A 136,516-nucleotide genomic window follows, 5' to 3' on the forward strand; every position below is an offset into this window, starting at 1 on the left:
AATCTGGAGCGGGTGGAATCCAGGAGGGGTTGGTTTGATTGTGGGCAATTATGGAAATGACTGTGTGTGCTATGAAGCCGTGGCGGACCCTGCCAGATCTGACCCCCCACCCTCTACATTCTTTACGTTACCCAACTGGAGACATTTCAGGACCAAGTATAGCCAAAGTGCTGCTGCAGTATTCTGGATGTAAAGGAGGGAAGGAACAGGACCATATGCAGAGAAAGAATCTGCCACCACCAACACTAGAGCTGCAAGCAAAGAAAAGGAATATAACTGCATTGTCGAACAGCGTGAAAACATGTGGGATGCAGCTGTGGAGCAGAGAAGAGTACATCTGCTCAGAGAGATAGACCATTAGAGAGAATCACAGTTCGACAGACCGCAGTTCTGAGCTGACACAGTCCTACTGAGGCACAGGCTCAGAGCAGACAAACACACACACACATGCATACACATAAGTGAACAGCCATTTAAAGTGTCTTCTCTTGCAGAACTTGCTCTTCATATTATTAAAGACACATTTAGTCTCTTAATTCTATAGTGTTATCACAATTATTGCATTATATTTTATGTGTGGAGGTGAATTATGAAGCTGCTTTTACTCTCATTTTGCTAGTTAAGATACTGCTTTGCGTCTAAATATTGTTATAAGTGAAATATTAATATGGAATAACACACATGGTAATTCCCTGCAGAGATTTCACCTGCTTTGCCCTTTTATTTCTGCAGGGTCAGTGGGGAAATTCTCATGCACTCTGCATCTGACCCTCTGAGGATATCCCAGAGGATGATGGTTAGGTTTGTGTGTGACCACATAAGGATCAACAACATGAGTGTGGAGCTCTGTGAGCTCTCATTGCCGCCTCCGCTGTTTCCCAGAATGAGGAGATGTTGAAAGTTTACTCTGTTCTTTCTGTCCATTCTGTTTCTGCATTGTTTGCCTCATAACTCAGTATCGTAATCATGAGCATACACAACAGGACTGATGACAGAACTCCATTTGTGCTTTTTCAGTTTTTCCATTGCAAGCAGGCGAAACCACTACCTCACACCTCACAGTTCATAAGTCCACCTAAAGTTGTCTCCGACTGTTGTTAGAGGTGGCCAACACCTAGCTGTGGGTCCAGCAGGGTTCATCTGTGGAGCTGCAAGAAAAGTAACTTTTATATAACTCAGTGTTAATCAAAAGAACAGAATGTCTTTTTCCAAATAGCTGTAAACATTAGAATCAGTCTGTTTTCTACTGTTGAGATGTTGCTGTGATTTTTAAATATATTTGAATCAGAAATTCAATCTTTGTTTTTGTTGAAGTGATTGATTGTTTAGCCATGATAGCGGTATGATTCTTACATAGCAATGTTGGTCTGTCAATCCACCACTATGGTCCAGGATGAAATATCTCAACAATGACTGGATGGATTGCAATGAAATTATATATGGTCACAGAAAATGTATCCTAATGACTATGATGATCCCCTGACTTTTCCTCGGGTGCCACCATGAGTTTCACATTTGTGGCTTTGAGTGAAATTCTTCAGCTATTAGATGGATTGCAGGAAAGTTTGGTACAAACAACCATGCCTTCAGAATTAACTTGAATTACTTTGGTGTACCCCTGACTTTTTAGGTTGTTCAATAATTAGATGATGTCCAATACGTTGGTTACCTTGAGAGGCAGCTGTAGATCACAACATCACAAGATTACGTGAGAATTCATCTTATTAGATGCTTGTGTCTGAACCGCTGGTGGTTTGGACCAATTAGAGTCCTATGAGGATCCTCACGTTATCTCATGATCTCATGAATCCAGCTGTCTCACAAGGTAAGGTGGTGATAGACAGATGGTTCATCCAATCATCTGCCAAACAGTTTCCAAGGACAACTTCTCAGATGGGTCTGGTCAGGTTAATACTTTTGGCTAATGAGCAAAAACCTGAAAAAACTAATTACATTTCCATCAGCCTCAGGTGTACTGATGGTTTAGTGCTAATTAGGAAGTGTTGGCATGAAAACAATCTAGACAAATATGTTGAATATGGTAAACATTATACTTTCTTAATACCAGCATTGTAATTGTGCATATTGTTAGCATGTTGCCTCACACAGCTTCACAGACATACTAGTATTGCTGTAGGCTTTTAGTCCTGTTAAGAATTCGACACTAACATTTTGTAAACTTACATAGGAAAGGATCAGGAAGGTATTATCTGACAGTATAGTATGGCTGCAGTATATTCCACTCTTCAATACAAATTGTAGCAATTACAGTGAATACATTATGTATGCATGCAATGTGGCATTGCTGGGTCATAGCCAGATCAAGTCCACACTCCAGCTCTGCATCGCTGAACTCACATTATTCCATTTTTCTCAACTCCACCACTAACATGAAATCATTAATGTCAGCCCACTGCTAACAGCCATTCAACCATGAGTGTACTTTTCTTTCATGGCATCCATCCCTCACCTTGAAGCACACAGCAGCATTGTGTTACTCTCACACCTTCTTTAATGGCCCAGCTTTGGCAATCGTACGCCCCAAGGCATACAGAGCTCGGAAAGTGTTCACAATGTCATTAATAGTCCTGACAACAGCTTAATGAGCCTCTGCCATCTGTTTATGAAATCTTTGGGGAAATGTGAGAGAGAAACAAGAAAATCAGATCCAGTAGCGATTTCCAGCTGTGTGAGCGCGCCTGATTTCCACTTGAACAGATCTAAACACATGAGGACATTTTAAGTGTAGTGACTTACGCAGCGTCATCTACAGTGAGTCAGTGACGGAGCCTCGGCTGTCTGCCCAGTATCAACAGCCTCTAAATCACTGGCTTCAACCATCGGACCACACTACATCACCTTTCGCTTCCTTGCCCCTCCTTCCTCTGTACCACCCTGGAGTGTCCTTAGGCCTTGTTTGGATACACATGGCATGAGTAACTGAAGCCACCCAGGGCTCCCTGGCGCAGTGGCACGAGACACATACCAGGTTGCACAAGTTGAGAAGGCGAACTTTTCTGTAACTGTTTACGTGATACTCAATGCCTGATGTATACAAATACACACAAATACAATTACATAGCTCCAGGGAGATATTTACAGCAGCACTGACTTGCACTGCTCCTTACAGGAAATGAAGGAAACTGATCAGTTATTTGCTTCACAGAGATGCCTGCCCAGATGTTTTGGACTCATGGAGCATAACGGTGGTCATTCTACCTTTCAAGGGTCTCAAATCTCTCATTTCACTTTGATGGGTTTTTTTTTTCTAATCTTGAACCAGGGAGACGGCAAGGATTGAAGTGACCGTAGTAAGGTCCTGTTAGTACTTGGCTAATTGCCTCTGTAGTCTGCTTTGAAAGAGGCTATTTCCATGTTCTCCCTGTTTCAGTTTCTTTGGTCCTCTCTGAACCCTATAATAGAGAATAGCACAATCCCCAAAGGCAAGTAAGAGGTTAATGTGCAGATTGATGACTCTTTGTGGTCAGTTGTTTGTAAATGTTTCCATCGGGGTTAAACAGATCCCAAAGTAGTACCATGTTAGGCACTGTACATATGTGTGCAAATTGCAGATTCATTACAGTCAAGAATCACTGAGCTGCAAATGAATTTGGTTGGATGGGATGGGGGCAGCGGGCGGGTGGTGGTAAGTGTAGTCTGGTGTGGGCAGCAATGATGGTGGTCCCTGACTCTCGATGCTCTCCCTTCTTTCCCTCCCTTTACTCCCTCATTCCCAGTACCCCGCCGTCCTCATCCCATCTGTTCCTGCTTGGCCTCTCAGGCTCTCCATCAGGAAGGCCTGAGCTATTGAGTACTCCTCTCGTCTCATGGCATCTGATTAAGCCAGGCAGAGGAGTGTGTGTGTGTGTGCGTGCGCACATGTGCACCTGCAAGACTTTGTTTTTTTTTTAAATGCACTGTCTAAAACTTATGATAAATGAGGGCCACACAGTGTCATTAGCTGGGTATCAGTTTTACTTTTTAGTGTTTACATTGTCTTGATCCACGTGCCTTTGGGCAGATCAGATGAAGTCAAGTTGAAAAATATTGAGTGTAAAGAGTGCGTGCTGTACTGTTATTCTTTCAAATACAGAAAGGTAAGAAGATCAGGTGATTTCAAAAAATGCCATTTTAATGCTGTTTTTCCTGTTTCAGATCTCCTCATTAATACTTTATTTTGGAACTGTTTATAATCTAAGCAGTGTCACTCCCTTTATAAACAATTTGTGCCTTTATTAAGAGCCACACTAGTACGTTTATGCTCCAGATTCTTGTCGGCCTGGTGAATGTGGAAGGCATCAATTCTCACTCTTAATTTGAACATACCATCAGAGGAGACTTGCCCGCAGTGTTGCTTTACTGCCATGTACTGTACGTTGAACTTTTATCATTCAAACAAAAAGGCAAGCAGACACACCGGACCGATTAATCAGTTCCACCCTTATTTAGATTAAGCAAACGGAAAGTATTTTACTTCCATTATTTGAAAAAGCAGCTCCGAAGGTGGTCCTAAGCATGAGTTTGGATTGGTGATTGGTTTGATAGTGTAGCACTGTACAACTTCTCTCAAAAGTGGACATTATATAGTTTTCCCGGGGCTTGTGGTCAATTGTAAAATCCCAGTTTACACAGTCTCTTTGCGTTGAGATCGTTTTACAACAAAAAAGGAAAGAAGCAAATGGAACAGACGCCCCCGTGAAGGCACTTAGGTGTGGTGTGGAATCAGTTTGAGATTTTTCCCTTTCATCCCCCCCATACAAAGGTCACTGTTTGGGAACCCACTGTGTTTTATTGTCCCAAGGAATTGTTTGAGGTCTCATTTCAGAGTAATATTTCCTCATCTGGCCCTTGTTCTTTTATATCAAAAAAGTGAAAACTTCCCCTTTGTCTGGGATCTGATTACCAACCATGAGTCATTTTTATAATGTGCCAGCCTCTCCTGTCAAGATGTTTTTGTTCTATTCCCTTTCAGTTAGTCCAAGGTACGTCTGCTAGAAAACACTGGCCAGTTATTACAGTATACGTTTTCATATTGCCTCCCGAAATGTAATTCAAACTGTGCTGCCCTTTGTACTTTTGGTTCATACTAGCCATGGAAGGTATTTGGTGGTAGCTTTGATGCAAGAGCCTGAAAATTATAATAAACCAGATTTGCTACTGCTTTGGTTAGCCTCACTTGCTCTAAACCCAGTGTGACATCAACATGTTTCACTTTTTATGTCCAGGTGTATTTCTACCCTGCCTCTGTTATTATTCTTTATGTATCACCTAACATTTTAATAGCTACAAAGGCTCACTCAGAATTGGTCATGCACAACTGGGTGTTAGTCAGATATGTTTTGCCTCCTCATGGCCTTAAGGTTTTCATTAGTAGCAGAGTGAGTGTAATGTCAGAAGGTGGTCTCCATGTTGGCTCTACTGACTGCAGGTTTGAGTCAGTAAAACCATTTACATGCAAACAGGTTACTGAGAGAATTCTGGCTGATGAGAGAAGTAAAGAAATGGGTTTTAATACATTGAAATAATATATTATCTATGTTTACACATAAATAGCCAGTCATTCGATTTAACTCCTAACTACTTAATTTGGGGTTCACTGTCTTGATCAATCTACACCTGATCTACAGCCCTGCTTTTTGTGCAAGTGTGAATCTGAATTTCACAAGTGGTTTAAGGGTCAGCTGTGGAAATTCCATCTGATAAAGTTGATCTGTTTCAGTTTCAGATGGATTTTGTATTTAATTATTTTGGATGCAAGGATGCGCCACAACAAACAGCACAATAGCGATACTTTCCTTGAAATCTTCATCATACACACAAATACACATTAGTAACCCAATTAAGTAGCTAAAAAATATCTGGTTTCTCAAGTGAAACTTCAAGTGTTTGTTTTTCTTAACTGTTTCTGTTTTATTTCTTTTAACCTAATAAAAAAAATTCTTAATAACTTTATAAAATTTAAGGTAATGCAAAAATGTCACCATAACCCAGTTGTCAAAGTGCATGTAAACGGGCTGAGTGTGACTGAGCAGTTGTGTCCCAGGCCTCAGAACTCTCTCAGCAGGGTTCATCTCAGACGATAGGGTCACTGCCCTGTCTGCCACTGTATGTCCCCCTCCCTCTCCTCAAACACTCCATCACATTGACACTTGGATGGACAGGCTGTCTGCACATAAACCTGCAGATGTCCTCCATACATGTGCACGGACCCAGTCGCGCAACAACACACAACATGCAAAGTTGCAGGCCTATTACCACTGAACACTTGAAAACATAAACACTTCTTCATTATCTTCATACTCCCCTTGCTGCCATTTAAAGCAGACAACAACTTAAGGAGAGTCAGTGACCATAAACACAGGCTACATGTTTGTACTTTCTTGTGGGAAAGATCATTTTGTAAATAATTTAAGAAACAAAGGATAAATCAGAACAGCGCAATCCCAAGTTTATCTTCGGTTAATTGCAAAGACACAGAACAGAACTTTTTTTGGGTGCAATCCCCACTCTGCTACATTCCAGATGCTGATAGCAGTATTGGACCACCAAGGACTTAAAGTATACTTACATGACTTGAGATGTACAAAGGCTCTGATAAAATGTTTCCCTCTGCTGCTTATCCATCCTCTCCATGTCAGAGAAGCAGTGTTTTGTCTGCAAAGTGGCGTCTTTTATTCAACAAATCTATAAGCAGGAGTTTGAATCCTGTGCGTGTCCCTGGCCTGGAATTGAAAAAACAAAAACAAAACTTTAGTATTAGTGTATTAGTGTCCCTTTTACTCTGAATAATCAACAGAACACATTGCCAGTAGTTTTAGAGGGATTTCTTCAGTAGAAAGTTGCTGCAATGAATTTTCAGAAAGGTATACTGCAGTTGAATGAATGAAAGCAGAATTAGAAAACATGAGAAAATTCATATTCAACAAGTATAAATACACATTTACACACAACAAAAGGGTAAACAACATATAAATTGTGTCACACTTTCAGTTTAGACTCCCTACACTCCCTACACTCCCTACACATACAGCCAAGTTCAGTTACTTGCTGCGACCAGATGGGCAAAGAATAAGCGTCAATGCCTTGAGAATTCGAGGTGCTAGAGTTTGCATTCATAAACTTCTGTGTGATCAAAACCACTTCAGGGATCCATCTTTGTAAACATGGGAGTGTGGAGCATTTTCCAGTCCATTTAAATTAGTCTCTTGGCTCAATTGGAGTATCAAAGAGATTCTTGTATGGATGCAGTGTAGGAGACTTGGGCTTAATGTCTTTGCCATAAGCCTCACTGGTGTATCAGGAATAAATGTGCAGACTGTATATGACAAATTACTTTCTGCAATTTTTTATTTTTTTTTAATAAAGAAATTCATGAGCATTACCAAAAAAAAAAAAATCGTTCAACTTCACTGCACTAAGGTGGATGTAAAAATCTCAGCCACTTATATCTCAAAACCTCAACAAATAGAACCAAACTACCTGCAAGGCTTGACACCACTAGTGGTAAAGGAGAAAATATGTCTTTTGTAATTGGGGTAAATGTACCCTTTCATATAGGTTTGAAAAAAGAAAATCTATCAAGAACAAATGCTCTACATGAATGTGAACAGCAGTGTTGTTAGTTTAATAGTGGGCTGCATGAGCAGGTGTTTGACGTTGACTCTCATAGATGTACAGTCTGGTAATACATTGTAAAATGCGAAGGTTTTATGCAGCCTTTGGCAGAGGAATATAAGGGAGGAAATGGGGTGGTTTGCCAACACTAGGCCGCAAGTGGAATCAGTATTCCTTTGACACAATGTCTTTGATTAGTAAGGTTGTTATGATTTTACAGGCCAAGACAAAGAAGCCATATGGCATGTTTTTTATTAAGATGCTAAATGAACTGATACTTTATGTTCTTGTGGTGTATTCGGCCCACCAAAAGAGCTCAGTGAAGTCTGATATCCAGGGGAGGATTGACCGAACTTGACAATGGTGGTGAGATAAACCAGCACTCAAATAAAGGAGAGATTTAAAACCAAATACAGGCGAGATTGATCATAAATCATTTGTACACCACAGTGCAACATTCAGATGCATTTCAACACTTGTCTTTCCATGGGAAAGTGAATTTTTTCCTACCAGTCTTTCACAACCTGTGGCTTGCATACAGTTTCAAGGAGAAGGAAACTGCCAAGTATCACTGCGTACTCCAAATATTTGTGTGGTCAACTGGACAGTGCTGTTGCGGTGGGATCCCATCAGTGATGTTAAAACACTCTTGAACTCGCTTCAGGTTTTACACTGTGCTGTTCAAGTGTTTGCCATTTGTTTTCTTATACAATGAATACAATTTGGCAGTTATTCAAAGGACGAGACGTCATTTTGTAGTCCTGTCCTAACTGAGCACTGAGATGCAGGAGCATTTGCCACACATTACATGCTTAACACTCAAATGGGCAAGTTTTATTTCTTCACAGAATGACAGAAATGTCAACAATGCTGTACATCTGTAAGGTCTGATTAGGCTGTAGATCCATCCAAATCACTCAGTAATTACTTTGACTGATACTGAAATTTTAAATTCAGCCTGTATTGGAAAAAGTTTCAGCCGTTTCACATTTCAGGACACTACTTATCCCTCAACCTCACTGACTAATGAGTTTGCATCATTTAGTTATCAACATAATCTTGAGTCTTTATTCTATTGTCTTATTATTCATCCATGTTGTGAAGTGTCAAATAAAGGTCTCCATGAGTCAATTTATGTAGGAGGGGATTCATTATGTGAATGAATAGAGGTGAATAAAAGTCAGTGCCCACAGTTAAAAGGGTTGAAAGTTGTTTGTGTTTTTTGTTTCACTCTGTTTCAGATCATATCCCAGTGCAGAAAGAAGCAGGCTAGAGTAGTAGTGATCAGGATTACATAAATGGACTTTTTTTTTTTTTAACTATTTTTTCTGGCATCAACACTTTTATCAAGGGGGGTGTGAAATGTAGCCAAGGTCCTCCGGCCAGGATTCGAACCGGGGTCTGCTGCATATGTGCGCGCCATAAATGCACTTTTTTGTTATGATTATGATAAAGTTTTACTACTTCTCTTGGCAGTTGGAAAGTCAAATGCACTACTTGTATATTGTGATTTTGAAAGGTTTTTTATTTCAAACATGTTATCAAAGAGTTGCCCATTTACACATTCTGCAGACATGGAGCAACATTGGTTTGGCTACCTTCATCAACTCTTGAAGCATCTTTAGCTTCTTAATATACCAAATATAATTTGGTGCTGTGCAGGTAGTGTAAACTGTATGTAAACTGTATTTTTTGCCTGAAATAAATCTGCCATGAAAACATTGTGGGAAGTGACAGGAAACATTGAGATTGAAATTGAAGGCTAAAATGCTGATATGATAGATGATTAAAAAACACTGAACAGTCAGGTGATAATTCTCTGAGGGTCAAGTGAGCATGTTGTTGTTGTAATTAGAGTTATTAGTGCAACTTTAAAAACACTTTTTGGAGGTTTTGTTTTGTGTCCTTAAAGCCTAATAAACTATATACAATATGAGTCCTGCATTTTTTACCTGTGTACTTGTGTCAGGCATTTGCATCCTCATAAAGATTGTGTTAAAACTCCAGACACAAATAATTTGGGGACCTGCTCGTCACAACATTGCTTTACACTGCTAGTGGTGGTTTAAAAGGCAAGAAGGTACCATTTGTAAGGGATCATTAATCAGTTAACACCTTACTTCATTTAAATCCATACCCTAGTTTGCAAATGTGCCATATCAAACAACAGCTTTTGCCTTTCTTTTGGATCAGATGTAGCGGATGTTTGTTTTTTTTTCCTTACCAGATCACAGTCTGTCACAAAGCCCCAAAACCCCCAAAATATTTTATTTGGTCTAACTTCAAATCTTGTGTTCACAAGGTTTTCTCCATGCAGCTAACTTGGCTACACAAACAGTACAGCATTATCTTCGGTGACCAAAATACTATTTGACAGTTTAGGCATCCACAGTCACAGTATACAAATCTCATTGTTCTAATACAGCTCAGTTACTGTAAGCTCTGTGTTGATTCAACACTGCTGTAGACCTCCAGTGTAGACAGAAATGTAACTTGAGAGTGAAACACAAACTTGAAATTATAAAAAATGGAGGGAAATCACTGCATTTATTGGCGTAGTCTCTAAGATCAACAGGGAAGTGCTGGACATCCTTAAATCACCGTGCCTGCAGCCTCATTAGCAACCAGGAGAGGAAGCCATATTTTAGCAAATGTTTGCATACCCAAGTGTGACAACTTCACCGCTGGCCAGCCAGAGAGGTGTCATGTGTTTGTACCTGTCTTTGTTGACTACTGCAACCAGCAATTTAGTGTTTTATGACTGTAGTCAAATGACTAAATTATTTCAAATCACAAAATCCAGTCTAAAGGATCTCCTTTAAGCCTTAAACTGGTTATGGATTTTAGATTTTCAGTTCAGTTAATTGTAAGTTTGTGCACAACTTTACTGTCAGCAAAATATCAAATCTCTGTCTGCTTTTCATGCCGCAATTTTTTCAAAGTTATGTGTAAACAAAGATAGATGTGCCGCAGCTGTGGAACTGTAAATGATTTCATAGGTGTGATTCCTTTCAGCTTACCATTTTGTTCAGTTTAGCTGTAAATTGAAATGCTGTATTGATGTTGTAGATTTGCTTTGTTTTCATTCACTTTCTCTGCATTTGTGAGTTGGATATCCTGACATTACTTTGTACATAAAACATATTTAATGTCAAATTGTATAAAAAGAATATTTGGCATTTGTATTACCTTTTGCTAGTGACAACAGAAACAGACAGAACACAGCCTTTAGATATTATTCATAGCATTGACTTTATAGCTTTAAATGTATTGTAATATTTTCTTGTACTGTTGTGTCAGGATGATAGTCTTAACACAGTCGGTACAATTGACATTCCATGTTAACAAAATATCACGCAGCACTTTAAAGCCAAATACTATATTGACACATGGATACGTAAAGGTGGCAGTGCAGTACACAGATTATGCCAATGATAATTGTTTAGCAGGTTGTTTGGACTGGCTGTGTGTCACAGTGTGGAGTCCTGGCTAAATATTTACTGGGTAGTGATGGTGGGGGGGTTAGAAGGGTATACTTGGCCGAGCTTGTGTCTCTGGTTCAGGAGCAAGGAGACAGAAGGGGGTAGGATGGTGAAGTCATGGCCACCGACTGATGTCGTTAGCGAGCCAGTGACGTTCACTCCTGACCCTTTTACCATTTAGGGGGCCCTGGACTGATATGAGTGTTATTGACCCAGAGGCCATGCGTGGCATGTTTGGGGTCTGCAGAATATATCCCAAGCTTTAACCTATACAACAGAGCCAATTATAGCTGCGAAAGGCCAAACAATACAATCCATCAGTCAGGTTTCTTGGGTAAACAGGAATGGGCGGCCCATGTCGGGGTGTAAACTCCAAATCCCAGAGAAGCTAAGGGTCAGTGGAGCTGTTTGATTGTCTAATTGGGGGTAGGACTCTGTGTGAGTGTGTGTCTGAGAAAAAGAGAAAATGAGAGATAAAAAGAGAGAGTACGGCAGACTCTGCATGTGTGTGTGTGTGTGTGTGTGTGTCTGTGTGTGTGTGTGTGTGTGTGTGTGTGTGTGTCTGTGTGTGTCTGTGTGTGTCTGTGTGTGTCTGTGTGTGTGTGCATCATTGCTCAAACACTATGGGTCTACAGGCACCGAGACACCTAATGAATGTGTGTTTGTTCTTCAGACCCCACACACCTCTGTTTATTTGAACATGGGATAGTGTTCCTGAGCTGTTTTATCCTCCCTGTGTTTGCCACTTAACACGTGCACCGCAGGATTGGCCTGTGCAGCAGTGTGCACCAGAAAAGAGGAAAATATCAGTCATCCTGACAATAATGATAGACAAACAAACTTTATCTTGTAGTTTGTGGACACAGTGTTCCTCTTCATTATTGTTCAGTCTTCATTATGAGACAGGGTGATAATCCAAACAGCTTCAGTGTAGACAGTGCCAAAGGCAATGGGCCAACGGAAGATTGGCGGTCGGTTTAGTGTCAATGATGTGGTGATGTGGGTCAGGGATAGCAGCAGCAGCGGTCATTGCACAGTGGCTAAGAGCCCAGCCAGACCACCGGGGAGGAGGCCTTCACCTCCTTCCTCAGCCATCAATCACTCACATACACATAAGCAAAGATAGATACAAGCAAACACAACCAGACGCTCATCCCTGCACCTCACTATTACTGTACTATATGTATAATTTACACTTGCTCTCTCAGACAGAATTACCTACAACGAGCAGATTACTGTATGCTGTATATTATTCATGCCAGGTTTTTGGTTCCTAAGCATTGATTGATGCAGCATGTGTTATTATTAAGTGACCATTGTGTATTTTAGTAAAAATGTTCTCTTCATTTTGTTAAAGGTAGAATATGTAGAATGAGCAGAACAACGCCATCTAATGTCTCGAGATCGTAGTCGCAACAACCAAAAAGTAATTCCAGCAGTCGGGTTGCCAGGTCTGGTGCCGGATTTTATTTTAGCTCTAACTCTGTAAATATACCACTTTATCCACATGTCTAACCTTTTTAGGCGAGAAAGTAGCCCTTTAGATCCACAATGTGACGCTAATTTGTCCAAATAACATCTGCTTAAAGTTTTGTTCCTGCGAATTCGGAGCCACTCAAGTTAGCCGTAGCGAGTAACGCACTTCCGGTCATTTTCACAAAATAAAACACCCGTTGCCTTTTATTATTAAGAAAACCATAACGATAGAGTTGGTGCTTTTATTTTGAAAACAGGAAGCGAACATACCCTCGCTGTAACTGACTTGAAACCACCGAGGTACATTACATTGTAACGCCAGTGGGAGTAGCAGCAATGTCTCTGCATGTACTGCCTAATCCTAAACACCGATTGGCTTGTGTGTGGTGTCGTCAGAAGCAGAAGAGGCTCACGGCCGTAAACATCTAGTCACGTGTAGTCTGAGATGGACGCGCAGGTCAGGAAATGACGTAAACGGACCGTATATGGTTTGTTATTTGTGTTATTACATTACGTGTTGGACTAAATACATGGACATATTGAGGAAAATATTCCGGTTTTATGAAAACGGATTTCATATTTCACAAGAATGGATACTTGGCGAGCTGTACAGAAAGTCCTGAGTCATAAGATGATCGTTGTGGATAAAGGGAAGACTTTGAAGGTATGTAGGCATTATAGCTTTTCTCACTTAGCTGAGTGGCTAGCCGAGCTAATCGGTAATACTATTACGGCTGTGAGCAACCATATAAGTCGTGAGTGGTCTTGAATGAATCAGAACAATCTAAGCTTTCCAACAATGTACGGCATGAGTATATATGTTTAAGGGTTGGTGTTTAAAACATTCAGAAGACCGTGTGGCTACCTCCTAACATCCGTCCCGTCCCGTGAACGGAACAGCGTGCGTTAAGAGGTTAATGATCAAATATCAAAATCCGAATAGCGTCAGAAAGTCAACCCACTCTCCACATTTCCATTGCTACCGTTTTGATACTTCATGGTACACAAACAAATAGCATCTCATATGAAAGCTAAGACCCTGGCGAGTTCAACAGTACCACTATTATTGCGCTAAAAACTCAGTGAACCAGCAGCATACAAAGGTAAACAACCACTTATTTACAGTGACTAACAGATATTCTGTCTTACCTTCGAAGTTTTGTGATGAAAAGTTGTACTTGAGAGCAAAAAACGCTGGTTTTAGTGAGTCCAACACGGCCGTGTTTGTTTACAACTCCATTTCACCCAGTGCCTGCCTACAGTAGCTGCACCGGAACAACAGACAACCCTGGCAACCCGCAATTCCGGCCGTTAATTGGCTGGTACAATGTACACAGAACGTGTCAGAACGTCATTGTCGAACCCGTCAAAAAATTTTAAAAATATTAATTCAGACTAAATTTTTTTTTTTATGGAAAAGCAATACTTTCATTCTGTACCCCTCAAAACGCCCCGTGGCTGTATTATTTTAAAAAAAATATAGCTTTTAATAAATATTCTACATATTCAACCTTTAAGGTGAACAGTCCCTCAAAATTTTTCCCAGAATGAACCCTAACCTATGCTTAACAAATCTTTTTTACAACGTGTCATCAGACCACATCTGAAGGCAAAAGTGTTGTTCTGAACGGTTAGGTTGAAAAATGTTCCACAGCAGAGAGGGGTGAAATGCAGTAATCATTAAAATGAGGATAACAACTCACAGTTTCTGCTCAAAAGCAAACACGGAGTTGTACTCATTTGTTCACATGACAATAGACAAGTAATTATATGAAGAATCAGAAACTTTTGGACTCATGCACTCACTGTGTGAAGAGAGCATGATTGTCAGATCTGTTTCAAAAAAGTTACAAAAATGGTCAGAGGCCAGTTACAGAAGAATCATCTGACAAGCACTTCAAATAAAGCATACTGACACTTTAAACACCCAAAGTCAAACAAAGCCTTAACAATGACTGACCTGCAACTTTACACTCACAGATAAGAAGCCATATCTAACCCTCAGGTAGCATTATGAAAACAGTTGGCTCTGTGAACGAACAATGTTTTCTAGCAGACAAAAGAGTTTCAAATGCACCTTCAGTCTGAAAAGCAAGTGACCAAAAGCATCAATTAATTTCTCAATATGCTGGACCATGGTCTATCATAAATTGATCAGAGCAATTATCATATAATTTAGGTCATAATAGCTCCATAATCTTGAGTTGTTGTTTCTGGTTTATTAAGAATGATCTAATACATTTACAGACCGCAGGGCGAGTACAAGAAAGTTCGGGACTTATTTCATCATTGTCCTTGATGTTTCATCTTTCCATAAGGATTCCCTCTGTACAAAACCTGCTCAGCATTATGTCAGTAATGGTGAAGTGTCTCTTTGACCTTTCAAACCTCAATGTGTCTTCGGTGGAGGCCTGCTACTCATCTGGTGTTAGCTGTTTCATGCTGCTATCATAACTGACAGTTATGAATGTTTATGGTTATCTGCATGAAATTTACCTTGAAAGTGGTGATGAGAGACGTGTCTGGAGGTGATAAAGAATTTCTGAAAGTTAGATATTTACAGCATGGTGTCTTGCATGGTGATTAATGATTAATTTGAGTTTTATGACAAAATTAAAATTTGATTTTTTAATTCATGATATAAGAGAGAGACATTACATGCAAACATATGGATCTGTTTTTTATTCTTAATCAACTTCACACACAATACAGATATGTGTGTAATACTACATGCTCACTCACTCACACATACACACCCAAACCCACACACACACACACACACACATACAGGCTGCCCTGATGTAGCACCTCTTTAATTCACACCAGCAATTGCTATTCTTCGCTGGTGGTGTGATAGTATTCGCTGAGAATCGTTCCTCCTGACTCTTTCAGTTGTCTGAAACACTCTACTTCAGCGCAAGGCCTTATTGCCCACCCAAAGAGGTTATAGGGATTCTCGACTGCCCTCTCTCTCCCTAAGTGGGTGGTCCTCTGGGGTATGGCTGAGGCACAGGTGGAGCATTGTAGGGGTGCTCACAAAAATAACCCCCCTCACTTCTCACCAACAACCCCTCTCCCCACCCGTTTTTGCCACGCCTGCTCCACGGAAAGGTGGACTAAATTTTGCAGAACCCTCCATTAGACCGTTACGGCACTAAACACTGAAGGTGAAATGTTGACATACACAAACCTGTGCGTTGGCCATGCTGGAAAAAACTGAACAAATTAAACACTATACAATACAGCATTCTCTGCCCCCCTCAGCAAATGAGAAACCATTTAATTGCAACTTATTCAATGGCTTTGAATGTGCCATGATAATACAATGCTTGTAAAATGTAATTCCTAATAAAAGTTTTTTTTTTACCACAAAGGCTGTGTGTAACAAAATAGTGTTATTCAAAAAAAAAAGAAAAAATATCCCCCTCCCCTACTAAAAATATTCCCATGCTCTGGTTTTGTAAATAATTATAGTTCTGCTGAACGTGTTTTATAAAGTTTACATGGTAGGTTCAGTGCACCCTATCTGTTGTTTGGAACCCTGCAAACCACCAGTAAGATGTTGACATATGGCAGCTATGGTGTAGTGCACCAGGCATGGATTACTTGGGAGCATAATAAACAGGAGCATAAAGAGGGATCTGTGTAAAGGGGGTGCCCTGCAAGGGGTGACTCTCTTCGGACCTCCTTGTCTTAATATCAGTGAGTCCGTCTCTAGCCTCTGGGTAGGGATGCTGGATGTAATCACACATACTCTCATCCTACACAATTTGACTGTGTGACTTGGCTGGTAGGGGCTGCCAGCCACCTGCTCATATGTGTTAACAGAGTGATTTATTGTTTAATGTTTGGACTGGAGTGATGAAGATTGACAAAGAACACGTGTCCTGATAACCTTACAAGCCCTGAAATGACAGGATATTAGGAATATAAAGGCAAAATAATGAAAAACATAATTTCTAACCATGTCATGCAGTTGACACATAAACTCATAATAGAGACATATTTGTGCAGGAATACAGCAGGTGTTCTCTGGAGTGAAATTGCAATGCTAGTCTGCACAAAGACTTGGCTGTGTGTTCTATCCACCTGCACTACGGTAAAGAGATGCCAGAATATCTGATTCAATGAACCATTTATACAAGGTCAAGTAACATATAGGTCTACAAGCTTTCCAGCTGTACACCAATACAAAGTGCACTGGACAGAAAACATGAACAGCTTGTTAACTTTTTGTTAAGCTTCTTATAGCAGAAAAGCAGTTTGGATTGACGACTTTGGCAACATTGCCAAACACGCAGTGACAGGTACTTCAGACAATGACAGGAATGTCCAAGAACTTGCCAACTTCATGTGAGGCTAAATATCCATTATCAGAGTTCCTATCCTCTGACGTCTCACATAACTTCCTGCTCAGATCTTTGCGAGGGCCAGATGGTTACATTGGCCACTGGGGATAGCAAGAAGCCCAGAGAGACAGTTTTACAATGTGCAATTACGGGACAGATAAACTAAACGCTCAACAAAGCAAGGCATTTCCAGATCCCTGGCTTCTAGACTTTGATAAGGAACAAGCTGCATTCCTTGGCCAATTTACTGTCTTCAAAATTAAAATACCAGTGCTAATGAACACTGTTATTGCAGCTTGAATGGGAGATTTTTGTCGCAGTCTAATGAGGGCACAGCACTGTAGATATACAGTAAAGCATGCGTCACTGATCCAACTGTGGAACCATCAATGTGTGCTTAAAAAGCTTTGCAAAGCACTCAAAGCTGCCTGATTTGTTTTGTGCTTGGTCACATGCCAATTGATGCTAGAGGGGATAGAGTTTCTTAACCAATGAGCAGGGCACCACATATTGCTACACTCCGAGTTCAACCAGTTTTGTTCCACATTAACATTTCACAGAGAGATCAGGCGCCTGCCCTCTGTGCTTTACCCCAGGGAGCAAGAATCCCCCACAAACTGACACTGATACAATCTCCAGGTAGTGGCTGCCTGCCTGCAAGCCAGAGGGTGTCTGAGGATATACTGTTTGTGTGTATGTGTGTCTGTGTGTGTGTGTGTGTGTGTGTTTGACTCAAGGAGGTACCCAGCACCACTGGTGTGGCCACAGGGCCAAAGTTCACTCAGAAATGTGTGGCCTGGGGTTGAGAGGTGCTATGGCCTCCGTTAACGGTGAGGGTTAAATTTCAACCTCCACCCTCACCCTATCCTCTTTCTCCAGGCTGCTCTGCCACTTACATTTCTCACCATGACACGTGTGACGACCCCCACCTTTTAGTCAGGTGACAGAGGTTTGATGGAGGTGAAGAAAGAACAGACCACAGAGTAGGACAACAGGGTGTTAAAAAACAGCATTAGATAGCAGTGGTTTTAGGGGTTTACAGTTCTCAATGTATTGAGTTTAAGTTGGACAAAGTCAGTACAAAATATCACAAAAAGATTGTTGGAAAGGTTTGCGACTGACTTTTATGTGGGAGGGGACTGTTGATGGTGCAATGGTGTAAATGCATGGTTCACATATATAATAACTAGTTTCTACATTTACAGCAAACAGTGGTAAAACGCTACATTGTAAGAACAATGACCCAAATACTGTAATTTTATTTGTACAATTATGTGGTTAAACTTTCCGTTTTATGCAACATTAAACTTCTACTTAAACTTCTACACATAATTTCACAAGGATAGTACTATTTAGTACTTTTTACCTCGCTACATTTACATTTTCTGACAGCCACTTTATTATTATTTTCCTACAATCCAAATAAATCTTCACTTGTGAACAGCTACATCTTTCCAATGCTGCATACATGTTAATGCACCATAAATTATGTTTTGTGTAATATTGTCGGGGCATTTTGCTGCATTTTATATATTTTAACTACATTTTTCTGACAATAATTTTAATAAAATGAATTTGGGACTTTTACTTGTAAAGGAGTAGTTACACATTTTAAACCTACAATGATTTATTTTTTAGTGACTTAGAGTAAGTGTAGCGAGCTGAAAACACAACACAAACATATATCACCTAATTTAGGTAGTATGGTGAACATTTTAGCATACAGTTGCCTACAGTATTTACACATCAAGCAGACAGAGAGCAACATTATCATTCATTTGGAGTCATATTTCCTGGTGAATTTTATTCCAATATTCAGTCTCTTTTTAGCTCTGTTTTGGCCTTCACCAACTCCTGAGGGAAAGATCTTGGATCTTGGAGGGAAAGTTAATGCACCATAAATTATGTTTTGTGTAATATTGTCGGGGCATTTTGCTGCATTTTATATATTTTAACTACATTTTGCTGACAATACTTTTAATAAAATATTTTGAATTTGGGACTTTTATTTGCAAAGGAGTAGTTACACATTTTAGTATTACTACCTTTAGTTAAACCTACAATGATTTATGTTTTAGTGACTTAGAGTAAGTCGTATGGAAATGATGCTATGAGAGCGGTGAGAGTGAACCAAAACAGAGAGGTTATTGTCCATGAAACCCAAACAATGAGCTGAAAATTCCTGTAAAAATCTGCAGACCTGCAGAACCGAGTTGGGGATATTTCTCTGTGGGTTTGTCAATAGAAACAGCTTTTTTCACATTACTGGCATTCATTTGATCCATTTTAAGGTAAAAACATTGACTGAAGCAGTTATAATGAAATTATTTCAATATTTCTTCATCCACCACTGAAGCAAAGACATCCGGCGCTGTTCTTCTGGTGTACAAATTAACATTGAAAAGTGAAACTCTATTTGAAAATCCCAATGGAAGTTTAAATAATGATCTGTTCAAGTCATTTATTGTATTAATTGGTGCATCCTGCAAATACAGGCACCCACACACACACGCACACGCACACACACACACACATACACACACACACACACACACACACACATCCATACACACATTCTCAGCCGGTCCCGTTTAACTGTTCCCCAGACAGTATGTGATCCTCAGACAGGACAGTGCTTCCTCCTCTAGTAGTGAGGTCTTGTCTGAAGGATCAGTCTGGCGAGGTCATCCAGACAGAGAGAGGATCTCTTTCCTTTATGATGCTCCTGAGCCCGGCCAGAAAAATGTTGTGTTTTTTCAGTTCCGTCCAAACTGATGTTACTAGCAAATGTTGTTGACATCTTTTTCAGATTCTGCCTGTGCTATTTGTGCCTCAGCTTTAGTTTTCCCCTTCACTGTGTCCTGTTTCAATCTTTCCCTCTCTTTTCTGTTTATTTCCACCTTCCCTCTGTCTTTTCTGTTTTAGAAGATTTAGTCTTTTTTCCTGTTAATTGTAAACATTTTATAATCTCTTTGACATCATTTCCTACGCAATGTTCTTTCTCTTGTTTTTTGTGCCGCTGCAGTTTTGCCTCCTCACTTCTCTCTGTCTCGCTCCCTCTGTCTCTGTCTCACTGCTGGTGTTTTTCTGAAAAATAACAAGGTCTGGGGCTGTGCGTGTGCATGTGTTCTGCGCTGGCTGCATAGGCTGGATGGGCTGGCTGCACTGGGCTGGCTTCTTGTGTGGTCCCCCGGCAAACTTTATGATTTATTCAGCTAAAGGCAGAGGAGCACGACCCCCAGTGACCACAGAGAGAGAGCTGCACGTGGGTTTAATGATTTCACCACAAAAATGTCTGCTATGGCTGGGCCTGCATGGAACTCAGACCCCCCCCCACCGGCTGAATGGTGGGGAAGGGGTGGGTGTGGGGGGTTTGAAAAGAGAGCTCGGCTGACCGGCCTGAGTCAATACAAACGCTTACCACTACACATCTACTTGGAAGGATTACGAGAGAAGAAGAGGACAGACAGAGAGCTACATCCGATTGGCATGTTCCAAATGTTTTAAACTCCTGTCTTTCAACAAATGTTCAGCAATTCCTGTGTGCGTGTTGTTATTCTTTATCACGCATTCTGCTATTTTTCTGTCTCCATCCCGGCCCCCCGTGTGTTGTAGCCAGTGGGAGATTTCAGAGGCATTATTGAAATGTGGACACTGAGGATGATGTAACCAAGCTTTCAAGAACAGAGAGAGGGGCAGAAATAATAGGTGGGTGGGGGGTGGCAAGGTTGGGATGGGGTGGTGGTTCGAGGGGGATTTGGCATATTTTTCTCTGCTGGTGTCCAGGTCTGCTGGCTCAAGAGAGTGACTGCTGAGGGCTTGGATCTGGATGCTACGCTTGGTGCTGCTTCTCTCTCTGTCTGTTTGGCTACAACACCCCAGAACAAGATGATGTCATTCACAGGGATTTGTGAACATTCTTGATAAAGAGACAAAATAAGGGGGCTGAGTCTAATTATGCTGCCCGAGTGTGAACAGGTCAGAAAGCATTACCACTCCTTGTTTTGATTCAGAAACAGCCTGGATCACCTTGCTTTTTGACAAAATGAAAAATGTCAAGGATATAATAAAAATCTGGAATGTATGAATATAAGAACATTTTATAGAAATTGATAAGTGCTACAGTTGAAATTTACAATGGATGGCTCATAGAAGATGTTTTGATGTATTACAGTAGGTAAAGCACAGCCAGGTAAATGTTGGCTGAGTTTCATTGCTTCAGTTTCAGAGTCTTGGTATTGTGCATGCTGACACGATGTCTTACTGTGACAAGTGAATAAAATAGAGCCATTGTAAGCCTGTGCTTTTCCTATCCTAAATGTATGTTGTGAATGAGGCTTCTTTTATAATGAATTTTTTTTTTCTAAGATAAGCCACCATATCTCTGTGACGCACTGCTCCTGACCGTCTGTAGTTCAATCATGATGTGATTTTAATCTGTTCCTGATTTAAACTGTTGTATCCGCTTCTGTACAAATCTGAGTCTGGATAAAGACTGTTTATAAGCTTGGCCACCATCTATATGCAACACAGTCATCATGATTTGGTCAATGACACTGATGATTCAGTACTCTTGGTCCACCTGGAGGATTCTGTGTTAAAGCTGCAATTTTCTTTGTTTGGCCATTTGGGGACAGAGGAAGCATACCGAATTGTTGTGGTGATTGTGGCTATTTACACATCAAACAAACATGGACAAGCATCAGTTTTCAACTGGAGTCGATCTGTTTTGGTCTCCACCGACTCCTGAGAAAAACATCTCTTGCTAGATATTCAACTTTCTTTGTCTGCTGTTAAGGGGCTTATCAGTGGAGTAGATCAACATTGTGGGAAATACAGCTATTCATCTTCTTAATGCAATTTAGATGAGAAAATAGATACCACTCTCATGTCTGTAAAGTAAATATGTATTTACAACCACCAGTAGGTTTGCTAAGCTTACCATAGCAATTGGAAACACACAGAAACAGCTAGCAAAAACAACAAACAAAGTGTAAACATGGCACGCTGTGGTTTTACGTGGCATGCAGTAACTTTCTGGCGTCTCCATTGATTATCTGGCAACCTCACTGTGGTGACTTTTTGATACCTTCGGACAAAGCGAGGTTAGCTGTTTCACCCTGTCTCACAAATTGTCTAAACTGCTGGAGGTAACTTCAAACTTTACATACAGAAAAGAGAGTCCATCGATCTCCTCATATAACTCTCGGCAAGAAAAAAGGAAGAAAGAAAGTCTATTTCCTCAATGTTAAACTATTCATTAAAAACAGTTGCCACATGCTGCTACATATGGCACTGTCAAGCTAAAACAATGAGCTAAAATAGACTCAAAAGATAGTTGAGTGACACTGCAGATGATAACTCTCTATTGGTTCATCACTATGAGGAAAACCCGCCACATTACACACCCACATGTCATTTGAGCCATTGTTAATATTAAAAATAGTGGGTGGCTCATCGATGGACTGTGCACTTCTACTGAGTGTCTCCTGTTATGGACAGAAGCTCTTGCAGAGTAGTATCGGTTACATCGCAGCAGGGTTCGGTGTCTGAGTTTGCATAAGTGTCTCTGCATGTGTGTCAGAGGGTGAAGCTGTATCACACCAGTCATCATTACAAGCTCATTCCACAACCCCAGGAGGGATTACACAACGGTCAGTGCATAGTGGGTGTGACACAGGCTTCTCCGTCAACTCCAGGCTTAGGGCTCACAGTGAGTAATGAGTCCACCCAGCAGAACCTCAGCACACGCCCAGGGCCCAAGGAAATGTATGTGCTCACCATGTCTGGTATGACAACCCCCCTCCTCGACTAGCCAGGAACAGAAACTCATATCTGCTGCTCTATCTTTGATCCCCAACAATCCCTCCCACAAAACATATTATGTGGTTTTTATATGGCGAGCTATGTACGGTTTAATGGCTTATTTCCAGTAGCATCTCATAGCTCTGCAGTAAACACACAAATGTACAGATAGACACACACACACTCTGTCTCTGTCTGCCTTCTTGCTGTATCTCTTTATTTTTCTATCACACACACACACACACACACACACACACACACACACACTCCTGCTACCAGGTCCAGACATAAATCAATATGACTCAAAATGCAAAGAAAACATTGACCCAAAACATACAGAGATGATGAAGGCATTTATTTGCTCAGCAGGTCTGCGATGATATGTGAATGGACCATTTTGTTTGTGTAGAAAATGGAGGTGAATTAATTGATGTACAGGCGGTGTAATTTAATGTCCAGAGGCCTGTTGAGCCCATTATAGTCAACTGGGGATTTCTCATGGTATAGCTCCTGGGTTAGCTGCTGAACATACTTTCATTACTGCGTGCCACAGAGAGAAAATACAACAAAGGTAGGGAGAAAAGTCAGGAGTTCCACTTTTCAACTCACGTCAGTTATAATTGGAAAATTCAGAGAAAAAAAAATGTGGAAGGGATGAACATCCAGGCAACGAGACAACTCTGGTTCGTCTCACCTCTTGCCATTCTGGTTTCCTCCTGCCACACTCCTTCCTGGTCCTTGGAAGGATTTGGTAATACCAATCGGTTCCAAGTGTGACTTATCCTGCTGCTCTCTGACCCTCCCCTCAACCCCCCTCGCCTCTCCTCCCCTGCCACCCTGTCCCTCTTTAAGGAGCGTTTGTTTTGGGACTTGTCACCACCATGCACTGTGTGGTTCCAGCCACGATGGTGGTGAACCGTCTCTTGCTAATTACCACACTCCAGATGAGTCACAGAGGGAGAGAGACCGAGAGAGAGGCGTTCTCCGCTATTTTTGGCCCCTGACATCGGCCCCATATGAGACTTTCCCCTCCGTGCCTACCCCTCTCTGTCCCTCTGATCTCTGGACCTCCTCAACAGATGAAAAAGGCACTTTGAGGAGGGCCTCAGTCACTGGACCCACTCCTCTATTTGCTGGCCTGGTGTGAACAGCTGCCTGTTTTGGTTTCTGTCATACACACAAACATTCATACACACAGTGTTTGGGTTTGAAGGCCTCTCGGCAGGTTCTCCGTGTCCTATGAGTTATGACAAACGTTATTATGCTCCCTTTCACATTATTTTAGCACATGCTGCCAGAGTAGATCTCCATGTTTTCCTAGAGCATGGGTCATTTGGCCATTCAATGTTTGAACAGCTGTAATGAGCACTCAACATTAATAACTTCACTATGGAGAGAGAGTTCGGCCATAGATGGAGTCTTTATTAATGGAAAAAGAATTGAGATGCTTATATCAGCTCAGTCGATCTACTACATCTTATTCTTTGTGGTTTGGACAATGTTTTACTCTTAAATTTATTCACAGCCGATCTGCCGAATACTCTGCTGAATGTCACAGTGTCATGTCTACTTGAAGCTATTGTTCACATAATTCATTCGTTGTTATGAAAATATCCACATCCACAAGGAGTCGTCTGACTGGTGGGAGTTCTCCAATTCTTAATGTTTATTGGTTAGAGACTAGAAAAACATCCTTAGGGAGAGAGAGTGCTTGTCATTACAAATTTCCATTTGTCACTGGTGGAAATAAGCACATTTGTTTCATTTTCACAAAGACACACAGGGAATAGTAAAAAAAAACAAAAAAAAACTTCACTCACATTGCTTTTAGGCCACCACAGCGTGACCCAAATTAGACTTTATATGCCACTTTGTAATGACTAGCTACGGCCCCAATTTTACCCTTGACAAGATTTAAATAAGGACCCATTTGCTCTGGAATCAGTGGTGTAGCTAGCAAAGCAGCAGGCCGGCTGGCCGGACATGTGCTTTCAGCCAGAGCAATCTATCATTACCAGAGTAATAAGGGGAACTGACTTTTTTCTGTCTTACAATTGAGAGCAAAATGAATGCTTCCACACAAAGTGATAATCACGAGGGCTTGCCAAAGGAAAGGTTGCCAGAAATCCACTACTGCTTTTTTTTCTGTTTTATCCCAGCGGGTTATGAGGGCTTATTGCTGTCTAATTTAGTGCTGACATCGACAACTGCTGAGTCTTCCAGGATCAAATAGCATCTACTATATTTGTATTTTAATGAGCGTGATGGGATTCATAATGCCTGTTCTATCTATCTATCTATCTATCTATTCATCAATCCCTTCTCTATTTTTCTCCATTTGTCAAGGGTGCCTCAACTTTTTCTCCCACCTTTGTCTTTGATGTCCTAAGCTACCATCCAAGAGAAAGAAAGCTATTACACTATGCAGCACTGAATATTGTTCTTTTTGGGGTATTATTCCAGTAGGGTTTTCACTTTGAAACTGGGTTTAGTCAGCCGCTGTGTTGGAAATCATTCATTGTTGTGTGGTCTCTCTCCCATTTTCCATTGTGTGGTCAAGAGAATTGAGAGTGCCTCGTACAGTGCTCCATCCTGCCCAGTCAACAGAACAGGGGGGCCTCTCGCAGCAACCAACAGTCATTTGAAGATGAGGTTTGTGGCTAGTTTCCACCCACAACGCCAAGCTGTCTCTGATTAGACCTGGGATCTAATTTGAGAAGGGGGCTAAGAGTGGGTTTCGGGGTGTGGGGGTCTGTGTGGCCCAGCCATCCTCTCCCAGAGGGCCCTCAGCTCAAGGGCTTGTGTGCTTGACTTTCTCTCAAGAAATACATCCTGATGGTACGAATACAAGTACAAGAGCAACATGCAAGAATGAGAAGATATGAATGAGAGAAGTCCAGTATCCCTTTTCTGCTTTATTTTTCCTACAAACTACAACAGAATCCCCTGTCTAAAACTCCAAGCCATGATGTTGAAGAATATGCCCCCCACCCTACACACACACAAACACGTACATGGACACACATACACAGGCTCTCCTGGTCCCAGTAATCATGACGCTGGTCGACCCTCTGACCCAAGTGATGTATTTCTGTGCTGTGTGTCAGCTCCCTAAGTGTGTGTTCTGGCTCCAGTCTGGGTCATGCATTGTCAGGAATGACAGGCCATTATTACATGCCATGGCTGTTCCCTCCTTTCTCCCCAACTGCAACACTGATAGGGGGGATACTTTTGAAAATTGTTCAAACCTAAATTGACAACCACTGTTGCTACTGAAAAAAAATCCTCCACAAAGTCCAGCTGAGCACTAAGATGACCCATGTTTCAAGAATTTGAAAGAATATAAATCTGACAAGATTTTTTTTTTGGTTCAGCTACCCTCCTTCATCCTACTCCATTAGGTTTTTATAGACTCGGGTTTCTCTGTGGAGGTCATTGTAGTGCTAATGTTCTGCAGGGTGGGGAACAAAGCGCGGAGCATGTAAAAGAAGCCCGGGATCCTGAGGGAGGAGAGTAGGCAGCTGCAGGCAGGGGGTGTGAAGGTTTAGGTTACCTGTTCACTGCCTGAACACGCAGACTCTTCTCCCCGCCGCTCGGGACCACCTGCGTAGCTGTGCTGCTGCTCCCCAAGGAATCAGATATAGAAATAAGCAAAGAGACGCATCAAGAATTCGCACACAAAAACTAAATGATGATCACACACATACGCACACTGAGGTGATGAACCCACACATCTCCAGCCTCCACTGACCCATATCTGCTGAGCACAACTCCCAGAGTCGCGGGTGGATGTCAGGAGGTGTGGTGGCTGTCAGTGACGGTTGACCCTGCACCAGTTCCTTGATATCTTCTGTTACACATCACTGCACACGAAGCACTTTCCTTTCTCTTCTGTTCTCTACACACTTCATCATGCTGTCTGCCTACAACAAGGCACTGAACACAGACCACTGAAGTGTGCATCACACAATAAGCACTTTTATATGGATTATACGTAAGCTTTGAATTTGAACATGAATCAGTAAACTTTTGCTTATAGTTTAACATTATGTATTATATGAAAGGACCTTGAAGTGAGATTGTTTTGTCAACTGCTGTTTCCAAGCTCAAAAATCAACTTAAAGGGTCTTTATTGTAAAGTGGTCAGAGAATAATGGAAATTTGATCATCTATGATACCATGGCAACTGATGCTGATGATGATCATATGATATGGTCAATAGCTCCAGAGGAACTACCAACTATACTTTAAAGGCAAACATGATTTTCTAAAGCAGTTTTTCAGGCCCCACTAAACACAAAAGACAACACAATCCTGTCATTCATTTCAATGGGGGAAATGCCAAAGCAGAGGGCTCTGAGAAAACAACACAGGGTTGTCCATTGAACCTTGCTCAACTTTTGCCACAACCCAACGTCATCTGGCAATGATGATGGCCATTTACAGACATGCCAGCGCACATTCCTGGTGGATTACTTTGTAACGTGAATGCCACATTTCTGCTGCTAACCTCATGTTTGTCACGACAAACAATAAAATAGTTGCTGCTGTGAGAGTTGTAAAATCCAGTCTGTGAGTATTATAAACCAGTCAAAATGCCAGCTTACCATGATTGATGCGGTCCATCATTTTCTGCCTGTGTTCTTCACAGTGGTTAGAAAATGGTGGTGATGTGTATTTCTGTGCACCAATTCAGCAACATTTAATTCAAAATTTGATGTCATTTGTGTGGTGGTTTTCTGGTGTGACTGTTGCAGCACTATCAGTCAAATCTGATCAAACCAGAGATTTTGATTATTGAACACTGACCAATTATGTTTTTCCCCTAAACTTTAACTTTGACTGTATTGAAAGTTTTCAGGGGCTTTAGGGTGAGCTTGTTTTGTCAATGAGATATGTAAGGGGAAAAAAAGAAAAGATTAATTCTTTGGCTGACTCCATACCATACAAATATTTTCTGTAACACAAAACAGTCATGTGTACATCCTGGGGAAATGTCTCATGGTAGAAAAAAATGCATAAAGTTATTACAAAATCATATTAGAGTTAAATCCATACCCTGTAATCATGCACTGTAACTCAGCAATCCTTACAATGTTGTTTTTCATTATATATTCTTCATAAGGTTTTCTCAAGCAAGTATTTCATGCTCTGCTCTTTCCATATCTTTTAATAACCACCAATATTTCACAATATTTTAGTTAATGAATGTTGCCATTGGTTGGCTGCTTGGTTGTCCTCCGAAAGCAGTGCTGTATATGTTCTTAATGTGTAATTATTTATTATGTGGGATGTGCATAATTTCTACACAGCTTAATCATAATATTTGAAGTGTTTCTACACTGAGTAATGTTTCACATAATGAGCAACTATGGCCATGATTGGTTGTAATTGTGACCAGTATAGAGAAATGAATGGAGTGGAACACCACAGAGATGGTATCTTTGCATATTGTGGCCTATATATAGCACGTGTACATATGAATTACTTTATTTCAGTCAGCCATAATTTTCACCCATTTAAAAGAATGAGCAGATTTTCTTAAAAGGCACAGCACGCTGAGAATAGTTCCTGTCTTAATATCTGGAAGCATTTAGATGTTGTTGTTTTTGCTCAGCAAACACTTCAAAGTGGAAAGAGTGCTGTGGTTGACCACAGGGGAATAAATATGGTTTCTGATCAGCTCACTAATTACCTTCCAGAGTAAATATGAGTTTTAAAAAAAGAGTAGAAAAACATTGTGAGCCACCCGGGTGTAAATGCTAGCTGTTACACACAACTGTGGTCTTCAGATGCTTTATAATCTAAATGCCTGAGCACTTTATGTGGGCTGCTAACTCCAGTGTTTATAATGCTGCTGCAGCTACATATTCCAGCCATATCATATCATCACCACTTTGTCCTCCCTTCTTGTCTGCAAATGTTTTGTTAATGCAGTTGATGCAGTCTTTTTTGTTGCATTATAGTGTATCTTCTATCAAAGATCATGACAGCTTCTGCATGTGTAAAGATCTGTCAATGGCCTCCGCAACATTTGTCACTCCTACCTACATGGGTTTGAATCATATGTTTTCAGATGATTTAAAGATCTTGCTCAAGCTTAACTTCATGCTTCATGATGTTCAAATGCAGCGTTACATAAAGGAGGTGGTGAGAGTATGGCAGTTTTTTTTTTTGGGTGGATGACAAACCCTCAATGTTACACACACACACACACACACACACACAGTCTGAACTTCTCTCTCTTCCCACTGCTATTCAATCATAATGTTGGAGTTTCCTGCCAAACCCCCGCTAATGTTGCTCTTGACCGCAGTCCAGTTTGGAACATGTGGACTGCGGCTTGACATCCACTTGCACACAGGTCAGGACCATGGGTCAGGATGATGATGTGCCTCTCGAGCACCTTCCTCTCTCTGTAATGTAATGTAAACAACTTCAAGTGTATTACACAGGGCGGCTTCCTGTTGCAATGTGTGTGGCATTCTGCATACGTCAGCTGATGAGACATAAAGTGCGTCTGTTTGCGCAGTTATAAATACGTGGACTGTGGATGGAAGCAGCCAAATTACCAAAGACTGTTTTGGTTTAACTGTCGGAGTGTGGTGTGGAAAATCTTACAGAAATTGATTATGACACGAAGCTGACAATGATATGAAAATCATTTTTGGATAAGTTATTGAGTCTATGTGCGTGGGCGCCAGGATTGAACTTGTATTGCAGTTTTCTCTGCAGCACTAAAGCTCTGACAAAAAAAAAAAACGTTTGTTACAGACACAGATGGATTTCAGGTTTCATTTGATGTCATCCTTACTTGTTTCCTCTTTTTATCTAAAGCATGAAAGTCAACTATTAATGGCAATGTTTGGCACACTCAGTCACACGCCACATACCAAAGTTAACCATGGAAATATACTCATCTCGGACGATGGAAATTCATTCTCCAAGAGATATTTTATGATGGCAGAGGAGAATGCTGCCATCTAAATCTCCTATACTGTTGGTGTTCAAATGGATTACAATGGGATTATCAAGCACATAACACAATGGCACAACACAACAGCAAATACATTTTGAGAGAAACCGAATCTATCTATTTTATCTATTTTAGATTTTTGCATTAAGTAGCATAATAAACTTATGTGCAGTCACAATATTTTCCTAAATAGACCTATCAGAAAATTGTTCAATTCTGTACAATATCTGAAATAATGTTTGTTTAAACTTTTTATGGTTATGATTAGGCAAAACAGAACACTTTCGAAGGAGAAAGATTGTTGTGTCGGTTTGATAAGGGAAATGTTAGTGGCAACACAAGACAGCATATTTTACCAAAACTACAATCTTTTTATAACTTCACCTCAATTAATTGAAGCTTGTGAAGCACAGTTTCAGGAGCGGGAACACACCCCATTTACACCCCTCCCGGCTCCTATATAAACAAACCTAACCCTCTTCCCCCTCTTTTGCTCTTGTATTCGAGTTTCACGTGCAGGCAGTCTCAGTCAAGCTTTCATGGTCATGCAAGAATCAGATCGTACTTCCTTCATAATTGCATTAACAAAACTTGAACAACCACTACGATTACTACTCCAAGAGCCAGCTCACCACGGATCACGAACTGCAGATCAACCCATCCGACTTGACTGAAGATTTGTGTGAAACCGGTTCTCTACATTTCATTTTCAACGCCCCTTTCATACGTTCAATGTAACCTACACGTCGTCCTATCTTCCCTTCGACCATTTCATTATCAACACCCCTTTCACACGTTCAACGTAACATACATGTTGTCCTACTTTACATGTTTTCCTAGTCCCCCCCCCCCCCACCGCCCTCTCTTTTTGTTCTTCTCTCCTTTCTCATAGGTTCCAAGGGGGTCCTTGCTGCCCGGGTGCAGCAACGGATCCTTCATACGGCCTCCCCACACCGCATCAAGAGCACAATCGATTCATTCAAATCTCGTTAATACATTTGTCAAACGTATCTCATTGATGGTGTGGTCCTTGCTCATGAAAGTGGTTTTAGTGTTTTGTATGGACTAGAAAGAAATGTGACCAGTGATCAACATCCGCACAGCAGTCATATCTCCTCAAAAACATATTATCAAAAAAGTAGTGTATAAACAAAACCTTTTGGAGACATGTTTGGAAGATACAATGCCCATATGGATAGAAATCATCGCTACCTTCCTTAAGGGGACAAGTTGGCCCAAACCCTGCCAGGAAAATGCCCCCGACAGAATAAAAGAGCCACCGACAATATGGTGAGGACATGGTGAAGGATGCCTCTGATCATGTGTTTTCCACATGTCGGTCTCTGTTTGTCACACATCTCCATATTCAATATATATTTGCCATATTGTTACTTTTTTATACCAATCTGGTTGTCATCATGCTAGCAGCTGCATGGCTTTAGGGATAGCAATATCACACTTATAGTCCCCAGAGCATCCATCCTATTTACTTTGACCCTGACTTTGCCTCAAGCACCACATTTTTGACTGATATATCATGACATCAATCCATGACAAATTGGGTATAGATATCTATGCCCAATTCAGAATCAATTGTACCAATTTTGATGATACCTTTGCTTCTAGCACCATCATCAGGTCAAAATTTCACTTTGAAGTATAAGTACTGCTGATATTTCCATCAGCCTTTGCTGTACTTTGTGTTTATGGATTCGTACTAAATGTTAGCATTTTTATTGTAAGCATGTTAGCATGCTGACGGTAGCCTCATAGAGCTACTAGCATGGCTACAGATTAGTTTTATTTAGCTTTTTTGTTTTCATGCTGGTCATCATCGTTGTTTTATTTCTGATTTTAAAAATGATATTTTGTGATATTTTGGTGAAAGAATAAAAATAAAAATAATAGTCTACCTGTGAATTAACAGGCTTTGGTTAAAAACTTATTTTTTAACCACAATGACCACACCTCCAAATGCTGCTACGATTAACAGCATCTTTGATTTGGAGTCAGCAAAGCTTAAAAACTCATTGAAGTGTATCTGTGGCAAGACAAAGGGAAAGCAAAGAGAGAAAGTGGCAGAGAGCATGGTGCCATGACCTGGAGGTCATTGGCAGTAGATAATCTGGTATGAGAACAACTGATAGCCTGTCAGTAATGATGGGGCCTAATGCTGGAGAAGAAAAAGGAGGGGAATTGTAGAAGAAAGAAAGAAACCTACTGAGAACTCCCCTATGTTTTTTGTCATCTGTGTGCCAAATTAGGGTGAGAGGGGAAAGAAGGGGGGAGGGTGAGGAGAGCGAAAGAGAGAGTGCAGATGGACCACACCGACTAATGTGGACGTTTTCTCTCCGGGGTCAGATATTTACTCCTAATTAGCTGGAGGAATGCGACGCAAGAGAGCGGAACAGATACGTTACCGTTTTGGCCGGAATTTCCTCTCCTTCCGTGGCATGCGCTGCTTTAACCTGATTAGGTATGGCACTTATCAGAAGAGATGAAAGCACTTGGGGGGATCGGTGACGCATTGCTGGACACCCCTTCTCTGCTCCCACTTCACCCCCATTTCCACCACTGCCTGCCCCATGGTCATTACTGGTTTTGTCGTGTGTCATGATACTAGGAATGCTTCCCTGATTCACAGTAAGACTGACACAATGCCCCCAGCATGACACTTGTTGCGGCACCAGATCATAAGGAGGTTGCTGGGAATAAGCAAGCAGGGAGACTTTCTATAAAAATGATTTTATTGAAGGAACTTAAAATGAGATAAACAAGTTTTACGAGGTGGAGAGAGGCGCATGTTGTTGTCAGGAAGTGAGACAATTTCCATTGTGTGTGTGTGTGTGTGTGTGTGTGTGTGTTTCAGTGCAAGTATCGAACCTGGTGGCAACAAGTCAGAGCAGATTTCATGGTAGTACTCCAACGCAAAGAAAAGCTTGCGACAGCGGCAGACCTAACTTCCTGTTAATGATGGATTAGAAAGTTTTAAATTGTGGATGAAGCTAGTTGGTATTGGCAGGCCTGGTGTGCTGTAGCGTTAATCTGCTACATTTGTGGTTTTCTTCAGGGAAGGGACAATCCCTGCTCTGGAACTGAGCAGGGATATTTTTCCTACATTCATCATGCTTGAAAGCCATTTGGTTTGAATTCACTCAGAGGTGTTTGGTGGAATACAGGGAAGGCTTTATGTGCAATCACAAAAACAGTTACTGTACTTAACTGGATGCACTCCTCTGAATTTGTAATTTTACAGACATACAATATTACCACAGGACATGCAGAAAAGGGTTGGTTCACTCAAATTACAAAAAAAACCCAAAACGCATTCTCTCAATTACCTTTGGTGGTGTCTTTCTGTACAGATAGTTGTTGTCTTAGTTGGCCAGGTTTTCAGATAACAATGTTTGAGATTTTTTACCACCATCTGTAATTTGTTTGTGGTGCTCACAACATGAACATTTTTAAAAACAACAGTTATTAGTTTTGATGGAAAAGGTCTCTTAAATAAAAGTGTTTTGATGAATTGTCCGGGGTTACGAGCACACAGCTTCTGCTGAATTTTTGACTATGCAGGCAATTGGATTGCAAGATTCAAAGGAAACTTTGACACACATGCATTGTCCCCAAGGGATGAATCCTAATTATTTTGGTGGTCCTCTGACTCTTCATGCAGTGCCTTTAGTAAGTTGACATTTGTGGCTCTGACTGTAGGCTTGACAACTGTTGCCATAGATTACCTTTCAGTTTGGCCAAGACATTCATGGTCTTTGTGAACTATCTCTGACTTTTCAGTTAGTGCCATCATCAGGACAAAATTACAATTTGTCCAATATTGGTTTTCTTTACAATGAGCATTACAGCCTCACACAGCTGCTACAGTAGCCTTGCTGTAGAGGGTCATTCTTGTTCAAATATAATTATTTTAGCATCACAAACTAAATTCTGATCACCAACATTGTATTTGGGTGGTGGCAGAAATCTCAGGAATGTGGCAATTTCAAAAGCAGGACATAGTGTATGAATAGATGCAAAGTTACTACAGATAAGTAAAAAAAAAAGTATTTTTTTGTAATTTGGGTGAACTGGCCCTTTAATGTGCAATCATGAACACAGTTACGACACTATTCTCATTTGCATGTGCATATTTACATACATACGGACACAAAGCTTTGGATATTTGTGTGTGGGAGCACAGAAATGTGTTAAGTTTCATGTAAAGGACGGAGCTGGTGGTCTTCCTTTTGATGATGTGGTTTTGAATTCAGGCTAAACATATATTTTTCAGAAATCCCCAACACAAACAAAATCAATCACCAGCTGTCACACAAACCACCAGTGAAGTGGAACACCATGATTACACTTTTTTCTTATCAGTGTCCATAACCCTCTTTTTTTTCTTCTTTAAAGGTCATGAATATTCCTTCTACACAAAATACTGTTACAATACAATCTGTCTTCCTTCGTTGGCCGTATATTTAAGAAATTATGTCAGATTCCACTATTACTGCCACATGCTGTATGAGAGCTATCACTTCTGAATGCAAGACCTACCTCTGCTTGTAGCCAGCGGCACATCTGTGCACCTTCTGTGGTGGGTTCTGCCTGTGGTGGGCTTTGCTAGTGTGTGTGTGTGTGTGTGTGGATATGAGCGAGCAGATGTACATGAAACGCACACACACACATGCTCACAGACAGTTGCAGGTGGGCCCCAATATGATAGCAACAACAAACGTCTCTCAGTCTTTAATGAACAAACTCCATGCCATGTATGTCAGAGTGCATTCCCATGCAGCCACTGATCACATCCTGTACATGATGTCCAAGCAGACCCTAAGCATTGTGGGTGCCTCAGAGCTGATGGCTGGGCTAATGACCTGGATGGACTCTGTGTAATGTGTGTTACAGTAAATGACAATGAGGTCATACCCTCTAATTTTCATTTTGTACCCCACACAGAGCTTGTTCCCAGCTTCCAAATACTTTGACTATTCTCTCTCTCACTCTTCCTCTCTCTCTCTCACACACACACACTTGCTCACTGAAGGTCTGTATTTGCTCAAGAGTTACTGGAAAAGGCCACATTGAAGTCTGGAAGCAGAAGGACATCCAGCCTCACAGCCTCCAGGTCTCACGGTTCCACTGATTGACCTGATGAAGACCAAAGACTCCAATCACTGAGTCGATGTGTGTGTGCACATTCTGTACAGTATGTGTGTGGGCACGGCTGTGTATGAACATACTCGCATGTGTGTAACCACCTGACCACACACACTGTTCTGATGAACCGTTATCATTTGCACATTAGACTCTTGAAAATACTCCAGAAATTCTGGGGCCAAAATCCGTCTTGTCCTTCTTTCCCTTCCTGCTGTCTTCTTTCTTTAATCCCACACAAGAAGGCCTACATCAATGGTCTGTCAAGTGCGTGTGTGAGAAGATAGATACCAGTTGGTATTATCTGCTGCCTAGGTGGCACAGTACAGATGACGGGATGCTGAAAGAACTGGAGTTCTTCCAGTGTGCCTGAATTTAAATACAGCTGGTTGGTTGGTACACTGACAGACAGAGAGAGTGTAGCCTCTGTCTTGTATCCACATGTCCAGCACACAAGTATCTCATCACTGACTGCAGGCCTGCAACTAAGGATTAGTTGTCCAATAGTGGTTTTGTATGGAGTCCAAGTGCTTCCTTTAGTAGCCTACTTGTGTACTGCTTAGGATTTAACTGCTCTTTTCCTTCTTCAATGCTGAAAATCTTCAAGTGCTTCAAGAGTTTCACTTTTTTATTCCTGTTTTACCGCTGTGATTAGATGAGGATTATTTTCACAATTGATTAAGTTGTTTGTTTGTTTTTACATTTGATTGATATGCAAAATGTTAATGTCTTCAAATTCACCAAAGAAAAAAACCTGTTTATGTATGCATGTTTGGGGTGTTGGCATTTTTATCTTTTTAAATTGTTTGACAATTCATTTTTGACTCTGGAAATAGTAAAAAAAACAAAAAAACAATCTATACTGAAGGTCTACTTTCTCTCCTATTCTGCAGCTTTGGAGTTTGCTCAGTTGTCATGGACTTGGAGACATCAAGCTGTCTGTGATTCTATTATTGTTATATATTGTGATATTATTTTAATTGAAACAAATCAGCAAAGCAGCATACTGCTTAAGCACCAATTGGAAGAATTATAACTGTATCCAACAATTTTAATAATTGATTAATTGAGTAAGTACGGAGCAAAAATGGCAAATTAATGCTTTAGCTTCTAAAATGTGAAGAATTAGTTAACTATTTTAACTAAGATTCAAGAACAAGACCATGCCTCACTGTCTCTCACTAATTCAATCATCTGTGTATAGCAGTGTCTCTTCTGTTTGTCTCAGTTCTCATGATCATTCATTTGCACCAAGACTCACACGCGTTACTCGAGTTACCTCGTCAACAGTTAGATTGATTACCTTACTATGGACTGCAAGCTGGTTTTCAGTTCCTTGGGACAATGATCTGTTCAATGACCAATTCATGGTCTCTGAATCTCCTCTGTCTGTAGTCACCTACAACTCGACGCAGCCAGCTACCCTGCACTTCGTTATCTATGTTCCTCGTCAAAGCATTGTCCATCACTCTCCATCCAGTTGATCCAACCAGACACACCACCAACTAAGGGCTGATCTAAAGACATCTTCATGGGACGGCAAGAGAGTGGTATGGATTACTTTTAAGGGGTAGGAGAAATATTTATGTACTGATTTAATCACAACAATCACATATATATCAATATTTGCTTGGAGAAGCCCCCAAATGAGGATATTTTCAAAAAGATTATATTCCTGTGGCACATTGAATAGAAATATCTAAAGGTGGTTAGTCTGGGTATACCCATGCTCTCATTCGAGTGAGATTCTACTTTGCTCAGAAAGTTAGCATGGCCACCAAGACAAAATCTTCACCTGAGATAGGGAACCAATCACAGAACGGGGAGGCAGGCTCAAGACGATGACAACCGTAGAATTCTGTTTACAGCCAGCATGGTGGTGCAGCAACCGTTCGAAGCAGCAATAGATTGTGTGCTAAATAAATTGGTAGGCAAGTTCACTTCACAGTGTTTAACTCAGTGGGTAGAGCACCCGGCCCATGTGTTGAGGCTACAGTCCTCACTCCCGCGCCGAGCGGTCCTATCCTGCCCCCCTCTCTGCCTCCCATTTCCTGTCTCTCTCTCTACGAACGGCAAAAAGCCTCAAAAAATATACTTAAAAAAAAAAAAAACTTGCGCTACCTGATTTCCTTCATAAAACAGATGTGTTCGTGCTGCTCCCTAAAGGCTCTGAATACGTCATCGTGTATCGTTGATATGATTGGCTGTAAGTTTGTCCAGTAGTGTACAGAAGCATTTGATTGACATTTGTTGATCCCGCCCTCAAATATGAGGAAATGAATGGCTCCTCCCCAGACTCTACCTCAATCTTACATGAGATTGAGATGCGGTCTGGCATTAGCAAGGCTGAAAGGTGAAACCAATAATTTTTTTAATTTCCAAATTTTAGGCCTAAAATAATTATCACTTAAGACATATCACTTGACCTATGTTGATCCAAGATATTCAGTGTTTGTCCAATAATGCTGATTAAAGAGCAAAATTCCAAGTGTTGGGTAACGTTACTTTTAAAAGTAAATTACTGCCATTAAAAAATAACTTATTATGTGACAGAATTATCTACAGAATAAAGTTACTGTTAGAGTAGTCCTGCGTTATCAGAAGACAGCAGTACGTCAATTTGTTGTTGTTGTTCTGTGTTATTAATGTTACTAATTAATATTATCAATGTTAATCCGTGGAGAGATTATCAATGACGTTACGTTGTAAATATGACCACTTACGTGAAGGTACAAGGCAACAATTCTGGGATAAAACAACACTGTCTCTTACCGTTCATAGGGTTCCACAGCAGAGAAACAGCTGAATAAATGTCAGGTACAAACTTACTGAAGGCCAGCAGATGAGTAACAGCTTGAACAAAGAAAAGTCTAAAAAGTTTCATTCACTGCAAACATAAAAATACATGAATATCTTAAATTCTGGCAAAAATGTTCAGGGAAATTAGCTATTGAATCACTGCTTCTGCTTCTTCACTTCCCACTGAGTCAATGAGGAAAATACAGACAGCGCCACCCTGCCATTGCAACCCTCTGGCCTAACTAGAGACTAGCCTGCCATGCTTCTCCTCAAGATCCATGTTTCTGGTTGCACCACCCTTTCCCCGAGTTCTGTCAAAATCAGAGATTTCTCCCAAATTATACTCCAGTCACTTCTTTTGCATCAGAGCCGCTTCAACTTTTCCCATCGGGTAATCTCAGACCACACAATCAAAATTATTGGCTACTAGCCTTCCCAACCTACATCCATAGCAACCTCGGTGACATCCAAAGAGCCCTTCTTCACCTTGTCCAGTGAAGTGAACTTTGGGAGATGATTAAAAGGAAAGCTTATGAACACATGCCCCCACACAGGTTCCTAAGTGCTCCAGCCATGTCACGACTCCATTCAGCTCCCGTTCATCCCTATGCCATCGACCCCCTACATCCCTCCCCTCGACCTCAGTCATCCCATCGTACTAGACCTCGACTAACCTTCAGCTCCCATTTATCCCAGGGTGATTGACCCTCTCCATGCTTCTCCACGACCCGCAGTCATCCCATTGTTTTTTTTTGTAAATATGTTTTATTGGTTTTATTATTATCCCACAGAGATGAAAAATACAGAACATATGAATATCACTTAAATTTACACATTCATCTCCAAAATGTAGAAGTGCATTGTTCAGCAGATACATTGACACAGTGAGTTCACCATTCCCAACCCCTCCTACCCACCCACCCATAGGTTTACAGATTATAAAGCACACTTGGGGAGTAAGAGAACAAAAATAGAGAGAAAAGAGAATAACAAAACAAAAGCAAACACAAACAAACAAACAAAAGCAAAAACAACCTAACTAATAAAGATATATATATATATATATATATATATATATATATATATATATATATATATATATATATATATATATATATATATATATATATATATATATATATATATATATATATATATATATATATATATATATATATATATATATACATATATGAATATACATATATGAATACATTTAAAAAAGAGGGGGAATGTTAGACCCAGTGAGAAAGAGATGGAGGAACTTGTTGTTTCCATCTGACAAGGATCAAACGTCCCACAAGGAGCGTGGTAAAGGCTATAGCGACATAGGCTTTAGCTGGTAAGCTAAAGCCTATGTTACAATATTGCAACAACACAATTACAATATTGCAACAATACTTTTCTTGGCATTTACATTGTGATTGTTGCGTGTAGGCAACACCTTTCCTCTTCTATTCCCATGGCTAATACCTATTTATATAGGAGTTTCTGATGTTTTCACTTCCCCATCAAACATGGTAACGTTGCCAATACTGTAAGCCGCTTTCACTTCATCAAGCTCACCAGCATCAGCTGAGTGATAAATCCACTCGATAGTGTGTGGGTGGTATGGGCTTGGTGCTCTGGGTGGTCATATTTGGGAAATGTGAAGTCCAATAAAGGTGTATAATTTAGAGGGCATTTTCATGCAGCCTATAAAAGATGTACACAAATGTCCTGTGGTAAGCAGTGGGTGCTACACTAGATGTTATATTTACAGGCTTTGTCATCATATTCCCTTTTGGCAGGTAAGTCTTAAATTTAACAAATCCCTTGGGGAACTACATGCAAATAAAGCGCCATTCTTCCAGAAAATTTCCATTTGGCAAGAGATTCTCTTTGTGTTGCTTGAGCGCGGGAGGAAGTCAAGCTTGTGCCACGATGAATTTGTCTTACTTATGTACTCTTGTTTAAACCTCTTGGATGACAACACGTTCATTGTTTTGCAGAAGATTTCCTCAGGAAATCAGTGCTGGTTTAGCTTGGCTGGTGTCACTGTATGTAGCCAGCTTATGGATCAGAGAGACCCATTGAGAGGAGTGAGTGACAGAGGGCAGCAGGGAAGAAAGAAAGGAGCGAATGAGTGTTCTGGCTTCTTGACCTCTCAGCAAAAAGAAGTCTTCTAAGTTCAAACTCCAGTGATTACAAGCTGAGCTGGTATTTAAAGTGCCCCCCCTCCCAACTCCCCTCTTCTTCTCCCTCCCCCCATTCACTGCAGGCTCGTGTGAGCTATGTGTGCATGTGTAACAATGTCTACGACTTGAACATAAGAGTAGGCTACATACCACATGAACCTGTGTGTGTGCGGGGGTTTAGTAGGGTAGGTGGGCAGGGTCAGGGGTTGCTTGGTGGGGTTCTGGAGCCAGTGGGCCTTTTCCATTGTTCAGTCTGGAGGACCCAAAGGGGGGCACCAAGTATTGATGCCGAAGGTATAGCCTGCTTACGGTAGGGGGTAAGCAATAAGTGTGTGTGTGTGTCCTTATATGTGTGTGTGTGTGTGTGTGTGTGTGTGTGTGTGTGTGTGTGTGGACCTTCACTCCAGGAGGAACCCACAAGGGGTGGGAAAGGGAAAGTAATTACAGATGATATAGGACCAAAGGGAGGAAATTGATTAAAGAAAATGGGTGACCAGGAAGTAAGCAGGGATCTTTGTTTCCCCTTCAATTAAACTGAAATGTCTCAGTGGTCTGTCTTTGAGCTGCATATGGTGGAGCGGGACTTTTAGGAAAGTGGGCTGAGAGTGTGGGGGTTCTCTCTGGGAGAGGAAGGGTCTACAGAGGTGATGTTGATGGATGGATGGACTCGCAACACTTTCTGTGGCTAACACTCCTGATAGACTCCATACTGTATTCACTGTATCCTTCTAATGAAAGGATATCAGATGTCTTTTTATATTATATTTTGGGTATCAGTGATAATAACACTGTATTCACTCTTTGTTGTAAATATCAGCCCTTGTTTAAACTTTGAGCCACTGTAGTTGCCATAGTAGTGCTCACACAATTTTTCTATGCAATGAGGGAAAATAGGCTTACATTTTGAGCACTCTCACTTTCTGTCGTACTTACAAAAATAAGAAAGTGGTTTTGGTCATCAAGGTTTGTTGTAGAGATGTTTCCTCTTTCCAGGTTTCATGCAATAACAGTCATGTCCAGAAATACAAAAATAAAAATATGACAAAAATATTAGATCACACACTGACTAATTGATACTCCATTTTTAATATCTCTGATCTGGTTTCCACACTTGTTATTGCATTCTCATCATTTTCATTACAATCAATGTCAATGTTTTAGACCATATAGTTGGAATCAGCTGGACAGGTCTACACAGAAACAAACTAGTCTGCCAACTTCCAAATCTAAACTTGAATCTGGACTCAGTGAAAACCAGTTTGACACAGAGTGAATTATCCTGTTAATTAAAATAAATTGAAAAAATAAACAACATTCATGTGCAGATTCAAAAGTATGTAAAAAAAAAAAAAAAAAAAAAAAGTAAAATTCCAGTTGCCATTTGACTGTATCCTCAACCAAACCTTAAAGTCATCGCTCTCTCTGTCTCTCTCTCACACACTCTCATTTACTGTTGCTTCTCTGTTACTTGCTTGGCAAATGTGAGTATACAGTATGAATAGTTTTACAAGGCCAAGGGAGAAATAACAGTGAGGGGAGGGTGGTGGTGGTGGTGGTGGTGGTGGTGTGTGTGTGTGTGTGTGTGTGTGTGTGTGTGTGTGTGTGTGTGTGTGTGTGTGTGTGTGTGTGTGTGTGTGTGTGTGTGTGTGTCGGGGTGGGGGGGGGGGGGTGAAGAAAGAGAAAACAGGTTGTCAGTGTGGTTGAACAGCAAAATAGCATTTTCTCCCTCGGGCTCAGCCTCCACAGATGTTTCATTCAGGCCCCATGGCAGGGCCACTCTAAAAAGTGCTCCAGTCCCGACACAATTCAGCCCCTTTGTGCGCTGAAGGAGAGAAGCTCAGCCCACTGTTTACTGCTCGTCCACCCCCCATCCCCCCTTGTCTAACCCCCCTCCTCATGTTAGCAGGCGGAACAATTGGGGAGGGCCTTGCCCAGAGCTGGGGCGTTGTGGCAGGTCAACAGAATGGGCTGTGAATCCTGTGCCTCTGAATCCACCGGGTGGGTGGTCCACAGCTCTCTTGCCTCTCTCTGTCTCTCTCACACACATACACATAGAAACAAACTCCTCTCCTCTCCTCTCCTCTCCTCTCCTCTCCTCTCCTCTCAATAATTAGCTCATCCTCTGGGCCAGGCCTGGTGATGGTGCCTGGGCTCTGTGATGTGGTGATAGGTGGCCCAGCCAGGGGAAGCCAGACGGGGGTCTTTCTTCAGGATTAGCGGATTCCCAGTTCTTCATCACTGCAAGCGAGTCCCGGCCAGACTCGGTCAGGCCAGTCGGCAGGAGGGGCCTGCGGTGGCCCACGTGGAGCCTGCCAGTGACTGGGTGGCAGTTAACACTAATCCTGCTGCTGATTACCACTGGCATGGGGAAATAAACAGTAATAAATGAACCTACAAGGCTGAGCACACCCTTACAACAACTCCACCCACATAAGAGAAGCTGACACACTTGTACAAAGGCATAAAGGGCTAACCATAACCCATACACCTTGAAAAAAATCACAAGATTACACATTTGTATTGCTTTCTTGATATCATCACAAACATGCTGTAAGGTTTCATCTTCTCGGCTATCAGCCGTGGTATTTTATTTGATCTTTAATAAACTGCAATAAAACTTAAATATACTACTTGTTTTGGAAATTTGTGAACCCTCTTTTTGTATACAATATAATAAAGGGCAAGTAAATTTAAGTAAGTCTTACCTTTAGCAAGAAAAAGAGGCAAATGTCTCATCCCCATCTGGTGACCAACCCTTTAGTCACAGCGACATCTAGTGAGCAGAAAATAGTACTAACAACAGTGGGAAAACTGCACCAACAAACTTTGAAACACTATCTGTTTTGCAAAAACAGAAAAGGTCATACACTAAATTAAAATATCTTCATGTTGTTGTATGTTATATGATATATGTTCATGTTGTTTACCAAATTGAAAGAATGAATTGATAAATTAATCTCCTAGACATTAGAGGATAAATAGTAAGTAAAATGTTTTAAAAGTAAAAATATGCAATATTGTCACCAAAGGAATTAACATTCAATTTGCAGTGAGCCAATAAAGAAAAAATAACTATAAACATGTTTTCACTTTTTCGCCAAAAATTGTGTTTCCTCATATTGTTAGGTTAGGTCTGAAGCAATGTATGAGCACTGTTTTCTCTGACTTTGAGCAACATTGTTCTCTAACGCATGCTGTGGTCAGAGGCGTGATCCTCTTTTTTGGTTCCTCTAGAGGCACGCAACACTTTTAGGTATTAAGGAAGAAAAGAACCCTTTGAAAGCACTACCTTCACGCAGAGAGCTTTGATAATATATATATATATATATCAACTTTGTCGCATTTACCTACTGCTGTCGCCATCAACAACCTTACAATGCCTTCGATTGGTCCTTCCTTCTTTACTCTGGGTAAGGCTATTTGTTTGTTAGTGTGTGTTACTGAAATGCACCTGCTCATGCTAACCTAAAAGTTATTTTAGAATTAACAAAGCATTATGTTGTGTTTTCAGTGTGGAAGTGTGAATTATTTTCTAGTTAACCTTTACCTCAAATGCTTGGTTTGGTATTTAATTATAGATTGCAATAATGAAGATGAAAAATATCGATATAAATGCTTAATTTAATAAAAGATTATAATTAATGAATAACAGTCTGAAGTCGGAGCATGTAATACTGATCTTCAAGCATAAAACATCAAAAGGCAAGCAGGGCCACACCCAGATATATGTAGTTGGTTCCCTGTAAGGTTTGCTACTGTGTAGTTTGATGTTGCAGTGGATGGTCGATTCATGTGTAAAAAAGTAATGAAGCCACAGCTAATGTTTGTTGAATTTGAAGGTGATGGTGACAACACATTCCTTCTATCTTAAGATAGTATCCAGGCCCAAATGAGCACTGAAACAGATTTTCTAACTGTAATCATTCCTTCTGTTCACACCCACCATCTCTTCCTAATGTGCTTCCTAATGTAAGTGATGTGGGACTAAATGTATTCAAAACTTTATCTGAAGCTAATATGGAGCTTCAGTTGTCAAAAGTAGTCAAATCAAGTAGATATCTAAAAAAGAGTGCTGTGGTCCATCTCTTTGTTACTGTCCATATTTCAATAGGTATAAGGCAAAGAGGCAAATAGACAATTTTTAAATTATGAAGACAGAATAACTTTGGAGTATACACACTTTATTTGTCTAGCTCAGGCTGCTGAAACCGCATTTCATTATAGCGTCAGATACACTTTTAAATACATTTCTTCACAAATTTGGATTGAATTGGCTTTTGGCTCCCATCACTTACATTGTACTCACATTCTGAGGGGATCTTGAAACCCATTATGAACATGAGGAACAGCAAGCAAAACATTTTTCATTGTTCATATGGGCACCTGACTGTTGTTTTAAGACACACTTGAAAAATTGTGAAACTGTTTTTAATGCTATAGTCATTTTGTGTCTGCCTATTAGATAGTTTTCAAAATTGTCTAATTTCCTGCAGGTGTCGTTATGGTTACTGTCATATCAGCACAGTCAGCAACAACAATGATTACCGTTACCACAGAATTAAATGACCAAAACACCAACATGACTGGATCTGGACTGGACATGATCAGTCAAGGTGGTTTAACCACTGAAACACCTGTCTACACCCGCAACAGTACAGACAACATCACCACAATGTTTACTGGTAGTACCATGAACATCAACAACACCAGCACCTTCACACCAGGGACAACAAACAAAGGTGAGAGCTATTATCTGAATTATTCATAGCATTGTGTGTGAACCAATAAATGTTGGATTATCCCCAAAAAGGCAATTCTGATTGTGACCTCAAAACCAATCTTTTCATTATCATGTCTGTTTGTATCATTGCTTTCTGGGGGAATAACGTGTTTCACCTGTTTGATTCAGATAATGAAAGTTCTACAGCTGCCAATATGACCACATCTATGGCCATATCTACTTCTCAAAGTACCATGTCTGCCACCACAAAGGGAAAAAGTGAGTTAATACTGCTCATGAATAAACCATATTCTGCAATTTGGTGTCTCCTGATTTGATTGAGGATTTGACATTTTCACATTATTAAAATTGCAATTCAGTGGCCAGTTCTATGGAGCACTTTAGCATCGTTGAGGTCCTTCGTTTGGTTTTATAAACCACAAATGTGCTGTTTTGATTAACTTTCGCAGCTCTTATCAACCTCCAACCTCATTAGGATGCTGCCTCAGTCCAAAAGCACTGATAAACCTCTATGCTACATGACAGTAAACTACAGATATAGTTAGTGACTAGCAGGTGAACATATCGGATCATTAAACAGTTAAAGAGTCACGTTTTAACCGCAGAAGTTAAAGGTGCAGTGTGTAGAATTTAGTGGTATTAACCTGAATTGACTTGGCAGAAATGGAATAAATGTGTTACCTTAGAATGAGCCCTTTATATCTACAGAGGGTTAGAGTCCCCTTCCATGGAGTCCACCATGTTGCGCTGCCATGTTTGTACAGTGGTTCAGAACAGACAAACAAAACTCTGACTCTAGAGAAGGCCATTCGCATTGCAATCTACAACCTCACATCTAAATGGCGCTAAACCCTTCACACTGCACCTTTAACAGAGATTAAACCAGAGCTAAAAGGGAGAGGGAATATTTGACTTACAACAAAGCAAAACTTCAGATGAGTCCAGATGAGTTGAGTCCATGTCTGCTGGATGTGTACACAATTGTTTGCCAACACATTTTCTTTGAGCTTTGTATGGTGATGTGTCATTCTTGCTTTCATCAAAACTTCATACATTGGTGCCACTGTTTGGTATTTTTCTCTTTTAAAAATAACCTTTTTTATATTTATAAAAGCCACCAAAACTCCGGGAAAAAAAACAGGCGAAAAAGACGACATGACTGGTGAGTTACCTTTACCTCAAATAATATCATAAACAACATATTGATGCCTTCATTGCATAATGTGAAACAATAACTAAACAATAACTATCACCTCTTTAAGGCATTATCGTCCTTATCGTGATCATCATCATAGCTGTTGTGTTTTTAATTGCCTGCTTATTGGCAAAGAAGAGAGGAAGGGTAAGTAAAGTAGCAATTTGCTTCCACTACCCAACAGAGAATAGTTTGACATTTTGCTTATTCACTTTTGCTATGACAATTAGATGAGAAAATCAATACCACTATCTTGTTTGTACACTAACTATGAAGCTACAGCCAGGAGATGGTTAGCTTAGTTTATCATAAAGACTAGAATCAGAGGAAAACAGCTCAGTCCAAAGGTGAAAAAAATCCTGTTTATATTGCATTTGTTTAATTTGTTGTTTAACAGGGAGTTACATACTGAACAATTTATTTTCGGCTGGGTGCAGTGAATTCAATTATTACAATTATTACCAGGTTATTTGTTATTTCCACTTCCAGCCTTAATGCTAAGCTAAGCTAATTGGCTACTGAAGCATAGAATTGAGAGTGCAGAGTGGTGCCAATCTTGTCGTTTAGACCTGGACAAGAAAGTTAACATTATAATACATATAATAATTATTCATTTAATGTTGCAGCACAAATGCCTATGTGTGTTCTGAATCCTCTCTTCCTACAGCGCTACTCTGTTGAGTTTAACTCAAGACCGGATGATACCAACATCCCTCTGAGCACCATGCAGCCTGAAATGCCTGCTGATTCTACATCTCAGAACGGTCAGTCCAACACACCCACATACATTACCAGACACATTTAACAAAAAATGAAAATCTTCATGAATCTAAACACATTCTTACTTCTCCATGTGAAATTTTCAGGTCTGAAAACCTTTGAAAGTACAGAAGCTTCTGCAAAAGAAGCTCAAGAACCAGAGACAAAACCTTTAGTACAGGAGGAGCAAAAAGGTGAGATATATTGTTTTGTGTGTGTGACCAGGCAATTATAGCAAACCAAGAAGTCAAAGTAAAAGGTCTTTGTGGGCTAGCTGTGTGTTATTTCCTTTTCCTCTTTCTTAAGTTGAAATAAAAGGAAGTATAGTTTCATGATTGCTTGTTAGGCTATAAATTAACACAGAAATAGCTGAAGATGTGTGTGAATATCAAGATTCTTGCAGGCATATAGAGTTTTTAATCCTGAAGAGGAAGATGATGTGAAATGTGCTTTTCCCCATGCATTGATTTAACAGGCTAAAACATGTATGAATTTAAACACTTAGTTACATTTTTTTACCATATGCCAAACAACTTTGCCTGATATAAAGCCCACACGCAGTGCTTCAAGGAAGTGATTGTAATACATTAAGTGAGAATTTTACAGGAAGGAACTCAACTCAATGACTCACGCAGGGCTTAAAAAAAAAACCTTTACAAATGAGGTCAGATCAGTTAAGGATTTCACCTAAAAATTTTGAAATATCTGTGACGGAAAGTGTATTCACAACTATCAAGTTCCTTACTCTGGACCTGCAGTACTCAAGTCCACCCCTTGATGGAAATGGAGGCCTAGTTAACTAATGACTATTCAGTTTGCCACAACTACAAGCTTACACCTAATATATCTTGCAGTGGTTCTGTAAATCCATGTTTAGAGCAACAAAGCCAAAATATTTGTAAATGCCATATGATTATTCTCTATATATAAATTGTACAAATATGTTAAATTTTAACCAGGCATATGCTGGTGTGACTACCATATCTGCAATTTTAAAAAAGGGCTTGATTGTTTATTCTTATCTTGTTATTTTGGCATCAATTCATTTGTCTGTGAATTAATGAAGTGTTCCTTTTTGAGTCAGAAGTCTTCTTAGGCTGAATTAGAAAGGCAAAAGGTAGATTTCATGTCTGGACCTGCCTCTCTGCCTCGGGCCACACTTTGTTTAAATGGACAGTGTTGATAGCCGCTTTGAAAAGCAGCTACCTTTCAAATGGTTTTCTTCCTCTCATGGGAAAGTAATAATGAAACGTTGTCTTAAGGAGAATTCACAGCATTCAGAGCATGTAGGTGGACAGATTTCTAAATGTGTGCCTGCTGTTTTGATTCAACTTGATGGCAAGAAGGCACATCTGATTTGGATGATGACGACAGTTTCATTTCCTGCACTTAAACAACCCAACAACTTTGCTAAATTTGATTCCATAATTTCAAAACCTCTGTGTAAGGAAATTACCGTAAACTCAGTCTTCTGCTGCACCTACTGGAAAGTTGAGCATACAAGAGAATACTGGAAATAACCACAATTCAGCTTTACATAATAACCACAGCCTCAGCGAAACCACTTCATGCAAACACTCATAGTCTCTTCTCATCTTCATTGGCCTGGAAAACTGGTAGAAAACGTTTTTATTTAAAAAAAAAAAAAAAAAGCATTTGTTCAGTAAAAAGTTAATGTTACTCTAATGCAATGAGCAACCATAATGTGAGTTGACTACTTCATCACACTGAGAAGCTGTTTTGCATCTTTAAACCACAGGATGAGATAAGCATGAAACGAGGTGTTACTGGAAAACAAACGTCACCATGCAACACTGATAACTAGTGTGAAAAACTAGTCAATGAAAAATATGACTTTTAATACCCAGAAAGACAAAAGAGGCAAACCTAATTTAGGAGAAAATTCGGTTCAGTGTCTTGCCCCGAGAATGCTTATGCATGTGAAAAGGAGGAGCTGAGGATTAAAACACCACCCCTTTGATTAGTAGATGACCTCGTGATCTGTCACCACCTGGAGTTCTGACTCGTCACTTATAGTGGGTTAAAGGCTTATATGTATATCTTTATCTACTGTTGCCTCATTTTGTGATTTAGGCTGAGCAGATGGATGAATGGTCATCCTCCATAAACCAGACCCACATGATGATTTTCTGAAGGTTGGAACGATGCCTGAGGAGCCATCTTAGTCATGGCAGAATTATGCCTAGAACAATGGTTACCTTCCTCTCCCCTTCATCTCCGCTTTCCCTTAACCTAACCCTGGGTCAGATAATGATGGGGCTGCCCTACTTTCCCACAGCCTCCAACAGCTGCATGGCTGTGGCTCATTAGGAACTGGTCAGTAATCAGCTGCCTCATTACCAACATGGTGGCCCCCTCAAATGCCTTTGCCCAGGAGAACCCCTAATCCCACCCTTTACTGTAAGAGAGGGCAAAACCACTTCAGGCTGTTTGAGTGAAAATGCTCTTTTCAAATGCTAAACACAAAGTGGCAAAAACCTTAAATCTGCACTGTCACAGAGGTTTAGATGATGGAGAAATGTCTCAGCAACATTACCCAATTAATTGGTTGCAACAGCTTAACTTCCTATTGAAATCACATGGCGTGAGTGTTGGGTTTTTCCAAAATATTCAAAATGTTGTGTGGTGTTTGAATTCATCCACATATTGCTGTAACTGATACTAGTTATACTATAACTGGATTTTAAATATATTTAAAGCATTAATGTTCTTGGGAACCACTGACAGAGCAATTTTTTGTCATCCTTCACAGCTGAGGCTGGTGATCCAAGCACTGAGTCTGCAGCTCCTGCTCCATCTGCAGGCAGCTCTGAAGACAAATCCAAAGAGGACGTTGTTGAGCAGAGTCCTCCCAAACCTGTGGAGCCGAAAGTGGAAGAGAAAACTGACGATGAAGGCGACGTCTCCAACAAGACCTCAGTGGAATCACTGAAGGAGACAAATGAGAACAACAGCAACAATGCTGACGTGACTCAGAGGAAAGGTTGGTATTTAAAGCCCCCCTATACTCAAAAATGTGTTTTGGTAAATGTAATATAATGTAAGCATGATTTGGGACATCAAAACTAGTTTGGAGCCAATCATGGTCCAGTATGCAACTTCCACAAGTGTGGTGGTGAAACTTGATGCCGCCAGTGCACAAACACAGAGAATTAAGACACAATGTGTCAATTTTTGAAAACAGGAATATTCATACATTTGGAACAAGGAGTAGATGTAATTTTAAGAATTTTCAACTTGTTAATAGAACTTAATATAATATTTTTAATAATGTTTTTATTGTGGAAAAAACATAAATTATTATTACAAGGAGAGTACAGAGTCTTAAAACATGCCTTTAAATAACTTTTCCTCTCCAATTATCCAACCTTTTTTAACCTCTCACAAAGTTTTTTCATCTTCTGATTATACTGTATTTCTTCATCCACTCAGGCCCGAGGGGTTGAGCAGTATCCTGTGTTACTGGTGTGACTTGCTATGTTCATAATGCAGTTCCACTTTACTGCAACATATCTAATTTCAACACATTTTCCTCTGACAGGACGACAGAAAAGGGAACTTACATCATTCTATTCAGTCATGCTATTATTGTAATGTTTTCCAAATCAATCTGTATTTTTGAGAAAATGTAGTCCAGATCTACAGTTGTGAATGTGAGCCACAACATAGTCTAATCTTCTTTTCTGTGTTCTTTCCCAGCAAAATAGGCCTTTGTTTTTTTCCCCGCTGAAGACATTTTAACATGTCAATAGGAAAAACACAGGTGTAAATAATAAAATTAATGATGACTGCATTCCATTTAGCTGCTTCAGTTTCTGGGTCCTGGTGATGTGCATGCAGGCTCACTGTCACTCTGTCATGGCCCACTGGGACACTTGAATAGGACAGAGCCATTGTTATGTTATTAGTAACACCTGTGTTGCTCCTACTATGATAAATCTAAATTTCTACAGAGGGCAGCTGGCTCTGTCACTTTTTTTTTGCAAAAGATTGTATAAATGAATGTATTCTGAGAAAGTTGGAATTTAAAATGAGTCATCAAAGTTATTGTTGCACATACAGTAAGTGTTCTCAAGTAATGCATAGCAATGAAGCTGCATAACTTGCTCTGACCATTAATTATTTTGTTGTACATGTAATATTGTATATATTTGTATTCAGTATTTGGAAAATATCTTTATTGATATCATGATAATTGAAACCGTGTTGCCCAGCTTTCATGTTATGCCTTAATATCAGTACCCTTGGCAGAAAATTGAGTTAATTCTACCAGTGGTTATGAAAGGACTGATTCACTTCCACCTCTTGCTACACCAGCAACGATAAATCATCTCCCCTTACACCACAAAATTGTATAATTCTAACCAACATGATGTTTTTGTGTAATATTTTGATTCTTGAGCCACTTACTATCAACCTCTTTCTTGGTTTGTCTTTTGAATAGATTGGAAGTTGGCTAACATCTTTTGGGATGTTTCCCTGGACAGCCCGGTGTGATACATCATTGCCTTCTGTGCCTGCTCTGGTCTTCAGACACATGGTAAGATCACTGCCGCAGCTGCTTCACCGCTCAGCCAGCTCAGGTGTTAGTGAAGGGAAAACCCCCACCCCAAACCCCAGTCCACATACGACCACTGGGAGTGCTGTGTTACAGCTCTGCATCCTGAATTAACATATTAAAAATAGAGAAGTCATAAATAATAAATCTGCAGTTAATAAATATGTCTTTCTCTAAAATTGTAAATCACACTGACGTCCGGTGGTTTATAAATATTAATGCTTTTCCGATTTAATCGCACTTGAGTGAGAGTTTAGGTCCATTTGCTCTATTGGTCAGAAAAAAAACCTTCCTAGTCAGCATGAAAACTGAAATCATATATTTTCTATCAAAATGACCCATTTCTGCAGCAACACTTGGCTTCATGCCTTTATCTTTCTTGGTTACTCTATCATCCCTTAGTGAATGAGATTCTTCTCACACGAGTAGTAACACAGGCCCTCTCAGTCTAATCATCATATGCTTAAGGATGTAAGGTCCACATCTGCACCTGCATTGCCTCTCTGCCTCTCTCCGCCTGAGGCCTGAGGAATTCACACTGCTCTTAACAGCTGATGATAAGCTCACATCTGAGAAGCTAACCGCTCAGATGTTCAGTGTTAGCAGTCACGGATCATCTCCCTCCTCACAAAAACACCAACTTCAGAAATCCCAAGCATCTCAGTTTCAGCGAAGGCAGTCAGTTTTCTTCCTATAAGCCTTAACGCCTGGTTACATAGTGAGAGGAAGGCTGTGTCTCAAGTTACTGTTGTATCTTTTTTTAGATGAAATGCATCTTGCTGTATTTCCATCTAATGGAGTTAAGTGTAGTATAGTAGCAATATAATTGAGATGGGTGGTGGCCCAGGCCCTTCCAGTTGAAGCAAATATTTGAATACGTACCAAGAACCTTAAACTTGCACCACACCCTCAATTTACTAAAGTTGTCTAGGAAGTTAAAATAAGTGTGATACAATGAAGTGTATTTTATTTTAAGTAATTATTACAAAACAAGCCCACAAACTGTGGGTGGTTATGTAAAACAATACTTTGTTTTTCTTTCTCATAGTGATTTGTAGTCTCTAATAACAGCTGACACTTTGTAACACAACACTGTCAAACATGCTATTATATTGTACTGTTTGTTGTATGAATTCCTTGTTCCTGATAGAAAACCACCAAGAGTGAAGATGACTGTGAATACTGCCTGTATATTAATATTCTAATTTTACTTTCCTACACTAAATGTATACATATTTAATTTGGTGCCATGATCTGAGTTAATCTCCTGTGAATCCTCCTGTGAAGATGCACAATTAGTTTGACTGAAAATTCATTGGAACCATGTAAAGGACATACTTGGTGACTAAAAAGTTAACTTGGTTTAGATTAACTTTAGAAATGTTTCATGTGTAGTTTGGAAGAGATTTTTAAACTACATATAATAGAAAGTGCCTTTATGGACAACCAAATCCTTTCCCTTGTAGACTGTGAGAAACAGTTCTGTGGCTCTGATGAATACGAATACTGCCCCCCCCTCCCCTCCCCCCAAAAAAAGAAAAGAAAAAGTGAACTCTTCACTTATTCCCACCTGGTTTAGGTAGTGATGAGCAAGCTGAAAGCTGAAGTTGAAAGGCTTGCTCATCATTCTGCGACGCAGGATAATGGATGTGAGCTGACGGGTCGTAAACTAAAGCAGCATAATTAGACCTGGAACTCCACTGTGTTATTTTCCAGTCAGAACTTAGCTTTCATGTTTGATGGCTAATGTTGGAGGAAACTGTCTATACCGCTTGGGATGAATATTTCACAGTGAGAAGGAGGCAAGTGAGATTTAACTGTGTGAGACAAACCAGGCTGGTTGTTAGATGGAAGCAGCTTGTTTGATTTGCACAGGCTCTTATTGGAAGGGGGCTACTGGTGCTGGTTCAGAGACAGGTCATGGAGACGAGGAGGGTCATAGATCTGAAATTGAAGATTATAATTTGTCTATCATGAGCTTTAGATACATAAATGTCGTTGAAGCATGTGAAATATTGGTAGATTCTCTTTACGTTTTAGGTATTTGTCTCTTTTTCCTTCTTGCAGTAACGCCAAAACTAATTTCCTTGAGCAATATTGCATGTGTAAACACATGAGGTAAATGCAGGATCTGTATCTCAGTAATAACAGTGAGAGAAAACTTCCTGCTTCTGAGGTTTGATGTGGTTCAGACGGGTAGGTAGGCCATTGCACCTGGCCAGCTTTACAGGAGGGAGGGACTGTCGGAAAGTGCAGACGGACACTCCCTTCACACTAGGAGAATATAGGACAACAGCTGGTGGAGGCTGGTTCTGTCCCTTCCTCTTTGCACCTCAAAGCACCACAAACCATCAAGTTTTGGTCAAGAAATTGAAATATTCAGTGTGCCGCATTCTAAAGATAGCTATTACACTCATTACAGGAAACCCTGTAATGATGCAAATATAGGCTGAACAGGCAGTTTTGAGGCTGCCGTGTTATATGAACTGTTGTAACACAAGGAAAGAAGGATTTTACAGTATCGTGCCATGTAGGCATGGTCAGTGAAAAATGTTGTCATTACAGCTTTAAGTGTAGAGGTAGAGGTTACTTGATTCTCCATGTTCCACCGTTTAAGTGTTGATAGCGCTTGAATAGTATAATGTCAGTTCTCGATTAAAATGACTCAACCATAAGACAGCATCACTTACCATTAGGAGAAATGTATTTGTCACAGAACAGTTGACATTGTTTTTTTACGCAGTATTTTTGTATGAATATAAGTTATGACAACATATATTCATAGCCCCAATATCACCACCACTTTTTAAAAAGGTGAATATGACCTCCGAGAAGTTTGATTCATTGTCATCAGTGTTTTAGGGATATACAGCGATACTTATAGACACCCTCATTGTGGCAAACACACACCAGCACATATTCATACAAACATACCCATTGGTTGGTAAAGTGATACTCTATATAAGTTTAGACACAGAGTATTTATCTCAGAAAAAGGGAGGGACCTTTTTAATGACTAAACACTTTATTTAGGATGCATATATAGAGCATGAGTTTGAATTTATATCCAGGTCATTCAAGGGCTTTTTAATCAGTTTAATGCTGCATTCACTGATTTTTGTTTTTTTTATGTCGCTGAAAACACAAAATATTATCACCTCCTTAAGTTGTAATGGTTAAAGAATTAGCAAACAATTACTTTTTTGCACATTCAGCAGACAGGGAGCTACACTGGCATTGAAATGGATTTGTGTCCCAATACTAGTAGAGCTTTGCATTTCCATCATCTAAAGCAATAAACAGGTACAAGATTTCAGATCCATATTTTATGTTCATAAACAAAAAGTGGTTTTGCAGGAATGAAGATGTTAGAAGTACTACATCCTGTGGAAGGGGTCACGTTGAACAAAAGGTTTAATTTCACTTGTACCGATGTATATGTTAAAAATATGTAAGTCATTCCAGTCATACAAGTGATAGTTACAGGACTGTCAGTTGGGTTTGGCCTTTGACTTGGCCTGAGGATGCTGCTCTTTTTAACGCATTAACATATTAGAAATCATGCACCAAACAAAATGGAACAAGGAGACCAGCTGATTGTTTTCCGAACAATTTAGGTGAGTTTGTTTTGAAACTGAGCCCCCTATGAGGCCTCGGTGTGCTTTTGTTAAAAAGTCTCAGACACTGACAGAAGAGGTCAACATGATCATCTTTTAACTGAAAGCGATGCACAACTTGTCAGCGGTGTGTCATTGCACACAGCAGATGGGCGTATTGTTGACTTGACACGTTCATCTGTGTCTGTATGCACACTGTATGTTCACTACACGTCAGCTTCCCGTCTCATGACTCCTTATCAAAACCGCGGGCCTGTCCTCTTCCTCTCCTTCTGTTCCCTGACCTACCGAGGATACAGCTTGAAGTGCTGTGCAAAGGTCATAAGTCCCATAGTCCTAATTAAAGGGTTCACAGTGACTGCTAGGAGAATAATGTTGCTTCAATGTCAGCGTCAACTCACCCACATTCTTCACCCGTCTTTGAGCAAGTCTCTGCAGAATCGGATGTGCAGTGGCTGCTGTGATGTGTAGCCTGAACCAGGATACATTTCAACAAAAAAAGTCCCCTGCACATGAGTGAGCCTGAACAAAAAGGAAACAAATCAGCTAGAAACATACAAGATGACATGAAGCAGAGGTAGAAGTAGAAGTATGCAGTTTGCCATTGTGAATTAAAACTGTTTTGTATCCAGCTACAGGGTACACACACATAGAGTTAAACTGATGGGAATAAAATGTGTTAAGAAACAAAGGTAACACACTAATAAGGCATGTTGCATTGGGTTTAAAAGTTGCAACTAATAGCTATATTGTTGCATATTAAGTGCTTAATAGGTCAGTTATAGACTTCCTGATGCACCAATGAGATAAAAAGACGTATAATCCTGGAGCAGGATAGACAACGACCTCACAACTTGGCAACCCAAAATTTGCTATACTTATAAGTGGCCTATAAAGCATAAGTAGACGATTAATTATTAAAGCTATTAGTTGCCACACATTAACCCTTTATAAAGGGTGACCTATTAGTAATAGTACTTACTGACACAAGATAAAATAAATTGATAAACTACTTTCCCTTTTGCAACAACCTATATCCTTTTTATTTTATGAGATGTCAGAGTAAGTCAGATTTTGACCTTCACTATTTACACCATAGACATCTTCCAACAAGAGTGTCAAATTTTCTGAATTCCTCCTTTGTTCTTCACTGTGCACCAAGGGTTAGGGTTGACTTTTTGTGCTCTATTGACAGTGTTTTCTCTTTTAGGAAACAGCAATACAATTCTTCTTAAACTAATTACAAGTTACTGTTGTACTGAAATTTGTCATCATCATCTAGTGCACACGCCTCTTAAGCTTTGTTCTTGTTGTTTAGGGACAAGATTACATAAACTATCACATTGTTTGAATGTGAGAACTAAGAAGTCAATAATCTCAAGAACAGCGAGTGTACATGTATTTATGCTGCACAAGTTCATTTGTAAAAATAAATCAGGATATAAACTTGGGTGTTAAATTAACAATCCATGATTAATCTATAAATCGTAAAAAATGCAAAAACCAGTGTATAAGACGCACCATTAATGCAATATTTTTTCATATAAAAGTGGGGTGCGTCCTATACAGCAGTAAAATACAGAGAGAAGTTGGATCTGGATATGATCATAGGACTGTAAAGGGCCATCCACACTAAGAACTATCACTATTACTGTAAAGATAATGATGTGAGCGTCCACACTTATGAACTATAACATCCTATAAACAGAGGTGTCAAGCACATGCTGTGTTGGCAGCTAATGAAAATAGACCTGTTACTGCTCTATGTTGTGCAGAAAAATGATTTTCTTGATCAGAGGTATTTCGGGACACTAGTAGGTGTGATGTTTCAGTATTTACCAAACTGATTTTGAAGCGTGATGTGCAAAAGTGTGACTGTAGTGTGCAGTAGTCTATTTGCGCACAGCGAGAGCTCTGATGAAGAGTTTTGGTGAAGCACACAGATACCCACTGTATCAAATATGTAAAGTTACTGTGTTCTTTTAAAAGGTTTAATTGAAACTTATAGCCTAACCCATACCGGTCTGAGTTAATATACCAGTTCAGTTCAGTTAACCCGATACACTGTTTCAGGTATAATATTTGTGTTTTAATTGTGTTTCTAATAAAAGTAAATTGAAAAATGTTTTGGAGTATAAACATATGTGTTTATAAATTAATATCTACTGGTGCAGTCAAATAAACCAGTCTTTAATAGGAAAGCATTTTTCCTAGCATGAGACCCCCAAAATAGACTCTTATACACCGTTTTTTGTGGGTTTTATGACTAGAACTTGAAAGTTCATAAATTAACCAAACCACTGTAATGAACAGACTGTGAGTCTGCAGCCTTGCTAGCAGCTCTGTAAGGCTGTACGTCACAAATGTGGTTTGCGGGTAACACTGACATCAGCATGTTAGCATGCTCACAGTGACATGCTGATGTTTAGAAGATAATGTTTAGAAAATTCACTATCTTAGTTTAGCATGTTGCCATGCTAACATCTCCTAAATATGACTGAACACAAAGCTGGAAATCATTCGTTTTCCAGTTATTTGGTTATAAAGAATTGTACAAATAGAAATTTTGACCTGATGATAGCACAAGAGGAAGTCCATCTAATTTTTAGTCTGAACCAAGAATACCAACCTACTGATAGAGTGCAATAAAAATTCAAGGAATCACCAAAGCAATTTGGGCACCACAAATGCTCAAAATTTTGTTCCAAGCCGTCAACTCAAGCTGAAAGAGTGAAAACCCTAATCCTAGCCCCAACCCTAACCCTGCCAGTGGCCCTGGAAGAAAAATCAGGGATCACAGCAGTCACCAGCTTGTTCTTGGCTGGTGAGCATATTAGCCTTTAGTTTGCATGCTTATTAGCTTTTGGGACCTCCCTATTGCTAAGGACCATGAATCTGTCCAAAAATGGCAATCCATCCAATAGATATCGAGATTTTTCAATCCGGACCAAAGTGATGGACATTACCATCCCTAGAGTCATGAAACAAGCACGACTAAAAAAGTTCAATTTGCTCTGTGAAGATGAGCCCAGTATAAAAATGAAAGTGCTTTCATAACCACGTGCCCAGATCCCAAAACATCTTTCAATGACCTGCGACTCTCCCAGTATGCAAAACCACATGAGGTCTACAGTTGCAGAGACAGTTTCCTCTCCTGTTGTCCTCTCCAGACTGGTTTAGACATTCCTGGCCTGGCTTTGTGCAGTTGGCAAAGCTGCTCTGATCAGAAGGCCTGCTGACAGACGGACGTTCATTCACCTGCTGGTATCGCCTCCAGCATCGGCTCCACATTCCTCCGGCAGTGTCAAACTGTCAGAGTCACACCGTGGCCTTATTACATCTCTGGCCTTCATCATTACACACCATATAAAACAAGCTAAACTAAAAAATGAAACTGAAACTTTTATGAGAAAACAACAAAGACGAACAGTCATAAAATGTAAGATATGGTCATAAAATCTATGTAAAGTCTGATCAGTATATTCCCCATTATATTACACCACCAGGCATTAATGAGTACAAAGTAACAGGTGGTGATGCCTAGGAACAATCCGATGCTCAATAAAGTTTGATGGGGTTTCTAGATTTGATTTGCATTGCTAACCTTAAAGTGGCAGAGCTAAATTCATCACTGTGACAAGGAATTATATCTATTTTCTCTGGACATGGCTTAGTCTCCCTTGGCATTTTGTTCTCAGCTTTGTGCATCATTTTGTTTGAAGAAGTGTTGATGAAACAAAAGCTTTCCCCATTAGTGACCTTGGTAGCGTAGCTTGATTGTTAGCAGGACGATAATGTCAAAAGATGTGTTTGTACTGTCAGCTCACATCTCATAACTATCTGCAAAGCATTCCTCGTGTGTGGAGCAGTTTATAGTCCAACAGAGGACGATTCATTTAATGTACAACAGAGCTAGTAAGCTACAATAGCTTCTATGGCACAAATGTGCAAGTTAAGCTCAGCACAAAAAAGGACTAGCACATTTATTTTTCCCCCACAAGCAAATTCACTTATTGTGGCAATCCCACTGGGATTAAGTCATTTCACTGTAAAATTTAGCTGTTTTGACCTTGTTGACCTTAGCCCAAACCTAAATTCAAACCTTACCATAAATCTAATCCAAACCTGGACTTGACCCAATTTCACTAACAATTCTTAAATGAAAGCTAAATTAGAAAAATAATATCTAAAGTTGTACCACACATTTTAGCATTAATATTACTAGGATGTTGTTTCATACCTGTTAGATACTGAATACATTGAATTCTTTGAACTAATATTCAGATTATTTGTTGCTGAGCCATAAATCTGCATCTTGTTTCCCTATGAGCAAACATCCTTCTGCATTCTAGCGCAGGAAACTTAACCTTGGAGTAATCAATCCATCAGATCTGATGCATTTTATTGCTCCAGTTGTTTCCCCTTCTGTTTTTGTGTACGCCCCTTGTTCTGTCAATAGCCCCAATAAAGACATCCATCACTTCACAAAAAACATACAAGTTTCGCTCAGTGACACATAATGCAGTGTTTGTGTAGTGTAATGTAATCATGTGTTGACAGGTTGTGTTTCTAGTGTCTTGTTATTTCCAAGATAAATTATGAACATTATTTTCTTTATTAAAATAGAAGTAGAAAACCTAAATTGCTTTTCACAAACTTTCATTGTTCTACCTGAATGATCTTTGTGAATGCTTGCTTTTTGTAGGTGACTGAGAAGGATGAACATCCTTGCATGGGATTCAGTTGAGCATTTTCTTACACACAGCTAAATCCCCCTTGGAATGCTCAGTCTTTCAGCAGCAAAGTCTCACTATAGTGGCAAACTGGTCTCTACAGATCCCTATCTCTACCTGTGGTTCAGCACAGCCATACAGACTATAAGATCAATGTGAAGCCTTACTTGCAACCCGAATCTCAGTAGTCACATTACTGGTCTAAAACCAAACTCCTTCATATTGGAAGCAGTTGAGATTAACTCGGGTCAAATTTGAGATCCTGGTCCTGGGAACAAAATACCTCTTTGAAACAATATGATTGGGCTTAAATGATTGTCAAAGTGAAATGCATCAGTAGGGCATAAAACCTGCTGAAAGTATCAGGAGTGGTCCTTTGGAGAAGGTTGTAAAAAGAGCAATAACAGTTTATTACGTCTTTACTTTGACAAATATTTGGTTAAATCCAAAGATGAACCCTCCCAGTGCTGCTGTCACATCGCCGTCGGGGACTGCACTGGTTTGCAGGCACATAGTGTTTAAGCATAAATCACATCAGTAGACTTGGAGTAGGATTATGTCAGCTATCCTTTTCTTCAAACAGATGTTTCTCCATTGAGGTCAAAGATCATGGCAAAGGCCACATAAACTTGACCAAAGCAGAAGTTACAAGTGGAAAAAGCAGGTGATTGCAGGACACGTGAGTGCGGGACAGGATACTTTTTCATTCATTCATTCATGTGTCATTCTTTGTTTTTCAGATCGAAGAATGACTCATAAACTCAAGAAGCCGCAGCGGAAGAAGATGCTTCTATTCAAACTGTGTGAGAAATTGACTTTGCCTAGCCCATGGATACGAATTAGTTGTAAAACAGCAGCTTCACAGCTAACTTCCAAGTAATATGTCAGCTGAGCTCAACTTTTTAATGACTTCACAGAAAATAATTTTGTTGTATTATGTAACAATTTACTGGATTTATGTAAATCCAAATGTTAAGATTTTTGGTATTTTGATGTGGTATACTTATAATTGTTTAAATATGTTATTGATGGCCTTCTAAATGGTTGATAAATAATGTAAATACATTAATGTTAGATTACCGTAAAAACTGGTAAGTAAAACACACCTTTAATAAAAAATTATTTCATTTAAAAGTGGGATGTATAAGACACCAGTGGGTCCTATTAATGAAATGCAGAGAGAGGTTGGATCTGGATTTGGTTATAGGTCTGTAAAGGACTGTTTACCCTAAGGGCCTGATTTACTAAGATCCCAAATAGTGGGTACTAAATTGCGAGCACAGTGCAATAGATTGCACGTTTCGTTTGCATGCGTTTTGCGGGTGATCTACTAAGAATAACTGCGTAAATGAAAACAGGTGCAACAGGGTGAAGACAGCAGCATTTAAATGAGGGTTTTGCATGTCTGAATGGAGAGTTTGGATGAGCAGAAAGCTGCAAGCGCAAAATGAAATGTGATCAGGTTCTAGTTGAAAATTATATTGAGTTATAACAAAAACAAATATTACCAGAAAAACCGACATATGGGAGATTATTGGTGACGAAGTCAATGCTGTTAGTAAAACCAAAAATATTCCACTCCAAAATGAATACACCTATTAACACAGGTGGAAAAACTCTGTGATTGGGCATATTTTGTCATTGTGCCTCCTTCTCCTCCTCTCCACAGTAACAATAGTCATCTGAGCGCAGTGTGCAGCCGGTTAATACCTGCCCTTCAAAAGTATTATTTATAGACGCAGTTACCGTCAGTAAAATTAACTTCAGGTTTGGTAAATCACAATGCGTGTGCTAAATAACATATTTGCATTTTCTCCTCCCTGTATTTTGCACACTGGGGTTGAAACGCCCCATATTACATATTCATTATGGCTAATGTACTAAATGGACGCGTATTATCTTACATAGTTGAAAGACACAAACCTCAGTGCACTGCGATAGTAGCTTAGCTGGCACATTTTTGCGGGTGATGTAAAGTTTGCACACATTTTTACACATGCAGACCTTTAGTAAATCAGGCCCTAAGAGTGATAACTATAACATAACTATAAAGGTAATGATGTGAGCATCCACACTTATTAACTATAACGTTCTGTAAACAGCAGTGTCCAACACACATTGCGCATTCCAGATGTGTCTGCTGCAGCTAATGAAAATAGGCTTGTTTTTCCACTGGATGGAACAGAAGATGATGCTTTGTTTGATTCTGGGACTGATACAGAGTCAGTCGAGGATAGTGTGCTTGGTGAGCCTTACAGAGACTTGGGCACAATATTGTGCACAGCATGAGCTCTGATGAAGAGTTTTTGGTACTCAAGTGAGCATACAGCTTCACACTGTATCAAGTATGTAAAGTTACTGTGTTCTTTTAAAAGGCTTAACTGAAACTCACAGCCTAATCTGAACCCGGTCTGAGTTAGTATACCGGTCCCATTCAGTTAAGCAAATCATTACCAGACCATTAACCCGACACACAGTTTCAGATTTAATGTGTGTGTGTGTGTGGAGTAACTTGTATAAACCTATGTGTTAATAAATGAATAACTACTGGTGCATTCAAATGAACCAGTCTTTACTACAAAAGCATTTTTCCCAGCATGACACCCCCATTTTTCCCAGCATATACACCAGTGCAACTTATTGACCTGTTTTTACGGTAATCATGCTGTTACAATGTAGTGCAAGTGTAAATAGATAGATTGATAAGATTGTGCATTGTGCAATGTATTATATTTTAAAATGTTGGCCCGCAACCAATATTTCTTGTTATTTTAATAATGTATTTTTTTCTTTTTTTTTGTGATCAAATTTTTATTTTCATTTTCATAAAGTCCAACAAAATTCTCAATGAAAGACAATTAATGTATTTTTTTCTGTGTCCAGATAACATTTTTTGGAAATTATTTCTCAACTATTACAATAATGACCATGAGAATAACATAAGTCAGACTTGTTTTTGTTTCAATTCACAGTATGATACAATTTTTATTTTGTGGATTCTGCATTTAACTTTTCCATGTTCTTCCCCTTCCCTGTCAGCTAATTTGAATGTATTAAATGAAAAAGACTCTGTCTCTCTTTTTTTTAATCATTATTATGTGGCAATTATTTATGGTTGACATTGTGGTCAAAACTGTATTCATTCCCATAAAGTAACTAACACGCCATATCTATTTCTCAAACGTGTGATAGATGTATTTTAAGACTTGACATTCTTCTTCTGCTTTTTTATACGCTGTATTCACTCTGTTGTGAAAATATACTGTTTACACAGTATCAGACAAATGCCTGAATGACTTAACATTTATTTGCTTCTTTGACCTGAGAAAATAATTCCTGGGTTAATCAGCATTTGTTGAGTTTTACATACTGTATCCCTCCTTCCGTCCTGCTGACTTTCACCAACTGTTCTTCTGATTGCCTGCGACTCATTTTATTATAAGTGCAAACATGAGCTCCGGGTGCAAACACATTTACTTCAAAGTGACAGCGTTAAAAGACAGGAATCCCCGGACAATGTGCTGCACACATTCTTGGCTCAGTAGCTAGCTTTCTCTTTTTGGAGCCGGTGTTGTCTAGTAATAGCTGTATAGTAAGGTCATTATTGGTGCTAGTGAAACCTTACAATTAGACTTGGATGTAGGGTAAGTAATGTTTTTATACATATGTATCTACGTGACTAAGATTAATTTTGTATTCACTAGATGAAAAGTACAATCAACTGCCATGTGAGGTCATCACTAAAGGACTAGCCTATATATATTTAGTTGTAGGTTCCTGTTTAATTTCATGAGGCATATAATATTTTTATCATTTCCGTCAACAGCGATGTGTTTCCCAGTGTTTGGGTCTGATCCAGCTGCTATATCCGGCCTGTTTCCATGGGCTTCCGCTCTCCTTTAAAGACAAGTGATAGCAGTTGCCTATATCAGTCTGCGTGCAGGATGCTTTAATCCACCATTAAGCAGATGAAATGCTGCACTGAGCCTGTGGTGCAGCAGTGACGGCAGGAGCGGTTCTAAAATTTGTGCATATACCCTCTCAATCCTGACCACAGTCATGGACACCCTGCACCAAACCACCCAGTGCAGCAGAACACAAACCTCTTCCACCTCGGAACTGGATCCAAATGTCTCAGGTCTCAGTATCCTCTATTTATACGCTGTGTATATTTACAACAGGCCGGATGATTAGCATGCTAGCACTTATTGCGAGAGCAAAGAGAATGTAGGAGCAATCTTTCTCGGCTATTCTAAGGAGACAAGGAGTTTATCAGGGGTGAGCGGGGTAGGAAAGAAGCCTCTCTGATGTCAAAACTTGTCTTCAAAGACTCTGTCAGAGCTACTTTTTTTGAGTTACTTCACACATTATGCACATGATCATTGTCATTTCTCATTTAACCTTTATTTAATCAGGTAAACTCATTGAGATTAACACCCCCTTAAAGAGAAATTTAAATACAGCTAGAGTTCAGTCACACATAAGAAAACACATAATCAAAGAGAGCATCAAACACAAACACATCTACAGTAATAGTGCTCTTCATTCAAAGATCAAAATCAAGTAATGGGGTTAGATGTTCAAAGAATAATGTTTGTAATCCATTATACTTTTTTAATGCAAGTTAATGGAAATACATGCATGTAACTGTAAATGCTGATTTCCTCCTGTAAATCCTGTTTCTATCTCTACAGTCACTACCCATTAAAGACAAAAAGTTTAAAACTGCCTTGCAAGACAGCTGGATTTGCGAAATCAAGACATCACAAATCTTGTGAGGCATCAAGTTATGTGCTTGTGTCTGAATCACTGGTGGTTTAAACCAATCAACATTGCAAATCCAGCTGCCTCACAAGGCGAGAGGTTGATAAATGGCAATAGACAGACATAATGCGATAGTGCCTGCCTTTCTCCAAACAGTTTCTACAGATGACTTCTCGGATGGTTCTGTTGCTCATTCCCACTTAATGGAGTTAATCATTGAATTTTTCAGAAGGAGAAAAATGTAATTCTCAACTTGGATGATGAATAATTTGAAAAAATTAGACTGGTCCATTAGCCTATTTACCAAATTTTTCCTTTATTACAGCCTCGTATTAACTGGGCATTCCAGATGGTTTGTTACACACATGTTTGAACTGGATATCTCCATAGTCAACCACTAATGCCGTGTACTTGACAATCAGACAAGAAGTCTGAGCATCAATGCTAATACCCCTTATATATGTATGTGTGTTTATTTTATTGTGTTTTAAATATATTCAGCAGCTGTTCTTTAAAATATGCAAATACTGAAATGTATGTGTAGAGAGAGCTAGCAGGTAACTGATGCTGTAGAGCTTTACCTGTAGTTGACCTTTTGTACCTCTCACAGACACAAAGGCCCACACTTACAGTGATACACATCTACAAGGGTCCTGCACAGCTGGACAAAGCTGTTCATCAGTTGTATGAATGACTGAGATGTTCACCAGTGATAAGAGTCATTCATCCATTAAAGCTTCTGTCAGTGAGCTAAACTGGGGAATGTTGTAATAATTTAAGTGTATTAAATCATATTTCATGACATGTTTTAAATCAATTAAATTAATTAATTGTCAGAATCAAAATCATGATTTTTTCCCCACATTTTTAAATCCTTTTAATCACAAGGTACAGCTCAGGCTGATGATGATGGCATTCAATTTGCAGGTATTGGGTCATTTGGTCAAGCATTGGACAAATTTTGACTTAATGGTGGCTCTAGTAGAAATGTCAGGAGATTATTACTAGAAGTTATTATTGACCATATTCAACATTACATATGAAGGCATTTAAAACATTTCCTTTAAAAAAGAAAAGTGTATAGAGAGAAAATTGGACCAGACCAAGTACAACAACACTGCACATTGAGTGTGACAGAAAGTAAAGAGAAGAAGAGTCAGACCTAGGCGTAGCAGGAAGGGGGAACAGTTTTTTCTTTTAAAAATTTTAATCATTGTTTTTTAATGATGGAGTAAGTTTCTTGACTTAAGGTTCAACTAGTGCTTTCAAACATAATTGTGTCCTGTCTTCACAGTTTTGTAATGTTGTCTGCTTATCTGTTGTTAATGGGAAAGGTCTGATTCAACAGGTGTTGAGATATTTCATACGTGACCATAATAGTAAACTGACCAACAAAGCTAAAAAAGACATAGCCACAATACTGATGTGCTGAAAATGTCTCACAGCATGACAAAAGTGTTATTGGAAAAGTAAAGAAATGGAATGCATGTGTTTGCTTAGGAAGGAGGAAAGACAGAAAATCCTGCCTTTTCGCTGTGTGGCTGTTAGGCACACAGTGATGGGATCCACTTGGGCTTTGTTCTCCATCTATCATGAGGTCATTACTGCCTGCTGTCATCATGAGCTGCCCCCTAGATAAAGAGTTGATCTTTGGCAGCAGTATCTGGCCTCGACCCAACTTCTCTCTGTGTTTACCTCAGATGCGCATTAAAGGCATGTCGTGCCTTTAAAAGATAAACTGGACAAAGGCAAGCAAATGTCTTAATAAATGCCTTGCTACAGATCGAGGACAGACACATTTAGTAGCTGATTTGTTTCCCCTTTATCAACTGTACCCCTAAAACAGGAGAGGTAGATACATTTTTTTCATATTTCATGTTTTATATTTCAGGAATCAAAATGAGCATTTTCTCACTTAGAAAAGATTTTGTATCCAAACACAAATGATCAGCTGCTGTTTTACTTGATGGATTTTGATATTCTACAGCAGTTATTCACCATGGGAAGAATGTGAGTGAAATCCGGGAGTGACAGAGTATAAAAAGATTGGTGTGTTTGTTTCTATAGTTACACCGTGTGGTGTGTGCCCCCTTTTTATTTCTGACTGGTCAAGTGAGGAGGACAAGATTTATTTAGAGGATGCAATGAAAAGTGTGATACAGAATGCCTGGATGCATATGGCATCTCTGCTATTTGGTCCACGTTTAGGGGAAGGTGGCTTAGAGGCTCACAGTGTTGTCCTAAAACCAATACCATGCTCAATAAAAAGAATAATAATTAAATTATACAATGTTTAACATCAAATTGAACCTGTCTATTTATTGCTTCTTCCAAATATGTCCTTATAACAGATTTTCAAATAGTGTGTGTTAGAGATTAATTGGTCACAAGCACAATTTCTGTAAATAACGACAGATTTACTTTTAATCCTTCATTTTAAGATATTCTGAATATGGGATATTGAGATATGGGATGTCATATATATATATAGATATACATATATATATACATATATGAGATCATTTATGGTGTGTTCTGCCATGTAGTTATGTCCCATCACTGTGACAATAAAACTTAATCTAAAACTAAAAACTTCATAAATTTAGAGTGCTGTGACAAAAAGAAGTGTGTGATAAATGTTTGAGCAATGCAAACAGATCACTTCATCGTCATGCCCTACTCAAAAGATGATCCATACAAGGCTACTAGGTATTTTTATCTTAACATGACCTTGTCCACCATACTGAGTACACATTCTCACATTCTCACTGCATCCAGTATGACTTTCTCCACACTGTGCTTTGTCAGTATCACTGCAGGAGCTTATCCAATAGAGTACATTTTACCTGCCATTACTGCTAGGACTATGTTTTCTTACAATATTGGAAAACAGAAAATGTTTGTTCATCAGTCCTGTCACAATAAGAAAAGGATTTCCCTGTGTGGACATAGAAACTCTTATATGACGTGACTGCCTTACTGCAAGTAATGTGGGATTTCTATAACAAATTCAGACTTGTAGATGGATCACTCACTTGACAAATTTCTGAGCATTGTGTCTTCCCTTTGTGAGCCCAAACAGTGACCATACACCTGTCCTGCCAGCTGATGCAAAGTTATTGTCCCTCAGTGTGGGACTAATGGCCACTCCGGTGCCGAGGTGTCCCATTGACATGACCTCAGAGGTCCTCTGATTTGTAAACAAAACACAAAAGTCTTCAGAAGATCGCTGACACATTTCCTGTGTATGGTCTCATTTGCATTTAAGAAGTGAGATAAAAGCTCAAATCCATGCTGACACCGATATTACTGAAATATTTAAACTGCATTCTTTCTTATGCTGAATAATAAAATCTGCAGCATTTTAAATTACATTTCTGTGTTTCACCGTTTGACTGTAGTTTTCATCCTGAACTACAGCAGTATGTGAAATCACACAGGACAATGATGACTTTTAAATCACTTGTAGAAATACTTGACCAGCATCAACTTCATATTACAATCTACATAACTGGCACTGATGGAATGCACTTAAAAAAATAATGTCTTATAGTAAACTTTGAAATAGTGGAGCAAGTTGTTTGTTATAAAAAGTTTGTTTCATATTGTGTATGCATCTTTATTAAAGAGGGGAGAACACGAATCACACTGATAAGCAAATTTACTAAATGTATGATCAATTCTGCTAAACTTTGACAGCATAGATTCCACTAAATTAGCTAAATTGAGCTTTTGCACTGGACCCCCCCCCCCCCCCCCCCCCCCACACACACACACACTTCTTTCTGTGAGAGAGGGAGAGATGAGTGGGTGTTGGTTGGGGGAGCACTTTCACAGTCTTGTCCAATGGTCTGTCTTAAATTAGCCATGGGGGCAGGAGGCTCCCTTCTTGCACTGACAGAAGGAGGAGCCAGCGCCTGTCACTGTCTACTGTTTCATTATTACCTGCACAGTCCTGCAGCATTCACCACACTTGTGTGTCTGTGTGGCCACATAGAAACAGAGAGGCATAGAGGACAGACGCCAAGGCCCAAATCACCACAGAGAAGTTTCTTATTTTATGCTTTTTCCCCACTTGGGAGAGGAATCTGCCTTCTACTGCTGACTTTAAAAATAATTGCAAGGCAACTAGCAGTGGACATGGCTGGTTGTCTGCAAGATTCACAACTCTGTAAAACGGGAGCACTTTTGAGATGCCTCCTTGTTACATTTGCTCTCAGCTTCAGTTTTGCCTCCATAGATGCAGAACCATATGACCCAGCTCACCTTTATCATCACAGATCTGGACCTAATGAAGACGACATCATCGTTGCTAACAATGGGATCAGGGTACCTTTTGGGAGGTCAGTGTTTCTGGACCCTGTGAATGATTTGGTAACAGAGGTGCAGCCTAGTGACCGCTGCCACATCACAGTTCTGGACAATGACCCACTGGCCCAGAAACCAGGGATGCTGACCCCTAAAAAGTTCCCCTGTTCATTTGGACCAGATGAAGTGAAATACACTCATTTTGGATCTCGGAGCCCCAGCAAGGATCGAGTGAAGCTGCAGCTCCGTTATGACTCCCAGACAGACACAGTTATCATCCCCTTCATGATGGAAGTGGAGGTGGTTTTCCAGCAGCTTGAGATCCTCACCAGGAATATGCCCCTTAATGTAGAAAAGCTCAATGGTGACAGCAACGCTATTGACAAAAAGAGTCTGGAGTTTTCCTTTGAGGATGGTGTGACACAGTGTAAGATCACCACACTGGTGGGCGCTGGAGGTCTTCCCAGGTATGGTACTCTTTTGAATAGCCCTCCAAATGGCCAAATGGTTGACTGTGATGAGTTTGTGAAACAGGGCATTCGCTACAAGCACACAGCTAAAACCAATTCACCAAACAGAGACTATGTTCCAATGATGATAGAGCTGCAGGATAACGAAGGCAACACTATAATGCAAGAGCATTTCCAAATGATGGTTAGAATCAGAGAAGGTGCAGAAAATACTGCTCCTAAACCCAGCTTTGTAGCCATGATGATGATGGAGGTTGATCAGTTTGTGATGACAGCTATTACAAGTGACATGCTGGCTGCTGAAGATGTTGAATCTGACCCAGATGATTTAATCTTCAACATTACTTCACAGTTGGGCCCAGGGCAGGGCTATATTATCAGCACCGATGATCAGAACCTGCCCATCACCTCCTTCTATCAGAGAGACATCAAAGATCTAAAAATAGCTTATAAGCCACCTTCAGAGGATTCAGAAGTAGAGAGGATTTTCCAGTTAGAGTTTGAAATCGTAGACACTGACGGTACTGTCTCTGATCCATTTGCTTTTATGATTGTGGTGAAGCCTATGAATACCTTGGCTCCTGTAGCAACCAAAAATACAGGTCAGCTATTGTTTGAAGGGCAATCCAGGGCTCTCTCCAGCTCCCAGAATTTAGAGATTAGTGATGAAGATAACCTAGAAGATGTGAGAATCACTGTTGTTGATGGCTTAAAGCATGGAGACCTGACCGTGCTTGGTGCTCGCAGGAAATTCTTTACACCTGTGGATCTAGATGCCGGTATTGTGGTGTACCAGCATGATGGTAGTGATACCTACAGTGACAACATTATTTTTAGAATGACCGATGGCAGTAATGAAGTGGAGTTTTTGTTTCCCATCACTATTGCTCCCACTGATGATGAACCTCCCATTATTAATGCTAACACCGGTCTGGTGCTGTTCAAGAATGAAGTCATGCAGATCTCTCCCTTCATTCTGAGTGCCACAGATATCGATTCAGAAGACTCCACTATTAAGTTTATCTTAGAGGCACCCTACTCAACTGTAGGGGAGCTTCTGCTAAGGCAAGTGGAGCCTCCCTCTGACCCTTCTCTCTGGAAGTTCAGTGAGACAGATGAGATGTTTGAGCAGGTGGTGACTGAGTGGTTTCAACAGGATATTCTTGATGGAAAGCTGTTCTATCGCCACATTGGATCTCACAGCACCACTACTGTGATTGATCAGTTTGCTTTCCGGGTCCAAGATGATAATGACCCTCCTAATCAATCAGGAGAACACATATTCGCTATCAAAATCCATCCTGTTGATGACCTCGCTCCAGAGCTTGTCCTAGGCACCACCCTCCACATGACAGTCCAGGAGTATGAGCTGACACACTTCAAGAAGAAATTTTTGTGTTATACTGATCTAGATTCAGATGACAGGGACCTGAAATACACCATCACAAAGACTCCAACCGACACAGATGAGAACAACCCAGTCCCCTTAGGTGAAATTGTATTGACTGAAAGCCCTGACACTATAATTACAGAGTTCACACAGGCCCAAGTTAATCACCACAAAATAGCTTACAAGCCCCCAGACCAGGAGTTGGGCATCACTCCAAAAGTGGCTCAGTTTACATTCATTGTGGAAGACACTGCTGGTAACATAGTAGATGGACTATTTACCATTTTCCTACAGCCAGTTGACAACAAGCCCCCACTTATCACCAACACAGGGTTCAGTGTTATGGAAAGAAGTACATATATCATCACCAGGAAAGAATTACATGCCACAGACACTGATACAGAAGATGAAAATATCATCTTCACTGTCATCCAGATTCCTCAGTATGGGCAGCTGCAGTATTTGGGTATTGATATGTCAAACGGCGAAACTTTTGTACTTGAAGACGTTGCAAATGGCCGCCTAAATTACATCCATAGTGGAGAGGAATCACTCAGTGATGCCATCAAGCTTGAGGTCAGTGACGGTTTCCATGAGGTGCCCATCACCATTAAGATCACTATTGAGCCTGTTGATGATGAGTCCCCCACAATTATGCTCCCAGAAGGTCTGCTTGGAGCATCCATCGATGTCCTGGAGAACGGAGCCACAGAAATTACAAGCAATGTCATTCAGGGTCGTGATGAAGACACAGATGACCTCATGCTCACTTTCATTGTGGAGGAACCTCCCAGGCTTGGTGAAATTCTGGTTAATGGTGCTCCTGCTGAGAGATTCACGCAGGAGGACATCATTAATGGGGCGGTAGTATATGCTCACACATCTGGTGAAGTAGGACCAGTCAAAGAACATGACTCCTTCAACCTCACTCTGTCTGATATGTCAGATCAGTGGGTCGTTGGTGGCAACAAGGTCCAAGGTGTAACAGTTCATGTCACCATCCTTCCTGTCGACAGTATTCCACCTATTGTTAGTGTTGTAGACCAATTTGTTGTAGTGGAAGGGGAAAAGAATGTCATTACTCTGAACCACATCCAAGCTGAGGATATTGACACTGACAATGACGATATCCTGTGCACCATCATCGTCCAACCAACATCAGGTTATGTGGAGAACATCTCCCCAGCTGCAGGGTCTGAGAAATCCAGGGCAGGGACAGCAATCACTGCATTTAACATCAAAGATATTGCCCTTGGTCATATCTACTATGTCCAGAGCATCCACAAAGGCGTGGAACCTGTTGAAGATCGTTTTACCTTCCGCTGCTCAGATGGTATTAACTTCTCTGAACGCCACTTCTTCCCCATAATTATAATTCCAGCCAATGATGAGAAGCCTGAGATTTTCATCCGTGAGTTTGTAGTAATGGAGGGCATGAGTCTGGTCATTGACACACCAATCCTGAATGCGGTTGACGCTGACATCCCTGGGGATGAACTGCACTTTGAGATCATCAAACATCCCAAACATGGCACAATTGTTCAGCAGCTCAGTACTGGCACCATCACAGTAGACAAGTTCAACTTGGAACAGATCAAAGAGGCATCTAACATTGTCTATGAACATGATGACTCAGAGACCAAAGAGGACAGCTTTGAAGTAAGGCTTTCAGATGGGAAGCACAAAGTGGAAAAAACTGTTCTCATCATGGTTATTCCTGTTGATGATGAAACACCAAGAATGACAATAAATGATGGTCTTGATGTTGAAATTGGAGAGACAAAAGTAATCAGCAACAGGGTTTTGAAGGCCACAGATCTTGACTCTGAAGACAAAGAGCTAACATATGTTGTGCGTTATGGCCCAGGCCAAGGCTACCTTCAACGTATCAGCAAGTTTGGTGATGTTTTGGGTAATATCACCCTGGGAATGAACTTCACACAGGACGAAATTGACAAACAGCTAATTCAGTATGTACACACTGGCCAAGAGGGAATCCGTGACCTGCTGAAGTTCGATGTCACAGACGGTATCAATCCTCTTATTGACCGTTACTTTTACATCAACATCGGAAGTATTGACATGGTCTTCCCAGATGTTATCAACAAAGGTGTGACCCTCAAGGAAGGAGGGAAGGTAACTCTTACCACCGACCTCCTCAGCACCACTGACATCAATAGTCCTGACGAGTACCTCAGCTTTAGCATCACGCGTGCCCCTAGCAGAGGCCATCTAGAGAGCACTGACCACCCAGGTGTTCCCATTTCAACCTTCACCCAACTGCAGCTTGCTGGCAACAAGATATACTACATCCACAGCTCTGATGATGAGATGAAAATGGACAGCTTTGAGTTTGAGGTGACAGATGGCTACAATCCTGTCTTCCGTACCTTCAGAGTATCCATCACTGATGTAGATAATAAGAAACCTGTCTTAACTATAAATAAACTGGTTGTGGAAGAGGGTGAAAGCAAGCTCATCACACCATTTGAGTTGACAGCTGAAGATCGAGACACCCCAGACAACCAATTGCGTTTCATTGTGACCCAGGTGCCAGTGCATGGGCAATTGCTTTTTAACAACACCCAACCAATCACAACCTTTACCAAACAGGACCTGAATGAGAACTATGTTAGCTATAAGCATGATGGCACTGAGACCAATGAAGACAGCTTCTCCTTCACAGTCACAGATGGTACTCACACTGACTTTTACGTCTTTCCTGACACTGTGTATGAGACACGCAAACCCCAGATGATGACCATTCACATCAACACAGTGGACAACGGTGTGCCCCAGATTCTGGTTAACAAGGCTGCTGCTACTCTGAAGGTCCTCCAAACAGGCCACCTTGGCTTTTTGATCACCAGCAAGGTCCTTAGATCAGAGGACCGTGACAGTGCCCAGAAGGTCCTGAAATACACTGTGTCTGAGGCTCCCCTGCATGGCTTCCTCATAAACACTGCCCTGGGCAATGACAGCATCAAGACCTTCACTCAAGGTGAGGTTGACATTATTTTTACATTAACAATGGAATAAATGACTGTGTGATTTGAAAGCAGTCTCTGCTGCCTGACTCTTAGCTCTTAAGATCATTTTAGCAGTTTCCAGCTTAATTTGTTGGTTTCATGACCCACAACTTTACTGTTTTGGTTCAGTCTAAAAATAACAATAATCATAACAATAACTGCAGATTATATGTTTGTAATAAATAGTATTTGGACTTTGCTTAAAATAATCCTGTCTGCTTCATAACACATTTCTTCTATGGCTCATATGACTTAAATAGCAGCCAAGAGATTGTAAAACCTGGTAAAAAGCAGTTTAGTCTTTACAGTTATCTTACCTAAAGTTTTCAGCTTACTAAATGTATATGTCTCTATATATTTGTTATACCAACAGCTGACATCAATGACATGAAGATCTGTTACGTGCTGTTGGATGGGAGCAACGCCACAAGTGATATCTTCTACTTCTCAGTTGAAGACAATGGTAGGAATCCTTTAATATTCTTATACTATACTATTTCATACTATATTTTATATCATACTACACTTGCTGCCAGTGTACAAACTGACAGTAAACTGAGGCCCATTACTGATGAATCATTTGCCCAAAGACATTACTCAGACTTCATCTGTCTTTTAATGGCTTCTTAAAATTGAAACTTCCGGCTCTCTGTCAGTCTCCAAAGTGTTTGCATCACAAAGACTTAAGGCGGTAGGCCATGACTGACACCCAGTATAGAGCCGCCATTGCTTTTCGCCCCACTGGAAAGGGTGGCAGGTTTAAAGGACAGGGGTCAAAGGGGACTTAAGCCAAACACTGACTGTGGGTTGGTAAAAGTGAAAGACTTGGAACTACGTCATGCTCTATACTTTATTGTTAATGAACAATAGCTTCCTTTCCCTCGGGGTACTTTGCTGAGCTTTCAAATGTCCCCTTTCATCATTTGTTTGAAGTGACATTGTGAATCTGTAAAGGTATGCATGAAAGGATATTCTGTTTATATTTTCTTTGCGGAATCAGTCTCACAAAAGAAAAATAGTGTCAAAAACTTCAGAAAAATGAGAAGAAATACTGGTGTGTGACTGTTATGATTGTAAGAATAATAAGAATTTCTGCATTACCAATTCAGTAGCATTTGCTGATGGGATTCAAATGAAAGAATTTGTCACCATCTTCAAATATTGGTAACTGTGCATTTACTGAATATTATATTTCCTTTTAGTTCGGTGTCATATGATATGAGCCTCACTTTTAAAATGTCATTCATATCCACAGGTTACATGTCGAATATGATAATCTTGTGGTCTTCTCATCCTGACATATCTGCTTACATGTTCTTGTCCACATGGATGTTACAGACATGATGATGAGCAACAGCTATCCAGATATGGTTTGTGGCTTGTCACCTCTAACACTGTAGAGTTACTTGAACAGCATTACAAATATAGCTAATGCAAGGCAATAAAATGCAACAGGTGGCCTTTGCTATTTCAGTTATAATCTATAAAATTTTTAGAAATGTAATCAATGTAGCAGGGAAAGTTTAGTCTATAATTATGCTGGATTGAGGGTCATGTAAGTGTTAATACCACAGTCAGGGCCATTGAGAGGGTGGGATGAGGACGACATGTAATTATGCTAAATTACTTACTTTATATCAGTAAAGTGAAACCTCATATTAGCCTTGACAGAAACCCCTCTAATTACATTTTCCCTCAGACTGTAAGTGAAGTAGGTGATAATTTACTTGTAACAAGGGTCAGTAGCTTTGACATTGATTGAAATAGATAACATAGCCGTTATGATTCTATGTTGTACACCAATATTGATATTATGTTTCTTTACTGAACTATCTGTCTGCTTGAAGCAAAGCCAGTTGACACTTATGTCTGTAAATGGAGGTTTAACCACAGAAAGGGAACGCAAGGGCTTCAATTAGCTCAACAGTGCCTTTTCTGTTTGCTTTGCCACTTTGTTTCCCATTCCAGCTGACTCAGCTCAGCCAGGTGCAGTGGTGCGTGTGTTTCTGCATAACCACGGTTCACATGTGAAGGGCACAGACAGAGTTGCTTTCAGTCTCACACCGCAACATATGTAATTTATAGCATACATACATAAAAACACATCATGGATATTCTGATCATTTGCACTTACACACCACTACGCACCTAGGTATGCATGCTGACACACAGACACATCCGGAAGAAGATCAAATAGCAGATAAAAGTGAGCAAACCTGTGAATGTGAAGTGTTAAAGAGGTAACTTGGGGGTTGGGAAGGGTGGCGTTATCCTGGACATGTAGGGACATGCAGGCGGAGACCACCGATGGTCAGCTTATCTGCTTATAAATCTAAGTAGGTGAGCTGTTTGTGTGGGAAGCAAGACTCCGGGTTAGTAGAGATTTGCACCCAAGATTATCCACTGATGTTGGTCTCTGTTATTTACAACATTATTTTTCTTAATTTTAAACAGTGAACTCAAAGGGAGAGTGAATTTGTAATCTGTATAGTGGCTAATTCTTTGTTGCTTCTTTAGGAGCTTGCTGATCAATGTGTTTTCTGTCACCATTAATGAAACAGACTGAGAAGATTGATCTGATAGGTAGAGACTGACCCAGAAATATAAGATAAGAAGATAAGAATTTATTAATCCTCCATAAAAACTGACCAAGTGGGTTGTAGGCAACTAACAGTAGATACTTATTAATGATTTATATCTTTACATTTATTGTAATTTCTGTGTTTTCTACTCCTAAACTATTCTAAACTAACTAAACTATGCTAAGTAAGTTCTTGAGTGTGACCTCGAGTAAGGAAATACCCCTCAGATGCACTGATATGGGCAGCTGCTTGAGGGTCTTATCAGCTTTTAAAAGCTACCTGCCACTACATGCACTGCACTGATGCTTCCTCGCAAGTGGGCCAAGAATACACACACATACTAACACACACACACACACAGATACAGGAAGTCCAAATCATTAATAGATTCTGAGATGGTGCTGTAGTTTGGCATACATTGTTATACCTATGCCATTTTTGTGCCTGCAAGTGTATGTCTGTGTCTGAGGATCTCACACTGGGTGCTGTATGTGGAGCAGCAACAGCATGTGTGTGGCCAGGCACAGCTGAAGTGTGACTGTCGTAATTGTGGAGCAAGTGTGTCTTACTGAGAGGTCAGGAGTGGATATTAACGTTTCACGCCGGGAGTCTCAGTGTGGACCTGCTGGTCAGCGGTTACATTCCAGACTCTTTGGGGAACGTTAGCACAGCTCTGTCAAGTCAGGACACATTGAGTGGTCTTTGTAGCTTCTCACCTATTTTCAGAAATGTGTTACAGCTTCATAAATCAGTCAAGGCAGTGAAACAGAAAAATCAGATATGTCTTTACCATAAACAGACAAACAGAGAGAAAGATAAAACATTTATGGAACTGTTCAATTCATAAACTATGAAATTATAGTAACATGCATTGCAACAAATTTTACTTTAAAGAAATCTTTTCTAAATGTGATGCTAATGTTAAAATCGGGGGAGAAATGTCAAAGCATTTAATATTTTAGTAAAAACCCTCATAACTTATGTATGTCTTAAAACAAGAATCAGGTGCTTAAATGAATATTGACATGTTTTTCTTGCTGCTACCCTCTTTTTGTTAAAATCCTTCCACTGCAGCTGGAGAGGACACAAAGAAAGTTTTATTTCATTTAATGCTGTAACTATGAAAGATATACACTTCATTTGACTATCTCTGATTTTAGATACAGTTAATTTGGGTCCGACTAATGTTTTATGACAGACTTGAAAAATGCGAACCAGCACTTTAAGAATACTGTATTCTTAAAGTGCTGGTTCGCATTTTTCAAGTGGCTCCTGATGATCTGCTGACCCAGAAAGACCCTTATCTCTGAAATCAAACAGCTTTAATGTGAAGGCTGCAGAAAGAAGTAAAGGGATGATGAACACTTGAATGGATTCTTCTGTGGATTCTTTCTCCATCCTGAAATGTAGGTGTTGTTGTGTTATCTTCAACTGACAACTGTGATTTTTAAGATATAATTTAATGTACAATACCTAATTTATTGAATCATTTTATTAGATATATTCTATGTGTAATCATCTACCTTATTTTAGCTACGAATTCTCACAAAGTAGTTGGAAAAACTAACTTTTACTTTAATGGTGGTGTTCCAGTGACCTTAAACACAAACTGTAGTTCAGCCTGGGTCACTCTCTGTCTGCTTGGAATTTATACTGGAAAACAAATAATCTGCATGCAAGTGACCAGGTCAGAAACACCCTACAGCCATTCAAAGTGTAGGACACTGAGGCAATAAATACTTGTTTTTACAGGTGCATACATAGCCCACATATATCCTTGTCCCTCCAGTGTGCCACAGGCTATGAGGAGAAACCATTAATACACATATAACCCCAGTTCTAAGTGTAGAAATCAAACAGAAACCTACAGACGTCTTAATGCGTGTCAGACCTTGAGAGCTTGCAGTGTAACTGGTCTTTAAGATAGTCTTAGATTTCACTTCAGTACTAATCAAACTGTGCTGATTAACAGATGAGAAGAATGAGAGTACAGAACCTCTACATTCATATTAGCTGAATTGGTCTCTGTGCCTCTCCAATAGCAACAATATACTCCTCCAGCTCTGGAGAGGGATCATAGACCCCGGTTGATGGTTGAGTGTTATATGATCATTCAGAGCCGGGACAGGAATGCACTTCCTTGGAGACTCCAGACTCCAGGGCCACAGACAGAGCAGGGCCTGGAAGTGAAGTGGTATCCCAAGCAGACAGGTGTGTACGTGAGAGGGAAGGCTCCAGAGGGATCCCCTTTCAAAGCCCTCCGTCACCCCATTCCCAGCTCCGCAGAAATCCAACCCAATCTCAGATAGCTCGATAACCCGCAGACTTCCATTGCAGAGGTTCGGGAAAGGCACCTCCCAAGAGAGTGCAATGACACAAAGCCAAAATAAAAAGGTAATATGAATGAAAAAAAGTGTTTGAAAATGTGCATATGCTCGTGCAAGCTACAGTAGGTGTACTTTCCTGAACAGTAGGATTGTGTGCTGACTGACACAGCCACGCTACACCTCTACTTCCTAACTGTGTTTTGGCATCTTACATGACACCCGTGTCAACAGTCACCGGGAGATTTACTGACTAATGGTGCCACAGTTGGGGCCCCCTGTGACGAGAAGAAACTGAGGCCTCTCAGTCGCCCCTCCACCACACCCCGCTCTGTTCTCACTCACCGTCCCTCCCTGCCTCTAAAACCCCTTCAGGGTGGCACTATTCTTTTTCTTAGGTGTGTGCATCTTTCACCTCGTCTTCATTTCTTCACCATTTCTTTCCTCAAAAGCTTATTACTCTTACCCATTTCACAGAATAGTTCATATCACCTCATTCGCTGTTGGTGTTTTTCTTTTCGTCCTTTTTCTTGAGACTTGATTTATGGTGGATGGAGGGCTGCTGGGGAGGGGAGTTATGATGTATGGCCACAGGCGGTTATTCTTATCTGCTCTCATATGGCAAAGTGGTTGCTGTCCCTAGCCAAGCTGTCACTGAGTTTCTCTCACTCCTTTCCCAGTCCTTTCCTTTTTTTGTTTCTAATGCTTGAGTAGGCTATGTGGCTTGACATTTGGGGCACTTTTCCTGAAAATCTCTATCATCTTTGTTTATGTCTGCATCTATTGCATCTCTTATCACCATCCTTCACATTGCAGTTTAGATTCTCAGTTCCACTTTTGTTGTGTTATCAGATTTATCCAGACTGTAGTAAGCATCTGTGTCGACACGCCAAGCATGTGGCAAGCAAAGGGTCAAAGAGGATGTGGCTCACAGGTCAAATTATGATTTACAACATCCTGCAGAGATCACCTCACTGTCTCAAAGCAGCCACTATAATGTGTCGATTTACAGCCCATGCTGCCACTGTCCGGAAGGTATGATTAAAGTTATTAATACATTTAATCATGCCGCATTCCTCTATTGAATTCCTTGGAAAGCAGAGAGGAATTTAAGATAAGCCTTCACTATTTTAAAAATCTCATTCTCTACTAATTAAAATTTAAAAGAATCAAAATAAAAGGCAGGAAATATAGATCTTACTCTATCTTCTGATGTTATTTGGCATTATTAAATAGGCCATACTCTAAATCTAAAATACTCTGATATTTAAATACCAAGCGTAGCTGACTGAAACCTCCTCAGTATTTATATCAACAGGATGATTAATGAGGAAATGCAATAATAGTGATGCTTGTCACTTGACAAAGATATTCTTAGAAAGTTGCTCTTCGTTGCATCATGCTGGTGAGTGTCAAAGCCTCAATTTGACCTTCCATTCAAATGATATTTTCTGCCTGACCCACTATCCCAATGCATCTATGTATGGTGCAGGCAGACCTGCTGTGAGCTGGTGAAAAGCTGATGAATAATGTGACATCAAAGTACACAGGTGCTTAGAAAATCTGAGGCTGTAATGTTCGGTTTATGTTGGACGTACCTTTGCTGGAGCAGGATGGTAGACACTTTAAATGATATCAGCAGCACTGGGCTGTTGTTTTATGTCTTTTTGCTGAGTCATTTTGCCTCATTGTATACATTCAAAATATTCTTTTTGTTGACATAGATTACTTCTCTTTAAACAAATTACCTAAATTCCCTCATGTGCCAATATATTGCTTGACAGAGTGTGATTTACTGCACTAAAAGAATTCAACCAGCAGTAATGAAAGTCTGGAAGGTATCCAATTGGCCTCACTCAGCTCCTAAAACAGGGAAACATTATCATACTTCTTTAATATTCTTTCCCTGCCCATGTCAGTGATTAGCATCAATCATGCCAGGGTTAATTTATCAAATGGCTGCTAACAAGGACATTTAGAAAATGTGCAGCCTATAAAACGTTTCATCCCAGCAGAAATTATGATGATTGTCAGTTTGAAAAGCTAATGGAAATGTGAGCTGAGCCAGGCAGCTATACCATGTGTATTGGATTTGATAGCTGGTCTAATATAGCATGTGTGTCATAAAAAATGAAATAAATTTGACCATCAATCATGTCAAAGCAGCTGACTTCTATTTTTGCAATTATTTTTCTCATCGATCTTAACTGTGATTCATAATTTTTAAGCATAGTTAAACTATTTTGCTCTCTTTCTAAAGTGCTCTGCCTGTACTCCAGTTGTTGGAAATCCTACTGTGAAGTCTTGATAATTTCCTGATTTGCAGAGACTCATGCCAGTTTCAGCTTCAGTGTCTGACAGCATGTACAAAAGAAGTTGCAGAAAGGGAGTCTCCCTTCTCCTACGCTGGTGTGAACAATGTGGAGGCAGGCAGGGAGGCACGCCATGGTGGTAGATCTGGCCCACCCAGACTGTGGTCTGTTGTCCCTCTCAGTTGTTCATCCCCTGAACGAACAAAGCCGACACAGGGAAGAAGGGGGACATGGAGGGGAGGGGGTTTGAGGAGTACAGCTGTCACTCTTCTTCACATAATCTGGGAGTCTGGCGGGAAGGAAGGTTTTGTGGGACATAGAAAGAGAGACAGAGAGAAAGAAATCTGCTTTGATGCTCCTGAGTCCTGCCAGAAAACTGTACTGATTATTTTCTATATGAGTTTTAGCTACTCTGTGACTTTGCATGCATAAGTACAGAGTGAGATGCATGGGAACAGCTGAGGAAAAACAGGTGAAGAAATTACATAGGTGTGGGACAGAGATTTTGAAAAACAATGACATGACAAAAGTAGCCCCCCTGTAGTGCTCGTACAGCAAAAGAAAAGCACCTGTTGACCACACAGTGTCATTAAAAGGACAAAACAAAAATGGCAGATGTCACTCAGACAGACACATTCATTCAATCCTAGTTAAATTGTTTTACTTTTAATGGTGAGAAAAGATTAAATATATGATTGTAGCACTGACAGTGACCAAATACAAATAATTAACATCCAAATTTAGAAGCACTCAAACGCTGCCTCATGACATGCAATCCCCCTATGTCATCTCATGTATGTCATGTTACATCTGTGTAACATGTACGTATCAAGTAGCTCTGTGACAGACATGGAAAGGCGACACATTTCATCAGCTCTTTTTTCCAATCAGTCACTGTTCAGCTGGTCTGTTGTGGCCCACCATGCAAATCAGGAACTGATTTTAAATGTATTTATTTTGGGCCTTTTTTTGCCTTTATTCCGATAGTAACTGGCAGAGATGCCGACAGGAAACAGGGAGAGAGAGAGGGGAATGACCTGCAGCACAGGTCCCTGGCCGGATTTGAACAAGGGCGTTGTGATTATGTGGCATGCACTCTAACCACCCAACCACCAGGGCGTTCCAGGAACTGAATTTTTAACAGCTGAATGTTGGAAGATGCATGAGTCACTTATAATTCTTCACACTTAAAATGTTAAAAAAAAACAAAAAACATTTTAATTCTAGATTTACTTTAAGACTACTAAATGAATACCTCAAAATCTAGGCACCTGGTGCGCCCAGTGAACCTACTGATTAAGATGCATACCACATTTCGAAATTTCCTTGACTACATGTCATACCTCTCTCTCTCTGTCTTTGTTTCCTGTCTCTTTGTAGCTTCAACTAACATAGAGGCCCCAAAAATTGTATTACTTCTTATAGAGATGCAGAAACCTAAAGCTGCCGGATTGCTCGATGCCAATACAGTGGCAGCTTTTTGTCTCTGGCTGTGTTCATTTGATAATCCTTGATGATAGCCACCGACTAAGCTTCTCCTCGTATCAGCTCCAAATATGGCCGCCTGCCAGGAAACACTTTCTCCGGCACAGAAACAATCTGATAATTGGAAGTTGGTCAAAGACTTTTTGTTTTATTAACTTTCATCAGGGTAGAACAAGGAGTTTTCCAGTTGATATGAGGATTTGATCCCTTCTTATGTTTCTTATCTTATCCATTCATGACTTGTGAAGCAGTGCAGACTGAGCAAAAGTCTCATCAGTCTGAAGGGTTTTTCATTTAGCCAAATACAGTTTCTGCACAGCTTCTGCACAAAATACAACAAACACATAGTGTATGTTTTCTAAATGCATGTACTCTATCAACCCGCGGAGAATTTCGGTTGAGCAAAAACAGACATGATACATGTTTCTTGTATTTTTAGCCATGACTGTTGGAAACCTGAGCATGGAACATGGCCGAGGGTAGCTGTGCCCACTGTGCTCTGCTTCTCCATGTCTCCCATCCTTAACCAGGGTAGGCTTAATGAGGAGGGTACTGGCATGCCTGTGTTCATCTTTGTTTGGTAGATGTTAGAAAGGATAGGTGCTAATTAGGAACTATTCCATTACCCCATCAGGAACTACCCATCCCATCATCATCACATTTCCCAGGTAATTTGAGCCTGTAGAGATATGATGCAGCACTGTCATTGCCCACTTGTTGCTATTAGGTCTATCTGAACATACTTCTTCATACATTTTATGCATTTTGGCGAGTGTGGTTTGTGCAACTGGTGCAACTCAGCCTGGTTTGGCTTCAGTGTTGACATGTGTGTTTGAGGAAGTGGCCCCCTTCCCATCCTCAATACCCACACTCAACCCCCCAGTGTTTTCATTCTCCTCAGTCACATAGCATAAAGACCACAGCCTCTTTCTTCTTCACTGAGGCAAAACTGAGCTCAATGCTGGTTTATTGTGTGGACAAGCAGAAGCTCCTTGCATTGTTCTCTTTGCACATTTTGCTTTTTTCATGCTCAATTGCAGGTACAGTCCAGTTTCAAGAGTATAAATATCAATACATTTATACTTTCTCAGACATGTATCATCCCAAGTATTGAATAATGCCTGTTACATAAAACTGCTAATTATTTCTTTATATAACTGACCGAGTAAAGTTCCCTCACTCCTTAGCAGAGTTCTTTAGCAGAGTTAGGTCAACAGGGCCGCTGTCAGCATGACCAGTGGTGCAAGACTAAAGAGAGACAACCCTCTCTAACCTCCTGATCCAAAGAATCCACTGACCATGACCCATTTCACATCAAAAGTCGCAGGTCACCAGTCTCGTCTCACTAATGGATAAGACATTAGGGCGCTGTTGTAAAAAAAACATTCAGATTATGCACCAGAACTCATAATCTTAAATATCTCTGAAGCAGCCAATATCAAGTGACCAAAAGAGAGCTGACAGCTTTCGTTTGAGGGATTACATGAGTCATGAGATAGTACGGATTAAGGACAGGATCGGTCATATTGTTTGTGGATCAGTGGTTTTGGATGATTCATGTTGATGTGTTTTGTTCAGATGTGTTTTTTATGAGCACCGCCTCTCTCACAGATGAAAGAAGTTTTTAAATCAAGGTCATAAAGTGTTGCAGGCACAAATCAAATAATTCATTGATAATATGTACTGAATATCCTGGAGCTTTTTTTTATCATAGACTAATATGTGATAGCGTTTAGAAGCCTGTGTTTGCAGTCACCCTTTAAGGACACTAATGGAACAAAAAGAAGCCTCACTGCTCTCTCTGCCCTGCTCACACTTTACCTTGTATGAGAAGGAGAGTGACAGACAGCTTCACAAGAGGCCAGCTCATTAAAGAAATAAAAAAGCATTTTTCCATAAGCACACCATGCATATCTATGTTCATCCGTGTCTGACTGGGGGTTGAGAACTCTGACTAAAAAGGTGGTGAAAAACGCAAATGAAGAGAGAGTTGTTAGGAGAGATGGAAAGTGAATGAGAATCAGAGAAAATAAAAAGGGAAGAAACTTCTTGAGGCCCAGCTCTGGTATTAAGTTATCACGTTACCCTCACAAAATGAAAAAGCCCCTTTAATTTCTTTTATCCCTAAGCCAAGGGAGGATTGCAGTTAATGCCTCAGTGGCTCCTAACATGAGAAAATAGATTGTTTCCTCACAGCAGTGTGCAGTGGAGTTGTCTTTTAAATAAAGTGTCTTGAATTAAACTTCTTTCTCTTCCTTTAGGTGGAAACAAACTAAAGCCTCAGCCATTCCGGCTCAATTGGGCCTGGATCTCTCTGGAGAGGGAATACTACTTAGTGGATGAGGATGCCAAATTCCTGGAGGTGACACTCAAACGTAGAGGATACCTGGGGGAAACCTCCTTCATCAGTAAGTGTTAACTTGATTTACAGATGTATACAGGACATTGTATGTTTATGGATTAAGTTTCAGATATTTAGCTTAAGTCATACCATTTTTTCAATTGAGTAAGAATCTGAATATCTCCATAGCATTTCTGTTACCTGGCACAAAAAAGATATGATAGAGGACACTATACAACATGCCCTTATTAAACTGACATTTTAACAAAGAATTATTGCCCCATTAACTGTTCCCTAAGATGGTATTCTCTTATTGCCATGCAGTTTTAAAGGCCAGCTCTGTCATAAAACCTAAACATAACCCTCTCATTTAACCCACTGTTTAAAGCTTTAAGGATTTCCTCAGTTCACCCCTGTGGTTAAACCGAAGGAAACTTATATATCAGCACCTCACAAACAACCTAGTATTGTTCTAATTGGCATAAATATTTTGTTGTCTTGTTTGAAAGACACTCCATTTCCTGTCTAGTCTGATAAAGAGGTCTGTCTGAGAGTATATATAACCTTTTGTAGTTTAGGTCAAAAAGAAATGTCAACATGCTGGTCTGTTTAGCTGTATAAGACACTTGCATGCTACAGATTTATGACAACATATGATACCATGTGTGCTTCTGTCTTTGAAGATGCATGAGGCATGCACAGGAACAAACACAGCAATAAATAACAATACAGATGAAGGTTTTAACCAAACTTTATAAACCAAAGCAGTCTGTTTTTATATTGTTTTTTTTTACATCAAGAAGCTGTCCACCATACCTATATGTAAATCTTGACATTGTATTGTTTGGATAGGATACTTCTATACTTAAATAATGGAGAGGCGCAGGCATAAAAAGGTGCTTTCAAAAATCCCTTTCTTTTAGGTATTGCCACCAAGGATGGCACAGCTGAGAAAGACAAAGACTTCCGCGGTAAATCCCAAAAGCAGGTCCAGTTCAACCCTGGCCAGACCACAGCAACCTGGAGGGTGAAGATCTTCACAGACCAGGAGTTTGAGACCTCAGAGACGTTTGAGATACAGCTGTCAGACCCAGTCATGGCTGTGCTGGAGTTTCCTGACACTGCAATAGTGGAGATAGTGGACCCCGGAGATGGTAATATATATATATATATATATTTGAATATTGACTGATTGTATTTGTTATGTATAACTGCTCATCGTCTTTGTTTCTCATCCGCAACAGAGTCGAAGGTGTTCATTCCTCAAGCAGAATTCAAAATTGAGGAAGATGTCGGGGAGTTGTTGGTGCCAGTCCACCGCTCAGGAGATGCCAGCCAGGAACTTATGGTTGTTTGTTACACTCAGCAAGGTGATACAAACCTGTCTGTAATTATTGTCAGGGTTAAATATGTTTTATGACAGTTAAAATGTAATATGCAATGCAAGAACCCTTTTTCCTTGGGCTTCAATATTTTAGTCATCTCTACAATGTACTGTATGACTGCACTTTTTTATTTAAACATGACATTAGATACTGCCTTTATTTCATTTGAACTATTTTAAAATAATACTCTATTATTAAAACATTATGATTTTGTGCCTATAATCTTATTACATTTCATTTGCTGAATCCTATTGCTTCATCCTGTTAGCACCCTGACACAGATCAGTAAAGTTTTCTGTCATGTCCTTTCTCTAATCCCATAATTGTTTAGCCACGGCCACCGGCACTATACCCAGCACTGTCCTGTCCTACTCCGATTACATCACCCGACCCGAGGACCACACCAGCGTGCTGCGCTTCGACAAGGATGAGCGTGAGAAACTCTGTCGCATCATCATCATCGATGACTCCCTGTATGAGGAGGAAGAGAGTTTCAATGTCAGCCTCAGCATGCCAATGGGAGGCCAATTGGGCGCCAATTTCCCAAGTGCCAAAGTCACCATCTTGGCAGACAGCGATGATGGTGAGTGAAGCAGTCTGTGAAACTCAACATTGATAATGGAATTCAATCATTGGGCTTGTTCTGTCACTTTTCTCACTCTCATAAAAGGCGAGAAGGGGTAGATCTTTTCTTAAGATTTATAAGTGTAGTAGGCTATACAGATGCCACTCAGTGCAGGCAAGTGAGCAATGAGGTGATTTTGTAACTGATTTACTTCATTAATATGCAACATTGCATTGATTCAGCCAATGTCAAATAACATTGATATTTGCAAAACAGTCTTTTTAGTGACTTCTGCGTGTTCTTTTTCTTGACTTGGATTCATAGGTTATTTGAAGAACGGAATCATGTACTGTAGTTACAGCACTACTGAAGCTCATGGTGGGAGATGTGGGCTTTCCTGTTGCTTAGTTCCCTTTTGATACTCTACTTTTCCATTTTGGTGTCTGCACATTATTAATCCACCAAAAGTGCTCAGACAGTATCATAACCACAGTCGCCAAAACAAAAGCCCTGGATTATTCACTTGCCTTAATGGCTTTACACTGTTTTGAAAGTCCTTACTTTTCCCATGCCTAACTTCTCTATTTACACACTTCATTTATCCTCCACACTCTGTCTTTCTATGTCTGTGTCAGAAACAAGATAACAATAGACAGGTGTTAAGAGGTAGAATAACAGCCTCTGTGGATGCTATGTAACACTACTGTAGCCTGTCTGACAGATAAAAGGACTTTAAACTTCACTCTGCTCCGTGGGCGACCTCATTGGCATTCAAAACAGCTCAGGGGAAACAGAGGGCATCCCTTTGTCTGCAGGGACCAAAAGGCAGGTGGTGGAGATAGAGGGACTATTGTGCAGGGAATCCAAATTACTGACATGTTTTCAGTGCTATGTTTCCCTTCTCAGTTAAATATATTAGACTTTCTGCATTTCTATTTTTAATTGGAGGCTTGACAAATAGCTGCCATCAAATTCCTGCAATCCTTTCTTCTCTTACTTTTGCGACCAGGGATACCAGACCAATTTTCCTCCTGCTTCTCCCTCTTCACATTTTTCCTCTATCTCTGCAACCATTTACCAAGGCTAATTTCCTGCACTTGCTTGTTGTAGTGACATGGTGCACGAATCCCCCCCTGTGCAATTTGGAACTGAAGTACAATTGAACTTTATGTATAAATAATCAGCGTGCATTCCCAGACATGCAGAGAGACAAGAGCAGACTCCTCAGTGTAAACCTCTATTGTGGTTCTACTTCTTGGTGGGTCTTGAAGTAACACCCCGACATAAATCTGATTCAGAGTGTCTATGTGTATGTTATTGTATGTGTGTGTGTGTAAAACCATCTGCCTGCCTGAGTAAACTTGTGGCTTGGACTCTCGCCAGCACCAAGCCTCTATTGTTACTGTATTTGTCTGGCTCTTCCACCCACTGATCTTTAAGGTTGCCATGTTGGCACTCATTTCCCCCATGCAACCCCCCTCTCACTCCCACTGGTACTAAATAGCTGGCTCCAAAACTGAAAGGTATTGAAAGTTTGCCAATCTTTCCCTTAGCATCAGTTGTCTGTTGCAGCATCAGTTAACTTTGTCGACCAGATGACTGTATTTCTCACCTAATTTAAAAATTTCAAACACAAATAATTGCGAGCCATGTTATTGGAAAAATGATGTGTTCCAGCAAGATGTTAAAAGAACATTTAAATACACTAAATTATATACAGGGTGTCCACAAAGTCTCTTTACAATTTAAAAAAATCATTACAAAAGCAAATGATGAGATATTTTAATTAGATGTATCAAACAAAGATACAGGACATCAACGACCTGAAGCAAAAGATCACTGATGCCATTGCCACCATGGATGAGGCTATGTTACAGCAAACATGGCAAGAAATCGAGTATCGTCTTGATGTGTTTCGTGCAACTAATGGTGACCATATAGAGGTGTATTAGATGACTAAATTTCCACGGATGTGTCTATTCATTTGCTTTTGTAAAACACTTGTTTGTGTCAATTGTAAAGACACTTTATGGACACCCTGTATATGTAAATGACATTGTGACATGACTGTGTTTATTTAATTTTATTTTAGAGTTTAAAGCAAGAAGTGTATCTAAATTTTTGCAGACACACCACAAATAGAGAGTCATAAAGTCAGCCTCCTCAACATTATAAAAGTTAATGTGATTATCACCTTCAGGATTGTAAGGTCTTGCAGTGGCAGTACTGATTTTCTCTTTTTTGGCCCAGCTAAGACTTCATTGTCTTAGTTTAACGTGTTTTCATGACAACATTAGTTAATTAGCACTAAACACAAAGTGGCAATGAATATCATTAGCATTTAGTCATTAACCAAATTATTAGACAAATTAATGTTCTGTGAATGGCACAGTTGTCACATTTAAGAGGTCACAAACGTTTATACAATTACCTTATGGAAAACATAAATGTAAAGTTCTTGGCAATCCATCCAATGGTTGTGCAGACATTTCACTCAAAACTACAAGACTCAACTTAAAGGTGGCACCAGGGGGAAAGTCAGCATGTAGAAAATTTCATGGCAATCCATCCAGTAATTGTATATGTTCCAGCCTGAGCCAAAGTGGTGGACCTACTGACCAGCAGACATTGCCATCTATAGAGCCTTTTAGCTGAAGGCCAGCACTATCTGTTGATCTCTAAGAGCACTGGCTGGACAGAATGTGATGAAAATACGTTTTATACAGAAGTGAAGAGAGATGAATTGACAACGTGTTCCCGGGGTCTGAATTCTTGCCCTCTGCATTTGCAAAGTGCAGGGTTGCCTCTCTGTCTCTTCCACCTCCCTCTCTACACACCATTTATCAGGTGCTCTATCATCAGAAACTGGGAACATCCCCTCATTCATGCATCATTCTGTGTGCACACACAAGCACACACCTTATTCTTCAGGTGTATTCTCAACCCTTTGGCACTGAGTTCAGACATAGCTGTCTGGCTTTAGATAAGTGGGGGAGGAAGGCTGAAGGAGGACAGGATAAGAGGGATGACAGTTTTCTTCCTGTGCTGAGTAAAAAATGAGGGAGTTTACAAAGCTTTTCGTACCAATTTGTACCTGAATCTGTTCACAAAGCAGCAAGATATTCAGTCTAAGTATACTTAGACCAAAAACATCCCAATGTCCATGCTGGATTACAGTAAAAGTATGTGCTGCTCTGTCCTTGGAGAGAAGATTCTTGTTCTGACAAGATAAAAATACAATATCTACATTATGACAAATCTTTGCCAGTTACTTTAGCATTCATTTTCAATTAAGAGAGTACTGAGTTTAGAGAATTTTGAAACTGTACCATGTCTCAATTTAAACATTGTAATTTCCTATTATTACAAAATCCCACAGAGCCCTCGCTGTATTTTGGGGAACCTGAGTATGTCGTGGATGAGAGTTCAGGCTATGTTGAGGTGAAGGTGTGGAGGACAGGGACTGACCTCTCCAAGACAGCTACTGTCACCGTCCGCTCCAGGAAGAGTGAACCCGTCTCTGCAGAAGGTAGACTAGTAGTTTGGAAAAAACATAAGCATTCAGTCGTGATGTTGTATATAAGACAATAACAGCTGCTAACTTAATTTCATCTCTGTCTTCCAGCTGGACTCGATTATGTTGGCATTAGTCGCAACCTGGACTTTGCCCCTGGAGTGACAATGCAGACATTTAGGGTGACCATCCTGGATGACCTGGGTCAGCCGGAGCTGGAGGGGCCTGAGACCTTTGATCTTGTGCTACGGATGCCCATGAATGCTGTGCTGGGGGAGCCCAGCAAGACCACCATCACCATCAATGATACCATCACTGACTGTAAGAATTTTTTATGGTCACGAGTGCAACATTTTTAATGTGTATTCTTGATTTGAGTTGACTCTAGAAAACATTACATAAAAAGAGCAGACTGCGCTAAGTGGAACTATCTTGTAACCAATTGATTTTTGTCTTTACAGTGCCAAAGGTTCAGTTTAAGGATGGCAAGTACAAGGTGGATGAGTCTGATGGGGAGGTGAAAGCTATAGTTTACCGCAGTGGAGACATTAACCTCATATCCACGGTGCGCTGTTACACCCGCCAGGGCTCTGCTGAGGTGATGATGGACTACAATGAAAGGCCTAATACTGATGCATCAATCATCACTTTCCTACCAGGTGAGACAAACCCTCCTCCTTATTGCCCAATATCATTTGTTATATGTCCACTACACCTTGCAGCACTTATCGATGAATGTTAACCATTCTTCTTAAGGTGAGACTGAGAAACCCTGTGTGATAAGTCTGGTGGACGACTCCATTCATGAAGATGATGAGGAGTTTCGTCTGGTCCTGGGAAGCCCAAAGAGCAAGTCTCCATATGGAGCTTCTATTGGGGAGCAGAAGGAAGCACTGGTCACCATCTCAGATGACAAAGACAGTATGTGCTTTATTTTATATTATTAGAAATGTTTTTAATTACCCCTGATTTATACATATATATATATATATATATATATATATATATGTTCATAGATTTTTGCCCAGTGTCTCACTCCACTTTGCTTCCTCTTCTAGAGTCAATCATCCGTTTCTCTGAGATCAAGTACAGTGTGCGTGAACCCCAGGTGAAAGGGGATGTGGCAATAGTGAAGATTCCCATCCTGCGTGTTGGAGACTCCTCAAAGGTCTCAGTTGTGCGAGTGCACACTAAAGATGGCTCTGCAACATCAGGAGAGGACTACAACCCGCTGTCTGAGGGTAAGACCCTGGCTTATAAACATATCACGGAGGTGTTTATGTTTGTGATTATTGCTCACTTCATTGTCTATGTGACTTAGATGTGGAGTTCAAGGAAGGTGAAAAGGAACATTTTGTGGAGATTGAGATCCTGTATGACGGTCAGAGAGAGATGAGAGAGGCCTTCACTGTACACATGAAACCTGATGAGAACATGGTGGCTGAAATACAGGTGAGACAAAGGCCACACACAAACAAATATAAACCAGGCGCAGGTCATACGTGTACACGTACAGTACTGCATATCTACACACGTGATCATGCGCCCTGTCATGTCAGCCTGTGTTAAAATAGCCAGGCAGCAGCTGGCATTGCTGTCAGCACGCCTGAACCACAGTGTCTTATAAAAAGCTTTTCCCTCTGGAATGAGATGCTGAGGGGAATGTCCCACCAGAGCCAAACAGTAGATGAACCTAAAAACAGAACTGCGACATTCTACCCATGTACTTTACATCAGGCATGTACCCCTCACATGACAGTAATAGGTTACCTCTGACTAAATTGTTTTGTGCTTTTATCACTGATGAAAGAAAGAGTAATTGAACTATAAAGCATTCTGAGAGCACATTCCTCCACCGTGAATTAATTATTCTAATAACAGAAAATGCATCTACAGCTGCCTCAAAAGGTGATAAATAAACAGGTTGATGTTTGGAGAATACTTAAATCCAGGCTGGGAATGTTAGGGATTTGTACAAGAATCAAATGTGCTAAATGTTTAAGTTAATCAAATCACTCAATGAAAATGTTGCTGTAATTGCATGTGTTTAAGTGTTAAGGCAGTCACAGCCTACAAGAATATACCAAATCCAAAATTTAATGAAAATCGAATGCCTTCTGTTAAAGAAATTGTAATATTGGTATGAGATTTTTTTAAACTTTGTACCGACACTTTCTTTGTCGCTACAAAGGTAGACTTGGTAATTTTTTTGAAGTTGGCAACAAGCAAATGATGACCTCCTTCTTTTTCCTAGATGAACAAGGCCATTGTCTACATTGAGGAGATGGACAGCGTGGCAGATGTTACCTTCCCTGCTGTGCCCAATGTGGTTTCCCTGCTCATGTATGATGACATGGCTAAAACCAAACACAAGCCCCATCCATCCAATGGATACCCTGTTGTGTGTGTGACGGTAAGTGGAGTGCTGCTTTTTCCACACTGTGATCAAACGTAATGTAGGGTTTGGTTCTGTTTCAGTTCTTTAAAATGATTGGCATAATTTTAAAACAATTTAAAGTGAATATGCACAGTACATTCAGTCACCATGTGTCTTGCCCTCTCTTGCAGGCCTGTAACCCTAAGTACCATGACTTTGACAAAACCGGTTCCATCTGCTCTGCGGAGAACATCAATGACACTCTTACGCAGTACCGCTGGTTGGTCAGCGCTCCTACCGGGTCAGATGGAGTGACCAGTCCCATGAGAGAGGTAGACACTAATACTTTCTTCACCAACACCAAGTCCATCAGTTTGGATTCAATCTACTTCCAAGCTGGCTCCAGGGTTCAGTGTGCAGCTAGGGCCTTCAATGCCAATGGAGATGCGGGTCTGGAGCTGTTGAGCCCCATTTCTGTGATCAGCAAAGAGGAAGGTGAGTGGATGGCAGATAGGACTGAAGATGACAGTAGTATCTGGCTCAAAATAGACTAATACACCCTATTGACTTTCTTCTTGAATCGTTGCAGGTATGTGCCAGCCTCGTATTGCAGGCACTGTAGGAGCTGAGCCTTTCTCTGCTAAGATCCGCTACACAGGCCCAGATGACCCTGACTTCCCCAACCTCATCAAACTGACTGTCAACATGCCTCACATGGATGGTGAGCAGTAAAAATAATTGCATCTTTTGTATATGGACATTATAGTATATTAATATAGACACAGATTCACACAGATCTTTTTGTTTTCTCTCAACAGGCATGTTGCCAGTGATCTCAACAAGACCTCTGTCCAACTTTGAGCTTACCCTGAGCCCTGATGGCACGCGTGTGGGCAACCACCGCTGTTCCAACTTGCTGGACTTCAATGAGATCCAAACCAGCCATGGCTTCATCACTGATGCCACAAAGAACCCTGAGATCATTGGCGAGACTTCGCCCTACCAATACAATGCTATCATGCGCTCATCCAACTCACTGCGCTTCTACAGGAACCTCAACTTAGAGGCCTGCCTGTGGGAGTTCACCACCTATTACGACATGTCAGAGCTTCTGAATGACTGTGGAGGCTCCATAGGCACTGACGGACAGGTGGGACATTCATAAAAGCAAAAACTATGGAAATGTTGTGCAAAATCAGTTCACTGCAATGTAATCACTGCAATCAGTGGTTTCACATTAAAAAAATACCTTTGACATGGAAATTTGTAAATAGTCAGCTGTCTTGACAGTGCTAACATCTGAAAATAGAGTCCAAAATGGAGGAAGCTAGCTTATTCAATTACACAACTTCTTCACTGTGTTGCACCATAGACTTTTATTTAACCCTCTTCTGTTGAGAGTATAAACTGTTCTGCAGAAGAGGAATGGTAGAGGTATGGACATTTATGAAATAGGATTCGATGGTACCACGGCATAAAAACCTCTTTTCCGAATAAGCTGTTTGAACTTATTGTCCTGTTAGATGATGATGATGTAAAATCCTAAAAAACAAAATGGAAGGGGGAAGTAAACAGCCCAGCACAGAAAAAAAGAAAGACGCTTGCCCCTGGCTGTCTAGCTTGCCAGCAACAGTAGTTAATCAACTGACTATTCACTGTTACCAAGCTCCTAGAACCACACATTTTTGCAAGGACATGCTGATTTATCTGTTCCACTTTATGGTGTGACCAAGTCTGATATAGACAATATCTGTTTTCTCATTTATTAAGGTGCTGAATCTGGTCCAGTCCTATGTCACCCTGCGTGTTCCTCTGTTTGTGTCCTACGTCTTCCACTCTCCTGTGGCTGTGGGAGGCTGGCAGCACTTTGACTTGCAGTCTGAGCTCAAACTTACCTTTGTGTATGATACAGCTATTCTGTGGCAGGACGGCATCGGCAGCCCACCTGAGTCTGAGCTACAAGGTACATTGTCAGACCAATACTGCTCCCTGCTGGTGTGCACAGGAGAGAAAAAAATATACTGTATTGTATTTGTGAAATATAATCAATCTTATCTGTTTTAATAGGAGCCATGTACCCCACCAGTATGCGTATAAATGAGGAGGGTCGTCTGGTGGTCAACTTCAAGACTGAGGCTCGCTTCAGGGGACAGTTTGTTATGTCTCATCCAGGTATGGGAGTGGCATTCATGCACACACACACCCTAAACCCATCTAAGTGTGGTCATTCTATACAAGCAGTCTCCTATTGGATTACGCTGTGGCCCACATCCTCCCCACATCTATTTCTGGAGTTCCACATTAAGGGTCCTTCCTGTGTGAAAGTGCCAGAGGTCATTTCAGCAAATGTCAAAATGACCCCGCCATGTTTACAGTTAGGAAGCAAGTGGCACAAACAATATATAAGGTTGCTTCATACATACGAGGGTTGACACCATTACAAGTTTTTAGAAAATGCAGCTTTAAGGATTTATGGCTGTGCACATTTGTTTTCAGGGACTAGTGTGTCATCCATGGTGATGTGTGCTGACCACCCCGGGTTGACGTTTACTCTTGCCTTGGTCAGGACTGAGCCTACATACAACCAGCCCATGCAACAATGGAGTTTTGTCTCAGACTTTGCTGTGAGTCATGCTGTCTGATGTGTCTAAAGTATCCACAAACTTCATAAACAACAGTATAACAGTTTCTATGTGTCTGTTTGACCTGTAGGTGCGTGACTACTCTGGGACCTACACAGTGAAGTTGACCCCCTGCATTGCATCCCCTAATGCAGAGTTCAGCATCCCTCCTGTCTGCCACCCAAGAGAACCTCTTACTTTTGACATGGACATTCGCTTCCAGCAGGTTAGCCTCAATCTCCTGACAAAAATCTCCTAGTAATATTTAGCTCTGGGTTCACATAGAAATCATCCAAAGCAAGATCACGCATAAAGAGTACACTGCAAAAAGTTAATTACAGCGATCATTTAGGATATCAAATCAGGAAATATTTTAAAGATCCTAATATAAAACAAACCAGAATTACAGTTGATTTGATTTGGAGAAAAGTTTCATTTTCTCACACAATAGCAGATTTTTTGGTTCTCTTTGCAGTTTCATAAACACCCCAAACCTTCATATGTTCTGTGTATGGTAACCCTTGCTCTGTCCGCCAGGTGAGTGACCCAGTGGCAGCTGAGTTTAGCCTCAACACTCAGATGTTCCTGTTGTCCAAGAGGGAGTTATGGTTATCTGATGGCTCCATGGGCTTTGGAGAGGGGACTGATGCTGCTTTTTCTGACGGTACTACAACACTGCCACCTAATGGATTTTAGTAAACATTACAGCTGAGGACAATGACCCTTAGGGAATCTCATGTCTAAGTTTTGTCTGTCCTCTGCTTCAGGTTCAATGATTTATGGTCGTGTGATGGTGGATCCAGTCCAGAACCTCGGTGACTCCTTCTCTTGCAGCATTGAAAAAGTCTTCCTCTGCACTGGAGCAGATGGCTACGTTCCCAAATATAACCCCACTAACAAGGAGTATGGCTGCCTGGCAGATGCTCCCTCTCTGCTTTACAGATTCAAGATTCTGGTAAGAACCTGTGAATTCACAAACAGTCTACTTCTAAGATTTATTGAAGCAAAATTAAGATGAAGAACTCATCTGTATGTGTCGTTGTGCAGGACAAGGCCCAACCAGAGACCCAGGTCACAGCATTTGGTGATGTTGGTTTTAAGGCCACACTGGCCCAAGATACACCTGGAGCTTTGCCTTTGGTCAGACAGCCTGGATCAGATGGCTTCACACTCTCTTCATCTCCGCTCTTCCAGGTATTAATATTTCTTACAATGTATCCATGTATTGAAGTCATACATAAACACAGAAGGAAAACATTTCATATGTTTGTTCTCCAGGTGGCTGCTGGTCGAGAATGGTTCATGCACACTATCTACACTGTCCGCTCCAGAGAAAACGCTAACCGCAACATTGGCAAGCGTAGTGTGGAGTACCTTCAGCACAGCCTGTCATCTGTTGAAGAACCCCAGATCAACATGGCAACTAATCGCCACCGCCGTGCTGCCCCTGCTCTCCCTGGCCCTGCTCTGACCGAGGATATTGGTGTTGAAAACAATCGGGGTACCAACATCCAGCACATTGCCCTGGACCGAACAGACCGCATGGTGGTCAGCCAGCGCCAGCCCTGGTCTCCCAACCGTGATCGTGACCCCCTCTTGGAGCGCCCTCTGTTGGAGAGTTCTGGTAGAGACCCAGCTGACACCTCTACTCTTCCCATGTTAGTGGGGCTTGCAGGTCTGATCCTCCTCATCTGCCTCATTGCCACCATTGTTATTCTGCTATTGAGGCGCAAAAGGAGAGAAAAGAAGACCAATTTCCCCCCTTACGCCACCTCGTCTTCTTCTGCCTACATTGGCTACAGCCAAGGCCCAGCAAGCATGTGGAGCAGTTCAGACAACTCTGAGGTCTAGATGTTGGCCTCCCTCCACCTTAAGATCGGTCTCCTATTAAAAAGACTATGATAGTCTCTTCCACCACTGTGCCTTCATCGCCCAACTTGTGTAGCACTGAATAAAGCCCAGTACAACCTATGGACAGCACAGTCAGTGCTTAGAGCCTACATGCAGAGAATGCATGTTTTCTGATCTCTGATGTTGGGTAGTTCTTGCTGTAATGTACTGTAGGGTTTTGCCTTTGGGTGTAAGTAGAAGCCCCTTCAAATATTTACCTGCTTCATTGGTTGCAAAGTTGTAAAATATCCCTTTTTATCCAATGTTTGCAAACGCATGAAAAGCCCAATTTAGAAAATGCCATTTGATCACCTCAGGCAACCTTGTTTAAATTTCATGAAAGAAAAGAATTTCCTAGTTTACGAAGTTTTTTTTATCACTGTAATTCACTGTGTTCATTATTTTGTTGTGGAGAGTAGAGTACAATGGACTGAATGTTAGTTGAAGCTGACCTTAATGAATGATAATGTGATTAAATGATTTTTATTGTTGCTATTTTACTGTTGTGCTTAGGAAAGCCTGCAGTATACCCACCCAATGTTTGAGTAACATTATCAATATGGTGTAATTGAAAGGGATTGTAAATGTTGTCATTTTAGTTTTTGAGAATGCAGAAATTTCAATTTTAAATATTTTTGCAGGTCAATGTGGCTGAAACCAGATGCAAAACAACCCATGTACATATAAATGTAGGACTATGGAAAAAAGGTATTAATACACCCTGGGGAAACTTGAACAATTATGAAATATGTATTTCTGGTTTGTTGAAGTCCTTATAAAAATATGTGCGGCACCAAAAAATGATTATTCTACAGGTTACAGTATATCTTCATGTGCCAACTTTTAGTATACTTTTATGGCTTATTAATTGTGTGTCAATTTCAAGAGTTTGGATGTATGTAAACCTCAACTGCCAAATATAAATGTCATTTTTTGAATTAGTGTTTTATTTACCATAGTGCAAACATTTTTTTTTAAAAAGGGGAAGAAGTTTATTTGATGTTCAAAAAGACATTTTCTACTACACATAGGGAAATAAAAGAACAAATGTCATCAAAATAAAAAGGGTGCATATTGTTTCAAGCAATGGAATGTGGTACAACCAACAGGCATAAATACATTTCAATTAAGTACTGGTAAAAAAATAGGACCAAAATCTAGACCAGCACAGCTGCAGTATTCAGGTAAGTAACGACTAGGCAGGCTTGTGAAGGAGCACTTCCTAAAACCTACTACAACCAGATCAGTCCATCAGAGTTTGACACAGTACATCATCACAGCCTGCAAAACAAACACAGACACCAAGACTAACATTACTGGAGCTGGCTGCCGCTCGCAAATTCTGAGTGTATGCTCTAAGTTGTCAACAGCTTCACAACTTCAGTTTTTTCCTGCGTCCACGACCGTCTGGAGTTCCCTCAGACTTCCGTTTCTGGGCCTAGGAAAAAACACAAAATTAATAGAGCTATCGGACATAGACCATTTTGTATTGCAATCTAATCTTTACATTATTCACTTCCTGTATGCTGAGCCGCTAGATTTTTAACTTACTGAGCCACCCTTTGGACCCCTCTTCTTTTTCTCGGCCTTCTCCCTCTCCTCCAGCTCCATGTTCTCTCTCTCTATCAGTGTAATCAGTGTGTTACATCGCCTTTGGAGCTCCTACACGCACACACATAAATCAAAGCATAATTTTAATCTTTAAAATGTTACGTTTTTAAGATGTAAAAACTTTAAAAGTACAGAAGAGCGCCAAAATTCACCATGGCAGTCCTGGATTTGAGGAACCAGTCAAAGCGAAACTGAGGTGAGTTACGGATGCACTGACGGAGCTCGTCGTACACGCTCTCCTTGTCAAAACCCAGCTTGTGGAGCATGCAGATGAGGAATCGGTCTTCCTCCTCTGTGTAGTTCTTGCCTTTGTTAGTGCCATAGGAGATTCGGAGCTGATGGAATGGGGCCTTATAGCGACCAATCTGGGCAAGGAGAAGAGAACCATATTGAGAGACCATTAACTAATTAGCAAGAGTGATGTGATGAAGAGACAATTAAGGGATCAGTGCAAGATTAAGAGTTTAAGTGTGTAACAAAAGACTTAATGCGATAAAGTTAGACATAAACCAGAAATTTACACCCAAATTAACTGCCATGTACCTTTGAGTCCAGTGCTTTCTTAATACTAATCCTTCTCTGAATCCTGGCCTCTCCTCTCTCTATCTGGGCCATGATCTTCTCAATGTCCTGCAGCTCATTGCAGCGCTCCCAGAATACAGCTGGAGGGACACAAAAAATAAAGTCACCAAACCTGCTAAGAAGCCAAACTTTGGGTTTATTTTCTGAATACAAGATAAAAGTGATTCTTTACCAGAATATTCCATGACTTCCTCTGGAGTTTTTCCCTCAACCTCTCTGGCAATGTTCTCAATGTCGTCTCTTCCCCACTTCTCGTTGGCTTTGATGAACTGGTTGAAGTCACGTTTGTTCCAAATTGTAAATCCCTACAATGAAGGCACGGTTAATCCAAATATACACAGTCAAGATCAAAAAACAAACCACTTTGCTTTGCGTTGCTGCATATTAATCAAAATTCTGGTTATATTGATCAAGCGTGCCTGTTGCAGAAGGTTCTCCTTCTCCTCCAGCTCCTCCTCTGTCAGGGCCTCAGCCTCATCAATCTTAGCCTGCTCCTCTTTCTGGACCTGGGCTGAGTTGGGCATGTCTGGGTTACGGGGAACCTAAAAAGAGTCACAACCACAGTCTGATTTAGACACATCTTTTCACATCACTCTTCCCAGTAATTTTAGAAGATATCACTCTTATATGAAAAACACATCTGTACCTTATAGCCTATGGTCTTTCTGTAGAACAGGATTTCCTTTTCTAGAAGCTCAAAAAGACGTGGAGGGAAGAACTGGAAGTCCTGGACATTTGGCTGCTTGGGAGGACGAGGAGCCTGGAAAGTGGAATCAAACAGATGTAATGCCATGACAGGGTAACACTTATATCTGAAGAGAGTGTTTGTAGATTGATGCGTCCATACCTTGGGTGCTTTGGGCTCACTGACGCGCAGAGCCTCTCTGAAGTATGCATCCACAGCATAATTAGCTTTCCTTTCTCTCTTAGGTGGCTCAATCCAGTTGGTAATAACCTGAATGGAGGAGGGGAACAAGGTTAAGGCTCAAACATTCATGTCCTAGGATGAGGTGATTAAGGACTCAATACTAGTGATGTGTAGCCTGTTTACCTTTTTCTTTTCTCTGTAGTCTTCTCCTTCAAATGTGTACACGCTGCTGTTCTCTGTGTCCATGGTGAAGTTTCTCAAAGAGCTCTCACCCAGGGAAGACAGCTTCTCCTTCATCTCCATAGTCTAGAGGATGATATGGTCAGTGTTTTCATTGGGATGTAAATAATGTAAAATTCTAGTACAACATATGTATCAGGGATATACTACTGTAATGCACCCAGACTCACCTTCCTTTCACCTTTCTCTAGGATAACATCAATGTCATCATCTGTGATTTCACTCTCTTTGGAGGCAAACACATGTGTGGCACCGTGACGGATGATGGAAAGCATCTCATCTTTGCCCAGCTTGTTTGCACTTGGATCCACAAGTCTTCCTGTTAAAATCAAATCAGAAGACGAATCAGTGGCTTGCCCTTCTCTTTATTCATCCAATATCTGTTATAATACGGATTTCAAATTCCTCTGAGAACCACTCTACACTGGTATCTTAATGACAGCTGCTAATATTTGATTAAACTTTTTTTTTTTTTTTTTTTTTTTTTTTTAAATCAAAGCTGATAGATTGGGTACCTTGTTGGATGACAATAGAGTCCAGGCGCAATTTCATCTCGGCTCTCTCCACAATCCTCTCTTCCACTGTGTTTTCAGTGATGAAGCGGAATACACGCACCTGCTTCTGCTGACCAATCCTGTGAGCTCGGTCCTGAAATGAAGAAGAAAAACAGATCAGTCAAGTCTCCCGCCTCTAAGACAACCAGTGTTACAAGTAATCAGTATATAATATTGTTACAGTAGAATAAGATATAGGAGAGTTCAGCACTTCAGAGTACTAACCATGGCCTGAAGGTCAACTTGAGGGTTCCAGTCTGAGTCGTAGAGGATGACTACATCAGCTGTAGCTAGATTGATACCCAGCCCACCAGCCCTGGTGCTCAACATGAAGATGAACTTGCTGCTGTTTGGCTCATTGTATGCATTGATAGAGATCTGAAACATACAAAAAATACATGAAAATTAAATGTCTTTTATGACTCTGATCTTTCAGGCAACAACATCTGATCAATCAGTTAATCTCAATCTACAGACTACTCTCTTAGTCTGAAGTAAGCATCATACCTGTCGCTCCTCGTGTGGGGTCTGACCATCCAGGCGACAATAGCCGTAGTTTCTCCACATGCAGTAGTCCTCCAAGATGTCCAGCATCCTGGTCATCTGACTGAAGATGAGAATACGGGAGCCTGAAAATAAAGGGAAGAACATATTGGTTGTCAATTAAATGTATGGAATAACTTAATGACCACTAACCCTAACCCTAACAAGTTTCAAAGTGATATTAGCATGTTTCCGTCCATTCTCTCTAACATTTTGTTGCCACTGGGTAAATAATGACCATAGGTAGGTGTAAACTTTGCCTAAATTAATTACTGTACATAAAGACAGTTCCAAAAAGTCCTCATCTACATACCCTGTTGCTTCATCTTGGGGAGCAGCTTGTCCAGCACCGCCATCTTGCCACTGTTCACCACCAGGTGGAGATCCGTGGTGTAAGGGGGACCTGGTTCAGCTCCATCAAATAGGTATGAATGGTTACAGCATTTCCGCAGCTGCATGAGAACGTTGAGCAGCCGCATCTTGTCCATCTTACCCGCCGAGTTCAGAATATCAATGTCCTTCATCAGAATCTTTGTGTACCTGATGTGATAGGACATGACTTCATATTACACAAAACTGCACAAGCAAGTTAATATGTGCTTTATTAGCTGTGTAGAACAAACTAACTTGAGTTAAGCTTAATTTGGGAAACTTACCATTCTCGTTGCATTTTACTGAGACCCACATACATCTTGATCTCTTTTTTCGGGAGCAGAGTCTTCTCTACATCAGCTTTAATACGACGAAGCAGGAAAGGGCGCAGAACCTACAAATACAAACACATACAGGTTAAAGTTGTGCTTCAAACAAAGTAAGGGCAACACTGTGTAAAATAAATACAGATTAAATTGAAGCTTTATTGGGAAAAATTCAATACATACAGTGTGGAGACGCTCCACCAACTTCTGATCACCCAAGCAGTTGTTGGTGTCGAACCAGGAATCAAAGTCCTTGGGAGGGAAAGAAGAAAATTGAATAAGCACCAGAAAACTGAACATTTTTTGTCTGAATAAAGAACTTGAGTCCATTTTAAGAGTTGGCTTATACTATAGTGAAATATTAATCCTGTGCATTTCTAGACAACTCTTACCTCTGCTGAGTTGAAGACGTCAGGCAGCAGGAAGTTCAGCAGGGCCCATAGCTCGTGGAGGTTGTTTTGAAGGGGTGTGCCAGTCAGCAGCAGACGATTGGTGGTCTTGAATTCTCGCACAATTTCTGACAGCTAGGAGAAATTAATGTATTGAGCTATTTTGTGCACATTAAGCATGAAACATGATGTCGTTCTGGTGAAAATCTTCAAGTGCCTATTTCAGTAACATTCTGACCTTTGATTTCTCATTTTTGATCCTGTGGGCTTCATCAATGACCAGGTATCTCCAGTTGAACTTCTTGAACACGGCCTTTTCAATGATCAGCATCTCGTAGGATGTGACGCACACATCCCACTCTCCCGGCAGGAGGACATCTCTGATCAGGGCAGTCTGATATTGGAGGAAAAATGTTTTGTAACAGGTGTGGTTGTGTGGACAAAATGTATTCCCATTCTAAAAGCAATATGATGTATTTAAACAATAGAAAACATTACAATGTAGCATATCCAAACATGGTGAATATTTCCAGTTACACTTCCTTTTTCAGTGAATCATAAAATTCTGATAAAGCTTACCCTCTCGTCTCTGCCTCCGATCAGGCAGACTGCACGCAGTGACGGCACCCATCGCTTGAACTCATTCATCCAGTTGTAGAGGGTGGACTTCGGCACCAGCACCATGTGGGGACCAGGGATGTTTCTGTAGTGCTTCATATAACCCAGCAAGGCAATAGTCTGCAGTGTCTTTCCCAAACCCTGAAAAAGGTATGAAGAGAGAGAGTGTGTGAGACGTAGATGTACATGAAAACGTAACAATTGCACAATAAAAATACTTGGAATCCAACTCAAGGCGTGCAAATATGAGAAAGTACTGACCATTTCGTCAGCGAGGATACCGTTGATTCCATTTTCATACAAAGAGATGAGCCAGTTCAGACCACGGACCTGATAGTCCCTCATTTTTCCTGTTTTGACATCTAGACAAGAGACAAGAAAACGTAATCATCACTTATGTTAAATCCGTATATTCACCTGTGCTCATTGTGCCTTCTTCTCAAGCCTAAATAAAAACAGATAATTGCTTACAAGAAGGAGAATCATCGAAGCGAGTGCAGACGTTAGTAGTCTTGGTGCTCTCGTTCAGAAGCTCTTCATCCTCCTCTTGCTCTGTGCGGCGATGGCGATTGCTGTTAAACACAGACAAGGGCATAATGTGTCAGAATTACAATTTTAATCAACATCCAAAAATAAAGTAAGCAGTAGTTGTGACGTGGACTTATAAGATATCCAAAATACAGTAGCAGTGGGGAAACAACATTTGTCAGAAAAGAACAAAACAATAAGACAATGACAACTTTGAATCCTCTTCTAGTCTGTACGCCCTAAATTTTGTGGATATGTACTCACTCTCCGGCAGACAGCAAGTTCTGCTTCTCATCTTTCTTAATGCGAGGACGTCCTGGTTTCATCTTTAGGGGGGAGGTGGGGGTCTTCTGTGCAGCTGGTTGGATGAAATGAGCAAATAGCTCTGTTTGCTTCAACAGGTACTCAAATCTGTTGGTCCGGTCTGTTTGCTACGCACACACACAGGGAACAAAAAGGATTTGTTTAGTAGTTTATCAAAGAACATAATAATCTATCATATAATGTAAGCTATAGAGTAAAGTGTCCTTACCACTTTCTCCTCATAACCTGGAGCAGAATCTTTAGTTTTGGTTGAGGAGGAGGAGGATGCATCTTGGCCATCTGGCCCTGCATCTGAAGACGACTCCTTTCCAGCATCTGAGCAGTCGGACTTCTCCTGAAAAAGGGTGAAAAGAGACCTTTTCATTAGCCGTCTCCAACAACCGCAGAGAGAACCAGACAAGACAAAATGTTTTTGAAGGCCAGCTCTCGTGTGGGACCTGACCATTATGGACAGCATGTTTCACCTCCTACTTGAAATCCTGATTACTCTAGGCCTCTCTTTCACCTTGCAGTTTGTGAAGCAGTGTTGCTGCAGGTCTTTTGTGCTGCACTATAAATCCGTAGCTGTTTACCTTCTGCAATTTCAGTCTTCCCAAACTTTATTTTTGCTGCTGCAATGACTTCATCTACAGTGTATATATGTATTCAAAAGACAGATCTACACCACACTTTACATACATAAACTCATGTTTTATACTCTTCTTGTTGTTTATACTTGTATCTATTACATTGCTACTGCTATTTTAAATATTCCTTTTTCCTTTCCTTACTGCATTGTGAGGGAGCTGAAACCAAATATTTTTACTCTCTTATACTTGTGTAATGAGATGTAATAAATAGAGTACCTGAACTAGTAGTAGTAGATGTAACATATAAAGACACCCAAAATACTCCCAAAAAACATCCAGTTGTATTCCTTTTGTCTTTTACTTTCTTGTTTCACATTGTGTATTATAGATGCTCATGTATTATAATATGATAGTCTTTTAAAATTACTATACATATGTTCTTGTACTTCTGTTATAGTGAGACACTTAAGTTTACCTGCGTGTGAGTGAATAAAGTTTGTATGGTCTGATCTTATCTTAAACTTATTAACTTCAAACTAGGAAAAAAAACACTTCTTTTTATAAAGAATTGAATTTATGATTTTAACACAAAGAGTAGCTTAAAAAGCCAAGCTGCAGGCAGAGGCATCGCTTACAGCAGCATCCCTGCATAGCTGCACTGACCCACTGAAAACAAAGAGGCGGGCAGGATGGCTGACAGCGCTGTGCTGCTCTTCACTTGTTTCCACCGGTGTGCTTTTCTAATGTTATTTCCCCAAAAGTTGTGAAGAAATCTGTTCCCCTGTCTTTAACCTGAACCCCAACCAGTCATCGTCTGAGCTGAGGTGCTTAACTTGACCCCAAGTTTCTCTTATCCCCCACTTATTATTATCCCTGCTGGTCACGCTGCTAAACTATAACCATAAGGTCCTCATCACAACCGTGGATAAGGTGCTACAGGAAACATCATAAGTAAGGGGTATCTGCAATGGATCTGTGACCCAGGAGTAAACAAAAAAACACGCCTGAGGATTCCTTGTGCGGTGTGATCAATGGGGAGCTAGCGTGGGGCTAAGCTAAGAAGTAGGGGGCGCTTATGAAACAAGGCTGGCCTGGTTGCTGCTCTGAGCTGGGACAGAGCTACTGTTGTCATGAGCTAACAAGAGCGTCAGCCATTTTGACATGAAATAAGTTAGCAGGTAAACACAGGTGCTAATTAAATGTATTGAGGCTTTAAAAATAGACAAAAAATCTTAATTAAATGTCACTAGTAACACCTGTGTTTACCTATTTCACGTCAAATGGCTGCTATGGGAAACGTCTGTGATAGCGCCACGGCTAGCTCACTGCGTTAATGTTGACAAAGTGAAAGTTTTACATGAAGTTACAGCTGAGAGACTGGCGTTGTTAAAGAGGGTTTATACTTTTGTTTGGTAGCTCTGGGGTAAATGTGCGCGGCACTGAGAAGAGACAATACCTCCCTTTATTAAAAACATCTTTACCTCCGCTCCACCGGCTTCTTCAGGTTCCGTTGGCTCTTCTTCCCGCGGCTCCACGCAGTTTTCGCTCTCCGACATTTTTGTTTTGTTTGTTTTTTTTTACTTTAAATCAAAGTCCTTCTTCGATTCAGATGTAGCGTCCGTTAGTTGGTGTGATCCCGTGCTAAGATCCGGTAAAGATTGACCGAACTTTTCCCCCGGTATATGAGAACTGTCCGGTTATGTACAATGAAAGAGACTCCGTTTGTTCACACGGAGCACGCTCGCGCTAGCATGATTTTTTTGGGGGGACACCGGAGCGCGCTAACTGGTGTGGGTGTGTGTTATCGCGATAGTTGATGATGCTGCCTTCAGAGACTGTAGGAAATATGGGAATTTAGCATAAAATGAACAACACAAAGAGTTGAGATGTAATTTTAACTTGAGTATTTATGAAGAGGCAAAAAGCAGGGTTAGAAGTAATGCAACTATTTAAATTACTTAATCAATATTACATTTGATTATTTTTTTGATTACGTTTCTAATTTTCTATCGAATATTTTCAGCTGTGTGTTAGGGTTAGTGTACCCATTATCTATCTATCTGTCTAAATATCTAGCCAGCCAGCCATGGCGCTCTGGTCTGATTCTTGTGTCGTTGCTAATCAATAAAACCTGATCTTATCTTATCTCTAATGTGATGCTTATACATTTTTTGTATCTTAATAATTAGACACTGAAAAGGGAAGAGGAAAAAGTGAACAGTTTAAAAAGGGAAAAGATGTGATGATGTGCCCAAAACAAAAGACATCTCGACCTGAGATTTGTAATAGTGCAGATGGACGAGGAGTACTTGAACACAGCACAGGAGATGTTCCAAAGTGCGAAAACTGCTCAGTATTATCTTGAACAAAAAAATGACAACATCTTAAATACTTTAAATCAAAACGACTGAAGACATCGCTTACATATTTTCCAACTATAAATCAATAACAACAGAGCAGGCGGTCTCCTCACACACCGGGGTCCTACCAACGTCTCTGCTCACGGTAATGCCGTCACTGGGAGGTTCATCAGCTGATTGGGAGCGATCAAAATGAACCAAAATAACACTCAAATTGTATCTTCCAGCAGACCTTAAACAACGATCGACAGCAGAGGATATTCTGGTGGGACAGTTTTGACATGCTTGATTTGGGTAAGAGCAGATTTGAACGTGTCCAGGCTGTGTGTTGTCACTAAATGGCGTATTTATGCTAAGTCAGGGTAGCGTCTCTCAAGCTAACGTCAAACCTGTCTGTCGGCTTTGTTCATTTTGTTGTTGTTGTTGTTGTTGTTGAAGGGACGTTAATTTGTTAATTAATTAATAACAACTGGCGCTACGGAGGAGCAGGATAAATGGTTGTCATGTTTTAAATGCCAGAAGTGTTTAACAGGTAAAGCTCAGCTAGCGTTGTCATGCTAACAATACACACACACACACACACACACACACACACACACACACACACACACACACATACACATACACACACACACACACACACATTATTATTATGATTAGCCTCCCGAAGTCCGCTTCAGGAACTTATGAATACCACAATTCATATCATTCAACTATACTAACTAGTTTTCCACATACTCTTTAAACAGTTAGACTTTATACTTGACAATAAAAACAGAATACAGACGCACACATACATGTATTCATGAAACAAGCAGTTATGAATATGATTGAGATTTTTATTATTAGCCTCCTGAAGTGAAGTGAGTGGGTTACTATCAAAAAGGTAATTATAAATAATGCTGCCTATTCTCTAGGTCTGCTGCTGTTAGAAAGACTGACATTTTATAAATGAAGAAAACAATAACAACATGCCTTTTTATAAATGACCTCAACCAGACCTGGAACTTAACTATTAAAAAAAGATTAATACCACCATCTTACCTACTAACTGGTTTTCCACGTACTCTTTACACTTCATACTTGATAATAGAAACAGAATAGATTTATTAATTTAAACTTTATTTGTGTACACTTGTGCCACATGATAAATATTAGCCTCTTGAAGTGAAGTGAGTGAATCAAGAAGGTAATTATACATAACAACAACATGCCTTTCTTATAAATGACTTAAAACCAGATCAGGAATTGAAATATTAATAAATAAAAATAGTATTCTAGTTTCTAGTTTTCCACGTACCCTTTAAACAGTTAAACTTTATAATTGATAATCGAAGAATATAGACAGCTCCTCTATAGCAGGTGTGTCAAATTCATTTTAGTTCGGGGGCCACATAAAGCCCAATTTGATGAGTGGGTCAGACCAGTAAAACTATTGTGTAATAACCTACAAATAATATGTACTATATATAATGCATGTTATAACTTTACTATTATAAACCCTCTAGGGGTAACATGGTAAGAGATACGGATAACAATGTGTCCGAGCCCACTGAGGAAAAATTTGACTTGTGATGTGATTCAGATTTGATTCAGACAATTATCTCAGAAAACCAGAAACCTTGATTGTGAATGGTGAGTGAAAACAAGTGAGAATAATGGCACATTATATTGAAAAACTGGAATTACTTTTTTTTTTTTTGCAATTTCCACACTTTGCAAAGTTATCCAGTGGGCCTGATTGGATCCCTTGGTGGGCTGTTATGTTTGACATCCCTGCTCTATATATTTATTTATTTAATGTTTATTTATTTATTCCACACACCACAGCATTTATAGCCTATGAAGTGGTTTGCAATGAACATCCCATTCAACAATACAAGTGAAAAATTCTAAATCATTTTTTTTATATTTCTCCATTGGTAAGACTGGAAATCTCTTTTATGTAGTATATTTCTATTATATGACAGATATTGTCTATTACAAATGTAGAAGTGTTATACTTTGTATGGCTGCTCATGTGGAGAGTTCAGTAATCACCTTACATCAAATTTTCATCACTTCACATTTGCAAATATTTTGGAACAGTTTCAAATATGTGAGTTATTTCAAAGATCAAAGATATGTTTTGAAATGTAACTACCGTACACATTTCTAAGCATGATATACAACATTGCTGCATTCAGCTATGCTCAGGGTAAAAGAAATGAATAATTACAGAATATTAACATCTTATTTTGTTTATCAAGTTTTCTGTGTATTTAAATTTGGCACTGAAATGATTACTAGTCGATTGACTAAAATAAATAAACAATATTTGATATTTGTTTAATTCTTTCTTTATGTAATTTTAAAGCAGGTAGGTCTTCCTTTGTGTAAACACTATTACTGGACAGTAAAGGCCGTTGCATTGATTGACATATTGGCAGTAGGTGTCACCAGACAGCTTAACACTGATCCCTTGTGGCTAAAAAATGTGTTCATGTCCTTCAAGAGACAATATTCCTCAGTATCCACAATTATTTACAAACAAGTATCTGCAAATAACTCATATATAATTTGCAGGATGTTAAAATAAAAATAAAACACTGAACGCCTCAATTTATGTGTAAATATGCCATATGCTCCCACACTACTTGAGAATACACTTGATTTGAAGAAAAGGAAATGGTTACAGAGTGGAAAGTACTTATAAATAACAATATGGCTTCTTTCAGTCTATTATGCTCAAAGTATGTTTTACCACTCCTTTTGATATATTAAAGTTAAACACTTTTAAAAGATTCAGCATTTTAGTCTTTTGGGGAAAAGCAAATATTGTTAGATTTTTTTTCACATGTTTTTCCCACACTGAAGGTTTGGAAGTCTTCATTAACTCAAATTCACATGTTCAGTAAACAGCAGGTATAGATTTATATACTTCCAAAATGTAATCCTCAGTGTCTTGATTTTCACTTTAAAAAGAACCATGTTACATATATTTTGGAATTGTCTAATGTAAGATTTATTTTTGTCAATTTATTTTGCCTTCAAATATATATAAAGGTATTTTGTCAGTGGGGATTTTTTTGTCCTACTTGTTAATTTATACTTATTTTTTTGTCAGGTTGCTTGTTTTTATTAAATTTTTTACGAAATGTGTTGTTGTGTTTCAGTGTCTATTGACTTGTCTATGAATTAAAAAAGTCAAGAATAAGAACAATTTGGAAAAAAAAGTCTATACAGTCTGCATTCCAGTTAGGAAAATTTAGCTGAGTCCATGGTCTGCATTTGAGTGCTGACAGTGTTCGCTCAACAAATGCTGACAATGTTTGCTGGTTGAGGTGGAAAGGGCTCCATACACCAATCATGGACTGGACCAAACTCTTTGACGTGTTCAGTTTAATTTAAACCAATAAGTAATATCAGAAATGTGGCACCATATTTGAAGCAAGCATTACATGATTTCAAGTGTTAATAAATAATTTCCTCTACTGCTTTTTGTAGATTGTCATCATGGACAAGATTTTGGAGGGCCTCATCAGCTCCGATCACGCTGTTCCAGTGAAGAGGGCCATTGTGAAGAAGGTAGTGGAAGCAGCAGAGAAAGCAGTGACGGAGGAGCAGTGTCAGGCGCTGTTCACTCTCACTACTCGCCTCATCTTACTTGGTGAAGATGCCTTTCAGAAGCAGGTTGGCTTCCAGGTCCTGGAGGCCTACGCACGTTACCACCGCCCAGAATTTGAGCGTTTCTTCAGCAAAGACTTTGTCCTCAGTCTTCTCCAGCAGGGCTATGGCCAGCTGGACCGCAAAGACCCAGCCGCTATAGACTACATTCACTGCTGCCTGCGGCTGCTCATCAGCTGCCCCTCGGTGCTGGAGATCTTCAGCGTGATCCAGGTAGAGGTTCTAAGGATGGTGTGTGAACGTCCCGAGCCTACCCTTTGTGCCCACCTGAGCACCATGCTGTCAGACTTTGTGCAGTGCATCCCGAAAGACAAGTCAGGCATTTTGTTCTGCCAGCAGCTGGTGAGGACCATCAGTTACTTCCACTGCTTTGCAAGCCAAGAGCAGGAGCTGAGAGAGTATGTAGAGCAGGTGACAAAGGTTAGCACACTGCTGCAGAACATCTGGAAGGCTGATCCAGCTACACTGCTGCCCTCACTGCAGGAAGTCTTTGCCATCATCTCTTCCACAGGTGAGACTGTTTCCTTTGCAACATGGTTTAATGCGTGTGATTACAGTTTAGCATTAAGTGTCTTGTTTCTCTGTGAGAGAATTGCTGCTTGAGCAAAAACTGCCTTTATTTTTCTGTAGTTTAGAGACAACTTAAAATAGTTGTAGATGTCCTAAAGAAGCATTATAATCATACAAATGTGTCACAAATGTATTTGGATGTTATAAATACATTTATAGATGTTTTTCTACCAGTAATGGAAAAGAACTTGCATTTGGCAATTTCCCCTCTCTCATTGAATCTTGGCAGTTTTTGCATAATTGAACTACTAGGAACAGTTAGTTTGTTTTTCAGGGCTTTTATCCCTCTGCTTAGTTCTCAATTGTTTGGATGTTCATCCAACAATACTAGATATTATTGGTACATGGTTTCTTTTTACATTTTTTGAGGCAGTGGTCTCATTGCACACACTTTTAATTGCGATTCATTTCAGAATCCAGTAATTCAAAGATTGCATTTTCAACAGCAAATGTTGAAGAGCATATGTTGTAGAAATGTTTTTCAGAATTCATGCGAAAGTTAAAAAAAAAAAAACAACTGCATTTTTTTGTTTGATGAATGAATGTTAGAGAAGTCCCAAACCTAATATGTGCAGCATTTCCAGTGATTGAACTGTGTGGAAGCACAAACAAACAGCAGGCAGCATCTTGAGTTAAATACCCACACCAGCAGCATGCATCAGTCAGAGATAACATTTCAGTTATCTTTGTCGGATGAACCACACTTCTATCATTGCCGTTTAAAACTACATTTTAACATCTGCTTTTTTCACGCAATGGATTAAGAGATGCTGTCAAAATCCTGTCCAGGTGGTACATTTAGAAGATCCATACTCGGCTCCACAGATATTAACATTTTGTAGGAAACCATCAAAGAAAAGTTGTGACACAGGATATATTTTCTTAACACAGAAGTATTAAGTTGTCAAATATACACAAATGCTTTATCACATTTAAAGTTGGCTTACATTTGGCTCTGTGTGCAGCTTTAGGAAAACATTCATATTGAATCAGACTCAGAACTTGGATCCATAATTGGGGGGGAAAGAAACAGAACAGTACAACAAGAATAACTTACAATAAATATAATGTAACCAAAACAACAATCCTGCAATAACCTTTTGTGAAGTTTACAATTTTGAAATAATCAATGTTGATTAATCTTTGCAGCTATTTTCAAGTTGTGGTAGTGTTGTATTGGACTTCATTATGTTATAAGTTGTTCCTGTCTTTTTGTCCTCAGTGAAATTCTCACAATTGTAAGATTTGACTGGAAATGTACATGTTTCCTCACTTAATGTCCACTGGAATAATTGAGAGGCTATGCTTGTGTTAATATGTTCATTTTTATATTCTTTGTGCAGATCCTTCCTTTGACCCATCCATCGCCTTGGCCAGTCTGGTCCAGCACATCCCAGTCCAGATGATCACAGTGCTTATCAAGAGTCTCACCACAGACCAGAACGTTAAAGACGCAAGCATGACTAAAGCCCTCTGCAGGTTACCTTATACATCTTGTCATCTGAGATCATCTTTATTCTCTTAGGCTACGTTCACACTGCAGGCCTTAATGCTCAACTCCGATTTTTTGTTTGGCTGTTCATATTACACACAAATGTGGCCTGTCTGCAGACTGCGATGTGAACAGCTCATGCTCCTGAAGTGACCCGCATGCTCAGTTGATCATTAATGACATCACACACAGAACGGTGTTTACGGAAGCGAACATGGCAACAGCAACAGCTGGTTTCTGGTAGTCTCATTTATGGTCTAATGTTAAAAACAGTGTGTGGTGGCAGCCGGCAAATTTGTGAGCGGGAGAAGGAAAATGAACACTTTAATGATGTCATTATGCGGAGCATTAGCTGTGTGTTGCTGTGTGTTGCTCCAGAATAACGTCAAAGCAGCCTTAAATGCTACCTGACTGTTCAGATTACAGTCGCATTAAATGCTACCTGACTGTTCAGATTGCAGTCGCATTAAATGCTACTTGACTGTTCAGATTGCAGTCGCATTAAATGCTACCTGACTGTTCAGATTGCAGTCGCATTAAAACAAATCTGATATGTGTCCGATTCAGTACCACATTTGAAAGTGGCCTGAATCGGATTTGGAAATGTCAGATTCAATGTGACTTGTGCTGTTCACATTGTCAGAAACAAATCAGATATGGGTCACATTTGAGCGAAAAAATCGGATTCGGATCTCTTTTAACTGCAGTGTGAACGTAGCCTTAATATTTACTACATCTGTAACATATATAAGGAGGGGCACTGTTACCAATGTTAACAGTATTTTTCACATTATTTACACTCAGCATTTTCTTCTGTCTTTTTAGAATGATTGACTGGCTTTCCTGGCCTCTGGCCCAACATGTTGATACCTGGGTCATCGCTCTACTGAAAGGACTGGCTGCAGTTCAGAAGTTCACTATCCTCATCGATGTTACTCTGCTCAAAATTGAACTGGTTTGTAGTGAGAATTTCTCATTTTGGTTTGTTACTGACTTTTACATTTACAATTTCTTAGTTGATATAAATGTCTTAATTATTGCACTATTGTGTCAACCTTGTCAAGTAATACATTCTGTTTTGTTTCACCTATTATATCTTGCTTTACTACAAAGAAAGATAAATAGATGTATTTGTGACATGAAGACTTTTTTCACCTCTTTCTGTAGGTATTTAGTCGTCTGTGGTACCCCCTTGTACGGCAGGGGGCGCTTGCTGTCCTCTCTCATATGCTGCTCAGTTTCCAGCACTCTCCGGAGGCCTTCCATTTGGTAAGGGACCTCCTGCCTCCTCACAGACCATTTCCCTCTCATATGGCCACTTTATTGGTTTTCTCATTTTCTTCTCTTCTGGCTTAAATTACTTCAAAGCTGCATAGCTTTCTTTTCCCAGAACCCCAGGCCTTGGCACTGCTCTCCTGCTAATGGTGTGTGAAGCACTTAAATGCCAAGCAATGGCCCTTAAGTTGGCCAGTTTTTATTAGTATCGAAAAACATGAGTAGTCTTAAAAATACTTAGCAAATGAGACTGAACCCTCTGTAGGATTCCTTATGTGCAGCTACCCTCCAGCTGTAGATTTGTATGATTTATATTAGCAGTACCTTCAGCATCATAAATTACCTTAACATTTTCTCTTCTCTTCATTCCACACTGCTCCAGGTTGTTCCACATGTGGTGCATCTCGTCCAGTCCTTGAGGACAGATGGCCTCTCAACCAGCAAAGCGTTCTTGCTGCAATTCACTGAGCTCATACACTGCATGATGTACCAGTACTCTGGCTTCCCTGACCTCTATGACCATATACTAGAGGCCATCAAGGTAAAAGAGTGTGGGACGCATTATACTGTTAATGCATTATATGTTGGTATAAAGAAAACATTGATCACCAAGTGCAGCAAAAGATATTTTTTGGAGTACTGCACAAGTAATCACAAAGTTGAAGACATATTCATTTTAAGAAGGGGAAAGAACATATTTTTTGCCTTCTTGTCAAAGTTTGTTCACTATCTAATCTTTTTTGTCTCATCAGGATCTCCCAAAACCAGGAGAAGAGAAGATCAAGTTGGTGTTGAATCAAAGTGCCTGGACATCCCAGTCCAACTCATTTGCCTCGGGTCCACTTAGGCAAGCTGGGAAGTCGGAAACAGGCAAAACTGGCCTGGTGAACCTGGGGAATACTTGTTATATGAACAGCATCCTACAGACCCTCTTCATGGCCACGGAGTGAGTTGGGCACACAGACACACTCAATGAGCAAAGACACAAGTGCTTGTTGCACTGATAGTTTGCACTGTGAATATATAAAGCATAGATATGGACAGTCTGAATGTTTTTAACTTCTTTTTTCCTCAGTTTCAGACGGCATGTTTTATCATTACGTCTGAATGGTTCCAACACCCTAATGAAAAAGCTCCAGCTGCTCTTTGCATTCCTTGCACACACTCAGGTTGGTGTTGTACTGTGTAATAGAAATGATAGGATTTTATCACTGGTGAACAATAACAGTGGATGACACAATAATACTGATTCTATATGTATGCGGTGCATGTCTGTTTCCTACAGAGGGCAGCATACGCCCCCAGAAACTTCTTGGAAGCATCTCGACCTCCCTGGTTCAATGTGGGCTCTCAGCAGGACTGTTCGGAGTACCTCCGATTTCTTCTGGACAGGTACATTAATGTTAAAAGCAGATTGGATGAATCAATCATAATAGGATTGCATCAACTTTGTGTGTCTATTTAATAGACAAAATTGCTTTTGTTCCTCTGTGCCAAATGAATTAAATTAGGCAAAATGATACAACAGTGCACTGAATGCAGAATAGGTGTCACTGAATGCAGAATAGTAAATTGTTAATAAAATTATTTTGCTAGTAAGATCACAATGAACTGAAGGGGAACTACATTTTTAGATGTGAATGAGGGCTTGTTATCAACAAATATATGTGGTGCAACATCACAGCATTAGCACAAATGATAATAGATGCACAGTTGAATTTCTTCCCCCAATGTTGAGCGTCCCTGTCTCCTGATCTCAAGGTTACACGAAGAGGAGAAAACACTTCAGGTACTGGAATCAGCTAAGCCAAAGGTTGCCTCCCCTGTTGACTCAAGCAGCACAGACCCAACAGGTCAGACGTCTCCAGAGGAGGATGAAGAGTGCACTTTGACTCCAGCAGAATCCAAACCTGATGATGACAGAAGGACTGTGACAGAGAAAATGTTTGGCGGGAAGCTAGTCACAGGTATTCGCTGTATGCAGTGCAACAGCATCTCTGAGAAAGAGGAGCCTTTTACAGACCTCTCTTTGGCCTTTTGTCCCTCTGCCACTTCTCAGGATGGTGCTCAACCTGAGGGGCCCTCTGAGGAGCCCAAGATTCTTTGTCAGGGATCTGTCAATGGTGGCAGTGAAATTCCTGAGCCAGGCTCGGCAAAAACCCCAACCAGCCATGTCCATTTTGTGCCAGTGACAAATGAGCCTCCTCTCTCTGTGCCTGACTTGGTGAACTATTTCCTAGCTCCAGAGATCCTGGATGAAGAGAATGCCTATTTCTGTGAGAAGTGTAGCTCTCTCCAGCGGGCAGAGAGGAGCATGAAAGTAGTGTCAGCGCCTGAGTACCTGATCCTCACCCTGCTGCGGTTCTCTTACGATGCCAAATGCCACGTCCGCAGAAAGATTCTAGACAATGTCACCATCCCGCCTCTCATGAGACTTCCTGTTCATGACCCTTCAATGCCTTCAACATGTTCCTCTTCCACATCCTCCCCTCTACAAGTGGATTCTCCAGAGAGCAGTGAGAATTTGGCCAAGAAGCTTAAACCATCGCAGAAAGATGAGGAGGATGATGAAAACGAGAGAATCGATGGAGTGGAGCAGATTCACAGAGGAGGAAACGCGCTCGTCCAGTCAGTGCCCTATGTCCTCAGCTCAGTGGTGATGCATTCTGGTATATCATCTGAGAGTGGCCACTACTACTCTTACGGTCGTAACATCAATGGAGCTGATGGAGCACAGCATTCAGCCAATTGCTTCGCCCTCAAGGAGGATTTGGGGAATGGTCAGGCCGAGAGCAGCCTCTCCACTTGCTCAGCTCTCTCAATTCCACCTGAACAAGCAGACACACTTCCAAATAGTGGCCAGGAGGCAAAGGATTGGCTGCTGTTCAATGATAGCAGAGTGACATTCACATCCTTTCAATCAGTGCAAAACATTACTAATCGCTTCCCCAAGGACACAGCTTATGTGCTCATGTACAGGAAACAGGAGCTACCAGGGAAGAACATAAATGGGGGACTGATGACAAACGAAATGAGATTGAGTGCTGAGCCTCCACTGCAGAAAGAACTACTGGATGCTATCATCAAGGACAACAAGCTGTATTTACAGGTAAGCAAGGGGCAAACACAAATTATTCCACATGGAGGCCAGATATTTAAACAGTTGCTATAAATGAAACCAATAAATGCAGACAACATGTGAAGTGACATTAGGGTAAGTATTTGATATGCCACTAAAGGATTCATTGGCTATTCAAGATGAAACACAAAAACATCATTAACACCAACCCTCGGAAGTGTGAGGTGGTTATGAAGGCTGACGATTGTATAAGAGTCTCTCAAGTGGAAAGTCAGGGTGGGAAAACAGGCTATAGATAACTAAGAGTCTGCACTGTATATAGGATTTTTTTTTAATACACTTGAAGCCAAATCTGAACTGTCCTGTTAAAAGACGAGAAGTGTAATTTCACGAGTCATTGAACTGTGTTGTGTTGAGTTGACATTCCACCGCAAGTGACTAACGTAAATTACCTCTAGAGGGTGCTGTATCAATGTCAAGTGAAAAACTCTGATGCAGTGTCACCCACATAGAACTACACCATGCATAAAGTAGCTCTTTGCCATGGTATTGCTTCGGCAACTGTGGATGTTTTACTCTTGTTTTGCATTAAAAAAAAAAAAACTGACTTGGAAACATTTCTCTGTCCCTTCATGCTGTCAATAGGAACAGGAGCTCAATGCCCGGACCCAGGCTCTCCAGGCCCCTTCATCCTCCTGCTCATTCAAGCCCAACGGTTCAGATGACAATAACCCACCGGGGAGCTGCGGCCCATCTGGTGGAGGAGGAGGGGGAGGGGGCTTCAATACCATTAGTAGACTGGTCTTCTGAACCAAAAAAAAAAAGGCTGCAGGAAACCAAGATGAACTGACCCCAAGGGAGTCATGGACTGATACACACAGGAGTCTGAACTGTCATACCATAGATGTGCATATAATCGAATTAAAAAAATAGCACTGAAATGATCTTAGAACACACACACACACACACAAACACACACACATGCAAACACAGAATATCTGCGCTGATTCTGAACCTATATTTGATTTTGTTCACAGGTTTGATTGAAACAGTTTTTATACCACTGTTATAGGATTCAGCATTTAACCATTTTAATTTATTTAGATACTTTAGGTGGACAAGAGTCATTGATGCGAAGGTATTTTCTCCTTTTATGTAAAAAAAAATATGGCTAAACTTTGCTCTTATTAAAGTAACTTCAACAGCTATTAGTTTCCTAAAAAAAAGAAGGTATTTCCAGTTTTATTGATAAACATGTGAAATTGGTTCAGTCTGGAACCTTAAGATATTATCTGACTGAGTGTTTATGACATTACCTCACCTCACACAAACTACACACACCAACATATGCAAACACATGCATGTGCAGTGCACAGTACAGAACACATTCAGCTGTAAGATAAACAGACTTTTTTTGATTTGTCATATCTCTGCACACACAGCTCACAAACTTTGTTTACTTTTCTGATTTGCATGCAGGTTTTTCTTCATGAGCTGTGGTTGATTTTCAAGATATTTGGATCTTTTTTGATGTGTACTTTGGTGTTTTATAGGTTTCATATCACATGCAATAAATGTACATATGACTTAAAATATCATTGAGAATAATCATGGAATACAAAACCTATACAATATATGATGAATTGAAAACTATATATGGGACATTTTAAAGATTTGGGCATTTTCAATATGAATATTTAAAACAGTTTTCACACTATCAGCTAGTGTGAGCAACAGAGATGTAAATTGCAGAGTAATTGTTTAAACATATTTGACAGCAGTTTGACAGCATATTTTAATGTATTCCTCTAATTTGATCATTCAGGGAGACTGTAGTGTTCATGCTGGTTTCATGTGCCTTGTGATATTTAATGCAGATTTTTAAAACAGAAGTTGTCAGGATGTACACCTCAGCTGTACTGTGTTAATATCCATACTAGCTTCACTTTTCCCTACAGTAAAAGCAAATCTGCATTTGTTGTATTGTCTTACTTGACCAGCTGTTTTAAGGTAAAGTTATTTATAAAGTGCTGATTTGGCAAATTGATGGGCGGATGTTACGGACTAAACAATACATGTTATATGAAAAGCATGCCACTAAATTAAAAAAACAAAAGGAAGAGGAAAGGCAGTTGATAAATTAGCACTATTGAGCATGGCAAAACAGAGTGTCAGATGGATTCTGGAAACCTTAAATCAATTTCTGTGGAGACAAGCCAAACACTAAATTTATGAGTTTGTTGTTTTGCGCAAGCATACCTCATTATCTGCGTTTCCTTACGTGTCAGATTTCATAATTTCATATTTCCACTGCAGAGAATATATTGACCACTGGGTGTCATTGCTGGTACTACATCTTTCCTTGACATATTTGTTTTGTTTTTGATTGAGTAGATCACCTGCTGAGCATCATTTATACTGGGTTTCTTTGCAGTATATAAAGACCTTGTCATCAGCAGTCCCAGTTTTCTTCTGGGAGCGAGTGTGGCATGATGGATTTGAAGATGCAAATAATACATTTTTTTTAATTAATGAAATGCTTCAAAATGAAAACAGTTTAATGTAGATACTTCAGACCTCAAGAATTATTCTCAAAAACATGGACATTTTTAGTATGTAAGTGATTTTGTTGATTAAAAAATACAGAACTCTATGTTGTTGCATAATTCATCAAAACCAGCACATGTATGTTCCCATGTTTTTTTGCTTTGTGTGCAACATTTTTGAAAAAGGGAACTTGGAAATCACGTGCAGTCACTTATTCCCACAGGCAGAGGACACATGACATTTGTAATGAAACAATAGCAAGTTATTTTCAAAGGTGCCATTTTGACTTAATTGCAATTGATATGGTAAAAACACTGCAGTAGCACCAAATGCTTTCAAAGGGCATTTGGAGGGGGGGGGGGGGGGGAGGGGAATCAATGACTCTTAATAATTCATCAGCTAAACCATTACATTTCTTGTCAATTCTGTTAAAATGTTGACTTTTTGGAATGCAATATTTTTTTTGACATTTTCAGGTTTTAAATAATGATATGCACTACAGAATCACTGGGGATACATTGACAGTATATGCTAGGGTCATGTTTGTACATTTAATGTGATAAGTAATGACCGCAGCAGCTCAGGTGTCACCAGTTGAACATGCAGATGCTGTTTTGTCCAAATAAACCAAAAAGATTTATGAACCTTTTAACCAAAAAGTAACATGAGACAGTGTGGGACAATGTCAGTACTTTTATAAGATATATACACACAATCTCCTAAACATGCTAATTGCATGAAATCTGATGCATTGATAAAATGGCACAAGGTATTTGATGTTGTAACACTTAGACTGTAGAACTAAATATAAAGTTCCATAGAAAGGAATCCATTAAATGCAATTGGTGTATTGGTGCCTTAATTGCTCTCTATTTCTTCAATACTGATGCTGTTGAAAGAGGTAATGTGCCTGTACAATGGCAAAGTCATTAATCATAGACTAACAGGGAACATCCTTTGGGGGGAAGTGTTTACCATTACAATGGCATTCCAATAAGATTCCTCAGATACCAGTCTAAATCCATGGGAAACACGTATTTGCTGGTTGATTAGACCAGGTATAGATCCTCTGCTGAGTCCAGTATATTGATCAGATATGGTAAACCACATCAATATCAACCTTACAATTATAACCTTTTTCTAATCAGCATGGTTTTGTTGTATAGTAGCATGTAAAATACGTATAATTCATTTTTAAATGAAACAATGATCATATGCTAACCAAAATTGACTCACAAATATAAGTTTGTAATTTTGAGATCAGGTAAGTACTTGGAAAAAATATATAGCCTATACTAATTTTTGACTATGTAAACTACAATAGACCATGTGACAAATAATTAAAAAATGTATGGTATTTCCAGATAAGGTATAATTATGTAGTCTATAGGCCTACATGAGGGGTCACTGAGTTCACTATTCCTACACTAACGTAACATGGTTTTTATGGCCAGTTTTCTAGTGGGAATACACACGCATTGTGGATAGTGTAGTTTAAACGTGCAATGATTTGTTAGGACCTTTCGGTTTGCACAGAGGTGGGTCATCTCTTTGTCTTTTCTTTAACTGTCTGAGGCTACTTCTTTGTTTTTACCCAGAGGTGCACACAGCCTCAACCCATCATGTTTCATCGACAGGACTGGGTCACAGGTTTGTTGTCTTTTGGGACGGAACATTAACGCTTTTTTAGGAACTACATGTCCCATGGTTGAAGCTCCACAGTTTTCTCCACACGCCGCCGCCTCCCTGTATCGTCCTCCAAATTAGCGGTAAAGCACGAGGAATCGCAAGAATGCAACTTCCGGTGGTAACTTTCAAAACAAATGTCCCAATGACGTTGAGGGAGTGTGTTGTAAGCGGTGTTGGAGAGTAACTAGTTACATGTAACGGCGATACGTAATTTAAGTTAAAAACTAAATGCAACTGTAATCTGATACAGTTACTGGGAATAAATGTAATTAAATTACAGTTACTTATGAATATGATCACAAAGGGGGTTACATCTGAAGTCAGACCTTTAAGATTTTGCTAAATATATATAGCCTATATGTTGCTGTTTTTAATTATTTGAAATTATTATTATTGTTTTTTTATTCAAATATTTTGTAAAAAATCATGGTGTGGGTTTAAATGGTGTCACAGTACCAATTAAGCCCATGCCAGACTTTTGACTTTTTCATAAAATATCTTTATTCTATATTCCAAAATCTACATCAACTAATGAATACTTTACCAAATGAGAGATGCATCTTGTTTTATAAGAAATGATCTCCCTTATACATCATGTCAGTATCCTTGAAAAACACCTGAAAGATTAGATTAGATTGGGTTTAATGGATACACTTACAGTTGAACACATTCCTTAGAAAATAAAATAGAAAATAACTTAAAAGTTATCAAAAAGTAATCAAATGTAATACGTGACAATAGATTGATAAAGTAATTGAAATAGTTACATTACTTATTACATTTTAAATAGGGTAACTAGTTACAAAGTAATCTTCCTTGTTGCAAGTATTTTTATTATTAATTTTTATTATTTATTATTTATCTATAAGTTGAACATTAACATTACCTTGATTGAAGAGCCTGTAACCCTTTAATGAAAAAAACACCTGCTCTTTATAAAAAGGTCACTTTTAACAATAAGCATAATTAGTCATAACTCTGTGAAAGATTAAACACTGGACTGGAATAGAAATGTTGCATGTAACTTAGGTGAAAATGGCTCTTGGCGCAATATAATGCATCCATCTAGTGGAATGGAATATAAAAGGCTATTGATTAAAACATACTTATCGACCTATAAGTATGTTTTAATTAGTGTATAGGCCTAATCACTTTAAGAAAAATAAAGCTTAGAATGATCGCTTCATCTGCATAGGTCCTGTACTGAGGTCTACTGTGCTGATTGCTGATTGTACAGTCTGACAGCTGCTGAGAGGAAGGACCTGCTGCAATATCCCTCCTTCACACACTTTGGGTGAAGGAGCTTTCCAGTGCAGTCAGAGTCCCTCATGGGCTGGTAGTCGTTGTTAATCAGAGTTGACAGCTTGACCATTGTTCTCCTTTCTCCCACCACCTCCACTAAAATCACAGGTATACTGCACATCCATGGTTACAAGCTGCAACTGAATCTTACGTACTGGTCCTTTAAAAGCGATTCCCGCCAGCCTTTGACATTAAAGCGCTCGACAATTGATTTTTATTTTGAAAGCGGAACGTCCACATTTCCGGTCGCTGTGACGTTATGACCGTACAACTTGACACGGCCATGTTTTAAGAGGAGGGTGAGTTTAGGGAAAGACGGAGCCACCCTGTCAATCACAATTAAGGAACCATGGGAGTAAACTGGTAGGGAAGCTCGGCGGAACCACTGTGTTTACGGTTAAGATTGTTTTAAATCTGTGGCTCAGTTGAAAAAAAAAAAAAAAAAAAAACATAACAAAAAAAAAACAACTATGCACCGGTACACTGTGGGACGTTTACATCTGATCTCGCCAACTGGGAATTTCCTCCACTTTTGTCGGGAATTAGCATGAAGCGTTGTATATAAAACAACAAAAACTTAGCGACACGCAGTTGCCCTGCGCCTGCTTTTTCTTTTTGCCTTCACTGCCTTTCCAGCTTGAACGAAACACACAAGTCAGCGTTGATATTTGTACAAAAGGCGGCGCCGCGGAGGGTTTATATTCACTCCAAGCTCAGGATATACTCGTTTATTTGTCTACAACTCGTGGAAAATCTGCTCCGGGCTTTTTCAGAGGACTGCCTTGTCGGTGAAGCGACTTTCGAAGGAGTGACGGTATAGTCAAAATACTACCCTTCAACTTTTCAATTTTTTTTTTTAGTTTTGACTTTGTGTCCATGTTTATTCTTCTTTTTTCTTCTTCTTCTTCTGCTTCTTCAGGTATAAGGAGACACTCCCAAAAAACCCACAAACACACATACACGCACACACACATACACACATACACCAAAACGAAGCCAAACACCAATCTCCGTTTAAACTCCAGAGAGAGCAAGAAAGGAGCAGCAGATATGAGTGGGGGAGATGTGGTGTGCTCGGGCTGGCTTAGAAAGTCTCCCCCAGAAAAAAAGTTGAGACGTTACGTAAGTGCACTTTATATCCTATTTGTTACAATGTCATAAAGTAACCTGTTACATACAATGTTACCCGCATTTTTCTTCCCTCCCCTTGCTTGGACACTTTCAAGTTGCACGGTCGGTCGTAGTGACAGACATGTGTAGGCCTCATCTTGTGTGTGCATTTCAACAAATCACTTATGCCCCCCCCCCCTCTTCTCTCTTGAACCTGAAACGGTGTATGACTTCTCAGAGCTCAGTGTGCCTTATTAACAGTGAGAGTACTTTACCATGATTTAGCAAGGAAGGGAAGGATGGTGTTGTTTTGCTCAAAGGGTACAATTTGGACACATGGTTGTTGTTTTGAGACTTCTTTTTTTTATTTTTTTTATTTAATGTGCTTACTAATGTGCTGCTGGTGTCTGTATCATAGTTTCTAGCTCTGAGGATTTGATTATCTTGGGCCAATAGCACCATTATATTGATCACTTTGGTAGGTAATGATTGTGCAGTCACACAGACAGAGAGCCCTGTGTCAATGGTTAAATGATTTACAAAACAACTGTGTAATACCTCAAAGGATGACCCCATACTGTCACAGAGAGTTGTCCGATGTGGTTAATGAAGTTTGTCACAGCTACTACAACTGCTAATGTTTACTGACGTGCACTTTCACCATCAAGCTACTCACACACTCCATACAATGTGACAGGCTTTCAAGTGATGTATCATTAGCGAGGACACAATAGAATAGAGGTCTCTGTTTTTCACCCTGTCAGGGAAATTGTTACTGTTTTGTGTGCAATTCTGTTAGCTTATTTGTCGTGCACTTGAGTTGGAAGAGAAAATAGAAGTCATAGTCAAGACAGCATTGGTGTTAAAGGTAAATACAACTCCAGTATAGCATATCTTAGCTGTCAGGTCTACATGCTTTCCTTGTGGATCTAGTGGATATCTCCGTTATTGATGTTTGAATTACACGGCTCGCAACTTGAGAGGAGGGATGTTTTCACAGAAACCACAGGTCAAGTGAGATGTTTTTTTTTTCTGAAAGCAATTAAACTAATATTAAACCACAGGACATTTATTTACAGGAATGCCTCACATTGACAACCATGTAGTGGTTAGTCACGAGGAAATCAAAATCTCAGCTCTCTCTCTCCCTTATTGTGAACATTCTGTCACACTTTTAAGTAGTATCACAATATTTTTGACTGAATAGCTCAATATTGAAAAAATGACACTTTCGTAGGGATGACAAACTATTTGCACAGTGACATTATTGATTAAAAATTGTAATGTGGATATAATGACCAAGTGGTTAAAGCCATATAATATTACAGCTAGAATAGTCTGGTAAGCTCAGAAAATTGCATCACTTTACTGTAATGCAGCCTTTAAAACCAGCAAAAGACAACACTTATGTCATATTACGATATTCAATATCTAAGATGATATCTAGTCTCATATCATGATATCGATATAATATCCATATGTGTTGCCTAACCTCACAGCTTCATAACACTTACTAGAAATGTACCCTTTGTGAGGAGGAATAAACTCAATATTGCATCAAAAGTAACCGGACTGTGACGTCCCCCAAAAGTACAATATGTCAAGAAATGGGAGTGGTGACAGTAACTGTGCTGAAGTGTTTTCCCACTTCTGCCTCACTTGAGATGATGTCAAAACTAGCAGTAGCTGTAATAACCCAAAATTGCTCTTTCTCAATAGAGTAAACAGCACACTGGCAAAGGAACTAATCACTCTCAAGGGGAAATGGCAGCAAGCAGCCCAGTTTTATATCTGTTTTCTGGACACGTTAGCATAAAATAGCCAGAAGGCCATCTCACAGTATGGTGAGTGCACTGGGAAGTCCTGTGATACTGGTTTTATGAGGAAGAATTTAAGTGGTTTACAGCTCATAGCCAAATTGCATTCCCGTTTCTATAATTTATAACAACAGCTCGGGTCAGCTTTTTATTGTGGATACATTTTGTTTGTGAATTAATGAGCATCTATCACATCATGCCTGTAAGTTAAACAAAAGGAAACATTGGCAAACACTTTCTACTATCACCTCTCTTTTATTTCTGACTGGATTTATTTGGTTCATCATAACAAGTACTGAAATACATACAAAGAAAGATTAAATAGGGTCAACCAAAACAGGTAAATATCACACAACTTAATTTGGATAAAATCTTCACATTAAATGATAATTTTAATGTCATTCTTTCAGCATAAGAGAGAAAGGCTTTTTCTGCATTTTTTTTTACCACTGTTGAATCTGTTGAATAGAAAGAATGAATAGAGAGAAATACAGCTTTTCTCACCAACAGTAGCTTTAATAGTCCAGAATACAATGGAGCCACAAGATTTTGATTTTTGAACCCAAATTAACCTTTTTTTCTCCCACAACTGATAATTACAGCTTTATAATATCACAATAGTGATATTATATATCACAATAGTGATATTATAAGTATCACTATTGTTCTTTCCAATTCCATATAAAAGTTTGCTTGATATTACATATATGATTAATATGTATTTTTTTACTCTAAATATCATGTCACGCAAAAGTTCAGTCACATTGAAATTTTGAAATATACAACAATACAATTTGAAAACCAAAAGAAAAAGTGGGTGGGTTGGAGCACCGTTCCCCTCCCTGTGAATGGTCATAGTGCTTTGTCACATGAGGCTGTGTAATCTGTTGAAGTGCTGACTGTCCTTTTTTTCAAAAGTTACGTATCTGGCAACTCACCACCAGCTGTTTGTGTTGATGCTCAAAGTAAAAAGAGAAGCTGACTCTTTTTTTTGAAAATAGAAACCACACAGCTGGTAATGAAGCATTGTGGTCTTAGGCTGGAGAGGATTAGTAGGATAAAGTTAGAGCAGATTCTACTTGGTTTGGTATTTGAATAATCTGGTGATTTATTCAATTTAATGAATCTTGTTTTCATTGTTGCAGTAAAAAAGGGTCATCATCCATTTTTCTTATTAGGATTAAAGAAAGTGAAAATGTGAACATCTGCAAATAAAATGGCACTGAATGTCAGGGTAAGCACGCGCTTGTTGTAAATCAACTATTTTTAACTTAATTGGATGACACAGCATTTAGTGAAACTGACACATTAGTCTGCTTATTTGTTGACTTACACTACCAGTGGTCCATAGCCTTTTTTACAGTGGTATAAATGTCATCATTTTTGATATCTTACTGCCTTTTCTGATGAATTAAGTGAAGATCTTATAATGCTGCTCTGACATCTGCTGTAGTTCTGTGTTTCTTTTTTCATGTTACTTACATAGGCTCTGTCAGTGGTGTTCAGTCGTGCTTTGAGACCAAGAGTGCTATTGTTACTGTTGTTCTTTTGAATTTTTTACAATCAACCAAATAATTCCACTCACCTGTGTCTCATACATTTTAAAGATATGTACATGTACACAAGCTTTCAGATTTAGTTTTGTTGTCTGCAGGGAGTTCTCCTGGGCAGGGATACTATTTTGTTCCTCTGCCTCCATTTGAATGGATTTTAAATCGTTTTCACACCTACCTAGTTGGTGCAGACGTTTGGACTTGATCCAAACCAAAATTACATGTGTGAAACCTCCCCCGGACCACTGTCCAGACCAAACAGCCAAGCCTTGGTCTGACATAAAGAGGCGGTCTCAGTCCAGATCAAACTTAAGCATGATTTGGTCTAACCCAGTTTTTAATTGAAATATAGTCACATGACTTCAAAAGTCAAATCAATGGATAAAACTCAGAGGGGACAAGAGAAAGGATATGAGATGATGTGAGAGCAATGCCACCTAAAGATAAAGAAACTGTAGCCACAGCATTAATGCCATAACAATAACAACAACAACAACAACAATAATAATTACACTTATATGAAAAACAGACATTTTATCAACACAAAAAAGATCCTCATCCACTCAGTGTCATGTATTTTAAATACTATGACAGCCAATATAACAACAATATTGATCTATTGTACCCTCAGGAAAAATGTACTTTGTATGGAAGCCTATAGCGGACTACATTTAAATGATAATGTTAACTTGAAAGTGAAAATGTAATCCCACAATGGCATTATAATTTTTCATGTATGTATGTTTTCCATTAACTTGAGCTCTCTGATAATCAAGTAAAATGATGTTGTGAGAAAGCCAAATATTTCTTTCCCAAGACTGTGTGAACATGTCACCACCTTCAGCTCTCTTTAAGCTCCATCTCCAGACTGAGCAGCAGTAGACTAGAAGCTGGGGCCCCTGCCTTACCCAATTAACCACTCAGGGCAAACTTTGCCCCCTCAGGCTATGCTGCTGAATGACAGAGCTCAAAGGTGAAATCAGTTCAGTAGACCTGACCATTAGGGGTGTGCCTTATCATACTGCTCATGGCAATACCAGTATGAATCTCAATGTGTCAGATCACAACAATTACCATATTGTTATGTGATATATTTACGTTATGGCTATGTACAACAGCAACACTAACAGCACTGTCAGATAAACAGTGAGTTTGACAATCACCAGATCTATGTGGTTTATCTAATATTGTCTGTAGGTGACGTTTATTTCATTTTCTGTATCCATAAGTGTTTAGGGATGGGGTTTCATAGCATATTATTAAATTCAAATCCAGTATCAAATCAACTAATCAAATCAAAATCCCTTTGTTTACTGGAAAGGTAGAAACAGTACAGTTTTTAGTGGCCCAATGTATGTTCACAACCTCTAAATGAGATGAGCAGCATAATATGCCAAATGTGAATTAAATGTGTGTAACATGTTCAATTAACAGATGTGCTTCAGGGGTTCCAGATATAACATATTTGCAAAAATATATTACTAAAAATACTGTAGGTCTTGATTCAGAAGTATTAATATGATCAGATAAAATGCTGATGTGATATAAATCCAAGTTTAACTGAGGGGTTCTTTAGTTGATGTTAGGTGTTCAGCTAAATCACAATAACAAGAGAACAGCCAGAGTTTATTTTCAGCTGTTTATGTTAATTAGCTACAGCTGATCTAATATGCTGTCTATCAAGTATTCAATGGTTAGCGAAAAATGCTACCTATATGTATTCCATTGCTCTTTGCTAAAGCAAAAGAGTGAGAAAAGATGACAGGTTTGATATATGTTGTTGTAGAACTTGTTCATATTACAGTCAGTGCAGCAGGTCCATTTGAATCAGTGACTCTGACCAGATTTTTAGTTTAATTCGAGCACATAGCCACAGCTCTGCCTCTGTCTGGACTTCCACAACAACCCATGAATCCACATCAAACACACAGACTACAGACACAGACTTGGCTCTGTATATCCGACCAGTGACCACACCAGTTAAGACTATATTATTTCAGTTATGTTGTAATCATGTTATGGTAATATTGTAGACTCTATCCTAAAATATGAATAGTGAACTCTAGCTGTCTTGTGATAGCAACCAATGTAAATTACCGTTGTGTATCAAGGCATGAAATACATTTTATCTCTTCATCTGATTTTAATTGAGCAAAAATCATACTAAGAATTTAGTGCATTGTTATGCTAGTAGTGGCAAAATGAAATGATTGTGTAAACAATTTAAATGCAAACAGCCTTAACAGAGGGTCACTGTTTCAGTTTAATGACAGTTCTTCTGTCATTTGTGAGTTATGTAATAAAATTGGTAGTTTTTCTTTTGCCTCTTAAACAGCTCAATCAGCATGTTTGTGCAGTTAATATATACATCTTCCTTCATCGTGGATTAATTCATTGTGAATTTTCTTAGCAAGAGCACTTCCTGGCTATTAGCGTCTCATTTAGGCGCAGTGTAACCACAATTGCTTCGGTAGGACTTTTCCCAGTCATAGTTTGTCATAACTGTATCCTCTGCAGTTTTCAATTTCATTGACACTGCATTTTCCATCTGGTTTGCCTTTTCCTCTTTCATTTCTCTTACCTTTCAATCTGTGAATTTCTGTCGAGGCCCACTTGTAAAAGCCTCTTCAAAGGAGCAGCCTGGAGACTTGTATCTTCATGACATCTGCAGCGTGTTATCACAGGGACCTGTGAGATGAAACTGCAAGGTCATTTTCAGCACCACACTGACAGAGTGCAGGTTACAATATGTATTTCTATAATTGATGATACATTAAGGATGGCCAACCAACCTAATTTTGCTAATGTTGTAAATTTTCAAGAGCTGTCCCCTAAATACTACACCGTCTAGTCATCACTGAGTCACATGCCTAATTTAGCACCAGGAATAGGAGTAATACTTATGTTTTATATGATCTTTATGTAAATCATATGCAGACTTAATATTATCAGAAAACCCTAAATTTAGATTGAAAATATTTTAAATTTAATGTTATTGTTAGCTGTTGAGCTTAGCTTGTCAAATACTTGTGATATAAATGTTTGATCATATTGCTCAACCTAATTTGACTCACTTTCTCTGCTCTTAGCTACATAGACCATTATAATCCCTGCAATACACTGGCATGGACCCACTGGAGACAGATTAGGATTTTGTTGTACACTTTGTCCAGCCCTTAATAGGGCCTCAGTGCAGGAGCACAAGGCTGCAAAGTAGGCCGGAAGAAGGAAAATATTGAACCCTGAAGGTCCACCTCTGATGGCTGTAAAGGGAGACTGAGGACATGTTCCGTGCTGGTCCCAAGCCATCTCAGCTGGGAGAAAATGCATTTACAGTAGACACCACAGTAACCATAAGTCATTCTTCTCCGCCTGTGGCTGACTGGAAGCAATTGTCAGTCACAAACTGCTGAAGAGAAATATGTACGTAACAAATGTGGCAGTGCAGTCATATGAAAACAAAGGCATAGCTCTTTGATTAAGTAGAGGATTCATTAAATCTGCTTAGCAAGTGGAACAAAGAACAAAAACTCACTTTCTATAAAACCCCCTCCCCACATTCTTGAAGAAACAAACAAACAAGCAGCCCAAACGGGACGCAACAGAGGGGTACTTGTGCAGCATTAGCCTCTTAGGCTAACAAAGAAAAATTACTGGACCATGTCCTGACCACCACAACAACGCAGAACTCCATTTGAAACGAGCAGGCTACCGCTGTGTGATCTGCCACAGCTTCAAATGGATTGCATGTGCCATTAATTATTTAATGTCCATTACAAACAAATAATCATTAAATATTCATATCTGTGCTACTACAGTAGTTATCCTTACCGGTCCACTTTTGTCCCAGACACAGAGGTATCTTCATTGTGTTATGCATAGACATATCGGTTTCATCACAACCAAGTTTGGCTGTAAGGACGTGGACAAACATTTGGTAAAAATCAAAAGTTTTCATGTTATTTAATATTGTTTCATTCCAACACATTGGAGCACATTGACTTTTATAAAATCTGCATTTCAAATCCTTTGTAAATCAAACTGGTGCTTTGGTCTTTGTTTCAAAACACAATAGAAGTGAATGTGATTGTGGTTGGTCTCCATTTTCATCTGGTTATTTATAGAGTGTAGTTAGGCTGAAAACATGTTATTGCATCACCAAGAAAAACACAACCACAAAAACAAAAAAGCCAATAGGAACAAACCCATCTGAAAGTTGGCAGTGCATGTCATGTTTGTGGCACATAGTAAATATCTAACTCTGGCAGCCGCATATTAGTGAGAGATTGCATGGAATTTGTCATTTTTTTCATGCTGTTTAGTCGATGTATCCGCGTCATCCATCAATTTATATGACAATAGTTTTGAGGAAACATAACCAACAGATCATTTTAACCACTCAAAGGGGCCATTCAGTAAAAGCCAATCAGCTGGACTGATCTATTTTTGATATCTCATTGTCTTTCTGCGGTCCTAAAACCAGTATTATGGAATCCCACAATGTTAAAGTTTCTGTCTTTTCCCCTCTTGGGTTGCCTGCTGTCTTTGTGGCCATGTGGTCACCTGTTTAACACACACACACACACACACACACACACACACACACACACACACACACACACACACACACACACACCTTTTCTTTTGAATAGTTATCAACTCACAACTCACTCCCTCCAGTGATGAAGACTGCCAATGATACAAGCTGCTACACAATGCCCTGTTGACTTTTCATGAACACTTTAATAGCATGTGTAAATAATTTTTGGTTTATCAGATCTCCGCCATTTATAAGGAGTGTCAGGTAGAATATGGTAGATATTTGTATCTGTATGATATAGTACACATAGTTTGGAAGCACAAAAATATCATCAAGTCAGGTCCAGCCTTTGTCTTAGCTTTCACTCACTTGCACTGCAATAGATCATCTCTCTATGTAAACTAGATATTTCCAAATATCATATTGGCACAAGTTCAGATTTTAGCCACTTCTGTACTAACTCAAGTACCAACCCCTTTAATTGCACTTTTCTGGTTTATGGGCCAAACATGGTGTCACCCATATTATTTACTGGATACTCTCCTTGCCTCCCTGTCTGTCTGGGATGATGATTGGCCTGAAGTCACATCACCATATACCCAACCCATCTTGGTAGATACCCCACTTGCTCATATATGTCTGGATGCACATAATTGGTTATTTTTTTGTATATTGTTTTTTACCTTTTTTGAAATGTTTTGTCTGATTTTTAGCAGCCCTATTTAAATGTTGTTTGTGTTTTATGATGACCCCTATGAAGGCTGCAACCTGAAACGCATTGGTCTAACAATAAAGTTGTTCCACACTAAAAGGGTTGCTCAAGCTTTGACTTTTTAAAACTGGATACTTCCATGGAGATTCGTCAGCAACAGGGCTGTTTTTCAAAGCCCAATACAACTTTGTTTATACAAGCAAACAGCCATTTACAGTTTCAAAATCTTGCGAAAATTGTTTAGCTGCTGTCTAGCTAGCTCTGTTCTGAGAGCTGCTCTGTCAGGTACACTTTGGTCTGCTTTTTAAAACCCAAAGGTCACACTAACACCACATTTTGAGGGAATCTTTATTTGTGAAATTATACATAGTTTTCCAGTTGAAATTTGATGGAGGACATGATGCAGGAGGACTCGTTCATTGTTCGCATCATTGTTTGCCACATGGGTAAGCAAATTAGGCAAATTATGCACCCCCACCTCCAATAATTACATTATTGTTCCCTCCTTTTAATGTAATTTGTTGCCTTTGTGGAACGAGACCGAAGAGAGTGAGATTGTTGAATTGAATAGGTAGGTCAAGGCTGACATGGAGCATTTTGTAAACAGATGTCTCTCTCTCTCTCTCTCTCTCTCTCTCTCTCTCTCTCTCTCTCTCTCTCTCTCTCTCTCTCTCTCTCTCTCTCTCTCTCTCTCTCTCTCTCTCTCTCTCTCTCTCTCTCTCTCTCTCTCCTCTCTCTCTCTCTCTCTCTCTCTCTCTCTCTCTCTCTCTCTCTCTCGCACTTTCTTTCTTTTTTCACCCTGTGCAGCTGTTTACTGTCCTGTGTGCCAGCCAATCTGTGGAAAGACTGGAGAACTGGTTCTCATACAGACTTGGTTTTCCTGTTTGAAACTTGGGAACAGATTCTGAGTCGTGTATTCTTTTGGAATAAGGTTCTGTTGAGTTGTAAAATTATCCTTTGTGCTATTTGTCGCCATGCCAAGTTGAACAGTTTTCAAGTGCAGCTATTATTAAATGCAGATGACAGAAAGTTCACAGCTATTTGGCAAAGCTCATTGTACACATCATCATGTTGTTGTTTTTTCTGTCATGATGAATCAGGACCTGTTTCACATATGCAGCACTGATATGTTATAGATTCAGTTTTAAGGCTAGAATAATCTGTCTCATATATAAGCTATACATTGTTTCTCATGTTTCAACTGTTGACCTAATGACTCCAGGCAGTAAAAATAGTTTGTGTCATAAGGCTGCTTTCTATTCCAGAGAGTAGTTGTAGTCTGTACTGGACATAGAACAGGGCTACGAGGAGCATGCAGATGGCCAAAGATGGTCTACACTAACCAGACAAAAAGGGCTGTGCTGGTCTGTGTTCCATCAGATTGGTGAGTGTGTCGGGGAAAAAAAGGACAAACAGAAGTTGGGCCAAATTTATGATAATGTGCATTCCTCAAATTCTTGCAAAGCAGGGAAAACAAATTCAAGGCTAGTGGTGTAAGACTATAAATATGTGTGCAATGAAGTGCAGGCTGGGACATAGACCACAATTGCAATCAATATCTTTGTCATCATTGTTAGGGAGAATGAAGAGAAAGCAAAAGGGATGAGAAAGACTGAGGTGCTTCTCAGTGCAATACCATTAGCCAGCGTTCAGTGAGAGCAGCTCTCTGTTCTCTCCCTCTTTCTTTCCGTTCCCAGCGCTTCTTGGCAAGCGCAGGCAGCAGGAATGTGAGGTTACTCTGTGCTCCTCTTCGCTGGTCTGCTGGGGTGTGAGCGCCTGGTCCTGGGCTGCAACTGGCCGTTCAAGCTCAGGCTAGGATGGGCTGGATCACACTGCACTGCGCCGCGCTGCAATGCACTGGCCGATTGTTGTTTCTGCAGCACCAGGAGGGAAGAGGAGCCGCTCCCTGGCGCCCCAGCAAGGCATGGCCGCCCCTTCCTGTGTGAGGCGCTGATGGCTACCAGATGGCGGGTGAAGAGAGAGGAGGAGGGGTCCTTTATTCTCTCCTTCTTATTCTCTCTTTCTTTGCTATTATTCTCTGCATATTCTCTACCTTTATCTTACAAAATCACCTTTTTTTTTCTTTACTGCATCTGGATTTTTCTCAGCTTCTTCTCACTCCAGCAGCTAATTGTTCTGACAATAAAGAGACAGTACTGAAGGGAGAATGAATGAGGGTGAAAAAGACATAGTGAAACTGATGTTTCAGGTGTCCAGATTCCTGTGATCCTTGCAGCATTACATACCCTGAGACACAAAAGATGTCACTATGACTCACTTGTGAACAATGACTCACCAAGGAATTGTATACATTGAAATATACTTCCATGACGTCAAGTCCTTAAGTAACATTTAAACATTAAGCTTAATTGTCACTGCAGCTTCACTAAACAAAGCAATCTACCACGTACGTATTGAGCACTAGCTGCCGTGTATTTTAGGTGCTTGGTGGGACAAGTACTCGTGAGAACTAAGCTGAGCCTCCTCCTCACCAACAGGAGGCTCTCTAAACTCATGTGGAGACCACTGTTACCTTTTTAGCTGAGTCTCTGGGGTATATGCGTGGTCACAACTGACTTCACACACCTGCTAGGTGAAGTTTAGCTCTTACTGATTTGCATGAAGGTTGACCTGTTGGACTAAGAGGTGAAAATGAAGATGAAAAAAAAGATGTTCTACAAAATGATGGGCTGTCTCATGAAGCAGTGAGCTGGGTACTTTCATTACATGTGCACATTTACATATATGTATTACAGATTTATGAGGTTCCAAATTTGTTCAGTGGAGTTGTACAGATAAGTCAGTAATCCTGCTTTATGAGGAAGGCTCCATGTATTACTCCTGTGTTTGCAAACATCTCTAATGTAAACAAATCTTTAAATAGCAACCGAAAATATGAAGTAGAATCAGAAGCTGTGTAGTGTTAGTCTGTATATTTAAAGGACTGTCAATCTGATTCTAATTATGTCCTCTCTGTTTGGTGGGGGGTTTCTATTATTAATCTGCATGTGGAGCACAGATTGCGTCTGTGAAGCTTTTTTGTTTTTAAGAATTTTAAATCAGCTGTGACACTTCACATCACGAGTCACGTCTAGACTTGATGTTATCAATGTAGCCCTACCTCAGGGCTACAAATAATGGTCTGGAAAAAAATATTGGCTAATGTGATGTTTATGATCAAGTTAGCCCAACAAAGAGGAGCTATTAGTGCCAGATGTCTTGTGACCCAGACCTTTAAAAAAAAAAAAAAACTTGGTAGGGTAGTCTACTTTTGAGATGGGAAAATTAACAAATGTCAGAGATATCGACAAGACGTTTTGAATGCAGGATGCAGAGCAATAATATAATAATAATAATGATAGTGACATGTTGTCTATTTGCAGCTTCATCTTGCTTTGTTGCATTTGTTGCAAGAGAAATATTTTCCTCGAAAGCTTTGTATTGTATTTTTTTGCTAAATTTGAGCTCTTGCCAACTTCAATGCTTGAAAATGTATGATTGCATGGGTCAGGTTTGAAGGCAGCTTTTGAAGGTAAAACATGTGTGACTGTATCTGTTCACATTTATCGCGAACGGTTCACCTGTCATTTCACACACACACACACACACACACACACACACACAGACAGATGCAGCTGGTACTCTAGTTATGTGGTGCTGTGTGATCTGACCCTAGCCGCTGTGTCTGCAGCCCCTTAATATAGCCCACTGCTGTCATGGTAGTTTTTGCCCCTCTTCCCATGCTCTGTGCTGTGTGTGTGCACCAATACGTGTGTGTATGTGTGTGTGTCTTGTCCCAGCCAGAGGACAAGCTGAGTTAGACAAGGGGGTGCTGGGGTGTCAGCCTGGAGACTAGATGTGAAATATTGCTACTGACCTGTGTAATTTCCCAAGTTACTGTGAGTCAGACAGGCCCTCAATGAAGTGGATGCTGCTTGCAACTAATTGCCATTAATTTGTCTTTTCATTTGGTTTTCAACAACTAATTTCATTTATTTGAATCAGTTTCTTTGTGTGTCTTTGATTGTGAATCCTCAGAATAAACACAACTGGACAGAGAAAGATAGATGGCTCTTTGCTGTCCACCAGTGGTCCTGTTGTGGCCACCGTCCCTGATTGCATTAGAGTTACTATGGTGCTGCCCGATATCTTTGGCCTGGCCTCAAGCCAGAGGACGTGGTTAAACTTGCACACATGTACACAAGCACACAGATACACACACGCGCGCACACACACACACGCAGAGAGACACAGAGATGCAGTAGAGACCCCTGCTCTCAGAGAGTATTTGTTTCAAGCTGATGGAGGCTGAGAGGCTGGAGGACCTACTTTCCTTGTCCACCTACTTTCTTGGCAGTTCTCTGAGCTTTCCCCCTGGCACTCCTCTATTCTTTTTACACTTAACGCTGCCGTGTCTTAGAAACCTGTGGATTACCTTGACAGTTTTTTTTTGTCTCTAAACCC

General features: G+C 40.0%; 5 protein-coding genes across 5 annotated transcripts in view; 4 read left to right on the forward strand and 1 right to left on the reverse strand.

Moving 5' to 3' along the window:
• The first annotated feature begins 45,731 nt into the window (after positions 1-45,731).
• Positions 45,732-60,410, forward strand: si:dkey-27h10.2 (uncharacterized). The gene is made up of 7 exons (XM_053326245.1): positions 45,732-45,738; positions 45,839-45,918; positions 46,439-46,535; positions 46,638-46,741; positions 49,309-49,534; positions 50,996-51,091; positions 60,200-60,410. The coding sequence occupies exons 1-6, from the start codon at positions 45,732-45,734 to the stop codon at positions 51,046-51,048; spliced, it is 567 nt and encodes a 188-aa protein (XP_053182220.1). The 3' UTR covers positions 51,049-51,091; positions 60,200-60,410.
• Positions 60,411-68,363: 7,953 nt separating this feature from the next.
• On the forward strand, positions 68,364-96,847 carry frem3 (Fras1 related extracellular matrix 3). Its single transcript, XM_053340757.1, has 24 exons — positions 68,364-73,392; positions 73,794-73,883; positions 84,385-84,531; positions 85,388-85,618; positions 85,709-85,834; positions 86,181-86,432; positions 89,794-89,943; positions 90,040-90,249; positions 90,390-90,587; positions 90,685-90,849; positions 90,987-91,169; positions 91,250-91,380; positions 92,183-92,341; positions 92,497-92,800; positions 92,895-93,026; positions 93,124-93,455; positions 94,076-94,268; positions 94,373-94,477; positions 94,802-94,929; positions 95,018-95,152; positions 95,464-95,590; positions 95,694-95,881; positions 95,974-96,120; positions 96,205-96,847. Exons 1-24 carry the CDS (start codon positions 68,364-68,366, stop codon positions 96,775-96,777), a joined length of 9,435 nt encoding a protein of 3,144 aa, XP_053196732.1. The 3' UTR covers positions 96,778-96,847.
• Positions 96,848-97,783: 936 nt separating this feature from the next.
• smarca5 (SWI/SNF related, matrix associated, actin dependent regulator of chromatin, subfamily a, member 5) lies at positions 97,784-106,091 on the reverse strand. Its single transcript, XM_053340782.1, has 24 exons — positions 105,822-106,091; positions 103,980-104,105; positions 103,712-103,878; positions 103,391-103,491; positions 103,181-103,281; positions 102,881-103,060; positions 102,540-102,695; positions 102,305-102,436; positions 102,096-102,164; positions 101,871-101,980; positions 101,528-101,754; positions 101,179-101,300; positions 100,897-101,049; positions 100,633-100,765; positions 100,288-100,436; positions 100,061-100,183; positions 99,857-99,964; positions 99,656-99,769; positions 99,429-99,551; positions 99,182-99,314; positions 98,971-99,089; positions 98,580-98,792; positions 98,368-98,478; positions 97,784-98,254 (listed from the first exon to the last, which is right to left on the reverse strand). The coding sequence occupies exons 1-24, from the start codon at positions 105,894-105,896 to the stop codon at positions 98,189-98,191; spliced, it is 3,111 nt and encodes a 1,036-aa protein (XP_053196757.1). The 5' UTR covers positions 105,897-106,091; the 3' UTR covers positions 97,784-98,188.
• A 695-nt stretch (positions 106,092-106,786) lies between these two features.
• usp38 (ubiquitin specific peptidase 38) lies at positions 106,787-117,752 on the forward strand. The gene is made up of 12 exons (XM_053340769.1): positions 106,787-106,845; positions 106,928-106,994; positions 110,187-110,877; positions 112,280-112,415; positions 113,254-113,383; positions 113,596-113,697; positions 114,086-114,244; positions 114,456-114,649; positions 114,779-114,872; positions 114,989-115,095; positions 115,465-116,812; positions 117,428-117,752. The coding sequence occupies exons 3-12, from the start codon at positions 110,196-110,198 to the stop codon at positions 117,590-117,592; spliced, it is 3,117 nt and encodes a 1,038-aa protein (XP_053196744.1). The 5' UTR covers positions 106,787-106,845; positions 106,928-106,994; positions 110,187-110,195; the 3' UTR covers positions 117,593-117,752.
• A 4,852-nt stretch (positions 117,753-122,604) lies between these two features.
• gab1 (GRB2-associated binding protein 1) overlaps positions 122,605-136,516 on the forward strand; it is a 55,705-nt gene continuing 41,793 nt past the window's right edge. Inside the window, exons 1-2 of the mRNA XM_053330980.1 lie at positions 122,605-123,134; positions 123,240-123,442. Of these exons, the coding sequence (XP_053186955.1) occupies positions 123,371-123,442 (72 nt within the window). The 5' untranslated portion in view covers positions 122,605-123,134; positions 123,240-123,370. The remainder of the gene's footprint in view (positions 123,135-123,239; positions 123,443-136,516) is intronic.

This window comes from Scomber japonicus, chromosome 2 (assembly GCF_027409825.1).
Source record: "Scomber japonicus isolate fScoJap1 chromosome 2, fScoJap1.pri, whole genome shotgun sequence".
Taxonomy (NCBI): domain Eukaryota; kingdom Metazoa; phylum Chordata; class Actinopteri; order Scombriformes; family Scombridae; genus Scomber; species Scomber japonicus.

Excerpts from the sequence above, each read along its gene's own strand:
- si:dkey-27h10.2 (XM_053326245.1), top strand. Across the intron at positions 46,742-49,308 it reads AAGGTGAGATATATTGTTTT|GCTGGTGATCCAAGCACTGA; the intron begins GTGTGTGTGACC and ends TTCACAGCTGAG. Across the intron at positions 49,535-50,995 it reads TGACGTGACTCAGAGGAAAG|ATTGGAAGTTGGCTAACATC; the intron begins GTTGGTATTTAA and ends TCTTTTGAATAG.
- frem3 (XM_053340757.1), top strand. The coding sequence starts at position 68,364 with ATGGCTGGTTGTCTGCAAGATTCACAACTCTGTAAAACGGGAGCACTT. Across the intron at positions 85,835-86,180 it reads TGTTTGTTACACTCAGCAAG|CCACGGCCACCGGCACTATA; the intron begins GTGATACAAACC and ends ATAATTGTTTAG. Across the intron at positions 95,591-95,693 it reads TGATGCTGCTTTTTCTGACG|GTTCAATGATTTATGGTCGT; the intron begins GTACTACAACAC and ends CCTCTGCTTCAG.
- smarca5 (XM_053340782.1), bottom strand. The coding sequence starts at position 105,896 with ATGTCGGAGAGCGAAAACTGCGTGGAGCCGCGGGAAGAAGAGCCAACG. Across the intron at positions 102,165-102,304 it reads ACGTCTTCAACTCAGCAGAG|GACTTTGATTCCTGGTTCGA; the intron begins GTAAGAGTTGTC and ends TTCCCTCCCAAG. Across the intron at positions 99,965-100,060 it reads ACTACAGAGAAAAGAAAAAG|GTTATTACCAACTGGATTGA; the intron begins GTAAACAGGCTA and ends TCCTCCATTCAG.
- usp38 (XM_053340769.1), top strand. The coding sequence starts at position 110,196 with ATGGACAAGATTTTGGAGGGCCTCATCAGCTCCGATCACGCTGTTCCA. Across the intron at positions 114,873-114,988 it reads CATTCCTTGCACACACTCAG|AGGGCAGCATACGCCCCCAG; the intron begins GTTGGTGTTGTA and ends TGTTTCCTACAG. Across the intron at positions 115,096-115,464 it reads CTCCGATTTCTTCTGGACAG|GTTACACGAAGAGGAGAAAA; the intron begins GTACATTAATGT and ends CCTGATCTCAAG.